Raw genomic sequence first — 124438 nt, forward strand, 5'->3', positions numbered from 1 at the left:
AAAATGTGGCGGTGGTAAGGTAAGGCAAGTAATATTTTTCTAAGAGACATTATTAAATGATCACATCTATCTTATAGTAATTCAAGTCTCAGATTTTAGTCACCATCTTCCGAGAAATCAGCTAAAGTTTTTTGCTGATTTTTCACTTTTTCTTCAAAAGGTTTTTCACTTTTTCTTCCGAGAAATCAGCAAAGGTTTTTTAACATTTATTACCTTGTATTTGCAGATGCAGTAAATACCCTAGTTCCGCAACTCTTTTACCCTTCGCTTTTTAATTCGCTTTTTAATTCGCTTTTTAATTGGTTGATTGATTACCATTTTTAATAATGTCTTTGTTAGATACGTGTTGGCTGTTGGACCCTGCCAGACACTCTTATCAGGGGATGGGCAAGATTATGTAGGTTTAAGGGGGATTTTCCCAAGATTCTTGGAAACACTTTCTAGCTCGGTCGCACTGGAAAGCAAAAATAGAAAAGCGGAAAGTGAAGATGACGCTTGGATTACGGATACTAGAGGAACAGGTTTCAGGACCGCTCTAGCTTACTTGACTTTGGAACAGGAAGTGGCCCACTTTGTTTCTGACATAAAAAATTCATTTCCTAAATGTAGTCATGTTGTTCGTCCTTTTTGAAAATTACGCCAGAAATGTGGCTTCCACGACCTGTCTGGATTCATTTATCGAAAGAGAAGCGTTTCCAAGTCGTGAAAACCCGAATAGAAAGTTATTCTCGTCCATTTTTATCCACGGAAGTGCATGAAAAGTCACCCCAAATCTGCTTTCTAAGTCTTGAAAACCGCCCTTTAAGTGAGTAGATTATACCTGGAGATGAAACCCTCTTAAACTCCGATATGGTGTATGGTATTCTCCCTGCTGAGGAATATCAAAACTAGGGATTCAACCTCCCTACATATACACCAATTGTAATCCTGCAGTATCTATTTATCTGACCAAAAGTTGGGTAAAAGATACAAAGTACACAATTAAAAGGAGCCACATTTATTCAGTACAAATTGAAAAACAAAGTATTTAAAAATGGCAATCTTCTCCGTATTCGTACAGAACTCTCTATGCTGATAAAGTGGGGAAAAGGTGAACGGGAGGTAGCGAGTGGCTACTACGCAGTTAAAAAATGGCTAATCTAATGGCCAGTTAACACAAGTCGATTACGTAAGAGATGTAAAGGTATTGATAAGAAACTTAAAACTTCAAAAGGTGTGCTATTAGTGGAAACTTAAATGGGTGACAGCCAATTGCGATTTGTCAGGATTGTAAAAATTTTGACAACTCATATCGTCTGGGCTTAAGCTCATGGGGAATCTTGTTCTGTAATTGACGCTCTTTTAGCTTTACAATGATGAAGTTTTAGCCATTTCTATGTTGGTTTCTTTTTCTCTAGTTTAGAACTTTTGACATAGGTTAGGGATGAACTGTGAGGGAAAGTTTGCAAAACAAAATTAACACCTTTCATAGAACAGGAGTATCAATCAAGTGTGGAGATGAAGAAATAACAAAATTTTAACGGTAAAAATGTTTTCTGCATATTCTATACTTCTTGTATTTTAATATGTTTTTCAATTTTGATAATGCCCTATTTCATGTTACATTATAACAAAATAAATGTTTATTTTAGCTTAAAAAACAAGAAAACTCCATAATTTTCTTCTGTGGAGCAGCAGAAATTTTGGACTTCCAAATATAAACAAAATCTGAAGATCTAAAGCTTCAAATAAATTATGCATTTACTAATGCTAAGAGCTTATTAGCGACCAATTAGCATCTCTTTAGAGACAAGTTCCCCTCCTCTTGCCAACTTTCAGTTTTTGCTTCAAATAATACAGCAGCTTCATTTACAGCTTCAAATAAATAATACATTTACCTAGCGTGATGACGTAGGAAAGACGAATCGACGTCTTTTTTTGCGACGTTTTCCTTCCTCTGGTAATATTCATTCCCCGCTTTAAGTAATCCAGCCACTTGATTTATAAATTCGAATAAATGATACGTCTACCAAGCGGGATAGTAATGACGAATAACTCGTTTTTTGTGACGTGTTCATTCCTCTGGCTAACGTTCATTTACAATTTCAACCTTATTTTAGATTCGTGACAGTCGACTTCGCTTTCGGTATAATCTCAACTCCCTTCGAACCGAAGAAAGAAGCTTATGGCTGTCTGCAGTCAATGTGAATGACGGACAGTGGCATAGTGTTAAAGTCAATCGTCATGGTTCTTCCGCAATGATTGAATTAGATGGCGGTGAAGGTCGGAGATATAACGAAACATTTGCTTTTGGTGGTCATCAATGGATGCAGGTGGATAAACAAGAAGGGGTTTATGCTGGTGGTAAAGCTGAATATACGGGCGTTCGGTCATATGAGGTCTACGCAGATTTCCATAAAGGTAAAATTCTTTAAGTAACAATGATTTATTCCTTCATTGTCCAATCCATAGCATTACCAATTAATTGCTTACTTTCTGTATATTCATTAGTAGAAAAGCATCCAAATAAAATTATTCAAGAACCCCAATTGTTGATTATCTATATCAACAGAATCCGGTGTCGTAGGGTGGGGAGCCCAATGCACAAAAATGAAGGGGAGGAGATAATTTTAAAAATCTAGGTAGCGCAATTTTATTGTTTTTTCGATTTTTTTATGGTGCCCCTGAATGGATGTACCGTGCCCATATTTTATAGCAACTAAATTTTCACACCCACTTTTTAGTGGCAACCAGTTTAAACTCGGAGGCGAGGTAAACTCCAAAACACGTTAAGGTGCACATATGACGATGACCTGCGTTGTCTGAATACTTCACTTTTTTCAGAATTAGAAAATACGCACGCAGCTGCCCATCTCTGACTAGGTTGGTATGGGGCTTTGGGCAACAAAGTTGGATCTAAGCTCTACTATAACGTTCTCATGTACTACATAGTGCAGCGTATTCTTTTTTGGATACGCACGCAGCTGCCCATCTCTGACTAGGTTGGTATGGGGCTTTGGGCAACAAAGTTGGATCTAAGCTCTACTTTAACGTTCTGATGTACTACATAGTGCAGCGTATTCTTTTTTGGATACGCACGCAGCTGCCCATCTCTGACTATGTTGGTATGGGGCTTTGGGCAACAAAGTTGGATCTAAGCTCTACTTTAACGTTCTCATGTACTACATAGTGCAGCGTATTCCTTTTTGGATACGCACGCAGCTGCCCATCTATGACTAGGTTGGTATGGGGCTTTGGGCAACAAAGTTGGATCTAAGCTCTACTATAACGTTCTGATGTACTACTTAGTGCAGCTTATTCTTTTTTGGATACACACGCAGCTGCCCATCTCTGACTAGGTTGGTATGGGGCTTTGGGCAACAAAGTTGGATCTAAGCTCCACTTTAACGTTCTTATGTACTACATAGTGCAGCGTATTCTTTTTTGGATACGCACGCAGCTGCCCATCTCTGACTATGTTGGTATGGGGCTTTGGGCAACAAAGTTGGATCTAAGCTCTACTTTAACGCTCTCATGTACTACATAGTGCAGTGTATTCTTTTTTGGATACGCACGTAGCTGCCCATCTCTGACTAGGTTGGTATGGGGCTTTGGGCAACAAAGTTGGATCTAAGCTCTACTTTAACGTTCTCATGTACTACATAGTGCAGCGTATTCCTTTTTGGATACGCACGCAGCTGCCCATCTATGACTAGGTTGGTATGGGGCTTTGGGCAACAAAGTTGGATCTAAACTCCACTTTAACGTTCTTATGTACTACATAGTGCAGCATATTCTTTTTTGGATACGCACGCAGCTGCCCATCTCTTACTAGGTTGGTATGGGGCTTTGGGCAACAAAGTTGGATCTAAGCTCTACTTTAACGTTCTCATGCACTACATAGTGCAGCGTATTCTTTTTTGGATACGCACGCAGCTGCCCATCTCTGACTAGGTTGGTATGGGGCTTTGGGCAACAAAGTTGGATCTAAGCTCTACTTTAACGTTCTCATGTACTACATAGTGCAGCGTATTCTTTTTTGGATACGCACGCAGCTGCCCATCTCTGACTAGGTTGGTATGGGGCTTTGGGCAACAAAGTTGGATCTGAGCTCTACTTTAACGTTCTCATGTACTACATAGTGCAGCGTATTCTTTTTTGGATACGCACGCAGCTGCCCATCTCTGACTAGGTTGGTATGGTGCTTTGGGCAACAAAGTTGGATCTAAGCTCTACTTTAACGTTCTCATGTACTACATAGTGCAGCGTATTCTTTTTTGGATACGCACGCAGCTGCCCATCTCTGACTAGGTTGGTATGGGGCTTTGGGCAACAGAGTTTATCTAAGCTCTACTTTAACGTTCTCATGTACTACATAGTGCAGCGTATTCTTTTTTGGATACGCACGCAGCTGCTCATCTCTGACTAGGCTGGTATGGGGCTTTGGGCAACAAAGTTGGATCTAAGCTCTACTTTAATGTTCTCATGTACTACATAGTGCAGCGTATTCTTTTTTGGATACGCACGCAGCTGCCCATCTCTGACTAGGTTGGTATGGTGCTTTGGGCAACAAAGTTGGATCTAAGCTCTACTTTAACGTTCTCATGTACTACATAGTGCAGCGTATTCTTTTTTGGATACGCACGCAGCTGCCCATCTCTGACTAGGTTGGTATGGGGCTTTGGGCAACAGAGTTTATCTAAGCTCTACTTTAACGTTCTCATGTACTACATAGTGCAGCGTATTCTTTTTTGGATACGCACGCAGCTGCCCATCTCTGACTAGGTTGGTATGGGGCTTTGGGCAACAAAGTTGGATCTAAGCTCTACTTTAACGTTCTCATGCACTACATAGTGCAGCGTATTCTTTTTTGGATACGCACGCAGCTGCCCATCTCTGACTAGGTTGGTATGGTGCTTTGGGCAACAAAGTTGGATCTAAGCTCTACTTTAACGTTCTCATGTACTACATAGTGCAGCGTATTCTTTTTTGGATACGCACGCAGCTGCCCATCTCTGACTAGGTTGGTATGGGGCTTTGGGCAACAGAGTTTATCTAAGCTCTACTTTAACGTTCTCATGTACTACATAGTGCAGCGTATTCTTTTTTGGATACGCACGCAGCTGCTCATCTCTGACTAGGTTGGTATGGGGCTTTGGGCAACAAAGTTGGATCTAAGCTCTACTTAACGTTCTGATGTACTACTTAGTGCAGCTTATTCTTTTTTGAAGATGTTATCTAAAATCAAGCAACTGTGTGTAAATTATAACTTTTGGATTTTATGCACTATACAGGGATATCGGCCCTATCGTAACAATCGATGTTGTCTTAAAAACTCTTTAGATGTCTTTGTTTTGATTCGTGCTACTCTGGTTTATCACACTGAATGTCTTACTTTTCTCCAGTTTGATTCTATATACTGTTTGTCTCCATTAGATTCAACAAACTATGCGTGCCATTATTCTCCATTTTACTTATTAGGTTCAGTCAGCCTTATTGTTCAAAACCTAAATATTGCACTTATTACACTTTGATTCTTGGCAGTCAGATACCTGAAAAAGGAGACTAAAAATATATCATATTGACTCGAATTTTCTGTGCTTTTAGTAATAAGTCATAGTTGACTTGTGCTTAGTCAGTGTGACATTGTTGATAGTTATTATACCTATTTAGGTACAATTTACTACTACTACTACTACTACTAATAACTCACTGCAGCACCAAGCCGCCTGAGGCCAACACAGCTACGCACGCTCCTCCTCCAACCTAATCTATTTAAAGCCTCCCTCTTTACACCCTCCCAGGAAGTTCCCATTTCCTTTAAATCTTTATTTATGACATCCTCCCAACCCAGACAAGGACGACCTGCTTTCCGTGTAGCCCCAGACGGTTGGCCAAAAAGGACAATCTTCGGTAATCTGTCATCCTTCATCCGTAGAACGTGGCCTGGCCATCTCAACCTTTCTTTCATTATAGCCCCAGAAAGCGCCATTGAACCACACTTTTCGTACAACCTACTGTTTGAAATACGGTCAGTCAGCCGGGTACCCAGAACAATCCGTAGGCAATTTCTCTGGAAAACATCTAGTAAATTTTCATCTGCTTTTCGGAGTGCCCATGCTTCAGAGCCATATTTGACCACTGTCATCACTGTAGCTTCCAATATTCTAATCTTGGTTTGTAGGCTTATCTTTCTATTCTTCCAAACTTTTTTTAACTGTGAAAAAACACCCTGAGCCTTAGCTATTCTACTTTTAACATCTTCACTGCTCCCACCATCTTTACTAATAATACTACTAAGGTAACTGAAGCTCCCAACCTGATCAATCTTTTCGTTACCTAATGTCACCTGTTCATCATCACTTATTCCTAGCCTTAGTGACTTTGTCTTCTTAACATTAATTTTCAAGCCTATTTTAGTACCCTGAACTCGTAAAACCCCTAAAAATTCATTCATTTTGTTCACACTTTCATCTAATATGCTTAAATCATCAGCATACTCTAAGTCCAGGAGCGTTCTTCCTCCCCATTTGATTCCATGGTCTCCAATTGCCTTTCCTGTGCTCCTTAAGACGAAGTCCATCAAAATGATACATACAAAGGGGGATAGAACACAACCCTGCTTATGTCCTGATTTAATACAAAACCAGTTGCTAACCTCATTTCCTACCTTAACCGCAGCAGTATTATTCTCGTACATAGCGCAAATCACTTTAATGTATTTTTCAGGTATACCACATAACGATAAGACCTTTGTTAACGCTGTTCTATCAACAGAATCGAAAACTTGCTCATAATCGATAAAACTGAGGACCAAAGGTGTTTGACAACGAAGGGACTTCTCAATTATTAACCTAAGAGTGAAAACATGGTCGACACATCCTCTACCTTTTCTAAAACCGCATTGTTCTTCCCTTAAAACTTTGTCTACAGCATGTCTCAGTCTAAAAAGTATCATATTACTCAGTAATTTGCTACGTACAGAGACCAGACTAATGCCTCGATAATTACGACACTCACTCCTGTCACCTTTCTTATACAGTGGTTTAATTAAGGTTTTCCTAAAATCATTGGGTACTTCCCCTTTTTTTAAAATTTTTAGGTATTAAGTTATTATAGGTACTCGCTCCTTTTTCCATTGTTGTTGTTTTTGTTCACGTTGATTTGGAATCTGATTCATCATATAAGGTTGTCGACCTCGTCGTAACGATAAATGATGCATTAGAAGCCTCTAAATGACTATCTTTATTTGTGTCACTCCGGTTCATTATTATATATTTCACTTAAATACTGTGTTTAACTAGTTACAAAAGGCACTAGATATAGCAATTTCGTTTCAAATGAGCCCTTAAATAGTTAACTATGAAGATTCGAGGGGGAAAAAGGAATACATATCCGTGCTACCCATGCAAAAAGTGATTTTCCTTGTTGTTAAACCCACGGAGCTGTAAGTTTCCTATCTATGATTTTTGGCCATAGTGATTCTAATGGTATATTTTTTGTTTCGACCCGGCGCCATTTTTTAGGGGTTTCAGAATATTTTTTAAAATTCCCATAAATAGGTTTCCGAAATAACATTTTACTATTAATACTAATCAGGATAATAGTTACTATTCCTGAATTAGCTTCATAGGGCCATTTTTTTCGCCAATCAGTTTTTATAAAAATGTGGTTTGTAAATAACGGTTACCATGGGCCGTGGTTCGTTCTTTACCAGGTTGTAGTGGTAGTTGCAACCATGATCGGTGTGATTTATCTCCAGTTTGCTTTTATGTGCTATTTTTCTGCATTTGACCTAATATGCCATGTGTGTCATTATTCTCCAGTTGGCTTCGAAAGTGCCATTGGACCGAGCTTCACTCAGTGAAAACGAAAAACAGTTTTTTTTTTATTTCTTTTACAAAACAACTAAAATTTCATTTATTCGCTGTAAAGAATCAAACCATTGAGGTATTGGGTATTTGTAATTTGATTCGTATGAAAAATGTTATTCCTTCAATTTGTTTAAGATCTGCAATTCCAGTGGACTTTCCCAGTAGACAAAGCTCATGAAATATGAACAATCTCAATTACCCAATTGCCTGGAAGTCCTGTGAACATGCTCATTAATTAGAAAAAAAATTATTTGGGGTCTCCAATTGCCTTCAAATTGCTCATAGAACGGATAGAATGTTTGAATTACCCTTACTACATGTCCATCAGCCATGGTTCTGCCCTAGGATGGATGGATGATAGACTATCTATCAAAAAGTGAAGTCATTTTTGTAGAATTCTGAAAAAGCCTTATGCCAGCTTTGCCTCTCACTTAAACTATCTGTCTTGGCTTGTTTTTTCAATTAGCCATGGCTCTCAACTTTTTCATCACAGTCCACCAAGTTGATTTTAATTCAAAAAATGGACTGGAATTGAAGGTCTTAAATGAATCTTACCGAAGTCATAACCTCTATAGAACATTTTTTCATACCAGAAACCGAGCTACTATCTTATTACGAAAAATTGTGCATTGCGTAGCATTTAATGGAAAGTAACTAAAAAGTAATTAAGAAGTAATTAGCTATCAAGTAATTAAGTAATCAAGTAATTAAAGCTCACTTTAAAGCTATTGAAAACGATTGTCTTTCTCTGAAAGCTCGGAATCGACTAAGTTTTTAACAAACAAATTGTTTTTTCAATACCTACTTATGCTCAAGGGTTTCAACGTTCAGGGGCTTCTAACTTCAATTAGCAGACGATTAAAGAAAAACATTAAGGGTACTGGGAGGGGGAAACAAATTTTCCTTAAGTTGTGACCAGTCAAGATCATTTTTTTTACACCGGAAAAATGGTAGCATGTCAATTTTCAAACAGTTCGTGGTAACGAACTGTAGTAAGGAGTGACCCGGCTCAATAGTAAACAAAACTCTAAAAAACGGAATTTTGATGCTAATAGATACATCAAAAGAATAAGTAAAATTCTCTAAACGTATTAAGAATTAAACGTATAAGCTTCATAGAATTTAGTCTTTACCATCAAAAGTTGCAAGCCTCAGAATATTTGCCTTATTTTGGAAAATGGGGGAAAACACCCCCTAAAAGTCAAAGAATCTTAACGAAAATCACACCGTCGCATTCAGCGTATCAGAGAACCCTAGTGTAGAAGTTTAAAGCTCCTATCTACAAAAATATGGAATTTTGTATTTTTTGCCAGAAGACAAATCACGGATGCGTGTTTATTTGTTTTTTTTCTTTCTTTTTTTTTCTCGGGGGTGATCATGTGCGGAGAGCCAAAATCAAAATATGTATTAATTCAAAAACTTTCAGAAATTAAATAAAAAAACAAGTTTTTTGTAATTGAAAGTAAGGAGTGACATTAAAACTTAAAAGGAACTGAAATTATTCCGTGTATGAAAGGGGCTGTTCCCACCTCAACGCCCCGCTCTTTACGCTAAAGTTTTTTACTGTTTTAAAAAGTAGAGGTGAGAGAAAGAGTTGAAGTTTGATAAGCGTAAAGAGTGGGACGTTGAGGAGGGAACAGCTCCTTTCATATACAGTGTAAGTTCTGTTCGTTTTAAGTTTTAATGTCGCTCCTTACTTTCAGTTAAAAAAAAAGCTTGTCTTTTTTTTATTTAATTCAGAAAAGAATATAGTGCCATTTTCAAGATACCATTCACAGATATATATTTGATCGAAAAATTAATAAGATCATATTCTTTGCTCGCTATTTAGCATATAGAATTTCTCCTGATATTGATAAACACTACCCCCTTTCTGTTTTGACAGGATCGAATAGATGTCGAAACTAAGTTTTCTAGGCTTCCATACAGGAAACAGGATTTCTGATTTGGATTATTGGGTCAATTTTACTATTCAATGTAGCTATGGCAAATCGACCTTTTCTCTGGTTTCAAACTGAACGCGTTCGTTTTTTTTTGTGATATTAAAGTGCGTTTTTTCTTCTTTTTGTCTTTTCAATTAGCAGCCTTTTCAAGGCTGTGATAATAGAAGATGGGTAGCTTTTGATATTATTGAAAATATTTGCTAAGAGTTTTTTTTTAATTTTAAATTTTAAGAGTTTTTTAAGAGTTTTAAATTTTAAGAGTTTTTTTTAATGTTCATGTGTATTGCTTATAGGAACGTAAAACAATTTTTTTAACATCTATATTTCTTACAGGGTGTTTGGATGATATTCGATTAGAGGGTAAAGTTCTACCCTTACCTCCTGCGCTAAATGGAACCCAATGGGGCCAAGCCACATTATCACATAATATACGTAAAGGTTGTCCTTCTAACAACCCATGTGCCAGTGTTACGTGCGACCCACCTTTCGAGTGTATAGATTTATGGATGGGGTATGAATGCAGGTAAGCCGTGATTTTAAAATTTAATTTCCTTGTAACCTCAGACCAGGGCTGTATCCAGGACTTTTTTTGGGGGGAATGGAGTACAGAAAACTTTAAAAAGCACATAAAAATTTCTTCATATGCATTTTTGCTACGTTTTTGCGAGTGTGACAATTGGGGGAGGGGGTCAGACCTGTCCCCTGGATATGCTCTTGCGTAAGACGCAAAAAAAGAAAAGTACACATGTTTGATATTCACTTTTCTTACTTTTATGAAATTTTAAAAAGACGAGAAAAAGATATGAGCAAAAAAAAGGCGAAGATAGTTCCAGCTTGTGAGAACGAAAAAATGTTGCAAATATTTCGGCCGAGATCTCTGCTCAACAGTTGTCAGTGCAGAATCAGAAAAATAAAAACAAACCTTAAGAAACAACCACTAAAATAAATGAAAACAAAGCGAAAAAAACAAAGAAGAACCTTTCCATGCAACGGTGAAAGGGTAACTGAATAAAATCTGATATTAAGTGACAATTTAAGATGTTTGAACATTTTTCGTTCAGAATTATGCAATGCTATTAATTGACCAGTGTCATGCCAGTTTGACCAAGTCTAAACAGCGAATAAAACATCAAAGAAATTTATTCCTGACGTTTAATCTAATTTGTCAGCCGTCTTTGTCACTAATTTAAACACACTTTAAGCATTATTATATTGATAAAATTATTCGATAATTAAAACACAGATTTAAATAAATAGGTTAAACTAACCTAACCTTAATTTAAACAAGATCGTATTAAAAGAAATGAAAATTATACATAAACAAATACAAACCGTAAAGAAAAAAACCACTAAAATACAAGAGACGGTTACACCGTTACACAATGTAACGGTGATAGGGTAACTGAAAAAAAAAAAATATCCGATCTTGAGCAACAGCTAAATATGTTCGAATATGTTTCATTCGAAATTGTACTATGCTATCGATCGAACCAGTGAGATGCCGGTTTGACCAAGTCCTTTGTCACTAATTTGATCACACTTTAAGCATTATTCTATAGATATTCTATAGATTTTCGTATCACGGTAGGGGAGGTCTGCCCTTAATTCAAAGTCAAATTTTTGCGTAAATATTAGGCAGCCGATATAAATTTTCCTTAGTAAAATCTCTAAAAGAAAAATTCTTAGGTTCACTCTCGTAAGATTTTAACTCTCATATTATTTTTAACCTCAGACGCACAAAAGTAAAACTACATTGGCGGTGGAAAATGAAGCAGTTAATATTTGGGTTTTTATTATTTGTATTACAACCATCTGCGTATGTGTTATGAATTTTCATTTCATTTAGATTTCAAAAGTTTAATATGTGTCGGTTTCTAAACATAATTTTGCGCCATGTATATTTCCTTATGAAATAGACAGAGTCCATCAAGACGATTCTGATTAATTAGTCTCTTTTGGTAACAGAGGAAAAACACAAATTAAGTACAGATTTAAGTGAATAATTGCCTTTTAATTGTTTCTGTTTGTAAGTAGTAACAATAAAAATAATAACGGTAATCATAAATAACTAATAAAAAGTAACAATGCAATCTTAAGATTGTTATAACTATTATTAAAAATTCAGTGCTCTCTCTTATCTGTGGGCCTCTGCCCTAATATATGTATGTATGTACTAGATTAACTGAAGTCCTTGCGTTCGCCCTACTATGATCCTTGCGTTGACCCTGCAGTGAGTTGCTACAGATGAGTTCAAAATATGAGTCCCGTATGAAAAAAAATAGAAAAAGATCAATAAATAAAATCACCATAAAGTTAAAATAAAAAAAATAAAAAAGTTGACGTCAGGGTAAGCTAGACTGTTGAGGCAAAAGATGGGAACAGCCTATAAGTTTAGTTCGTCTTTTACTAGGTTGGGGCTACTGCTGCAACCACGATACAGATTTTACTTATCTATTAGAAACCGTACTGAGGTTAAATATGACTCAGACGTGAGAACGAATTAACTGCTTTATTTAATCACTGTGTTTACTCAATGATTAAAGTGACTACTGTCACTTTAATTACTATTAAAGTAATTAAAGTAATTAGTGACTACTGTTGGTAAATGGAGCTTAATTAGGCCAAGACATAATATTACGTAATAGACGTGACGAAGAAAATGATTAAATAAAATAATAATCTTATTTATTTATTCACTTCATGGGAATTAAAAAAATTGTTTATTTCTTAAGACTATCTTTTTATGCATACATTACCTTTAAAGCAAAACGCAATAATTTTATTGTATTTTTATTTATTTTTGTACAAAAAAAGCCAATGAAAACTAAGGGTAGCAAATATTTAATTTCACAATATGTATATATTATACACCCAGGATCGCCAATTAACGAATAGGGGAGACAAGGATCTTTCTTAATTTTTTAATGAAAACTTCAACAAACACTATTTTTTAAATTGGGGAGGAGGGTTACTTTTTCCATGAAAATACCATAAAGGGTATTTTTTTAATATCTAGGAGGGGAGCAATTGGCATCCCTGCACAAAAACTCTAGCAATCTACTTTTCATTAAAATATTTTCCATAAATTTGTATACTGCTCTCCCTTCCTATTGCTAGGTGTCTAGATTCTCTATTAAAAAAGGGGGGAATTTGAGCACCACCCCCTTCGTAATTGGGTGAAGATAAGCGAATTCATTCGCATTCAAATTTCAAAAGGGAAAGTATCAATTACTAGAAAAAAATCTAAATTTTGAAGTAAGCTTCTCAGGGGGTTTCCGAGTTTTTTTTTTTTTTTTTGATTGTCAAAATAAAAAAAAATTCATTGTTTTTGTATAGTTTATTTTTTCGATTTTCTTTGGTCTTTCTTAATTTCTGTGTAATTTTCTATTCTCTAATACTATAGTTTATTCTTGTCCTGTTTAAAGCTGGTAAAGATAAAAATCTATAATAGCATATTAACCTTTATTGCTCTAAAAGGCCTAGAATTAGCTTTATATTTAAATCTGTTTATATCTTTTAAATCCTGTCTTCTTCTCTCTTCTTTTATATTTAGTGTCATATCTTCGTATATTGTATAGTCTTTATTTTATCTATTATATAAACATTTCCCCTTTACTTTTTCAAGCTGCGGGGAATCACGGATACGAACGCCAGACGGACGGGGTTGTATTGACCGAGATGAATGTATAAATTCTCCATGTTTAAATGGAGGTGTTTGCCTCAATCGGGAGCCATTTTATGTATGTGCCTGCCCGGAGGGCTATCTAGGGGACCATTGTGAACTTCTTCAACAAGGGAGAATTGTCAGACTCAGTATGGGAGCTCTGGCAGCTATCCTTGTGTGCCTACTTGTCATTCTTGGTATGTACAATGGCATAAATGGCGTAATGTTGTCAATGCTTTTTTATGGCATGCAGCTGTTGCTGGCGTCGTTTTATTAAGTTTGCCTGACATTTGTCGTCATTACTATTAAGAATCTAAAATAACGTACTTTTTTGTTGAGATGATAGGGTGAACAATAACTTTCCTTGCTAAGGTGAACAATACCTTTTTGATATGTACGATGGCATAAATGGCGTAATGTTGTCAATGTTTTTTTATGGCATGCAGCTGTTGCTGACGTCGTTTTATTAAATTTGCCTGAAGTTTGTCGTCATTACTATTAAAAATCTAAAATAATGAACTTTCCTTGTTAGGGTGAACAATACCTTTTTGGTATGTACAGTGGCATAAATGGCGTAATGTTGCCGACATTCTCTTTAATAGCATATAGGTGTTGATGATATTGTTTTATTAAGTTTGCCTGAATTTTCTTGTCATCATTTTTAAGAATCTCAAATAATGCACGTTTTTGAATGGGATGACAAGGTGAACAATAACTTTTTACGTTTTTGACTAAGATAAGTGGGCGAAAAGTAACTTTTCAGACAAGTCTTCGTTAATATTTTAAAGACTTTTTGAGATTCCTTGGATTAGTGTTCAAGATAATTTCTGGCGTATTTTAAAGGCTCAGAGATCCGTTACCACCGCTTTTAAATTATTATGCAGCTGCTGATCCTGTTCTGGTATTTTATTTACCAAACGTTTGTCACCATTGCTATTAGGGATCTTAGAAAAATGGATGTTTTTGGTTAAGATGAATTGGCGATTAATAGTTTTTCGGAAAAGTTTTTACTTGTATTTAAGACTTTTTGAGATTCCCTGGGTTTAATCTTTGAGCGTGTTTTGACGTCTTTGACGTCATTCCTGACGGTTTTGACGTCTCGGTGGTCAGTTACCATGTTTTTTCAATTACCATGCAGGTACTATTGGCGTCGCGTCATTTCTTTCGCCTAAAGTTTTCATCATCACTAGTAGGAATCATATTTTTGGTTAAGATGATGGGGTTAAAGATTAAGACGATTGGATAAATTCCCTGGCACTGATGATATTGATACTGATACTGAACAAAACACAGGACAGAAAGCTTAGTGAAAACTGGCACTTCCTAAACTGATCCTTTTAAGTAGATGTAAGCTCGTTCAGTCATTCTTTTATATTGTTTGTCTTTACTCTAAATGCAACTAAAACAAAAGAGTGTAGGTAATCGGAAGACTAGAAAGTAGCGTCGGTGTCGACAAAAAAATCACAAACGCCATCTAAATCGAGTGTTGCTTTATTTCTTCTTGTAGTAGAACTAGGCGTTTTTCCCGCCTCACCTGGCGTCTAAAACTCAAATGTTACTTGAGAATTTGTTTAACCGTAAGCTTCCCTAGCGCACGGTCTCGTGCTGGGCGTTTCTTGGTCTGTTTTCTAGTGTTATAATAAGGTAAAACTTAATAGATTAATAAGTGTCTTATATAAATTTCAGGGAAAAAAACAATTATGAAGCTTTAAAAATTATCGGGAAACGCTAGATAGCGTTGATGGTTGTTTTTTAAGACCAATTTGCATTCTTATATGTGGCCAATAAACCCCTTTGACTAAAACCATAAAATTCATTGAAGGTTTTATGCAACAAAAGCTATCGGTTTATTAATTTTTGAACGATCACTTCTTTGCTATGTAATTATCTAAAATTGAAATAAAAATGGTTACCTAATAATCTTAACTACAAATCTTTTAATAGATAATTGAAATTCCTCACAATTTATCACATTAATATCACGTTCGTATAATTCCGAAGTTTAATAGTAGAAAGAGTAGTGTAAGGAATTTCTTATCAACTGAATCGAATTCACTGAAATCCTATACGGATTATAGGACTCCTATACGGAATGAAATCCGCTCATTTTGGGGTTAAACGTTACTCTTCACTTTCATAATAACAGCGTAGACCAGAAATATTCCAGGAAATCACGATGGATTAAATATGAATTCCATGTTTTGATATGTATTTTTTTAGTTTTTTGTACCCCCCCCCCCCCCCCCCCCAATCTTAAAAACTAATGAATTTTACAGAATTTCGATGCTACTTTCTATTTTCATGCTGCATTGAATAAAAAAGGCTATAGCTATTAATTTTTTTTTCTTGCTCGAATGGTGAATATGTTCCACTGGTGAATGGTAAATTCATGTATAATTTATCTTACTGAGATTTTGTCTGAAAGTTCGTCAATTCGTTCATTCAGGTATTCTCGAACGTTTCAAAGATATAAATTTAGTAGTTTATACCTTTGTATTATTTATCATAGGCTTTAACGTTTTTATCATTATATTATTGTTATTATATTATTATAAAGTTTTTATTGTATATTTTTATTATTTATCAGTTGTGGAAATTTAGTCTCTGCGCAGGATAGACGTGCTGATTCTTACTAGTGATGACGATAAATAATTTGCTTTAGGGCTAAGATAATTGCTGCGTCATTCTCGATAAAATTATCGGTATGAAAAAGCTTGGGTTTTTCCATCCCCACTTCTCAAGCAAACGTTTCTTGGCAAGCTTTTTTTGTTGTCTTTTGTTGCTGTTTTGTTGTATCACCATTATTACTTGTGGCTTTTAATGTTCTAAACTCTAAACCACACACATGGCAACCCTGTTATTGTTATCTGGTTTTTGTACCTTTTTGTGGATGCTTTGTTTTTGTTTTTTTTTTCTCAGGTGCCCCACATGGATAGCTTGTTGTTTACTTCGCATATATAGATTTTAATGAACGAACAATATTACGTTTTTATTCCTGGGTCTTGTGAGCAGAGAAATTTCAGCTTTAATTTTCCCTTTATAAGTTCTCGTGTCCAGGAAAACTGACACAGTAGGATTTTGATATTTTGGTGACTTATTAGCTTTTGACATTTTATTGACACAGTATGGCATTAGATAGGGATGGATCTTGCCGATTCACACTGAAAACATGTACGAAATTTATAAAATTAGAGGGGGTAAAAGTTAAAAACTTGAAAGAAAAGCCATGTTTTCTTGTTGTCTACTGTTGCAGGTTTGGTTATATTACTGTTATTGTTTGCAGCTTTTGTGTTTTGAGTTCCAGAAGCATACACATGTCACCCTGTTGCTGTTGTTATCTAGCTTTTTTTATAATTTTTTATGCATGTTTTGTTTTTACTTCTCAGCTGCCCCCATGGACAAAAACAATTTGGCCCCACTTGCGTCGACATAGACGAATGTCAGTCCTTTCCCTGTAGCAATGGGGGTACGTGCGTGAATTACGAAGATGAAAGAGAATACGAATGTTTATGTCCTGCCGGACTTACTGGGCCTCATTGTGAATTTCAGTTGCTTGGTGCCACCCTTACCACGTCACCTGATTTTATTTTGGCCCTTATTGCATGTATTTTGGCATTGCTTGGTATGTTCTGTGTCTCATTGTTAATGTTACTTATCAGAGGCAACGCTCGAGCGGTATCTGTAGTAAAGAGCCATAAGCCTTCAATGTATTATTCATGCTTTTTTAGAGCCACTTTATTCGGGAGGGGTGGTCGCAGAAACTTTGGAGGGGCTTGGAAACTGAAAATTTTAGCATCCTTAAGAACACCATTATGAAAAATTTTATCTTGAATCTTGAATTGCTGAGATGCTCATGAATTATATCAGGAATTATAATTATATATTATCATTATATAGCCTAATAAACATCGGGTTGATCTTCATTAGTTCTTTCCGCTTACCTTGGTTGTTATAGTGATTCATTTTTCGTCGATGTTATGAAAAATTAAAACACAAATGATACAATAGACGTTAGAAGGCCTATGGCTATGGTGGGGGGGGGACAGTAGTCGAACTGCTGTTTGTAGTAACTTCCGTTAGCGTTAAGTTTGACTTTCACTGATATCTTAATGTTTGATGTTATTATTCACTATAATTTCTGTTCGTTTTCAGTTTTATTTATTCTTTGATAGTAATGTCTGGTCGTTTTGAGTTTGAATTATTATAGGACTCCCTTTCTGCTCGTCTTATATGGCTCGTCTTATCGTATTATAATTTCTAATACGGCTCTTTACTTAAAAAAAAAACTTTTTTCATAGTTTTTTAATTTATATAAAAGAACTCTTGCGAAATTAAAAACTGTGCTGAATTTACAAAGGTTTTATTTTGTTCCTACGTTTCTGCGTGCTGATTTTCCGAAGTTTAGATTTAAGCGAAATTCGAAAACAGCTGAATTTTAAACCTCATAAAAATCTAATTAGGTTTAATTTTAATAGAAATAAAAAATTTGAAATTTAACAAAATTAAATAAAGTGAAGTGTAATATTGATGGAGATGTTGTGATTAGTAGACAGTAAAAAGAAAAAGCTGGTTTGAGCTTCAATTAAATTTGATTTGAATAATTAAAATCTAATCCCACTAGAATCCCAAACTTTACTCCTTGATTTAAAGTTGTAACTATAGAAAACCAGTTTGATTTGATATTTGTTAGATAAGTTATATAAATATTTGAATTAAAATATTTAAAGGTTAAAATAATAATATCTCCTATAAAAAAATTGCGATTAATATTTATTGATTGAAAATAATAAAATTATTGAAAAATATATTGAATGTAATTGAACTTAATAGAAATGCAAAATTTAAAAATTGAGCAAAAATAAATAAATCAAAACGCAGTAGGAAAAGAGATGTTCTTATTAATAGCCGCTAAAAAAGGGAAATAAAAACTTCAGATTTTGAAAAATAACTAAATAATGTGTACATAAAATTAGATTCTGAGTACTAAATATTGACCAAAATTCTTTACATATACTTCGCAAGCGTAGTCTCTTTTAAGATATTATAAAATATGGCTAATCATATCCTGTAAGAGCTATTAAAACTGGATTTAACCTATGATTAGAACTATGATTAAAACTATGATTAGGAAACAAGAAATTTTTTTCAGTGTCATTTGAGCTAAAACTATTAAGTTATTAACCAAAAACAATATAATCAGTGAAAAAAAATTGCATATGTTGCCCTTCTTTTGAAGTTTACAACTAAACGGGTGAATTTGTGTCAGCCTATTTTTTTTTTTTTTTTCTTACCGGAACTATGCTTTCGCCTGAGTTAAAGTTTGATCTCTTTTAGTATTCAATAATCTTTAATTATATTTAAATCTTTAACTATATTTAAGAATATAATTATCCATAAAGTGAAATTCAACTAAAACTTGAGCTTGTCCTAATGTTAAGTACTGTTTTTCTGGAGCATCGAACAAGTCCAATGACCCTTAGGCTAATACAATTTGGCCTATTTTTAAGTTCAATATAACATGTTCGTTCCATGGTGAGGAAATTTAAAATTATGTAAAAAAAACATAATCGTACAAAACATTTGCATACATTGCAGCTTTGTTCAACTCATCCACCAGCATAAATTTTAACTCTGAAATGATGAGCTTCAATCAAAATCTTTGTCAAAATATTAGGAAAAAAACAACTAAAATTGTAAACGCCCCTAAAGGTTTGTATGCGACATTTCGGATATGTCGTTCCATGATCAAAAACCTTTTACTAAGCTGTTCTCAAAGAGAAGTCAGCAAGGCAATGGTTTTTCAGTCACATTTTGATCCTCTTGGTCCTCTATCCTACTGATCTTTTGAGGGCAGCTTTTGTAAAAAAGCAACAGTTTTTGTCAATTGTCTCAGAAGTGCGAAAAGGTCAGGTACGACCTTTAGACGGTGACGAATATTTATTTATTAGTAAATAATCAATAATAATAAAATGTTTAAGTCAAAATAATTAAATAAAAATAACATTTTTTTAAATGTAGTTGATATTTTTAAATTAAATGTAATTAAATTTGAATTAGATTTTATACAAATCTGAAATTTACAAATAAACTTAAAATGACTTTAAAAAATGCAAAGAGGTTTCAATATTATTTAAGCTAAGAGTATTTGAATTTCATACGAAAAAAAAATGTAATCGTATATGACATATATGTATATGACGTAAATGACGATTATGTTCACATATGACGTATATAACCATACATGACACCAGCTTGAATTAAAGCATTCTCCAATTCATCCACTAGCTTAAATTTTATCTTTGTTTTGGCTGTTTTGGCATCAAAATGGCTGTCGAAAGTGCTGTAGGAAAAAAACTAGAATTGTTGCTATTGACCCAAAAGTTTGTACCTGACATTTTTGAATTTCTTTGACAAGTGTTAGAAACTGATGTTTTATGAAAGCCAATTTCTTTGACAATTGTCAAAAGCTGATGTTTTATGAAAGGCATTCCCTTTTATAATAGCTTTGAAAACAGTTTTTGGTAGTTATCTCAGAAATTTGAAATTGACATTTAGGTGTCATAGTGACGAAAGATTATTCATAGGCTAGCCATATGCCAAAGAGTGTCTTAGCCAAAATTGTGTCTTAGCCAAAATTAGCCAAAGAGTGTCTTAGACAAAACTATCGTGTCTTAGCTAAAATTAGCCAAAGAGTGTCCTAGCCAAAATTAGCCAAAAGACGGCTAGCCAAAGAGTGTCTTTCTTTGACTAACAGATACTAGACTTTTATATATATATATATATATAAAATTTTAATTTTTCCCTTGATATTACTTGCTGTTTCTTACTTTAGTAATATTATTAGCAGGGGCGCGAATAGGGGTGGGGCTGACCCCCCTCAGGATTTTGAAAAATGTCTTGCTATTTTCATTGAAAAATAAAAAAATTGTTGAAATTCCCCCTCTTCCCCATGCAAATAAATTATATGCTCAAGTTTCCAAAAAGGCAACTACTAGCAACACATAGATAAAAACTATTTTAACTATTTTAAAATTGAAAGATTAAACCCTAATTCATTTTGGATTATACGTCTTGGCTTGAGAAATAGAAATAAGAATATGGCTTATCTTAAGATTTACAGACCAACATCAACCATTAATCAATAAATAACACTTGCGCTCAAAGCAATCTGGTCAATCCAAAGATTCCGGGTAAAAATAAACTTACAAAAGTACAGGGTTTGTCTAAAATTTGGGGCTTATATGCTTTATTCCCCAATCATAATTTTGGGCTCTTGACTCAGTATCTCACCCCAATACCCTGAATTTCCTATATTTTCCTTATCTGACAAACTACGGGTTTTCATAATTATTTAATTTCAAACCGTACAGTTTTGTATTTTACGTATTTAATTTTTATTTAATCATTTAATATAGTCGATCTTATTATAGTACTCCCTCCATTAAGAAGAGACGTCCCCGTCTCTCGAAATCTGATTTTCGAAAGAAATTATAACGCTTGAATAACTGCTTCACTTCAATCTTGATGTGCAAAGTATCATTTTCTTGTAGACAACTTAAAGTGGGATACTTTGAGAGGTCGCTTCTATAGACAATATAAACATGCCTAGAGTGCTTCACAGTTAATTCAACTGTGGTTATTATATGCTTGCATTCCTCTTGTTGGTGTGTGTTTCCTTTCTGTTCAAATGCTTCCTTGAGCATAATAATAATAATAATAATAATAATTTATTTATCACCCGCTTCACAAAACAGAGGTTAACGTGGAGTAAAATGCAAAAGAAAAATTAATGTTAAACAATGATAAATGTTTTTAATTATCGCTTTGTTTTACTATTATCAAAGTGATAATTTCATTATCAATGATAATTATCATTACTGATAATGATTCATGATTTATTTTTTCAGTATTGGTGCTAATATATGTTGTATATTCGCGTCGACGCGAAGCAGCTGTCAAATATCCTGGCCCTGACGATGACGTCAGAGAGAACATCATCAACTACGAAGACGAGGGTGGTGGTACGTTTTCTTCTTCACTTTCATTTCATATTTATTACAATTTCATTTGATTTCATTTAATTGAATTCATTTAATCTTTGAATTCATTTTGAATTCAATTCATTTTTGAATTCATTTTGCATTTTCTGGCGACGAGTATTTATTTTTTCTTCTTTTCGTATCTTTCTTCTTTTTATATAGTAGTGTTGGTGTTAGTTAATTCAAAAATTAATTTTCTTTAATTTTAGGAGAGGATGACATGACTGCTTATGATATAACTCCTCTTCAGATACCAATCGGCGGTCCACCAGTTTATGGCTTGGGGCCACGGGATTTAAAACCCCTCAAGTCTGCCATGCCTTATTTACCCCCACCAATAATGCCAGGAGAATCTACTGTGGGTATGTTTATAGAAGAGCATAAGCGTCGGGCAGATAATGATACAACAGCGCCGCCCTTTGACGATCTTAGAAATTATGCGTATGAAGGAGGGGGGAGTACAGCTGGGTCTTTATCTTCTCTGGCCTCTGGTAAGTCAATTTAATTTGTTGTTTTTTTATTACAAATGGCACTAGATGTGGCAATTTCTTTTAAAATGAGCCATTAAACAGCTCTCTGCGATGTTCCAGTGACAAGCTATCTGTGGGAAAAGAAAAGAAGGAAGAAATATGCCCTCGATGCAGAATATCATGGTTGCAGACAATTTTCTTGATTTCCAAACCAATCCATTTTCCTTGTTACTCAAGCTAAGGGAAAGTTAGTACTCTAGATAAGGTATTTGACAAGGCGATTCTAATAGTGTACTTCTTTTTTTTTTGATCTGACTCTAATCTTGGGAGTTATGGGATATTTTGTTTTTTACTATGGGACGTGACTGTCTCTTACTAGGTTGCAAGGTACCGCTGCAACCCGGACTATCTCAACAAATATGATATAGGTGAAACTTACATAATCTACATTTATAATGAACTATATCAATTTATATGTAATCCAGTTCCCCGAACCAGTTCCAGTTCCAGTTATCGAACGTAATGGTCCTAGAAGATCGGGAAAAGTCTTATTTGAACAGAAATCAAAAGTTCTACATGCCTTTTTTAAGCGACCAAAAAGATTAGAGGGCAACTAGCTCCCCTCCCATGCCTCTGGCATGATTTGAGAGATAGTCAGAAATTAAATAAAAAACAAGTTTTTCATCTGAAAGTAAAGAGGAACATTAAAAGTTAGAAAGAACAGAAATTATTTCGTGTATGAGGGTGGCTACCCCTTCCTCAACCCTTGCTCTTTACACTAAAGTTTGGTTCTTTGTCACAATTGTTTAAAGCAAAATAGCTCAAACACAAAAGCCCTTGAATTTGAATTAAACTAAAAAAAAACAAGTGTTTTCAACTAAAAGTAAGGAGTAAGTCCCCCTCTTCAACACCTCGCTCTTTACGCTAAAGATGTTCGGCACTTTAAACAAATTTACTTTTTGTTCAAATTTGACGACCCTTGTATTTCAGGAGTTGTTTTTAAATGATTGGTACAAACTTAAACTCTTGTGTAAAGAGCGAGGTGTTGAGGAGGGGGAAACCCCCTCGCATACGTAATAATTACTGTTCGTTTTAAGTTTAATGTTGGTCTGTATTTTCAGTTGAGAAATTGTTTTTTTTTTTTTTTTTGGTTTTTTTTTCTGTTCGTTTTTAAATAATGCCAGGATATCTGGCTCCACCTCTGTGGGAAAACTCCCCCTCCCACGAAAATATGCTCTGGGCAATTCAATCCTGATGAAAATTTACCCTGGACAATTACCCTTAACATCACCACGCGTAAAATTGAGTTGGTAAAGAGAAATAAGGCTTATAAAGAAATTTCGTATAGGAATTCAGGCAAATTCTCTCAGTATAAAATTTCCTCCGAAAAGTTCACCCCCTGGAAACTTCCGTCTTCGTAAAAAATTACCCTCGTGCAACATCCCCCAAGTCGAAAATTCGTCCTCCCCTCCCCATTATCCAAAAAAATGGATTAACACTTATTAACTACTGACACCTAATAATGGTGTAATATTGACATAATATGGTATATAATACAAAGAAACAAACTGCAGACACCTTCAATGTATTTCTTGTTTTACTTTCTTTGACATAAGTGACGATAATATGCTTATGTGGTTACCTCTTGACTTAACTTACTTGACTTAATGCTCCTGCCGAAATGCTTCCGGCGTCGAGAGTGATGCTACGTGGTGCCTCCATTTAGACCGGTCTCTTGCAAGGATGTGGACGTCCTCCTGAATATTTGCCATGGCTAAGAAGGCACCTGTCGTATCCTTCCATCTGGTTGGGGACGACTTCTTGGGCGTTTCCCGCCGTGCAGCACGGGATCAAAGTCAAACCTCTGCTGGTTACCTCTGCAAAAGAAAATTGACCGAATTTGCGGATCAAACTGAGCTCTCATGAAGAAATGGTTGTTGCAAGGTAGATGTGGGTAGATTGGATTACATTGTTCTCATTTCAAATATCCGGGCATAGTGAAAAATTTTAAATTGTTTAAAAGTTGTTTTTATTTATAGGGACAGATGACGACGAACAGGAGTTTGATTATTTGAGTCAATGGGGCCAGCGATTTGGTAAACTAGCCGATCTCTATGGACATAATGAAAGTGATGAAGATACAATTGATGATTTAAGCAGTGTGCCACCAATTGAACTAATGGGCTCTCTTAGACGCTAATTCCAGTTCTAGTCAATTTAATAATGAACAATTCTGCTTTGTTCTACTGAAACAGCTCATTGTGTGTCAATCTTTGTTTCGCATTTAAATGTGCTTCAAGTGATTTTAGGTGGTAACTTCATATCAAGCTTTAAAGTGGTTGCTAAGTCATTTAAGGTGAATGCCAAACTTTGCTGTGAATGAAGTAGATTCTAGAAGAATTTTCCCTTTTTCTATTAGGGATTGAGGAATTCCATAGCCCTCTAAACATAACCCTTTACTAAGCCTTCACAAGAAACTCATCGCTGAATTTTCACTTTTTCTATTGGGTTTCAGAATACATAGACTAATTTGCCTTGTTTAACCTAATAAGAGCCTATTCACCCTAAATTTAAGAACGATCCCTTTCCCTCCCGAAAAAAATCCGCGCACGTGCTTAAATGGCAAAATCGTGTATCTCTGCTATACCTCAGTTCTTCAGCTTGTTTCTTTTTATTTTTAGAGAAAATCATACTCGATTGTGTGACATCCTGCTAGCAAGGCCGTGTCCAGGGGGAGGGGGCTACAAGGTTCGACCCACCAACCCCCCCCCCCCAACTTTGTATCCAACTCGTAAAAAAGTAACAAATATGCATATAAACAAATTTTGACACGTTTTGTAAATTTTTTTGTAACCCTCCCCCCCCCCAACAAAAATCCCGGATACGTTCTTGCTTGCTAGCATGATTTTGCTACATCAGAGTAGATACATTTTTGACCCCCCAAAAATGAGCAAAAATACTTTGTATATTTCAAACACCCAAGAGTAAAGCCCAAACAAAAAGAAAGCTGCTCAATGGGTTTTCTCTTGGGTAGTAGATTTCAAATCAGCGTATCTTTTGATAACTACTTTGATACCTACTTGATTTTATATTAATTTTTGTTCGATTTGCTTTGGCTATAACAATCTTAAATAATATTTTAGAGTTCTTTTGGGTGTTCAGACAACTCTTGATAAGACTTATTTAATTTGAAAGTCAATGATTCTTTTGTTCTGTATTGTGTAAATGTGTGCCATTTTCGCTAAAGGTGTTGAACGATCTTGGTTGCTTATTCCAACCTCAGGTACTTTTTATAAGAAAGTTTTAAAATAAGAGCAAAAGAAGTTTGACCCGGAACATTGATGAAAATGATGCAGTAGCGACCCAGAATAACGAAATCAAAATTATATACGTTCCGAATTATTTGCGGCAATACTACTTAAGGCTAGTAAGTTGTTAGTAAGGGATTAAAGTTGTTGAAGTCCAACTATAAGATTCTAGATTGAATTCTAATTTAACTTGCTGTCAGGTGATTTTAAGTAATGGCATCTTGCGTAGCTCTTTTGATGAATAACTGGAACAATATAGTACGTTTTCTTTAAAATGAATAAAAAGTACGACAATGCTACTCTACAAAATGATTCAATATAACAGAGCTGTGTTGAAACGGGATAATACTATGTCCTGGGGTGTTGAATCATATCCCCTGGGGTGTTGATTCATTTCTGATCAGTTCGTGATTTGATCTCTCCTTGGCAGCATGGTCATAGTTTCGCAGGATTTTTTGGCAGGAATAATAAAAATTGAAATTGGTAATTTGAACGAGATAATTTAGGGCTCCGTGTGCCCGGGCTACGGTTAACCTTATTCTGGATACATTCCTGAATGTTGGGTACAGGGTTCGACCCCAAGTTTCGCAGGACTGAGTGGGAAAGGGACCTGTCGTTGAAATAAATTCCCAGAAACATCTCAAACGGCCCAGAACGAACTATTTTTTTCAGTGAATTTATAATTCCTTCAGCATTTATCGCAAATTCAGGAAATTAGTAATTTGAACGAGATAATTTAAGGCTCCGTGTGCATGGGCTACGGGTTGGCCTTACCCTGCATACATTCCTGAATGTTGGGTACAGAGTTTGACCCCAGATTTCGCAGAATCGAGTGGGAAAGGGACCTATCATTGAAATAAATTCCCAGAAACATCGCAAACGGCCTAGAACGAACTATTTTTTTTCAGTAAATTTATAATTCCTTCAGCATTTATTGCAAATTTTCATCGAATAACTGAGTTTCTTTTGCTCTTACATATGCAACTGATCTGTAATGTCCTAATGAGTGTGCTTTTTATTTATTTATTTTTTACTTATTTAATTATTTTGGACTTTCTTGATAAGAAATAAAATTAGATAATATAATTGTAGATACCTGACAAAGGTAATGTAGCTATAGTTTTCTGAGAATGATCTGTACTTAGATTACTCCAAAAATACTCATCCCCTTAGGCAGAATTTCATATTTTGTTTCATGTTTATAATGTAAATATTTTCTGTATGTTGATTAACTTGAAACATTGCGATCTCAGACCGTAGTCAGATAATGGCTGCATTGTTATTCTTACTCTGATTGTTAGACGTAGACTTAATTTAGGATGTTTATTGCACATTTTTGTTATATGTTTTTCTTGTATGACAGAGGTTGGATAGTCCGTACCAGGGACACGAATTGAGGGGCAGTCCTGCCCCCCGCCTCTCCCCATATATTTTGGAACATGACTATTATTTGGTATTTTCATTTGAAGAAAAAAATGCCGCATCCCGGATTTTGGAAAATATTTTCTAGTAATTTCGTTTTTTTTCGATAAATCCTTGCTCCCTTCTCTGTATTTTCAGCAATCGGGGCTGCTGCTCTGTATGTGCATTCTCTGATGGTCCTTCGACTTATTTGGCCAATATAGAGGATCTAATTTGAAGAAATGTCAGCGTTGTCACTTCTCTGATCGCTATCATTTTGACAAATTGACTTTTTTGTTTTTAATTGAAATTCTTCGTCTTCTAAGTGTTCTCTTTTGAAGATCGGCAACATCACCTTATTTTATGCAATAAAACGGTAGGTCTACTAAAACCGGTATTGTAATCAAAATCTTATTAATTCTGGTTGATGGACCCTTTGTATTTGGCATCATTCTTTTGGCTCTCTGATCTTTGAGGGTCAAAAATAAAATCTACCGGCCAAAATTGATCCCACAGCGTTTAATTGTGCCGCCCCCTCCCCAGGATAAATGCACTTAAATCGTACAAGCTAACATTCAAAATAAATTATAAGCAACTGCAACTACCATAGGAGGGACGTACGCAGGAGGGGGGGGGATTTTGGGACCTGCCGACTAAAATCATAAATTTCTTTGAAAGTCTGGACACGTAAAATTATCAAATAAATTTTACTTTAAATTATTGGACCCCCCACCGAAAAGTTCCCACGTATATACTTTCCTAGAACTTCGCGCCATAATATGATGAGCCATGTTTCGACATCGTAAATTAATAGGTAATATAAGTTAATTATTGCGAAAGTAATTGATAATGATTCATCAAGGGCATGGATTTTTTCGAACTGCTTTTATCAATTAGAAATTAGGTTATCTATGATCTGTTAAACATGTCTCAACATTGCACACCTTCTCTAGTAAGAAAAAACAGCTTTTAACTTGAATAAACGAAAATCAAAAATATGAAATATTATCCGAACAAGACTGAACCTGACCATTTTGAAAGCATTAATTGAAAATTTATGTGCATTCTGCAACATAAAATTTATGGGAAGTAGAAAAACAGAAAAATACATTTTGGGATCTTTAGGCATCCATGAAAAAGAATGTTTTTTTATCAAAAGCTTTAATCTTCGAATATTTCTATGAGCGGAAAAAGAGGATATAAAAGGTAATTACTTTACTAAAAAAAATAAATAACTAAAGATAATTTTAAGTATCTTAGGAACCAAATAGGTTCAAGGAAAACTAATTAAGTCAATCGATGGAACCTCATTTGATTGACGGGGTTGGAATGTAAATACAACTTTTACAAAAAAAATTACATAACCTCCTATGATTTATCAAAGCTAAGTTGGGAAGCCTGATATTATGCTCATAGGGGTTCCAATTCACGAATATTTAAAAGGAGGAGGGTTCTCAATTTTCTTTAATGTTGTCAAAAACGGTTTTTTCTCAAAATCTGAAGGAAGGCATTTTTGGTTTTCAGTTTTAAATGAAAATACCACAAAAAAGAAAGGATTTTCTAAAATCTAGGGGGCCCTTTATTTGCATCCATCCCCCGTGTGTACATTAGTCATGTTCGAGCTACCAACCCTTATGCTGAGGTATCACTATATAAGAGAAATGTTAGTAGTTAAAAGTAAAAAAAATCCGTTTACATTTTAAATGAACATTTCGGTTCTATATCCAAGAGCCGTTCTCGGCAAATAACATCTATCAATAAGCTAAGACTTAATCAAAACTCATGAGCGTCTAAAACAGCTTGTTTTTATAAAAAAAAAATTTTAGTGGATGTTTTATATATTTATTTTTTTATTAAATTTTATGTGGTCTTTGTCCTCCGGTAAGCTGAAGAGGCGACTTACACTCTCTTCTTATTTTTATTTTGTCATTTGACGCTAAGGAAAAAAGAGTGAGAAATATGTAATTCTTCCCTCGATTTCTAAACTATATTTTAATTTTTAAATTTCGGATATATGAAAAACATTTTGTCTTTACGCGACATAGTGATATCTCTAATTCTTTGAACAATGCCTGAAACTTATACACTCGAGATTTTCTATTAAACCTTGAGCCGCGAAGCTAATTGGGGTTGACAGAGGAGGTTTAATCGCAGTTGAATTTTATCCCCCTCCCCTTCCTCCGAGATTTTTAAAGATATCTATTTCCGGGGATTTGTGTTAAAAAAAATAATTGAAAATCTCCCTCTTAAATTTTTGTGAATTGTCACCGCTGTCTTGAACACTAATTTCGATTTCCTGTCTAATTTTTCTTTGGAATAATTTTTTTAGCAGAAACAATAAGCTAAATATACAACAATGTAATATATGTCCTCTTGTTGATGGGTTTCAGACGTTTGTTCACGCATTTTCAATCACTGCCCCGAATATACACCACTTGTGTGATCAATAATCTTAGCGTAGCACCACAATGAATGTCTTTTACTGTTATGTTCACAAAAATATCTCAACTAGAGCCACTAATAAGCGTGTCTCTTTCAGATATTGTAAAATTGAGAAGTGATTCGTGGCGGGTCATAAATTAGATTAAGGGTGTGATCCAGAATTATTTTTTCCGGTAACGATAATTAGTTTTTAATTATTATATTCGTTCCAAAACACAAGTAATCATAAATATTTATGTCTATTACGTAAGTTTTATTTCACTCTCTTGAAATGTTTTGTAAAGATCAAATGTTCTGAATAAGCTTGCTTTTGACAGTCAGCACTGATGAAAACATTCTAGGAAGAAACTGAGGATAGACGAGCATAATCACCAAATTTTTTGGTTTCCGAAGCATTGTTCAGTTGGACATCCGCATTATATGCAGATGTCTTTGTTATTTCCTTTTCCTATTTCCTTTTCCTATTTTTTGTTATTTCCTTTTCCTATTTTTGTTATTTCCTTTGCTATTTCCTTTGTTATTTCCTTTCCTAAACGCCGGATAATATTCATTGTTTTTTTCTTTTTTTCTCATTATGAGTATAAAAGAGGCTAGTTTTATTATAATCCTGCTTTGTGGGACGAAGTAATTATTTATTGTTAATGATAATTGACTTCTCAGAATACTCTTAATTGATTTAATTGACACCTAATCCCCGTTTTCATAAAGTCACAAGTGGCTCCCTGAGTGAGCTGCCAATAGATCTGCTATGTTTACAGTAAGCAGTGCTGATGGAAAAGTGCCAATTCACGAAAATGTTGGGGGTGCATGCATTTTCTTCAATTTTTTTTAATGAAGTTGCAAAAAAATATATATATTTTAAGAATCTAAAGGCGTGGTCAATTATTTTTGCGATTATCTTTTTCAATGAAAATACCAAAGAAGCGGTTTTTAAAAATCTAGGGGAAAGTCCCCTCCACCTCAATAAGCACCCCTGTGTTGGTGTGTTATAATTGGCAGTTCATTCTAAGATATTTGGAGCCAGCTATATAGAAGTTTATCGCTCTGGTTGATTATATTTGTGTGATTCGCTACACCCTGTGCACCTCTAAGCCATCACTTATTTGTACTATTATCTCCAAAATTTCTGTTCTGCTCTTTTCATTTTTATATTTTTGTTGAGTAATTCATAATTGTTCTGTATATTTGTTTAAGACTAGGAAAATGTAAAAAAATGATTTTGTATAATATATTTCCGATCCATATTTAATGTTTTACTGAGCTGTTTTTATTCATTTATAAATAGGGCAATTGAGTTAAAAACGAAATTTCGATATTTACCAGTGTGTTTGTGAAAAAAAGCTAACGAATTATTAGCAATTAAGTTATTGAAAGTATCTATATTTCAATTGCTTCCGGGTTATCAATCCTTCGAATTGATCCATGTCTAATTGACGTTGGACTTTATTTCGATAACATAGTATAAGAAAGAAAAAAGGCAATTTGGAAGACATCTAATGGTGTGGTGCCAATTTTGACTGCAAATTCAATTCAAAACGAAATTTCCTACAAGATAGATTACTTTTCCTTTCGCTCGACCCATCTTGGGTCAATTCATTCCTAAAAAGACTTTGTTGTGAAAAAAGGGCAAAAAAAACCTGAAGGAAAGGGGAAAATCTGTCGGAGCCTTTTTATACCGTTGTTGACGAATCTCTACTATAGTGATTCAGTTCCTCAATTACAATACGTTTCTCCTTAGCTCATTGTCTTAAAATATCTTCATTTCAGGACATTTTCCTTCTTCTCTGTTCAGATTATATATCCTTTTAGAATTGATTCTTTTATATTTAATAAAAAAGTAAAGATTAATCAAATCTCAAAGACTCAAAGTTGCTTTGTAAGTATTTACAAAGTTTTGTAAACGTCTGTAAAACGTCGGAGTGGTACTCTGACTAGGATTTAAGGGTTCAGAATTACGATTAAAATTTTTATTTAGTTGTGCCACCCCCAAAACCCAAAAAAACTATCTTTAGTGCATGCACGGGTTTTGGTAAACCATAAGTTTAAAAAATAACTTCAAAATTTTCAATACCGATTCCTGGGTTACCAAAGTCCTACCAGCCCTGCTTGATAAATAAATTTAAACTTTTCGTCTTGTGATTCATATCGAGGAAAAAAAATATAGCTTGCTTAATATGTATATGTTACCCTGAATGTCTGAAATTGGTGAATGTTGGCACTCAAAGCCGAATGTCCAAAATACCTTTTTTCTCCTTGGTTCTATTCAGCGTTGCCAGCCAACTTTTTCAGCTAAATACAAGGTTTGATATAGACAGGTTAGTTAAGGCTAGGTTTTTAACCCGTTTCTGATATTTACAACCAAATTTAACCAAAAATAGCATAATAATAATCTAACCTAACTTTTACCATCATAGCTTGCATAAGACTGAAAAAGCTGACTCGCAAAGCTAATTGAATCCAAGCAGAGAAAAAGGAATTTCGGACATTCACCAGTGAAATATCAACATTAACCAGAATTTGGGCATTCAGAGCAACATATGTAAACAGTATGAGAGACTAGTAAGAATTATTAAAAACCATCAAGTCACTGACTGACTTAAGAGACTAGTAAGAATTATTAAAAACCATCAAGTCACTGATAATTCAGTGGTACCAAGTAAAAAAAAAAATCAAAACAAGCTGATATTTGGACCATTCGGATTTCAATTAAAAGACCCTTTGGTTTTGAAACCTTTTTAGATTGACTATAGAACCGTCAGGGTTAGTTTGAAATGCAGAAATTGGGATAATTTGTCAACATGTATACACATATACTTATTTTGGCTGAAGAGTTCGCCATTTTACTCAAGAATATATATAAAAAAATAAGAATAGAATCAGGAATAGGTTTTTCATGGAAAAGATATCTATGAACACGGAAATTTTGTACAGGAGGATCTTCATGGGAATTATTTGGTAGTAGTGGGTCTCAGGTTTTAAAAAAAAACCTGCGTGAACACACATGCTAAGACCACGATAACTATTATTAATCTGACCCTCTCCACTAACATACAAAGTTTTTATAATCCATAATAAGACCAAGACTGTTGACTAATTTTCCGATTTTTTTAACTTCTTTTTAATCTGACTTTCTATTATGGTGGATTTTTGAGTTCCTCTATTTCTCTGTGTTTCGATGTTGACGTGTTTGAGTGATTTACTCACTCAACGACAATGTTGAGTGATTTACTTGGGCACTATGGCACAAAGCACGTTTTAGCTTATCATTCTTTGATTGCGTATGTTTTGAGATCAATTTGCGGGTGTACAAAGCTCTATCTATCTATCTTATCTATATATCTTCTATCTTTGTGGCTATTACCTAAGCAAAAAAAATCCAAAGAAATACATATTCACAGATTTATTCGAATTTTGTCAGGTTTAAATAAAGACCATCGGTGAATACTTGATATATTTACATTGTAAACTATTTATAGACTACTTTATAGTCTATTTATTGACTACGTATAGTCTATTTATACTACGTATAGTCTATTTATGACTACGTATATGACTATGACTACGTATGTGACTTATACGTATATGACTACGTATGTGACGTATACGTATATGACTACGTATAGTCTATTTATTGACTACGTAATATTATATTTGTAGTTTATTGAGGCATGTCCCGGGTCAGGAGAGTCAATAGTCTTTTAATTTCAGGGGGAGGGTTTTATGTTTAGTCATTACGATACTTTAATAACACGTGACAAAAGTCATATATTAATAGGTAAAAAAAGTACAATTTAAAAGTATAAGTAGACAGGGTAAAATCAAGGCGAAAAAGTACAACTTGAACACCCTGTGGATTTTCAATTTCTCATTTTTTTTTATACGAAAATTGCGGTCACATTTTTTTGTAGCGTATCCTTTTCAAATCAGCATCAGGTCAAGTAAATTGTTTTACATTGTTGGTCTCGGTCCCTTCTTGACGAACTTCAGTTTAACTGAATTTGTGCTTTCCTTTGGACGATGATATTTGGGGAATTTTTTTTTCGAAAGTGAATGTTCTATACACTAATAGAAGCCTACATATTTTTTTTTCTTTAGAACAAAAAAACTTTTAAGACTCGATGGTATTTCGAGTACTCCTCGAGATCTTTGATAAAGTTTTATTTCAGATTGATACGCTTGAACAGAGGTAACTGTTTTAGGAAGCATAGCATGGAGGAAGATTTTCCTAAAATTTATAATGAAGATCAAACACATAAAGAAGTATTTTTCTAAATTTAAAGGCATCAATGTCATTTTTTTCCTCTTTTATGTAATAATAACCAAAAAAAAATGTAATTTTCTAAATTTAGGTAATGTTCGCTGATGGCCGAGGCTTTCTTTAATTCTATGAGTTAGAATGCAGCTTTCAACTTTGCTAGTCCTCTTCCTATCAGCAAATCTTCTAGAAGGTTGACACTGAGGATGTTATGGTCTATGCTTACTCTTTAACAATGAACAGAAACTAAAATTGACTAGTTATTTTCAGCAGTCTCATCCTATCCCAACAGCAATTGCTTTCCTATGAATAAAAACACTTTAATTTGACCAAAAACTCGCTGATATTACTTTGTTATTATTTTTGCTATTATTTCTATTACTGTATTTCGCTACTTTGTTTACAATCACTGGGTCGTTTACGCTTCCCTTCACAGAAATTGACACCTCTCTAGAATACTCAGCTCCATAGATTTTAGTTCACAAATCAGAGAAATTTTGCATGGAAGGAATGCCTTCAGAAATACCAATTGGAGATTAAAGTTGGAAAGGACATTTAGAAACCGTCGGTTTGATGTCGTCAGTTCGATTTGATGTCGGCATCAAGATCGCCTGAATTTTCCAATTCTTTTTCATTGTATTGACTTTTTTTTACTTCCGATTTCTTTCTTCAAAGGCAATTCTGGCAATTTTGCTTATAAAATTCAAACTCCGATAATGTGCATGGAGATCACAGGAGCCTAAGGTGAACCTTGGCTCCTTATTTCAAAAAGTATGCCTATTTTGAATGTCGATAAAACACACAGTCTACCAAAAAGTTATTAAGGCCTAGTTTTATCCTTTAACCGTAGGTTTGACAGTGAAACATCAGATGGTTAAAGAACAGAAATCAGATAGGAAGAATGAAATAGCCTAGGCTAGGTAAAATTTTAATTTAGTGACTTTTGGCTTTGCTGGGAAGGGGTTAGGTTAGGAAAATGAAACATTCAGGGATGGGTCTAAAGGCTAAAATATGTCCTAGGAAGGTATTTTAGAGTACCTACCTTGGTAAAATTCTAGTTTAATGACTTAGCTATCTTGGAAAGGGGTTAGTTTAGAAAAATGAAACTTTCAGGAATGGGTCTAAAGGCTAAAGCATGTCCTGGGAAGGTATTTTGAAATAGCCTACTTACCTTCACTTTCTCTCCCTCTAGTGGGTCCTGACCTTTAAAATATGTATGCTATAAAAGTGAAACCTTGATCTTCTGCTTGAATGAAGTACAAAAAAAAATATTTTCAGCTTCATAACTTTGCTCAATCCCAATTTATAAGATTTTAAAGATAGGCAAATAAATTTCCTAAATTTTGAAAAAAAAACATTGATATGGCTCAGAATTCTACTCAAATAACAGGAATTGCATTTTAAGAACTAAAGGCAAAGAAAAAGTAACTGTAACTGAAAATTAAGGTAAATTGTTGTTTTGTCTAAATTTCAATATGTAGGCTATAGACCTGTCATGTATACAAATTTCAGGACACTCTAGAGGGAGAAGGAATAGAGGTGGGTACTTTAAAATATCTTCCCAGGATATACTTTAGCCTTTAGACCCATCCCTAAAAGTTTCTTTTTCCTAACCTAACCCCTTTCTGAGATAGCCAAAAGTCACTAAACTAGAATTTACCCCTACCTCCACTCCCTCTCCTTCTATAGGGTCCTGACCTTTGATGACCTTTAAAAATATTTTTGTTGTAAAAGTGAAACCTTGCAAAATAGATCTTCTGCTTGAATAAAGTACAACAAAATTGTTTTCAGCTTCACAACTTTGCTCAATCTCAATTTATAAGGTTTCAAAGATATGCAAATACATTTCCTAAATTTTGAAAAATGTTTAAAAATTTGTATCTGAAAAAAAGAGCTTTCTAGTGAGCAAAATTGCAATTTGTTGCTTACTGAGGAATGGTAGGCCTAAATATTATCTTAGTGCCTATCTCTTAGCCAGTACTCATTCCAAAATCTAGATCTACAAAGTCAGACAATAAGCAATTAATTATACAGAGACATATTAGCCTCTACAGATACAGAGACAAGTATACAGAGACAATTAGCCTCAGCTCAGTGGATAACTACTATGTAGCTATATTTTAATAAATATTTAGTTAGTATTTTAGTAAGGTTAGATTAAATTATATTTTTATGTGGCCCCCTAATATTCAGATATTGAATATTCTAATATTCAAATTATATATATCCTATCATTTGACCAAGTATCTCAGTTGTTTCAATCCTGTACCTATAGATTCAAATTCTTGAGTGTGTAGCCTACTGGCTAACAGGTAAGTACCATTATTTTCCTTAGTCTTATCAATAAAATAGGTAAAATTCAAGATAAGCTACTTTTTGCTGTCTTGGAAAGGGGTTAGAAAAATTAATCTTTCAACTTCATAGCAGGTCTGCATGCCTAATGTGTTAGGTACAATTATTCTGCATATAATGTAGCAAGAATTGCTTTCTAACTTCACATATTTTCCATCTGTTCTGTCACTCCTCCTTGTCTTGTCTTCTGCTAAGCTGAAAGAAAATCTGGTTCTATAATGCATCAATGAATTAACAACTTGAACAGTAGGGATTTTATCAGTACTGAAGTAGGTTACAAGAAAACTGTTTTCAACTTCACAAATTTGCTCTATCTCAGTTTAAAAGGGTTCAAAAATCTGTAAATTTTTAAATCTTAAAAATCTTAAGCTTAGAAAACAAGAGCTAAGAGCTCATATGGCACTTGTGACAAGGCCAGACCATATGGTATGAGCTCTAGCAAAATTCTAAGAATCAATAGATTGATTAAAAAGGAAAATCAGAGGCTTACTGCTGGTCGGGATTTAAAATATGAGCTCTGAGTCATGAGGTCCTTCTAAATATCAAAATTCATTAAGATCCAATCACCCACTTGTAAGTTATAAATACCTCATTTTTTCTACTTTTCCTCTCCCTTCAGCCCCCAGATGGTCTAATCAGGGAAAACAACTTGATCAAGTCAATTTGTGCAGCTCCTGGACATGCCTACCAATTTCCATTGTCCTAGCATGTCCAGAAGCACCAAACTTGCCAAACCACTGAACCCCACCCCCTAACTCCCAAAGAGAGCAGATCCAGTATGATTATGTGAATCATGTATCTATGACATTTGCTTATTCTACCCACCAAGTTTCATCCCAATTTCTCTACTCTTAAGCATTTTCCAAGATTTCCAGTTCCCCCCCCCCCATGGCCTAGAGACTAAGTATCAATTATTTTATCATGGGAAGGAGTAGAGGTCCCAGAAATAAGCCAAAAAAATTGTATTCCTGGATCAGTTTGAAACTCACAGCTGTAAACCTGGGCCAAGAGGTACTTAATGTACGAAAAAGAATAAGTTTTATGTACTGTCCCACCCTCCATAATGTGGTAGGAAAAGGGCCCTGTTTTTTTTTTCAATTGGCTTGAAAATTATATACTTAAGTCCTCAGGCTAAGAGGACACCAATGGACTAGGAAACACTGAAAAAGGATCTGTTCCTCTCAAAAAAGCCCTGGGACAAGGGCCATAGATAATGGATATTGTCAATTGTTTGTAAATGATTTTCATAAGAAAGAAAGGGAGGGCTTATTTGATATTGAATGTGAAAGTGGCTTGTAGCTTTTGGAGATTGGTCTTTTTATATAAAAAAAGTAAATTATTTTGTTGCAGTAAAATATGTTGTGGTCTCAGTAATACGCCAACTAATTTTTTGTCCAAGATCCATTTGAAAATTACAACTCTAAGTTTGTGGGGTAAGAGGTACTTCATGTACACAACTATTTCTGGTTATGCTATCCCATAATGGAGCTAGAAAGGGCCTAAAGTTTATACCAATTGACTTGACATAGTTCAGCTATCAAGCAAAGGGGGCCACAATTCTGAAAGGAAAATAAAAAAGGAATGGTCCTTCCAGAACAGAGTCCAACAAAAGGCAAGAAAAATTCGCTAGCCACTTCATACCAAAAGTTTTTTTTATAGAAACTTGGGGGGGGGGGGGCTCATTTGATTTGAAAGTTCTAGTCATTCTTCTTTAAGGCTGAAAGGGAATCAGAGACAACCAGTCTCCCTCCTGTGGCCTCTGCTAATATTCATTCCCCCATAAGCTCACCTGATTTTGAATTACTAGCCACTGAATACCAAAAGTTTTTTTTTATAGAAACTTGGGGGGTGGGGCTCATTTGATTTGAAAGTTATAGTCATTTTTCTTTAAGGCTGAAAGGGAATTGGAGACAACCAGTCTCCCTCCTGTGGGCTCTATACTGGTATTCATTCCCCCATAAACTCACCTGATTGTGAATCAAAATTTTGGGATAGTCATTTTGTTAAAAAGTATTCAAAGTTCTAATAAGTATGCTTCTAGGATTGACATCACCCAGGGCAATGGCATGAAATTGTCTAAATTACCCGTTTTCACAGGGGAAGGGGGTAGAGGTAAAATAAAAGATACTGTGTGTATCCTGGTCATTGAAATTCCATTGGGCAAGTAGGTAGACAATTTTCAGCTCTAATCCATCAAATCATTTTTGCGCTGTATTCTACTGTGGAGCTTATAATCTCTGTCTGTTCAAACAGACAGTCACTTAAAACTTTTTTTGGTCACTTAAAAAGGGAACTAGAACTTTTAATTTCTGGTAGAATGAGCCCTCCTGGAATATTCTAGGACCACTGGGTCAAGCCTGAAAATTCTACAAGAGGGTTCTCTGATATGCTGAATGCAATGCCATGATTTTCGATAAGATTGTATTACTTTTAGGGGTAGTTTCCCCCTATTTTCCAAAATAAGGCAAATTTTCTCAGGGTTGTAACTTTTGATAAGTAAGACTAAATTTGATGAAACTTATATATTTTAAATTAGCATAAAAATCTAATTTTCTTGATGTATGTATTATTATCAAAATGCCATTTTTAAAGATTTTTTTACTAATGAGCCAGATCGCTCCTTACTGCAGTTTTTTACCACAAACTGTTTGATTGGCCATAATTCATTTCTCCAATGTTTCTAAAAGTCTCTTTTTATCACCATGATTGCTTGTTACACAACTTTATAACTAATCCGTATCATCACAGACAAACTTTACAATCAACAAATAAATAACTGACCTCGCTTTTAAGAAAGTGGTTTGCCCCTTGTTGCTTTTCATAAGTTTAAAAATTGTATCTGAAGTCAAACAGCTTGTGGTAGCCTAATGAACTGTTGTAAGGAGCGACCCAGCTCAATAATAACCAAAACTCTAAAAAACGGAATTTTGATACCAATAGTTAATCAAAGGAATCGTATTTTAATGCTGATTTTAAATATATAAGTTTCATCAAGTTTAGTTTTACCCATCAAAAGTTACAAGCCTGAGAAAATTTGCCTTATTTTAGAAAATAGGGGCAAACACCCTCGAAAAGTAATACAATCTTAACGAAAATCATACCATCAAATTCAGTGTATCAAAGAACCTTATTGTAGAAGTTTCAAGCTCCTATCTACAAAAATGTGGAATTTAGCATCTTATGCCAGAAGACAGATCACAGATGCGTGTTTATTTATTTATTTTTTTTTTCAGGGGTGATCGTATTGACTCATTGGTCCTAAAATGTCGCGAGAGGGCTCATTCTAAAGGAAAATAAAAGTTCTAGTTCTAGTGCCATTTTTAAGTGACCAAAAAACTGGAGGGCACCTAGGCCCCCTCCCATGCTCATTTTTTTCGAAAGTCACCAGATCAAAATTCTGAGATAGCCATTTTATTCACCATAGTCAAAAAACCTAATAAATATGTCTTTGTGGATGACTTACTCCCCCACAGTCCCCATGGGAGGGGCTGCAAGTTACAAACTTTGACTATTGTTTACGTATACTAATGGCTATTGGGAAGTGTACAGACGTTTTCAGGGGGATTTGGGAGGAGGGGGAGAAGTTGAGGGGGGTTACGTGTAAGGATCTTTCCATGGGGGAAGAGAATTTCAATGAAGGGGGTGCAGGACTTTATAGCATTATTTAAAAAAAAACAATGAAAAAATGAGTATGAAAAGTTTTTCAACTGAAAGTAAGGAGCAGCATCAAAACTTAAAACGAAAAGAAATTATTTCGCACATGAGGGGTTCACGTCCTCGTAATACCTCGCTCTTTATGCTAAAGTATTTTTAGTAATTTCAACTATTTATTCTATGGCCTTTGGGATTCAGGGGTCATTCTTAAGGAATTGGAACAAAATTCAAATTTTAGCGTAAAGAGCGAGGTATTGACGAGGGGGTAAACCCTCTCATATACGTAATAAAAACATACGAATATAGAAATTTTTGCTTAATTCGTAAATTAGGTATGTTTTTTACTAATGAAAACGTTCGTAAAAATTAAAAGTTCTAGTTGCCTTTTTAAGTAATAAAAAAATTGGAGGGTAACTAGGCCTCCTCCCCTGCTCCTTTTTTCTCTAAGTCTTCTGATTAAAACTATGAGAAAGCCATTTAGCCTCAAAAAATAATATGCAAATTTCGTTTTAATTATTTATGTGTGGAGAGCTAAAATCAAAACATGCATTAATTCAAAAACGTTCAGAAATTAGATAATTAGATTTTAGATTATTTAGATTCATTAGATTTTAGACTAGATTTTAGATTAATTAGATAAATTAGATTTTTTTACTGTTTTAAAAAGTAGAGTTAAGAGAAAGAGTCAAACTTTAGTGTAAAGAGCAGAATGTTGAGGAGGAAAAACCCGTTTCATATATGGAGTAATTTCTGTTTGTTTTCTATTGTCGCTCCTTACTTTCAGTTAAAAAAAAACTTGTTTTTTTATTTAATATCTCGTAATAGCTGACTCTTCTGAGTGAATTGGATAGGAGTTTTAACCCATATTGGATGTTCAAATTTCTTATTTTTTTAAAATTTGACAACTGTGCTATAAGACAAATGCCACACTTAACTATATTCTTACGATGATGAGAAACACGGTTTTGAGTTTTTGTGCTATAGTTCCTCTGTTTCCTAATTTGTAGCTTTGCAAATCTTTTTTTGTGTATGTCTTACTGTTGCTTTAAATGGTATATGGTCAATCCACGTCGTTGATAAAAACAAAATTATGCATGACTACAGCACCAATAATGTACCCTGTGTGCATTTGAATGAATTGAGCTAAATTCAACCTTCAAGCCAATTTTTTATGTTGAGCTGCCTGAGTGAGGATTTTTAGATAATTTTTTTTGAAAAAAAATGAAAGTTTCAATTTAGTTGTTTGCTTCTCTGTATGTCAAATCCGACTAAAGATTAAAAGACCTGACTAGAAGAAAAGATTTTATTTTCAATTGAAAATAAATTTCTAGCGGTTTTCCTATAGAAAATAAATTTTCACACAGACCCTTCACATTTTTATTTTTTTTATTTTTTATTTTCTTTTTCTTTTATCAATAGGTGTAGCTGTAGTGTGGCTTAAGGATTGTAATAGTGTAATTTGTGTTATTTCACATTTTAATTTTATCTGTTCTAGGTAATCCTTGATATTGTTAGCCTGAAGACACTATGTCCCATGAATCAATAGTGTAATATCTGTGTCTACAAGAATGGATAAGTTTGTAATTCGTCTTAGTAAGCCCGCGGACTTAAATGCCAAATCATCATCGTCTGGTAAAAAATTGAGACAATCAAAAATTGAAATGTTGCCAGGTGTAGTAAACGTTAAAGACTTTGAAAAATATGCCCAAATTTTGAAATCATCAACAAATTCCCATGAAATTCTCAAAATATTGGACAAGATTGAGAAAAAAGTTCCGAGTACTGAAGTATTGAAAAGTACTGGAATAGGGAAAGTTGTTCGAAAGCTTTCAACACATTCTGATCTGGAAATTGCCTCCAAAGCTGATGACGTTTTTGAAAAATGGAAAGGACATGTTGAAAAAATGGCATGTAGAAAGCCTGTAGAAGTCTCAAGTGACACTGCAACTCAAGAAAGAAGGGAAAAGGCTAGAAATATGATTTCCAAATATTTAGATGAAGAACTTGGTAAAAGGATTGAGCATGAAGTATTTAATTATAATAATCAACTCTTAAATTATAAATATAGAAAGTCTATTAGAAAGGTGGCATTGGCCTTACAAAGCCAGCCAGACTTGAGGGAGACGTTTTTGAAGGAAAGAGTGAAATATAAGGAGCATTTAAAGAGGCTCTTCAGTACCTCCAGTAGTGATAGTGAATAGTTTTGAAACAGGGTCATATTTTTTGCATTATTTTCAATAAAATTTGTTTAACAAATAACCTATCTGACGGATACTATCTATGAGGTCGTTTTAAAGCTGATTTGTTTTCGTAACATTTAGGTAGGTCAGTTTTGCGGTAAGTTTTTGAAAGTACTATTGGTTACTCTATTTGGAATCTGTGGCTTTTTAAGAGGCTTTAACAGAAATTAAATTAAGAAAAAAAATATTTTTTTTTAACTGAAAGTAAGGAGCGACAGTAAAACTTTAAACGAACAGAAATTACTCCGTGTATGAAAGGGTCTGTTCCCTTCTCAACGCCCAACTCTTTACGCTAAAGTTTGACTTTTTCTCTCAATTCTACTTTATTAAACAGTAAAAAACTTAGCGTAAAGAGCGGGGTGTTGAGAAGGGAACAGCCCCTTTCATACACGGAGTAATTTCTGTTCGTTTTAAGTTTTATTGTCGCTCCTTACTTTCAGTTAAAAAAATAAGTTGTTTTTTATGGCACTTGATATTAACCAAGTGACATATAGTGATCGCAAATTCTGTCTGTCTGTCTGTCTGTCCCGGTTTTGCTTGTTTAGGCACTTCCAGATAAGCTAGGAAGATGAAATTTTGCAGGCGTATCAGGAACCGGACCAGATTAAATGGTGAATTTGAGGTAGTAAGAGTAACTTTTGATAAGTAAGACTAAATTTGATAAGACTTATATATTTAAAATCAGCATAAAAATTCGATTCTTTTAATGTATCTCTTAGTATAAAAATTCCATTTTTTAGAGTCTCGTTTACTATTGAGCCGGGTCACTCCTTACTACAATTCGTTACCATGAACTGTTTGACAATGATCTAGTCATAATTGACTGATTTTGTTGAATATGTTCAAAAAAGCCAAACAAAAAAAAATTTATTTAACAAATGAGCTTCCTGACGGATAATATCTATGAGCTCATTTTAAAGCTGATTTTTTTTCGTAAAATTTAGGTAGGTCAAATTTGCAGTCGATTCTTGAAAGTACTATTGGTTACTCTATTTGGAAGCAGTGGCTTTTTAAGAGGTTTTGATGGAAATAATGATCGGGTCCTAGTTGACTGATTTTGTTGAACATGTTCAAAAAAGCCAAACAAAACAGAATGCTTTAAGCTGTTGTGTAAATGAGCAGCTAAAACGGGAGTATAGCGCAGGTCTAAGCACAATTTTGGAGGGAAGAGGTATTGTCATAGGGCAATATTAAGGCTTTTAATAAATATTGGTAGAAAGGTTTGCTATATCTGGACATGTTATCATGAATTAAACTTTAGCCCTCGTTATATTTTAACTCTTGGAAGCAACTTCGGACTCTGAGGATTAGGGAAAAGCACCTCTGTACTTAGGTCCATCATCATTCCTAGGCTAAAATCCAAGGACAGTTAAAGCTGTTTCTCTCTTAGCATAGCAATGCCAAAACTTGAGGTAATAAATGTAGAGCGACTGACTTTCCTTAAAAATAGTTTAACTTATGCTTTAATTAATGAATTACTAGTAGTTTTTAACTAACAAATCTGTTCCTCCACTATGTTTCTCAGCTAGGATCTAGAGCCAAGCAGGGCGAAATGAGCTGTATAGATAATGGGTAAATGTGCTGAATATGGAATTTTGATGTTAAATTGGGTAGTCAACCGTCAACCCCAACCGTCTGGGGCTACGCGGAAAGCAGGTCGTCCTTGTCTGGGTTGGGAGGATGTCATAAATAAAGATTTAAAGGAAATGGGAACTTCCTGGGAGGGTGTAAAGAGGGAGGCTTTAAATAGATTAGGTTGGAGGAGGAGCGTGCGTAGCTGTGTTGGCCTCAGGCGGCTTGGTGCTGCAGTGAGTTATTAGTAGTAGTAGTAGTAATTGGGTAGTAACATCAATTATTGTAAGATATTATTTTAGACAGATAAATTTTTTTTAACCATTTTAGAGTAGTGAGAAATGTCTTCGAGTAGGGAAATTAGAACTTCTTGGGAGGCTTTAAATAGATTGAGATGGAGAAGGAGCATACTTGGCTGTGTTGGCCTCAGACGGCTTGGTGCTGCAGTGAATCGTTAGTAGTAGTAGTATCATGATGCTCTTACCATCGCAGGCGCCTTTGTCTTTAGTAGCTACATTTGGAATGTGGCTAGCAACACAGTCAACTGTTACAAGGAAAAGAAGAGTGCCTTGGGGGACCCCTAAGAAAATAGACAAAGGATCCAAGTAAGTATTATATATTTTACAGACTAAACCCAATTGAATCGAAAGAAAGCAACGTTCTTTATGTAAATGGGTGAGCAAGAAATCGATCTAGAAGCCTATTATACTAAAATTTCGGGATTTAAATAGATACTTTAGGATGCTAAATATATATATATATATATATATATATATATATATATATATATATATATATATATATATATATATATATATATATATATATATATATATATATATATATATATATATATATATATATATATATATATATATATATATATATATATATATATACAAAATAGATAATAAAAATATACTGTATACTAAATTGATTTATAGGATGCTAAAATTGTCACGTTATTTGGGTTAAGAGGTTCAGCAAGAGTAAGGTCTCTCTGCATATTATGGTTGGCCAACTATTTGTTAATTGTGCATAGGAGACTGACGGAAGTAGTAGAAGGTGGAAGCTCTCTGAAGATTAGCAAAGATAACCAAATTGGTCAATCTTATACGTAATTATGAGGGCAAATTTAGGAATAAAATTAACCAAAATTGACTTGTCAAACTGAGAAGTGTCAGGGTTGAGAATGGACTGACTGGAACCATTAGTTTTTGGCAATTTCAGTACATGATTAATTAAGTAATTCTGGGCATGACTTGCAAATTAATGCATTCAACTTATGGATTTTCTCAAAATTGCAAATTTTGCATTACTTGATAAATATTGAGAAACTGATCTTGCTAACGTTTTGGTTTGTTAATGCAGCCCAATGTGAAGTCACAATAAGAAGCGTCTAGTCATGGTAACAAACGAACTGATACAGAGTATGGAGAGGGGGTTAAAGAGAGCGTAATTAGGAAAATCTGTACCAGTCTTTGAGCTTGTATCATCAGTTGAAGCAGTGACCAGGAGTTGTTAGAGATAAAGAACAGCTAAAAAAATAAAGAGGCATATGACAATAATAGGCAAAAAGATTTGTTGTGAAAGGTAGTTAAAAGGTTGAAGGAAAGGTAGTTGAAGGGATGATCAGCGTGTTGTTTAGACACTTATTATCTCGTATGGACATGCGTGGTAATACTGTATAAGTGAAAAGGAGGGAAGATGACTCTTCTTCTGATCTGTAATGCAAAATGAAGTGCTTTTAGGAATGATACAGGCAGAATTATTAAAGTTTTTTCAAAATTTGACAGTGTTGCCTGCTCAGGAGGCGAAATTGTAAACTAGAACCTAAGATTGTTGGGATACGTTATGTAAGCCGATTTTTTTTTTTTTTTTTTGCAAATTTGAACTTTGCTAAGCGCTGATGCTGATCTCAAAAAGAAAAATTCGAACTTGAATGTTTTTGTTTTTTGCTTGCAGAATAAAGCATATTTAGCCAAACCTCATTCCCAAAGATTAGTTTTTACGTACCTCCAAATTAAAAATATTATAGTCCATTCTAGTCCAACAACCATTCAGAAAGTAATTCTATAAATGGTGGAGTCTATAATTTTTTATGTTGTGTTTCCATTTAGGAACTGCTCACACAGTTTCAATAATTCATCCTTTCAACTTGACAATGACTAGACTTGTTTAGCTCTTACTGCTTTACTGTTTTACTGATTACTGATTTACTGTTTACTGATTACTGCTTTACTGTTTAGGCAAACATTGGGGACATGCTGAGTTTTATCTTAAAACCCTCCTGTTAGAGCTTTAATCTTATGTTTGTGATTTGTGGCTATAAAAACAACTTTAATACTAAGTTTGGTGAAGTCAATGGGCCATTTATGAAATATTTACTTGCCATGTTTTGATTTTGTCCTTCCATTTTTTAATATCAGCTAAACAATCAACAAGGTGAGAAAGTATTTAGTTTATGCTATGGTATAATTAAGGTTTCATTTTGGTAAAAATATGGGCTACGTACTGTTTTCTGTTTGGACGCTCGTGTTACAGTTTAAAATTTGTTGGTGGGTAGGTTTTATTTCGATTGTACTATACTTGCTTATTACCTATACTACTATGCTATACCGTGATGTACTACTATACTATATTGCTATACTTTACCCCTTTGAAAGATTATGGCTGATTTACATTTAGGACTTGAAGTCCAACTTTGGTAGCGTGCCGTTGAGGCAGCTCTTCGAAATTAATAGGTTTAAATTCTGGACCATAAAACCCTGACTAAAATATGGGACTTATATTAAGAGTAAAATCTTGTTGTCAACTTCAAGGAGTCTATTAACTTGCCAAATGACATCAAATTTGTAATATCAGGATTACAACAGTTACAGCATAGGTTCTTACAATCAATCAACCCTAATCTTTTATATATTTTTAAGCCAGTTAAAATCCTCCTAGGTCCTAGTTACTGACCAGTTAAAATATAAATTCTAAGATAGGATTTAATTTTGTATAGTTCTAAACCCCAATTTAGACTGTTTGTTCAAGCCTGTTTATCAATTAAACTGGTTGTGTTCACAGTTTCAATCAATCAATATTTTTATTACTCAAAAGGATATTCAAGGGCTCAACAGTGGAGTAGAGGAAAAAAGGACAAGCAAAAAAGAATAAACACTTAGTAAAGGCCACTATTGTTAATAACCTAACATACAATAAACGATACAATAGCACACAGATAACAATATGCGTAAAAATAACATTCAAATAATTAATTGACTCATAGTATGATGGAGAATAATCAGCTTATCCATTTTAGATAGAAAGTTACCCCACCATAAATTTATCCAACATAGGTATAAGTTGCCCCACCTTGGTGGATTTCTTTTCAAACTTGAATTGTAGATTTACAAATAACAATACCATCACATTGGCTTCAAGTTCAAATTATTTTATGACCTTAGATTCGTTTTAGGATTTAAAACATCTTTTTAGTTTTTTTGGAATTGTGGGAAAATTTTACATAAATTATTTTGTAAAAATACAGTTAATGCTGCTTCAGAGATTTCAACAAAAGAATTAATCTTATAAAAAGTAATATTACACTTAGTGTTTTCTAAGAACTTTGATTTATTTGAGTCTTCTTTTAGTGTCACTGCTTTATTCTCAAAATTACTGACTCAAACAATTTTTTGTAAAGGGCTATTAAGTTGTCGATAAAGTTAAGTTCTTAAGTTTTTTTTCGTTGTCTATTTTATGGCAATGAAATGGGAGGCTAGTTCAAATAAATTAGCAAGTGGTATTGATGCAATTTGGGGCTAATTAACTAGTCCTCCAAATACTTTATAATTTTTTGCCGGTGTCTTCGAGAAGAAGACAATATTGGTTGAACCCAAATAAGATAAGATAATATTTATTTTCAAAAGACTATCACAAGCTCTATAGAGCCGAATTCGCTTTATAAGTCAGTAAAAGTTAAGAAAAAAATTTCAAATCAGTACATTAATTCAAACACTTAAAATTAAAAAGAAATTAAAAAGGCAAAATCATCAAAGATAAAGGGCAAATCAGTAAACTTGACAATTAAATTACAAAAACATCACAGTAAATCAAAAATAAAAACGGCAATAGAGAAAAAGGGGAATTTGGCAAGTACATAATCACGAATTATTATTATTAAGGTGTTCCAGAATAAAGGGTATAAAACTTTTACGAAACCTTTCTGTAACAGCATGGATCGGAGAGTAAGTTGGGATTGCTAAGGAGGCTGACCGGGGGAGCCGGAGTCTACTGGGATTGTGAAAATCAGGGAGTAAGTCTTCAGTACGGGGATTGGAAATGACTGATTTAGTGAAAAGTAGGCAAATTTTTTCTCTCCTTTCTTTTAAGGTGGTAATGCGTGTAGCTTTAAGGAGGAAGGAGTGTGGAATTTTGCCTTCTTTGTAAATGATCCTGAGCGAACGCTTTTGGACCGACTCGATTTTGTCACTAAGTTCATTTGAAATTTGCGAATGCCAGACCGGACATGCATATTCCAGTACCAGCCTGGTTAAGGATAAATAAACACAGAGGGAATGTATCTTAGGACAATTAAATTTGATTAGCAGCTCAAACATGGATAGTGAAACATTTGCTTTTTTTTAACAATGTTGGAAACATGTTTGTCCCAGTTAAGATCAAAAATATTCCTAAATAAAATACTCCAGATAAACTGGATAAACTAAGTTGATTAATAATTTTATAAAAGAAAGTCTTTTTGAAAAAGTCGAGTCTTATACAAACATTCTATATACCGGCATTGCACTTCCTTCTATACAAGTTTGTGGGTAAATATATCACAGTTCATATTATTGACTTACCAATAAAGTGAACATACCACTAAATGCATTTTTTTTATGCTCTTTACGAATATAATAATCGCTTCTATCGCAAATTCAAATTTAAGCACTTTTTGAGCTCTTAAAAATGTCGAATTTTCGATTAAGTATGAGTTATCAATCGTTTTCGACAAAATAACACAACGTTTTCTCAGTGCCGTTTTCTCGATCGTTCTCGACAAGATAATACTACAATTTATCAGTGCCAAAATTATTTATAGTTAAGTTAGGTTATGTTAGGTCAAAAAGAGCTTAAATTTGAATTTGTGGTAGAAGCGATTATTATCTTCGTAAAGAGCATAAAAAAGGCACTGAGTGGTATATTCACTTTATTGGTAAGTCAATAATATGAACTGTGATATATTTACCAATTTCTGTAATCATTGTTTGACTTTGTGCTACTCTGAAGTGTTGTCGTCAATTTTAGCCAATGCTTGGATTATGTGGATACATCAATCTATTCGATTCACACTGTGTCCATCATCTCAGAATCACAAATAAAACTCACTGCCATCTATGTTCGATTGGAAATTTCGGCAACACATTTCGAATTTTAAGCATAGAATTTTTTGGATTGAATTCTGAAACTCGTCTTCTAATGAAATTTTAACGGAAAAAGATTAAAAGCTGATGACTTTTGGACTGTTATTGGTTTGAAATCCAAAATAATAGCTGTGTAGGGTAAATAGTGAGTCAATTAGAGGTTATATGTTGTAGGATAGATTACATTCGGTTAAAAATCTTTGAAAATTAGACCTACATACAATTCTAGGAGGTGGACTTCTGCCATCCTAGAGGTTGGCTGATTTGGTGAATCAAGCTCTTAAAAATTGATGTAAAGCCTAAATAATGACATGGGTAGGTCTTTTGCATTGACGTTAAGTTACTTACCCCAATAGGAACAGGCCTAGGCCTATAGGCTATCATCTCATTCTCCATTCAAATAGAGCCACCTTAAAACAATCATTTCTGTTGAAATTGGTTCCCAGTTTCTCTAAAGAAGTCGTAGGCTATATAGGCTAGTGCTTGACTAGGCTGTATAGGCTAGGCTAGATAGATTTGCTACTAGCAGGTGGTGCTATGGGAGACAATCAGTGGCATAATTTTGTCAAAATATTTTTTTTGGGGGGAGGGTGCAAAGTTAGAGCCAATTTTCCCAAATCAAATGAAAATGACTATAAAACTAAAAAATAAGCTATTTAGTACCAAAAAGATACTATATAGTACTATAAAAGTAAATATAGCCTAGCATAAAGTAAAGAAAACTGAGCTGTTTCTGTTGATGCTTGAATTATGCAGGCTTATCTTATTTTTACAAGGTTTTTGAAGAAACTATATTTTAGCAGGGAGGGGGGGGGGGCAAACTGAGATCTAGGAAGAGCAGTTGCACCTACCCAACAGTAAATTATGCCCTTGGAGACAATAGTGGTGAAGGCTTAGACATATGCCTATTTAAGTACCTATAGAGAAGGAAACATGTCAAGAAAACAGTTCTTACTTCATAATATGCTGAATAAGTGTAGCTGAAACATTCTGTATCCCACTATAACTTACTCTCTCACTCACTAATCTTCAAATATATAGCCCAAATTATATATCAGTGTGGCTCTGTTGCTTCTACCCATGTGTCTATAAATTGAATCATCTGTGATGAAACAAGAGCCAGAAGAACAAGTGACAGGTGGCAGAATACACTGGAATTATATAATTTGGGCTATATATTTGAATATTAGTGGGAGTTGGGGGTAAAGTGTATTAAGGCTGCATGCAAGATATGTTAGCTATAATTATTTTGCATGTTATGAAGTAAGAATTCTTTGCTTAACATGTTTCCTTCTCTATAGGTAATTAACTAGGCATACACCAGGAGCTATTATAGTCTAGGAATCTGATAGAAAAATAAGAAATATACAGCAAAATTCTAGTTTAGGGGCTTCTAAATGTATCTTGAAAAGTAGTTAAGTTAGATAAGTTAAGCTTTCAGAAATGAATCTTCCTGGGGCTAAAAATCTAACCAAGGGAGGTATTGCCTAGCCCTCATGTTCATCCTTTCAAAAAATTTTACCTTAATGTTTAGTTTTCAATCTTTTTTTCATTGGCTTTAGTTCTTGAAAATGCAGTTCCTGGTATTTCATTTGAATTTCAAGCTATATCAAATGATTTTTTTTCCTAAATATAAGAAATAGATTTAAAGATATGTAAACTTTTTAAATTTGGATCTAGAAAAAGTATGAAGGTATGAAAAGATTTTTCTTTGGCCTCATTTAAGCAGAAGGTCTATTTTGTAAGGTTTCATTTTTATAACACAGAGATTGTTAAAGGTCATCAGAGATCAGTGTCTCCTTGAGATAGAGAGAGAGAGAGAGAGGGGGATAGGTGCTTCAAAATATCTTCTCAGACAAAAATTAAGGTTCTGGATATGTTCCTGAGAGTTTAATTCACTTAACACAACAATTTTCCAAGATAGCAAAAGCCCCTAAACTGGGATTTTGCAAAACTGTCAGATTTTCTATTCAATTCACTTTCTAAATATTAATAGTAATTGATGTTATTATATTAACATCCCAATTCCCTGCTCATAGTAAGGCCAGATATTTTTCAGTTTGCCACAATATAATTTTGTGGGTTTGTCACTAGGCCCATCTTTTGTGGTTGTTTCTCATTGGAACCTGATTTGTAAAGCTAGTTTTAGTAGCATACATAGCCTTTGGCTGTATATGGCCCCATCAGAGTTGCTGGGATATAATTTGCAACAACAGTAATTTGTGGCCACTGAAGTTATTGGCTTTGCTCCTGCAAAGTGGGGAAAAAATTATATCTCAGAGAAAACTGTAAAGTTACTTAAGGCTTGATAACAGGCATCAACTACAATAAAAAAAAAAGTCATCATGGGAAAAGGTTAAAATGGGTTGAATTAAATAAAGCAGTAGAACAGAGCAAAAGAAAAAAACCACAACATATCTCTAAATAATAAAAAAATCCAAATATTTTGACTCCACATCTGGTAGCTTTTTTCAGTAAAAAGAATACTTGAAGGAAAAGAAACAATTCTGTAATTAACTCATCTAAAGAAAAAAATAAAACAAAAAAGAACAAAAAAAAAAAAAATACAACTCATAATTTAAACACTTTCAGAACTGCAAAAACATAGTTGTCTGACTAATCACTGACAAACATATGTCACTAGTACAACAGTTAAGGTGGAGGCCATGACTTTCGATTCTAGTGGATCAATTCTTGTGGAGGCCATGACTCCACATGAAGGTCATGACTCCACATGAAGATCGATTCTTGTGGAGGCCATGACTTTTGACTCTTGTGGATCAGTTCTTGTGGAGGCCATGACTCCACATGAAGGCCATGACTCCACATGAAGATCGATTCTTGTGGAGGCCATGACTTTGACATGCTGAACAGAATCAAATAAGCCCAAGCCATCTTCTTTCAATTCTGCCACCGTTTGTGGAACCAACAGGAGATCAAGTTTGAAGACAAAAATCTGTGTCTATAGAGTGGCTATTAGATCTGTTCTCTTCTATGCAGTTGAGACTTGATCATTGAAGGTGCTTTGTTTCCATATTATGGAAGCCTTTCATTTTCTAAATCTAGCTCAGTTGCTGTTTTACCTTAAATTACCTTAAATCGCACTGGCCGGCGAATAAGGTTGGGTGAACATCCTGTAGATTCGCCGGTTGAGTGATGGAGGTGGAAGTGCGTTGTCTAGTTCCGTTGAGTAGATCCACTGGCCTCCCAGTGTAGTTTCCACTCCATCGCTGCCCAGTCTCGGTCAATTGCTTTTTTGAAGTTGTCAACAGTTTTGGACTGAACTGTTTCTTCACTAAGGGAATTCCACAGTGGAACAGCACGAGTTGAGAAGAAGTTGGAACGTTCTCTCCGTGAGCTTCTTTGTTGCTGGAGCTTCTTGGTGTGGCCCCGGGTGTGGCTAGAGAGCGACTTATTAAAAAGCCCTGGTGTGACACCATTCTCCAGCAGCTTGTGGGTCAGGGTTGCATCTCCGCGTTTCCTCCTGTACGTCAGGGTTGGGAGCTTGAGTTTCTTGAGGCGTTCAGGGTACGAGAGGTTCTTACATTTGGTTGGTAGTTTTGTAGCCCTCCGCTGAACGCTCTCAAGGATCATCTTGTCCACGACATAGTGGGGAACGGCAAGAGAGACTCCGTACTCAAGTTGCGGTCTGACCAGTCCTGTATATAGCTTCCTGATTGTCCTGGGAGATCTACTGGTGATATTACGTCTGATGAGACCAAGGGACCTGTTGCCTTTTGCAGCTAGGTATTTGCTGTGACTATGGAATTTCATTTTGTCATCAACAATGACCCCAAGGTCTCTTTCTTCGGTGACAGTTTCCAAAGTTATGAGCTTCCCAGTACGATCTGTCATTGTATATGTCATTCCTGGGTTCTTAGGGCCAAGATGTAGGACTTTGCACTTTTCAGCATTAAACTCGAGGGACCAGGGAGAGGACCAGTTGTTGAGGGTGTGCAGATCTGCCTGCAGAGCTGCGCACTGTTGGTTGTTTGCGACTGGGCCAAACAATTTCGAGTCGTCTGCAAACAGTTTAAGGTCATTTTGCACTGACTGGGCTGAGTCATTGATGAACATGTTGAAGAGGGTAGGTCCCAGTTTAGTTCCTTGCGGAACTCCGCTGAGCACTGGAGTTGGGTTTGACATGATTTGATTCCCCTCCTCATCATACATCATCACCCTCTGTATTCTATCCTTGAGAAACTGGATAATCCATTCCCTTACATCTTGGTGGAGTTGATAGAACTCTAGTTTCCTTTCCAGGTACGAGTGTACTACCTTCTCGAAAGCTTTGGCTTGGTCCAGCAAGAGTACGTCAACTGGAAGGCCTTCCTCAATCATCTTGGTGATTATGTCATATGATTGAATTAGGTTTGTCTCCACAGAGCGACCCTTCCTGAAACCATGTTGTCCATCGTATAACAGGCTGTTAGTTTCCAGATGTGCAACGATTGCATCATTTAAGACGCCTTCCATGACTTTTGATGGGACAGAAGTCAGGCTGATGGGTCTGTAATTCTGTGGTTTATCTTTCTGTCCTTTTTTGAAAACTGGCATGACATTTGCTGTTTTCCAGTCAGAGGGAATAGTTTTGGAAGCTATTGACATCTGGAATATTCTTGTCAGGGGTTCCGCTATTTCAGCTGCGGTCTCCTTCAGCAACCTAGGATGGATGCCATCGGGTCCCTTTGCCTTGGATGGGTCCAAAGTTTTTAGGCGCTTGTAAGTATCACAAGCTGTGAACTGGATCGGTGGCATAGGGTGTTTGATGTGGGTGGTTGGCATATCCGGTGGGGGGCATCCAGGGTCTTTAGAGAAATTTGACGAGAAGCATTGATTGAGGGTATCTGCCATTACCAATGGGTCGGTTATTTTGGTTCCATCGCTGGAGGTAAAATGATGGATCGACCTGCGGCTTGGGTTGTTTGAAGTGACATATCTCCAAAACTTTTTTGGATTGGTTTTTGCCTCTAGTGCTATCGACTCCTCATATCTTATGGTTGCTTTTCTGGTCGCATTTCTCAGTTTATTCCTGGCCTTTTTGTACTGCTCTAGATGGGCTGCACTCTCACAATTTTTATACTTTTTCCAAGCTTTCTTTTTCTTATTAATGACTTTTTTTAGCTGTGGTGACATATACGGAAGGGTTCTGGGACGTTCTGAGAAGTAAGTTTTCGTATGCTTCAACTCAAGACTCAGTAGTATGTCCTTGAAAAGCTCCCAGGATGCTTCAGTGTCTTGTTGCAAGGAGTTTTCCCATTCAATCTCTTGTAGGTCCTGGCGTATTTTCTTGTAATCAACAAACATTCGTTTGATTTTGTTGGTTGGTATCTGATTCAAGGTTATTGCACTCAGGATACAAAGATGGTCGCTTGCTCCAAGGGGGGGTAAGTTTGCTGTTGACATAATTTTTTCGGGGTTGTTTGACAGAACGAGATCAAGGAGAGATGGAGTTTGATGATCTCTATGTCTGGTAGGGAACTCAACTGTCTGGACCAGCAGGTTATCAGCAAAGGCTTCAAGAGTTGGATTGGTATAGTTGTTTTGAAGAGTAAAGCCTAAACCATCGACCCACCTGGTGTCCGGCATGTTAAAGTCTCCTGTGATGATGACATTTTTGGGGTTACATATTGTCATTTCATTTATAATATTTGCCACATACTGAAATGATTCTTCGGAGCTGGGGGAGGAAGGGCTACGGTAAATCACGCCAATTCTAAACTTTTCAGACCCTACTGTCAATTCAACCAGGATAGACTCTACCCAAAAATAATTGGCACTTGTAAAAAGGTCAATGTTATTTACCTTCAAGGCTGACTTGATGTATATGGCAACTCCTCTCCTCACATTGGGTCTGTCCAGATTCGAAATGACTGTGTATCCTGGTATCTGAATATGGCTATCCTCCAGTCTATTTTGAGAGTTTTTTGGGCAAATTTCACTTAAGCACACAACGTCTATATCTTCGTGAGCCAGCAACACTTTTAGCTCATTCAGCTTGTTTGGCAAGGAGTCAATGTTTGTTGACAACACTTTCATCACTTGTTTCTGTCTGCTTCTTCTTCTTCCTGAGCCCGCTGGAACTAGCACGTCATCGTTGGATGACGGACTTTCGTCTGCTTCGCTAGATGCTGCGTCAGTTGAATAAGAATCTGGCGAGTTGTATTCCGATTCAACAGAAAGAACGCAGCTAGTGTCAGATTTGGCAGTTTCAAAACTGCATTCCGATGAATATTCTTGAGCTGATATGGAACTACTATATAATACACTGTTAAATGACACTAAACTACTATTTACATGTCTTTCGTCTGGCTGTGCATCTAGTGCTCCATCGCTCCCAATGCTGGGGGTGGAGCTCGCTGACCGTTTTTTGAAACGACTTTGCCGTTCCGTACTCCGAGGTCAGTCTCACCGTTTGCAATCCGTCTTTTAAGTTCCTCTGTAGCGCTCTTACGTTTAGCTCTGTCCTCTCGGGACTCATCGCTGTGGAACTGTATGTCTGCTTTCAGCTCGACGGATTTTTTCAAGATCTTTACCTTGGTGGCAATGTCTGTAACACTAAAAAGAATCGGGGGAGGGCGGTCTGGGACTTGCTGGGTGGGTGGTTTGTTTGCACCGAGTCTTTTCAGGTTCAGAATTTTGACGCCGGGGAGACTATAATCTGAGGCTAGGTGCTGGATCACAAAGTTTGTATCATCGTCTGTAGGTGAGACACCGTAAGCGATGAGGTTCAGTTTCCTGCGTTGTCTGTCCCTATCCTGCCTCATCACTTTTAGGACTTGGTCCTCTAGGTCAGTACCAACTTTTCCCTCCGCGACTAGTTTAGAAATTCTGCTATCGACATCAGCAACAGAACACTTAGATGCCATGTCTCTTTCAATGTTGGAGATCCGATCACTGAGTGGGTTTACTGCCTCGCTTATTTCTTTTGTGATACTGTCCTTAAATAAGTCGAACGAATCATCAAACTTTTTTGTGATTCGATCTTCAAACTCGGAAAGGAGGGTTTTTACTTGGTTACCAATGTTACTTTGATTGGACGACTGCGGTGCCCTGAGTTTGCACACTGGGCATACCCACTGGCAACCAATTCGCCTTGTCATCTTTGTGAAAAGATTGTACTCAGCTAGGGGCATCTCCAAACACTTTATACATAGCCAATTTTCACAAGAATCACATTCAAGGGCAGATGAGTTAGGGTCTAATGCTACCGCGCACGCTGAGCATTTGTCTTGGCCTTTAATCGGACTGTCTTTCTTCCGCTTAGATGACTGCGATGCCATCTGTGGTTCTTTCTCGAAAAGTCTGTAATTAGTTCGTACTCGTAGGTGGCAGCACTTTTATTCACAACCGCGGTTCTGGAAGTCTAACACTGGTCCATATTACACAGGAAAAGTTCTTTTTTCTGGTTCTACAGTTTTGGTTTAGTATATTTGCCAATTTTGTTCTTTGGTTAGTGTTCTATGTCCGCCACAATTCACTATTATTCACAGAGCAAAAAACAGCTGGTGTTGCCATATTGCATCACCATCATCACTTTTGGTTGCCTTATCATTTTTTTAGCTCACTTATAGGATGTTCCTCAACATGCCTTGCTGCAGACACAAGGTCCAAGCTGTACTTCTTGAAATTAAATAAAAAACAACAAGTTTTTTAACTTCAAGTAAGGAGCAACATTAAAACTTAAAACAAACAGAAATTATTCTATTTATGGAAGGTTCTTGCTCTTAACACTAAAGTTTGACTCTTTGTCACAGTTCTACTTTTTAAAACAATAAAAAACTTTAACTTAAAGTGCAAGGCATTGAGGAGGGGACAATGCCTTTTGTATATGGAATAATTTCTGTTTGTTTTAAGTGTTTGTTCAAGTTAATATTGGTTTTTATTTTGGCTAAATGGCTTTCTCATAGTTTAGATTGGACAGTTTTGAAAAAAAGATGGGGGAGGAGGCCTTGTTGGCCTCCCATTTTTGATTACTTAAAAATGCAACTAAAACTTTATTTTTCTCACAAACCTTTTTATTACTAGTAAATATATATAGCTTACAAATTAACTTGCATAATGAACTTCTATATTTGTATATTTTTATCATGTATATGAGGGGATTCTCCCCCTTGTCAACCCTTGTCAATACCTTGCTCTTTACATTAAAGCTTGAATTTCGTCCCAATTCTTTAAGAATGACCCCTGAATCACAAAGGCCATAGAATAAATAGTTGAAATTACTAAAAATACTTTAAAATAAAGAGCAAAGTATTGTGGAGGAGATGAACCCTCTTGTATACATAATATTTTCTGTTCATTTTAAGTTTTAATGTTGCTCCTTACTTCCAGTTGAAAAACCTTTTTTTTACTTATTTTTCCATTATTTTTTTCTTAGTAGTGCTAGGAAATCCTGCTCCCCCTTCATGGAAATTCTTTTCCCTCATGATAAATTCCTCCATGGAAAGATCCTCCCACGTAACCCCCTCCTCAACCAACCCCAACGCAAAGAAGTCCCCCTGAAAACGTTTAGTAATGATAGCATAAGGATTCAAGCAAACTTTTAAATAGCTGAGATACATTTGAACTCCTTGCTTGCTTCAAATGACCAGAAAATTAGACTTGTAGGAATAAGTAAATATAATAGCTTTTACTTTGGAGAAAGTGGATGGGTTTATTCCAGGGCCAGATCTAGGGGGTAGGGCAAATGCCCAAGGTAACAAGCCCAGGAGCAGGAAAACAAGCTTAAATTTTAATATTTCTGGGCACAATGTGTAATAATTACAGTTTTGATGATGTGGCAGGGGTGCCAAAGTCTATGTTTGCCCACCTGAGAAAAAAATAACTCTTGCTCTGGTTTATTCAGAAGATTCTTTACTTTTACTTTTTCTTCTTAACTGACTGGTAGCTGACCAGATAAATTTTTAAACTGTGCTGGATTATGCTTAAATCCATCCAATGCTAATTAGTTCCTCAATATTCTTTCAGGTAGATATGAACTTAGCTCCTCTTCTAACAGAAGTTGTGATAACTTTTCTGGCTGTTGCATCCTTGTTGTACAGATATGGGAACTGGTATAGACACCACATCATTGTTACTATTGCTGTACTTCTAGCATGGTATTTTTCCTTCTTGATTGCCTTCATACTCCCCTTGGATGTTACTTCTGTAAGTGAAGTAGTTTCTTATAGTTGGTTTGATTATTAGTTTTGTTTCCATGTTACCGTTGTATGTTACCTGAGTTACCATGGTAATAGTAAATATAAAAAGAAATGAATGAAGAAGAATCTAAAAAATATGATGAGAGTTTTATGAAAAGTTTTTGTGATAGTTAAATGTATAGAAGCTAATTTATAGAAATTCAGCTGAGATTAGTTGGTTTAAAAGTTAAAGTGTTGGCTTCTCTATTGTTGCATCTATGAGAGCAATGATCTTATCTCCTTAGTTTTTGCAAAAATAATAGCAGTGTTAATTGATGAAGGTGCCCACAGTGGAAAACATAATGCAGTATCTCTTCCTTACCTCATGAAGATGTGTTCAATCACTCTTCCTGATCTACATTTCCCTGGTTATCCTCCAGTTATCCTACATTTCCCAGGTTATCCTGGTTATCCACCTAACTCTGGTATATAAAATAGTTTATGAAACAGCTTTCAGTAATTATCAGAATGATGAAAATGTCACATATCAAACAGTTCATGGTAACAAACTGTAGTAAGGAGTGACCCGGCTCAATAGTAAACGAAACTCTAAATAACGTAATTTTGATGCTAAAATATACATCAAAAGAATTGGATTTTCATGCTGATTTTAAATATATAAGTTTCATCAAATTTGGTCTTTGTCATCAAAAGTTACAAGCCTGAGACAATTTGTCTTATTTTAGAAAATAGGGGAAAACACCCCCTAAAAGTCACAGAATCTTAACGAAAATCACACCATCGCATTCAGCGTATCAGAGAACCCTATAGAAAAATTTTCAAGCTCCTATCTACAAAAATGTGGAATTTCATATTTTTTGCCAGAAGACAAATCACGTGTGCATGTTTATTTGTTTGTTTGTTGTTTTTTTTTGTTTTTTTTTTCCCAGGGGTCATCTTATCGACCAAGTGGTTCTAGAATGTTGCAAGAGGGCTCATTCTAACGGAAATGAAAAGTTCTAGTGCCCTTTTTAAGTGACCAAAAAAATTGATCAACAGATCAAAATTTTGAGATAGCCATTTTGTTCTGCATAGTCAAAAACCATAATAACTATGTCTTTGGGAATGACTTACTCCCCCACAGTCCCTGGGGGAGGGGCTGCAAGTTACAAACTTCAACCAGTGTTTACATATAATAATGGTTATTGGGAAGTGTACAGTCGTTTTCAGGGGATTTTTTTTTGGTTTTGGGGGTGGGGTTGAGGGAAGGGGGCTATGTGGGAGGATCTTTCCTTGGAGAAATATATCATGGGGGAACAGAAATTCAATGAAAAGGGCGCCGGATTTTCTAAAATTACTATAAAAAAAAACAATGAAAAAATAAACATGGAAAAATTCTTTCAATTGAAAGTAAGGAGTGCCATTGAAACTTAAAACGAACAGAGATTATTACGCATATGAGGGGTTCTAAAAATACTTTAGCATAAAGAGCGAGGTATTTAGGAGGAGCAAGGTCTTTATGCTATAGTATTTTTAATAATTTCAACTATTTATTCTACGGCCTTTCTGATTCAGGGGTCATTCTTAAAGAATCGGCACAAAACTTACGATTTAGTGTAAAGAGCGAGGTATTAACAAGGGTACAAACCCCCTCATATACATAATAAAAATTTAAGAATATAAAAGTTTGTTACGTAAGTTAATTCTTAAGTTACGTATATTTTTTACTAATAAAAAAATTCGCTAAAAATTAAAATTTATAGTTGCCTTTTTGTGTAACCGAAAAATCGCATGGCAACTAGGCCTCCTTCCCCATCCCATATTTCTCAAAATCGTCTGATCAGAACTAAGAGAAAGCCATTTAGCCAAAAAAGGAAAATCAAACATGCATTAATTCAAAAACGTTCAGAAATGACATAAAAAAACTAGTTTTTCTAACTGAAAGTAAGAAGGGACATGAAAACTTAAAACGAACAGAAATTACTCCGTATATGAAATGGGTTGTCCCCTCTGCAATCCTTCGCTCTTTACACTAAAGTTTGACTCTTTACCACAATTCTGCTTTTTAAAACAATTAAAAGCTTTAGCATAAAGAGCGAGGGATTGCAGAGGGGACAACCAATTTCATATACGGAATAATTTCTGTTCGTTTTAAGTTTTAATGTCGCTCCTTACTTTCAGTTAGAAAAACTAGTTTTTTTTATGTAATATCCTTTAGACTTAACAGTGACAGTACAGCCAAAATGTCTTCTTCTTTTTTTCAGCAGGCGGGGGCTTTTCAGTCGAGACTATTCAGCCCTTTTCCTTTTGACTCACTCTGTTAGATGGACAGAGCTATGGAATTGGTTTGTCTTATTTATCTTGTATCTGCTCAGATTTCTTGCAGGAAATCTTTTGATAATAGCAGTTGAATTATAAGAGAATATATATTGAGTTCTGTGCTCTATGTGCAAGTATGGTCAGCAAGACTCTTGGCTGTTAGAGGAATTTTGTGGTGTTTAAAGCATTCTAACATTTTACATTGCAGGTTATACTGTGCAGACGTCAGTATATTACATTCAAATAGGCAATGATCGATTGTTTCATTTTTAAGATTACATGACCTGCAAAGAGGGGAAGAGAGAACTTCGCCACTTGAATTAGGCAGCTGATATTAAAACGCCTGAAAATGTTGAATGTGAAATGCTGGCCAACGTTTTTTATTTTATTCACCCTCTTCAGAAAAAAAGTCCCCCTTTCACATAACTTCTTGCTTTTTGTGTTGTGGAAATGCAGTGGTATCTTTGTTGTTGCTTCCCCAATCTAACGAATTGGATGTTAGGAACCTGCTTGAAAGTACCCCCCCCCCCCTCTCAAAGAAGAACTGACAGGGGAAAAAAAGAAAAAGAAAAAAATACAAATAAGGGCAATTATATATAAAACCAGGCACATTATCAACGAAGGACAATTTCAGAGGTGCTTTCACCAATAATCTGCCTCCGATATTTCATGTTTTTTTTTCTGCACTGCAGACACTGGACTAGCACCTTCATACCGCAAGGATAGGGAGCTGTTGTTAGTCCAGAGAGGCAGCCGTAGCAAATCTTTTGCATACTTGTAGAAACACTTCTGTATACCCCTAATATCTGAAGCAGTAAGAAGAGACCAAAATGATGCAAAGGTGAGTAAATGCGGAACAGCAAATGTATTATAAACGCTAGCTAATATATGGCAGTTAAATTTAAACTTTAACGCAACTAGTAAACTGTATGCATTCCTAGATTTTCTGGCAAAAAAATCTTTCAAAAGTTGACGCGAGGCGGAAGATTTGACCCAATCGGTACACCAAGATACGTCAGTGTATCTTTTGCTTTGATAACATGCTCACCTAACTGAACATTTGTTGGACAATCTGAACAGTGATTGAACACCTGGTCTGTGTTCAATCACTCAGTCTTACTCTCATTAAATTGAAGGCCAATACATTTACACTCCCTATTGAGAATTTGAAAATTTTCTTCAATTCCAAAGGCTGTTCTACTAATACCAAGGATGTCATCAGCATAGTTAGGTAGTGGAACATCAATACCTTTAAATATACATGTGGTCAGAACGTTCTGTTGTGGCACAATGACAGCATTATTAAACAGGGGCGGAGAAGTAACACCGCCCTGTCTAATACCCTTTTTTACTGGAATTGAAGGAGTGAGTTCCACTGTACCAGGTGAGATATGTATTTTTATACATATCGTGTATCGATTTGATGACATAAGTATTAACTCCACGCTTATAAGTAGTCAATGAGATATGCAGATGTATTCCCATGTCAAAGGCTCAAATATGTCAAAGCCATATAGGTCAAAGCCATATAGGTCAAAGCCATAAAGCCAGATAGGTCAAAGCCAGCAAAATATAATACCTCATTATTTTCATGAGCATGTAGAAGTAAATTAACAATCAAATGATGAGCATGGTTGCAACCTACTCCTTTCTTGAAGCCCAATTGGTTATCCGGCGTATAATACTTATCAGATATCTCGTCAATAATTAGTAACTCAAAACTTTGCACAAAACCGGTAACACCGTTATTGGCCTAAAGAAGAACATTGGTCTGAGGGCTTTCCCCTTTTTAATACTGGGGTTATTACTCCAGTACTGAACAAATCAGGAATCAAACCACAGCAGAGTATCATCTGAAAGAGTAAGGTCAGATGTTTAATCAGGAGAGGGGACCCACATCTTAGATGCTTTGCACAGAAGCCATCAACACTACGAGAAGTTTTCTTTTGTAGCTTAGAAATGCACTCAGTAAACGGAGATCGAGTAACAATAAAACTGATCTCATCAATTGATTGGCCTAAGCAACCATCAACCTCCCTTCCGTATCGATTTGACAATGATGGATCAGGCTCGGAAAATTCACTTTTAAAGTAACCATACCACTGGTAAGTGGTAATTTTGACAGCATTATAGGCTTTTGAATTATCTCTTTGAGCACTTTCCATACGAAATTAGGTTCACTCGTGGCTTTACTTGATAGTTCAACTACTGATTCACCCTAATGTTGCCTAAGCACTTTCTCGAAATGTCGCTTTTTTTCAGACGAATTTCATTTACCAAACCTTGCTGTGGCATACCACACTCCTTCCAGACACGAAACCAGAATTTTGATTTTAGCACAAGAATCAATGAGATTAAGGTTACCTGACTAACCATGCTTCTCAGTTCCAAGATGTACTCTTCGTATGTGTATACTAGCACGCTTGGGAGCTCGTAGAGTATGAACGATCTCTCCATAGTAAATATTCAGCAATGTTTGGTTGTCTGCAGAGGTTAGTAGGTTTTTTTTGGGGAAAGTGGATAAAATGGCACTTTGATCTTTTTCAAAACAGCCCGGAATGTAAACGTATCTACACGAGCCCAGTCAGTAGTTTCATGCCATTTTCTGTCATTGTTTGGACTTGGATCACTTGGTGCAATAAGTTGAACAGGGAATATATTACTGATAGACATATGATCTGAGGTTTGGAAAGTGGAGATAATTGAGGATCTGGAAACTGGTTTACTTTCAAGGAACACATGAAAAAGTCCAGAGAAGAGGTACTGCCAGAGTCATGGACTCTGAAACCTTGAGCATTCTCGACCGCCAAGAGCTGAGGGCACATACTATTCAGAATATTTGTGCGACTGCTACTGTTGTCATTTAGGTTACAGTTCATATCACCAGCGAGGATTACAGCTAGGTTTTGTACTTAACAATCAGCCACGAGAGAACTGACTAGGCGGCAAGCTTGATCAAATTGTCTTTCTGATGTAGCTTTACGGTAATTGGTGGGTAAATTCACTGAGACCACCAAATAATTCTGAATTTTGACTGCCGTAAAATAGTCACCATCACCAAAGTGTTCAGGCATGAGGACACTTCTAGCAAGAATAGCAGTACCTCCGCTCGGCCGACCAGCCCCGGAGTGTCTAGCAGTACGACTTATTATGGCAGTAGAAGCAATCGTGTTCAACAAACATAGACTGTCGGCTGTAAGAAGGTGCTCTTGTAGGCAGAGAACGTCATTTGTGTCACATAGAGTTTGGATTATTGGTAATTTCACTGAGAAGCCTCCATTAATATTCCATGATGTAACGCGTAGATCATTGCCCATTTTGGAGGGCTCAGAAGTTTCTGTGTGACAGGACATTTGTAGCTGTAACAAGGATGGTCAGCCTGGTTGCACAGCGCACACTGCATTTTATTTTGACAGGGGTTGCCAGATTTTTCGGATGTCCTGTCTGCGCAAAGTATGAACAGCGAGTAAGAGTTTTACAGTTCTGGGCAATATGTCTGTAAACTTGGCAGTTGTAGCAACCGGGAGGAAGAGGGAGAAAGTTCTCAATCGGGATTCGCTCATTTTCGATTATCACTGACGAGGAAACGGCTGCATACAAGTCTTCTCGACGAGAAAATCGGAGCTTGTAGGACCTAGTTTTGCTGATACGGGAGTCTTCAGTACAGCTAGTTATCAAGTTCTGCAACTGACCGTCAGTAATACTATCAGGAACGAAACGAGCAATTCCGTAATACAACTTTTAGCTGTAGTCTTAGTGATTGGTCCTTTGATTTGATAGCATCAGCTACAGCAGTAGTTTCATTTTTATCACTTACGACGAGGCGCCAAGTATCCTTTCCTAGTCTAAGCTCAGTTATCGCCGACTTGGAGTCACCACGCAAGTTATCAATAAAAGCTTTGCGGTCCTTGGGGTCGTTCAGCTCTTTAGGTGGATTCTTTAATATAACGGCAAAAGAGGACTTGGATGACTATGTGGGGACTTGAGACAAAGAAGGCAACAGGCTTCGCTTTGACCGGACGTAATTATCGAATTTGACACATAGTCTATTAACTTTATGAGTGAGCGTAGCACTTGATGCCCGTGCGATAACTGGTACATCGTCAGGCTTGTACAGCACGAAACGTGGTAGTGGTTTGTGCTTTTCATCATACTTTTCAAGAATTTTTAGCATGTCCAAACAGTTATCTGAAAGTCCGCACCAGTTTTTGAAATATCAGCGTGACCATTCCCCACAGCTCGGGCATGGTATAAAAAGTTCAAGACTGGAGACCATACAAGCTGCTGGCTCTGCATTGTACGCAGCAAACAAACATACAGCAGGTATCTCACTTAATCAGAAAGAAGGTTGAATAGCTGTACAGAGATCACCGGGAGCAAGGGAAGCGTGGAGACCTACTCACCTGTCCCCTGCAATTTAAGTAATTGCCTTTAACGATTTATCATAGCTGCTACTAATGCAACTTAAGGTGTAATGTAGGATAAGGCAAAGAGAATGGGAGTCTGTAGGAGTTGTCTCTGCGGTAATTAACCATGGGAAGATAGGGAATAAAAACTACCAGCGCCACTCACAGTGTAGCATCTGACAATTTCACTAAAAAGCAGAGAATTGGTCGTACGACATGATTGATCTGTATTGCATTAGGATTTAAGCTGATATCTCTCAGTAAATTACAAATAATAACTAAATTTTTGTTTTAAAGGATTATTTTAAGTTAAAGTTTAGTCCACAACGTAGACCTAGGCTAGTTTGGTAAAATCTTTGAAAGTTGTATCGGCCAGTTGACTTTAAGCTGGTACGCCTACCACGGCCAGAGTTTTGTTTGATGTACTCTGCCATACATATTAAATTACCTACAAAGATGTGTATGCAGTACTTCTGGTTTAAGCAAAGTCACTAAACGCTAAATGGCTGTGGTGATTAAAACCACCACAGCTGCTAAAATTTCCACCCTTATAAGTCTCTATACTCTTTGCAATAAGGTATAATGCAAAATTGCAAGTTTTGTATACACCCAGCTCATGGTTTCTGTTAGGATGTCTCCTTGTTGCTGATTATGCCATAATTTCAAATTGAAATCCACTTTTCTTTACTTGTAGACAGTGTATAGACAATGTCTGCTTGAGTCGAACTATACAAGCGGAACTTTAAATCGTACCGAAGATGGCTCTCTTATTGTTGCTAATAACACAAGCGGTGTGGGGAAAGAATGTCACGAGCCATGGAGCTATGTTCCCGATACTGTGTTTCCTACATTTTGGAGAGTAGTTTATTGGACATCTCAGTTTCTGACCTGGTATGTAACTTGTAGTTTGTTTTTCATTCAATGTTTCTTAGGTCTCAGTTGTGTGTGTAGGAAAGCCTTTTTTCTTCTTTTTTAGCATTCAGATTTTGGTTCCAAAGATTATGCCTTACATTTTTTGCTGATTCCTACTTTTGATTAATGCACTCTAGCTGCTTAATAAGTGTGTTAATGAAAGAAATTTATGTGGATGTTAAGTAAAATTCTGGCCAATTGAACTTACCTGAGGGGCAATGCACCAACATTACAATTGAAAAGCATGCAAAAGTTCATTTTATATTTACAAACAGAAAGAATGTCAGTGCTTTAATAATGAAAAACTTCAAGTTTTGCATCCTGATTATATTTGACTAAAAGCTAATATATAAAAAATACAAATGATATGAAAATATATATATAGAAAATATAACAAGTAATATAAAAAGACAAAAGATATAATAAAAACATAAACGAAAAAAAAAGAACGTACTTGCCAGAATTTTATACCACAGTGGTATAGAGATTTTACTTGCAAAGACTTCAGAAACTTTTTCCTCTTTGTAGTAGCTTCACATTTCATACTAATCTTTTCATTATTATTTCATACATTAATCTAGACTAATTGTTTCTTTTTTAAAGATGGAGCTATTGGCTTCTCTTTCTGGCTTACACTAAAGGGATAAGGTGATTGGCTAAGAAAAACCAATGGATTTAAAGCACACTTTGTACCACTAAGCTATTGGAAGGAATTGTCTCTTTTTCTCCTTGTTTATACTTTTGCAATGAAATTTATGTCCGATCAACAACAAAAAGAAAAGAAAATTGTAGAATGAAAGAAGCTATCGTAGGCAAGCAGATTAGAAGAAAATTTAAAGTTGTGTTTGTGCAAGTACCTTTGCTGCGTAGTGAAAGCTTTCTCAATATTTTCCGAAAAAAAAGTTTAAGGCCTCTGTGTGGCACCTTCAATCTTGCTATCGGTCTGTTAAGGCATCTGTAATTATTACAGATGCGTTTTCTGTAGCTTTTCATAATTTCTGGCTATAATTCCCTCCAAAAGACTTTGTCTTTTTGAATCCCCATGCTTGGCCCCTCTTATCCAATAAATTTTTTTTGTCAACTTCACCGATTACCACATATCGTCACGTCTTTGACATTAGGGATGGAGTCAAAAAGAGAATTCCTATGAATTAGGTGGCACTTTAATCACAAAAGTGTATTTATTTCTAAATTTTGCTTGGGGGGGAGGGAGGTTGTTAGGTTCAATGTAAGGGATTTCTATCCGGTCATGATTTGTTTTTACCAACCTTGAATTTAACTTAGTGAGTTTATGCCTCAAATTGTTGATTCCTTTAATTATTCATTAGGCTTTTATTTATTCAGTTTTTCATTACTCCTTTTTTCCATTTCATTACTCCATTTTTATTTTTATGATGTTACTTTTATGATGTCAGGTTAGTGCTACCTCTTATGCAGTCCTACACAAGAGCTGGAGACTTCACAGTCAAAGGGAAGTTGAGATCAGCTTTGATTGACAACGTCATTTACTATGGCTCATATCTAACTATTGCTCTAATCCTCTTGGTTTACCTCCTCTTCAAGAATGAAATTGAATTAGATTTGTGAGTATTTTTTTACTTTGAGGTCTTCTTTCATTATTTAACCACGTCAATTCTTAACCAAACCAAGTACTACATCATGCCTATCTTTGAACAATCTGCCACCTATCTTCTCTAACGTATATACATACATTTCTAACCCTGGGGGTGTCAGATTGTATACCAGACAGGAGGGAGACTGAGTGAATATCTACTATCCCCATCCCCTCTCCAGCGTACTGGGATGCCTTCAAAGCTATATTTCTGATTGAACTAAATATTTGATGAAGACAAAGTTGTATTCCAAAAAATGTTCACATGATATAACAAAATATCGTGAAACAGAGAGTTTATTAAAAAACATGCTATGATAAAAAAAAACCTTTCTGCTCACTGGCTTGAAATTTCTCACAACCTGTCAAGTTTTTTTCGGAAATTGTGTTTTCTTATTAATCTAGATTTGTTGCTCAGCTAAGTCAAAGTTGTATCTTTGACTAAGTCAAAGTTAATCTGGTTTTAAAAAGGTGGGCTATTTTTCTCTCCTGGAATAAGGAATAACGTCACTGGCTTGGGAAAATGCGTCACAAAAATCATGAAACATGAAACAGAGAGTTTATTTACAAAGTATGCTATGATACAAAAAAATTCTTTCTTCTCACTGGCTTGAAGTTTCTCACAACCTGTCAAGTTATTGGAAAGATCGAGTTATTTATCTCTTCAGAAATTGTGTTTTCTAATTAATCTAGATTTGTTGCTCAGCGTTGACTAAGTCAAAGTTAATCCAGTTTTAAAAAGGCGCTGCTGTTTTTCTCTCCTGGAATAAGGAATAACGTCACTGGCTTGGAAAAATGCGTTACAAAATACACCAGTGGGAATATAGCTTTTTTTTTACACAGAAATGCCGACGTTTTGTGGTTTCCCTCAAGTCTAAAAATTGTTTATTTTTTTAAGAATTTTTTATGCATTATTTGGTTCTGTCAGACAGTTTACATCCTTAAAATTAAATCTTAAGAGTTTTTTAGGAAAAATAATAATGATAGGCGTCCTTCGCTGGATTTTTTTTTAAGGGGGGAGGGCATTTAAATTGATTGGAAATACTGCAAAAATTGAGTAGGAGAATTGGCTTTTATTCTTGTCCCCCACCCCTTGTTCATTCTTCTGGGATATGTAGCAAGACATTTTGAAATTATATTAAGAAATCATTTGCATTCGCTTGAATAGTTTAATCATTTATCCTTTTATACAGATTCCTTTGCCTCAGCTTATTTCGGACTGTTTTTAAATCGTCCATGGTATTGAACGGTTGTAGGGAAGGACCCTTGTTCGTAGTAACCAAAACTAAAAAATGGAAATTTGAAAACAAGAAAAAAAATAACGGAGCTGGGTTTTGTACTAGTTCCAAAATGTAAAAACTCAGAAAGCTTAGGATTACCCGTCAAAAGCTTTTAACATAAACGAAGTTCACATAACTCAAACAGAGAGGAGACATTTGCAAGAAGGTACATGATCTTAATGAAATTACACTATCAAACTTAAGATCTCAGAGAGCCCTTAAATGGATATTTCAGTCCCCTATTAAAAGAAAAAAGATACGAAAATTCGCATGAGGAAAGTGGTCATGGGCGTGTTTTTTTTTTTTTTTTTTTTTTTTTTTTTTTTTTTTTTTTTTTTTTTTTTTTTTTTTTTTTTTTTTGACTTGGGAGTTTTCATATCAAACTATCGAGCCATAAAATATCTGAAAGGGGCTCACTTGAAGGAAAATTTGAAGATTCAGGTGTCTTTTTTATTTCTAAGTTTCATAAGCTGTTAGGTCCCAAAAAAAGTGTCCTCTTCGTCCATGTTGGCCCAAAAAAGGTCGGAATGCTATCATGTGAAAATTTCGACGGAATCAATTAGTTTAAAACAGTCCAAAAAATATTGAGATTGCCTTCCAACTTCAGAGAATATACTAACAAGCGGCGGTACATTCGTTCCTAAATATGTATTAATTAAAAAAAAAAGTTTTTTCATAGGGAAGTAGGCTTAAAGAGCGAAGTTGAAACTTAAAACGAAAAAAAAAAATATTGCTTTACAGTCTATCTAACATATATCAATAAAACTAGTACAAATAAACCAATAATTTGTTTAGTTGTTAATATATTTGTAAGATTATAGAAAACTCTCGCTTTACTGAAAACACAAAACAATATAGGAGTTTTGGTACAGCAAAAGCAAACCGATTGAGGACACTTTTTGAAAAAATAATAAAGCGTTTTGTGATTGTTGTTTATTTTTTGTTTGTGTAATTTGATACTATTTCTGCACAGTGAGCCCAGTCCAATGACTGGATCTCGTTTTGGTTCTGAAAATGACATGTCATAATTAGTTTGTAGACAAGTTTGAAGTGAAGCCGTCTTGATAGTATTATCACTATAGACTAGCTTTAGAAATTGTATCATAACTTTAAATTCTTCTTTAAGAGGTCCTCCAGATTAATTTAGGGGTATCGGGGGTACCCTCTAATCCCTCTTCATTTTGAAGCATATATTTTGGTGGTGAACATTACGAGTGCTGAGGGACCCAGAGTGCCCTTTTATGTGACCAAAAAGATTGGAGGGCAGCTAACCCCCTTTCTTGCGTAATTATTGCAAGTCTCAAGAAAATATGACACTCATATGTTTACCTGCATATGGATGGGAATGGTTTTGGACATCCCCTAAGAACAAGATAGTTCCAAAAAATACCCACCCGGGTATGACATCAAAGCAAAACAGTCGTCATTTTGAGGGGTCTCAGGCTCTGAAAAATTTTTGGAAATTTGTTTTCATAATAACATTTTACTATTAGGACTAATGAAAATTATAGTTACCATTCCTGGATTAGCTACAAACGGCAATTTTTTCTCGCAAGCCAGTTTTTTTAGTAACGTTTTTGAACTTTTTGTTAGTATTGGCCGTGTTGAGCCCTTTTAGCCCCTGTAAGGCTCAAAATGCAATTTTATCCAAAAGCGACTACTGAATTATGAAAGAACATAAAAAAGGCATCAAGTGATGCACAAAGAACAAAAAAGGGTTGAAATAACCCGTGAGTTTACATCCTATTTAACTTTTCGAGGTAGCCCCCTATAATTGGTGATTTTACTTTTCTTGAGTATTTATCATTTTATTTATGCCTAATCTTTAATCGAGGTTTTTTTTTTCCGAGTGAGTTTTCGAGCAGTCGGAATATTTCGGTCTCAGGTTGCAAAATACTTGAACTTGCATTTCTATACTGAAGAAATGTAAAGGTAACGGAAGAAAATATAAAGGTTACTTAGAGTTATCTTTACAGTTAATAGGCTCAGCGAATTAGAGTGGATTATCTAATTCTAGTTTGAGACTAGGTGAATGGTCAACAGGTTTACAATGAATAGTCGAATGGTAATAATCACTTAAAGAAGGTGTGTAATATTTATATGTCTATTAAGAGAAGCTAAGATACTAAGGACTTTACTACTTAAGGACTTAAGTAGTATACTACTTAAGTAATACTACTTGAGATACTAAGGACTTAACTTATACTAAGATACTAAGGACAAAGCTAAGGACTTTGCCATCTCCTTGGCAAACTTTTTGGAATTAAATTGTATTACTTATAGAATGGTGCAAAAACATATAACAAAACCTAATCACTCTGACTTGATGGTAGATATGGTGGTATGTACGAACCATATTGTAGTCACATTCTTCATTTTTTCTCACCTCAATGTTATAGTACAGTGAAGCTTAAGACAAATGAGTGAGATGTGTCAAGGTCAGGAAAAAACATGAAAATCTTCAGATTTTGTAGGAAGAGAACGAACATGAAACCCCCCCCCCCCCAAGTGCGTGTCTACTCCTTGGAAATATAATTATCATATTTGCCGCCCCCTCCCACCCACACACATAAAAGATAATTTCTTTGTGATGCAGTGTCTCCCAGGAGAGTTTCTGTCAGATGAATATTTGGAGATGGGGCATGCCGCTGGTACCGTCGGTGCGGCAGTGCTTTGCCAGTCTGCCAGTCTATTTAGCCTTATGGTTTTGCATTGATTTGTGGATTTCGGTGTGCTCAGTAAGCTAGCTTGCTTTGCAACTTCGTAACAGAACAAGAAAATTTCTTGTTCTTTAACAAGAAAATGAGAGCTTATAGACAGAATTGGCGGTGGTGTATTTTTTTTTTTTGGGGGGGGGAGGTCTAGGCTCCCCAGAAATGTTGACGATGTAGAAGATAGTCTGCGAAATAGCACCTTAGGTAAATCTTACCTTAGGCAGGAAAGTTAGAAACTTTTCAGTTGTTGCAGTTATTATTCCATTTGTTAGTAGTAGTTAGAAGTTTACTGAAAAAAAAATGTTTACTGAAAAACATTTTCCTTGTTCCGTATTTTCCATGGGGGTACTTTGTGGTACCCCCAATTAGGTAACCCCGCTTAAGTGCGTGTCTACTCCTTGGAAATATAGAAAATTATCATATTTGCCGTCCTCCCCCCCCCCCCCGCACACATAAAATAGAATTTCTTAGTGATGAGTTGTCTCCCAGGAGAATTTCCATCGGATGAATGTTTGGAAAAAATAGAAAGAAAGCTTGTTCAAAAGAATTTTTTAAGGTCTAGTGCCAATTGTAAGTATTAAAAGATATTTACTGTAATAAACGTTTTGTGTTACAGAATAAAATTTTGACCCAAATTCAACCAAAATGTACTCCCCCTCTCTCTTTCCCTCTTTCTCTCTCCTCCCCATTTCGCTTTCTCTCTCCTCCCCATTTCTCTTTCTCTCTCTCTCACCACTAATGCGCCAATAGTTTACCATTTTTCTCTTTCCTTCAGTGTCACAGTTCTACCCGTGACGAACACTGCATGTGTTTTTGTTTTTGACGTGTTTGTTTTCCCTTATCTTTTCTATCTCTTCGTTTAAAGTATCAAATTTGAAACAGAAGATTCTTACTAATCCTTTTTTGCTCAGCTGGAAACTGAAAGTGATCGCATCTTCAGCTAGTAATACATGGGGTCTTTTTTGGCTTGTGCTTCTTCTTGGATATGGGCTCGTTGATACGCCTCGCTGTCTGTTTAGGGCATCCAATTACGTCTATCAGTTGAGATATTCGTATTTTAAAGCCGCCAAGCTGTATGCTGAAAAAACAGAAGCGGAAGAAAATCTTGAGGATGTCATTCAAGTAACTTTTTTCTTTAGTTTTGACTCTATTCGTTATGGTAACGCGAATTTGACGTCTAGGAGTTTCTGTTTAAATGATACAGATATGTTTTGTATGCCTAACTATTTTTCATAAACCAATCTATTTTAAATTATACATAGAATTAATTAAATACTATAGAATTGTATATAGTCTAGATTATAAATTATTGTTTAGACTAGATTAGGTTGTATAGACGTCTAGATGTTTTGCCTGAACGATACAAATTTGCTTGGTATTCTTGACTGTTTTTCAGAAACTGATCTACTGTATTAGTATATATAATTATATATTGTATATAGAATTAGTAGCGAGAGGCAGTGGCTTCGCCGCCGGGTCCCGCACTCGTATAAAATCTAGTAGACGTATATAATCTAGTCTTTTATTATATATCACTAGATTAGATTATATAGATGCCTAGATGTTTCTGTTTGTGCGATACAAATATGCTTTGTATTCCAGACTGTTTTTCAGAAACTGATCCCTAGTAATTATACATAGAAATATACATCGTGGAATTATATTGATGCCTAGATTATATTATTGTGTAGACGTCTAGGTGTTTCTGTTCTAACAATAAAAACCCTATGCCCTCCCAAGGCCACATAATTTGCACTTTACTGAAATACAAATGGATGTGCATTACGAGTTTAATATACATATACTGATATTTATTAATCAAAATGTTAATAATATTTGATTTATTAAATTTATGAAAGTAAAAACATTTTTTTTTCAGTAAAGTGCAAATTGTGTTCTGGTCTCGGGAAGGCGTAGGGATTTTGAGCCCTACTCATGTTAATTTCTGCTCGTTTTGAGTTTGACTCGGTTATTTATTTTAATTTAGATTTGTTTTTGGTTTCATTTGTTTATCGATGCTGACTTATGGTAGTTTTACGCTTGGTAGATTATTTGATTTTATTTTTGCTCATTTTTGGTTGAATGAAGTTCTTTACTTTTCTTTGAAAATCTTATTTTGTGAAAAAGTTTTTTAATTAATTTCTGTTCGTTTTATATTGACGTTGTCTTTCCAGGAAATAGTTTAAATCTTTTTGGTTTCTTTAAGACTTTATAGTTTGGCCTGCTATTTGTATGCTGGAGAAAATTTTTCAGCAATTTTTAACAATAAAAACCTTTTTAAAAATATGGACATAAATAGTAGTGCTTTATTTAGTTTCATACCTCCTCTAGTTGACTTGAAATAGAAAACTTGATTCCATTCGCAAAAAATCTGCCTACGCTCTTTGACAGCTTGGATACACTTACACTATTTTGATTTGGTTAAATTTTGAGAGCAGAACTAGTTGTAGAAGTAGCCCCGGAAGTTTGAACATAATGCCCTTAGTCGTTCATGGAGTACAACTGAGATGGCTTATTGGAAACTAGCATTAACATGGTGCATATTGGTTTAATCTTAAGGCAACATTTAGTTGTTAAACATAATAGGCAAATTGTATAACTGTGGGGGGTTGACCTACGCAATAGCCGAAGAGATACAGTACCAAAATCGTTCAGCTATGCTGAACAAAATAGATATCATAAATTTTTATTGGAACTGTTTGGAAAATTATGAGCTAAAGAGGAGGGCTGATTGCCCTCCAATCACTTTTGACTCTTAAAAAGGGTACTAGAGCTTTGAATTTCCACCAATAAAATATCAATAAAATATCAGCTCCTTTAAAATATCAATGATATTACTTGCTATGATAGAGCAGCGCTGCTTATGATATTGCTTATACGCCCTTTAAATGTTTGCATACGTGTAGTTTTTTCGTTTAATTGAAACTTCCCCTAAGCGTTTTCAGCTAATGCCTTTAAGTGTCAGTAGTTGTAACTGTAGAAGCAGTATCAAAAGTATACACGTGGTGTCTGCTGGCTAGTTCAAAATCTGTCACAACTTACCCTGAAAGGTCTAGATTAATAATGTAATCCGTTATTGTGATATTGCTTTGTCACCCTATTGACAATCTACATGATCATAGTTCGTTTTGATATGTTTCAGCATCCGCCTAAATATTCCTTGGAAGCTTCATCTTAATACCCTTCGCTTGTGCAGTAGCAATAGTTGTAGTTGCATTAGTAGCAGTATGCACATAGCACTTTTTTTTCAACATCCCCTTCAATACACGTTGAAATTTTTAAAACTTAAACCATCAACCGGTCCTGAATCGTTGCTTATATGTCCTCTTGACAGCCTTTGTGAGCATAGTGTGTTTCGATTTATTTTGATACAGCTACAATATTGCTCGTAATTTTTGCCTTAATTCCCTTTATTTATTAGTAGTACCAGTAGTTATAGTAGTAGCAGTAGGACGAGAGTTAATAGTAGTAGTCTTGGCTTTAGTAGCATTAGTAGTAGTAGCAATAATAATAATAGTGCAGTAGTAGTAGTTGTAGGAGTAGAAGCAACAGTATTGTGATGTAAATATTGTCTTTTCGTTAGTTCAACATCCCCCCCAACAAGCGTTGTAAGTTTTAATTTCACATACGTTCCTATGATATTGCTGATATGTCCTTTTCACAACCTGCATACGGATGACAGGTTGTCACCCGTACAACAGAAATTTTCAGAAATATTCTCTGAAAATTTCATATTCATACCCATAGACATAGTTGTAATAGCAGTCACATCAGTAGTATAACTAATCCACTTAATACAATTACCCATTGCTATGATATTGTCGCTTTGCTCTTTTTTAACCTGAATAGTTGTATACTTGAAATTTCCATCTTAATGACCTTAACCTTAATGCCCTTAACCTTAACCAAGTAGTTGCGACAGAAGTAGTAATTGTAGCAGTAGCAATAGTAGTAGTAGAACTTGTAAATATTGCAGGAGCAGTAGTATTAGTAGTAGTTTGCACTTACTGCCTTTTGGTCCATCCCTTTAAGTGTACTCTGGGGGTTCCAACGTAATACATAAACCAATTCTTAAGATACGCTATTTTGACATTCTAAATGCACATAGTCTCTTTTGTTAGTTCAAATTTGCCATAGATATTCTCTCAAAATTTACCTTGATAGACTTAGCTTTAATAGTACTATTACCACAGTAGTTTTGGTCGTAGTAAAAGTAGTAACAGTGTTAATGATGTATTAGCAGTAATAGTGGCAGTAGTAGCAGCAGTATTATTAGCGGTAGTAGCTTGTGCGTATTGCCTTTTGGTCAGTTGAACATCGCTTTCATGATGCCCCGGAATTTTTACCCTGACACGTTAAGCCGTTCAAAAAATATTGTTTGATGTGCCCTCTTGACACCCTTTTGAGGCTCTTTTAACCTTAAGAATCTAAGCTTTTCAAGCTGTTGCAATTGACGTAGTAGTTGAGTAGCAGTATAAGTAAAAGTAGCAGCGGTACTAGTGTATATTACCTTTTTGTCACAAATTACCCTTTAAGTATTCACCGAAATATTCAACTTAATACCCAAATCAATTCTTTAGATACGCCCTTTTCACAATCTGCATGCGCAAAAGTGTGTTTTGATTTAGTTCAAATTCCCTCTCGACATTCTGTCAAAATTTCACCTTCATACGTGTAGCCTTTAATTATACTAGTATCATAGTGGTAGTGGTAGTTGTAGGACCAGTAGTAGCAGTAATAGTGTATAAGCAATAGTGTATAATAGCAGTAATAGTGTATAATAGTGTATAATTATTAATGGTAACACTAGTAGCGTCAGTATTAATAACAGTAGTAACAGTCACATTTTGCTTTTTGGTCAACTGAACATCCCACTCATGATGCCCCTGAAGTTTCTTCTTGGTATGATAAGCCGTTCCAAAAATATTGCTGATACGCCCGTATCAGCAATCTGTATACATAGTATATTTTGGTTTAGTTTAAATTTCCTCTCAACGTTTCCTCAGATTTTGTTTTCAATATCCTCAGTCTCAGTAGAACTCGGTAAAGAAGTATTGGTTTTAGTAATAGTAGTGGTAGTAGTAATAGTACTTTTGGTAGCAGTTGAAGCAGCAGTAGTTGTAGTAGTAGCGTGCAAATATTGCCTTTTTGGTCAATTGATCATCTCCCTTATCATTTCCCGAAAATCCCAAATTAATATACTTGGTCATTCCTGAGGGACGCCCTTTTGACAATGTACACATCACATGCTATGATGTAGTTCAAAACTCCCCTCAACACTCCCTAAAAGACTTATTCGTATTTTGGGAAGTAGAAGTCAAACATGCATACCTTTTCTCAATAACTTATACTATATGTAAACAATGAACAAATTGCGTAGCTTGCAGCCCTCGCCCTGAGGCCTCAGAGGGGGAGGGAATCGCTATCTCATAACTTTATTCATATTTGTTTGGTGAAGGAAGCTAGTGGGGGAGGGACTTGCTGCCCTCCTTAGCTTAGCTTTTGACTCTTGAACGAGAACTAGAACTTCTAATTTTCAACCAAATGCACCTCCTCTAAAGTTTATACAACTATACCTTCTATAATAACCTTGAATGCCCCAGGGCCTAATTTACAACCCTTGCCCACAGGCTCTGGGAGTTAGTTTCAACCCTAAAAGCCTTGTTGTATAATATTTACACTATTTTCACTGAAATGGTTATCTCAAAATTTCTATTAGATGCATTCCGGGACAATATTACGTGTGTGTGGCAGGGGTAGTAGCTGCCCCTCAATCACTTTCACTCTTAAAAATGGCTCTAGAGCTTTCGATTACCAATTCGATGAGCCCCATCTGAAGTTTATATGACCACGCTTTCTGTAAAAACCTTATATGCCCTCAGGGCATATTAATTTAAAAAAAAATACATTGTGCCAACATCATTCTTTACTTAGGCAGCGCTTTTGCTCTGCCTATGAAAATAAACAAGAAAAATTGTTTTTGTGACTTATAGATGCATACAGCTCTGATCCTAAGGGTATATCCTAGTACTTTTACCATGGAGGGGACGGCGAAGGGTCAAAATCGGAGAAGGCATATTTTTATACCACTTATACTAGGGGGGGGGGGGAGTGTCTGACAGTTCGATCTCAGCGGGGTATATTTCTATTTGTATAGGTGTAGATGAGAAGCGTTTGGTTTACTTAGCAAATTTCATCTTTTTGACGTAGTTAATATATTTTTAGCTACAAAAAAAAACGTTCCTAACGTCTGTATGTGATGCATGGTTTTGAGCAAGCACATAATCTGTTTTGTTTTTTCTAATACTTATATTTAGGTGACCTGTAATTTATGTGAATAGTGACCTGGCTTAGGAATGAGAGTTAAATGAGGATTTAAAAAGTAAAATAAAACTGAAAAAGAAACTAAATGAAAAACCTAACGCTTGTGATCAGGAAATAGAAATATGGAAAAAAATAGAAATAGGAAATACGGAAATATCCAACTTCCTTTGACAAAATCGTACCCGAATATTCATGCTCAAGGTCTGTCAATTGGAAAAATAGGAAATAAAAATGAAATAGTCAGCTTGGCAAAATTGAAAAATGTAAGTGAACTGGCCGTAAATATATATTAACACAAAAATCACTTTAGATTACAATGAACAAAACAAAAACGAGACAAACAGGATGAACAAGAGTGAAAAAGATTTTTTTTTATCAATCATACTGTTTGAATAAAAATAGATAATTTATATCCAATGAATATGCGAGATGTCTATAATACCTTTTAACCTCATATGTTTGCAATGATTTCTGTTTCAAGAATTTGTATGCCTAATAAAAAGCCAGTCAAATGAATGAAGCAAAAAATAAAAAAAGACCAATCGAGCTATTATTTTTGTACTTTTACTATGGAGGGGACGGGGAAGGATCAAAATCAGAGAAGGCACATTTCTAGGCCACTTGTACCAGGGGGAGGGGGTGTCTGACAGGTCGATTTAAGGGGATTTTTTGCCTATTTATATAGGTGTAGATGAGGAGCGTCTGTTTTACTTAGCTAATTTCATCTTTTTGACGTAGTTTATATCTTTTTAGCTAAAAATAAAACGTTCATAACGTCTGTATGTGTCTCTGTATGATTAAAATAATAGAGCTATTGTTTTTGAGGAATCAAACTCGGAAGTAAAAAAAAATAATAATTAAGTTAATTTAAACTGAGGCATCACTCCGCAGCAATTTTATCCAGGTTTAATCCAAATGACAGGAGATGAACGATTAAATCATTTCCCCTCCTTCATACCTTTCTCAATATTTATCTGAAGGATCATGGAGATTTAGACAATTTGGGCATTGAAACGCGGCCTTTTAGGCATCTCAGTTCAAAGTAAAAAAGGAAAATGTTTACTTATGGATGTAACAGGTAGAGAAGTAGCTACCTTTGATTCTGTGATGATGGTTACCTTTGGCCCTTTGTTGCTGTTTTGCTGATTTGTTTTTTTCTGAACTGTTTTATTCAAATTCCTTTTCGCGGATTAAAACGGATAAGAGGGTTTCAGAAAGTAAAATTCCAGTAAGACGTGGGGTCCGGCAAGGAGCTGTCCTCTCCCCCTCTATTTTCAAACTTTTTATATCATCTGTCCTTTCCTCTATCCCACTTACATGCATCCCTAATTCTGTAAATATTTCTTATCTTGCCTATGCGGATGATATTCTTTTGATCAGTAGGATTAAAAAAGAGCTTTCTTTGTCTGTTTCAACAATAGCATCTAAACTTCATGCGATTGGACTTTCTCTTAATCTTTCAAAGTGTGAATATCTTTCATTTAATAGTAAATCACTACTCCTCTAATCTGTGGATCTTTTTCTATCCCGTCGGTTTCTTCATTTTGGTGGCTGCGAATTAATGTTAGTAAAACACTAAAATCCTTACGGACTCTCGCCGTTGCTGATTGCAAGAAGAAAATCCAATTAAGTTATTTTAAAATTGTTGCTAACCGAAGTAGATACAATAGAAAGTCTCTTGCTAAATTACATTCGGTTCTCACAGATAATTCAGTTTTGTTTCTTTCTGGTGTTTACCCTATTTTTCATAAAAAAAGAATCAGTTCAGTTCGTTCTTATTATTTCCGGTTTTCCCGTTTTCTATTGTATCTGCCTCCATGGTACAGAAATAGGAACCTCATATCTGTTTACAGTTTCCCGGATAATGCCTTGGACTTTTTAATCTCTCTGGTAAAAATTGAGAACAGCGCCTTCAGCTTGCTGAAAGCCAAAACTAGGGTCCGGAAAGAAGTTTTCAAATTCATGTTCCCACCACACCTAAGGCTTGGAAGACTATGTAAATACAGGTCTATACATCTGTCTTAACTTTGAGAGAAGAAAAAAGTTTGGCTTTTGCGTCTTTAGACCTCTCTTGCATCGTAGACCATGGGCTGATGGCTTCCTGGACTTGAGCCAAATTCACTGCTGAAGTTTTTTTTTTCTTCGTTGATTTTCAACCTATTGCTACCCTAGAATCCTCCAAGTCTTGAATGGAGAAGAGGTGAAAACATGAGTTTGGACACACCTTCCTGGGTACTAATTTTGGTGGCAGATTTATTCCAAAAATTCTTGTTAACGTATTTGACACATTGTGCGATTTTGTAAAAAGCAAATGTTTTTGAGGATGAAAGGGGTGGAGGTAAAATGCTTTCGCAGCCTTAATTCGGGATTTAGATCTAATTCCTGAAAGTTTCATCAATGAGGCGCCAATCAAACAGTTAAGATAAGATAAGATAATATTTATTTGCAAAAGACTATCACAAGCTCTATAGAGCCGAATTCGCTTTATATGTCAAGTAAAAGCTAAAAAAAAATTCAAAACAGCACATTAAGTCAAACACTTAAAATTAAAAGGAATTAAAAAAGCAAAATCATCAAAGATAAAGGGTAAATCAGTAAATTTAACAATTAAATTACAAAAACATTGCAGTAAATAAAAAAAGAATAAAAACGGCAATAGAGGGAAAGGGGAATTTGGCAATTACATAATCACGAATTATTATTAATGTGTTCCAGAATAAAGGGTATAAAACTTTCGCGAAACCTTTCTGTAACAGCATGGATCGGAGAGTAAGTTGGGATTGCTAAGGAGGCTGACCGGGGGAGTCGGAGTCTAATGGGACTGTGAAAATCAGGGAGTAAGTCCTCAGTACGGGGATTGGAAATGACCGATTTAGCGAAAAGCAGGCAAATTTTTTCCCTCCTTTCTTTTAAGGTGGTAATGCGCGCAGCTTTAAGGAGGAAGGAGTATGGAATTTTGCCTTCTTTGTAAATGATCCTGAGCGAACGCTTTTGGACCGACTCGATTTTGTGACTAAGTTCATTTGAAAGTTGCGAATGCCAGACCGGACATGCATATTCCAATAACGGCCTGATAAAGGATAAGTAAACACGGAGGGAATGTATCTTAGGACAATTAAATTTGTTTAGTAGCTTAAAAATGGATAGTGAAACATTTGCTTGTTTAACAATGTTGGAAACATGTGTGTCCCACTTAAGATCATTAGAAATTGTGACACCAAGAAGCTTAACATGTTTCACTAGCATTTCGCTTGGGATCGGATCGCAAAAAGCAGGAGGAGATTTCAAGAAGTTGATTGTCATTATCTGTGATTTAGATTACTGTCATATTTAGATTCTTGGATTCATCCGAACATTGGGTTAGGATTTCAACGGGGTCACTTTTAATATTCCTATGACATACTTCAAGGATCGACAAGTCATCAACATATTTCCATCTTTGGGGGAATTCCTTGCCAATTTCGTTAATCATAACAAGAAATAATAGTGGTCCCAAAAAGGTTCCTTGAGGTATTCCACAGTACCTAGGGAGGGGGTTAGAGAAGGTATTTTTGTATTTTACAACTTGTGATCTGTCTGAAAGGAACGATATAACAATATTTACTAAGAGTGGGTCAATTTCAAAGTTATCTTGTTGTAAACGAATTAGGATAGTGTGGTCAACTAAGTCAAACGCTTTTTGGAAATCGACTAAAACCAGGTTTAGCCAAACATTTGGTTTCTCTAGTTCACTTAGTATCGTGTGAATCAAGTGTACAAGGTAATGGGTGGTGGAGGTTTGTGGTAACGAACTGTAGTAAGGAGCGACCCGGCTCAATAGTAGCCGAAACTCTAAAAAACGGAATTTTTATAACAATGGTTACATCAAAAGGATTGCATTTTAATACTGATTGTAAATATATAAGTTTCATTAAGTTTAGAATTACCCATCAAAAGTTACGAGCATGAGAAAATTTGCCTTATTTTAGAAAATAGGGGGAAACACCCCTTAAAAGTCATAGAATCTTAACGACGCCATCAGATTCAATCACACCATCAGATTCAGCGTATCAGAGAACCCTATAGTAGAAGTTTCAAGCTCCTATCTACAAAATTGTGGAATTTTGCATTTTTTGCCACAAAACAGATCATGGTTGTGTGTTTATTTGTTTTTTTTTTTTTTTTTTTGTTTTTTTTTCCCAGGGGTGATTGTATCGGCCCAGTGGTTCTAGAATATCGTGAGAGGGCTCATTTCAACGGAAACTAAAAGTTCTAGTGCCCTTTTTAAGTGACCAAAAAATTGGAGGGCACCTAGGCCCCCTCCCACGCTCATTTTTTCCCAAAGTCACCGGATAAAAATTCTGAGATATTCATTTTATTCAGCATAGTCGAAAAGCTAATAACTATGTCTTTGGGGACGACTTACTCCCCCACAGTACCCGTGGGAGGGGCTTCAAGTTACAAACTTTGACCAGTGTTTACACATAGTAATGGTTATTGGGAAGTGTACAGACGCTTTCAGGGGGATTTTTTTGGTTGTGGAGGAGGGTTTGAGGGGAGGGGGCTGTACGGGGAGAACTTCATGGAGAAATTTGTAATGGGGGAAGAAAATTTCCTGAAGGGGGTGCAGGATTTTTTAGCATTCTTCTTAAAGAACAATGAAAAAGTAAATATGAAAAAATGTTTCAACTGAAAGTAAAGAGCAGCATTAAAACTTAAAACGAACAAAAATTATAATTGCATTAACATATGAGGGGTTCTCCTCCTCCTAATACCTCGCTCCTTACGCTAAAGTAATTTTATTAATTTCAACTATTTATTCTACGGTCTTTGTGATTCAGGGGTCATTCTTAAGGAATTAGGACAAAATTTAAGCTTTTGTAAAGAGCGAGGTATTAACGAGAGGGTGAACCTCCTCATATACGTAATAAAAAACATACGAATTTAGAAGTTCTTTACGTTAGTTAATTCATAAGTTACGTATATTTTTACTAATAAAAACGTTCATAAAAAATTAAAAGTTCTAGTTGCCTTTTAAAATAACCAAAAAATTGGAGGGTAATTAGGCCTACTCCCCCGCTCCTTTTTTCTCAAAATAGTCCGACCAAAACTATGAAAAAGCCATTTAGCCATAAAAATAAATTAATATGCAAATTTCGTTTTGATTATTCATGTGCGGAGAGCCAAAATCAAAACATGCATTAATTCAAAACATTCAGAAATTAAATTTAAAAAAACAAGTTTTTTTTTACTGAAAGTAAGGAGCAATATTAAACTTAAAACGAACAGAAATTACTCCGTAAATGAAAGGGGATGTTCCCCCTTCAACGCCCAGCTCTTTACGCTAAAGTTTTTTATTCTTTTAAACAGTAGAGTTGAGAGAAAGAGTCAAACTTTAGCGTAAAGAGCGGGGCGTTGAGGGGGTAACAGCCCCTTTCGTATACGGAGTAATTTCTGTTCGTTTTAAGTTTTAATATCGCTCCTTACTTTCAGTTAAAAAAAAACTTGTTTTTTTTTATTTAATTTTATATGAGTCAGACAGAAGTCTCTGGTATTTTCAAAACATCTTTTTAATCGGTGACAAGAAATACACTCTTTATTATACAAAACAAGGGGAAATACTATTCGTAAAAACCAGTATAACATCGAAAAATGTTTAAAATCTCAAATCCTGCTTTAAGAACCCATTTGAGTGGGAGCTTTGGTCTCAACATATAAATAGTTTTTTCTTTCCCCTTGTCTCTTTAGAATATTTATCGATTGAAAATTACATTTAAGTTCAAATTATGTCACTGTGTTGATACTGGTTGAAAATAAATTTCATGCTTTTTTACGCTTGAAACTACCTTTTATTTTTACTGTCAGAATTACTCTTTGATTATGCTTTGTATACTTTATTTTAATTTTTCTCTAATTTTTGAATTTAAATGTTTTGGTGAGAGGGAGGGAAGGAGTTGAAGGTAGTACATGAAGGGAGGCTCATTTTTAGCTTTAGTTGTTCTAAAGCTAAAGCTCTACGTCCTAATTTTTTCTCCCGCTTAACTTATTTTTCTTTTGTTCCGCTTATTCTTTTATTGAGTATAACACATTTAGGCTAAAATATTTTATATTTATAGTCCCTTCGTGGTGTATCTTCTGCTGTCAGCAACACGAGTCCACTTCGTCCGTGTGTCGAAACAATTGAGATGAAAATACCGTTGGAATTCCACGAGAAATTCAAAAGACGGATTCGGACAACTGACATTAATGAAATACCTAACGAAAAGTCATTAGCTAAGCTTCATAAACAGGTGAGGCATGTTTTCTCACATTTTTTTCTGGTCTTGATATTTTATTCATATTTTTAATATTGCACTAAAATATATTTTTTGTTTTCGATTCCCCCCCCCCCTCATTGACGAGTTACATTGATGAAACACCAAGTTAAATACGTTAACTAAGCTTAATAAACAAGACAATGCCGTTTTTGGTTTCGGCTTGTTTTTTTAATTAATTAATTTTTAATATTTTTAATCAATTTAAAAAACTTTCCGAAAAAGAAGTTTTCTAAAGAAAAGTAAAGGCCATATGAAACTTAAGATCAAAAGAAATAGAAACCTACAATGACTCTAACTCAAAACAAACAGAACTACTATTAAAGAATAAATGAAAACAAAGACGAAGAGAAATTAGATAAACAATCATAGAAAAAAAAACATACAATAGGTACTAATGTAAATGAATAAATAGATCTCAAAACGAGTAAAGCTTAAGCTGAACATGCAAACCAAACTTAAAACGAACAAAAATATTTTGCTATTGAGGCATAAATGAAACCCAAAACGAACAGAAATTAAACAAACAATCATAGCAAAATAACAAATAATAGTTGCTAATATAAATGAGTAAATAATTCTTAAAACGAGTGAAACTTATATTGAATGTGCAAATCGAGCTTGAAACGGACAAAAATCTCTACAAAGAAGAGTTTTTACTGAAAACGCTTTACTGAAAACCATATGTGTCTTGAAGTCTTGAAAAGTACAAATAAAACCAAACTGAATGTTTGATATATAATGTTATGAAGTGTTGAAAGATCATCAGTTTAAGATTTTATTTCACTGTAGTTTTATTTTCATTTTCAATGCTGCAATAACTGGAAAAGAAAACATTTGTAAGATAATTCGTTTCCAGTGAAGTACCACTGACGTAGTAGGCTTTAGACTTTTACAGTTAGGGAAGGGGGCAGTTTCCAAACTCTTGTTTGTAGTGAAGCTATATTTGTCTTGAACAGTCTTGGAAAAAACTAATAGAATTAAACTAAATATTGGATATATAGCGATATTTAATTGCTGAAAGCTCATCAGTCCATAATTTAATTTTACCGTAATTTTTATGTTTATTTTCAATGTTGTAATAAGAACAAAATAAAATATTTATAATATAATTCGTTTTCAGTCTTGAGTTTGACTCTTGAGAAGGGCACTAGAAATTCTGATTTACAATCGAATAAGCCTCCTCCGTTGTTTATGCGACCATCCCTTCCGTTAAAACTTTACATAACCCTAGGGCTCATTTTACAACATTTGTCCCCTGATTCTGGGGGAGGGCTATTTTATCCCTGGAGTTTTTGTTATATTATCTTTGGTATATTTTGAACAAAATGGCTATATGAAAAAATCTGTTGCACGCATTTGGGGAAAAGAAGATTGAGAGGAAGGGGAGGGGGCTAGTCACCATCGGATCACTTTTGACCCTTCAAAGATGAATTAGAACTTTCAATTTATAATCATTTGAGTCTGCTCCAAAGTTTATACGACTACCTCTTCTGTAAAAACACTTTTATGCCCCCGCAGCATAAGTTACAACCCTTCCCCTGGCTATGGAAGGGCATGTTGACAACGAAGTTTTGTCATCCTATCGTTCGACTATTTCAAACAAACTGGCTATATCAAAATTTTCATTTGATTCATTTGGGAAAAGAGTTTGTTTGTGTCTGGGGGGGGGGTAGATCCCCTCTGTTAACTTTTGAGTCATAAAAAGGTAACTAGAACTTTAACTTCAAATCACATGAGCCACCTTCGAAGTTTATACGAACAACCCCTACATAAAAACCTTATACGGCTTCAGGGCATAAATGAAAACACTTGCCCACGGGCTCTGGTGGGTTGTGTCGACACTGGAGTTTTTGTTATCTGAGGTTTGAACTATTTCTTAAAAATGGCTATATCAAAATTTGTATCAGATGGATTTGGGGAAAAAAGAGCTAAGGGGGTCTAAAAGGAGGGGGAGGATACGGCATTAGCCTTTACAGTCCGTACCGGCGGTGCTGATCTCCGTTTCTTGGCCCTTCAGCCAGGAAGTGCAATGGGGGGTTGGGGGCCAGCCATCCTGTGCTTTCGCACACACTTCCTGTTTACCTTCCCCAGATTTCTCCAGGTACCCATTTAGAGCTGGGTGGACTGTGGCTAAGCTTACAGAGTCACGCCACTGACCCGCGTCCCAAACTGAAGAATTGGGTACACTGGGATTCGAACCCGCGTCCTCTCAGACAAGGGATCCCGAATCCAGCGCTATCCAGGCAAGGGGATCTAGTTGCCCTTCGATCCATTTTGACTTTTAAGAAGTGAACTAGAACTTTCAATTTCTATTCAAATGAGTCCTCTCTGGAGTTTATACGAGCATCACTCCCATAAGAACCATATATGCCCCCAGGGCACAACTTACAACCTCTGTCTCCCGGCCCTTAAGGGTTGTGTCGAGACCTGAGTTTTTGTTATCTGACCTTTGAACTATTTTTAACAAAATAGCTATCTCAAAATTTTTATCGTATGCATTTGGAGAAAAAAGGGCGTTGGGAGGGGGGATAGTTGTCCTCCAATCTCTTTTGATTCTCAAAAACTGAAAAACCCAAAAAATGGGTCGTCACATAAGCTTCGGAAGATACTCATTCGTTTAAAAATCGAAAGTTCTAGTGCCCTTTTTAAGAGCCAAAAGTGGTCAGAGGGCAACTAGCCCCCCCACACGCTTTTTTCCCAAATGCATCCGATAAAAATTTTGAGATAGCCAATATGTTAAAAATAGTTCAAAGATAATATAACAAAAGCTTCAGTGTCTGCACAGCCCCCCAGGGCCCGGAGGCAGGCGTTGTAAGTTATGCCCTAGGGGCATATATGGTTCTTATGGAAGAGATGCTTGTAGAAACTTCAGAGAGGGCTAATTTGATTTGGAATTGAAATTTATAGTTCACTTCTTAAGAGTCAAAAGAGATCGCATGACAACTAGCCCCCCCCCCCCTCTGCGCCCTTTTTCCTCGAACCCAGCTGATAAGAACTTTGAGATAGCCCTTTTACGAATATAATTCAAAGATCATGTAACGAAAACTCGGAGATCGACACAACCCCCCCCCCCAGGACAGGAGTTGTAAGTTATGCCCTGGGGGCATACATAGTTCTTATGGAAGGGATGCTCGATCTCCTTTTGATTTCCAATCCACTAGAACTTTCGATTTCCAAGTCCACACTAGAACTTTTGATTTCCAAGTCCACTAGAACTTTTTATTTCCAATCGAACGAGCCCCTTCCGAAGCTTATGTGACGACCCATTCCATATGAAGTGCCTCTGGGAAAAAAAAAAAAACATTGGAGCCGTATGGCCTTTACCATAGGCAACGATTGCGTCGTCTCTGACAAGAGCACTGCGAACGGAGATGCATTTAATCGATCTTAAAAAGGAAATTCGAACGTATAAGTTACGTATAACGTAATACTTGATAATGTATAAGTTTAATTTTTCATGAGGTTTAGTTTCTGGCAACTCAGAAAAAAAATTGATCGTCAATTTTTATGATATTTCCCTTGTTGGAGTTTTCATAAAAAGGGGAAAGTGTATATTTTGGCCTGAAATAGGTGAGATGCTTCTTCAGATTTGCCTTGTAAATTCTATTTATGAAGAACCGATGGTAAAAGTCATTATTTTCTTCTTTTTCTTGCGTGGAATCTGAAGATGACTTTTCCTTAATTTTTTAAAAATCCAATTTTACTTCATTTCCGCGTACCCATCGATTCATTTAAATAGGTTTATATTTAACTTATTTAGGGAAAGGGGATATACCAGAAACTTGAAATCATTCCTTACGATGTCTAATTGCTACCCGGTTTGGTTTTAGGGACGACATTCTGTTTTTGTTTATTAGCTTTGTTTAAACTCTGTTTTCTGTTCATATCCCCACCCCATTAAAAAAAAACCTGATTATGTAAAAACCTAATAAAAACCTATGTGGGGACTTCGGGAAACTATAGCTAATTTAGGAATACAGTATGTCACCGGAACTTAAACAACCGATCGTTTGTTTGGGTTATGATTGTGATGGAGAGTTTTTTGCCTTGTATACTTCCCCTCTCTGTTTTATTTTACAGTATGCTACTTCCCCTATCGTGGCTCAATTCAATTGTCTAGGTCAACAATGAACGAAGAGTTAAGGTAATTAGGTCACATTATTTGGATCAAGTATGATAGGCCCTCAAATGTGTACTTTTTGACAACCCAGATGGGGTGAAATGAAAAGCAGGTCGTTCCCTAATAGAATGGCAAGAGGCTAGACTAAAATATTTAAAGCCAAGTGGCAGTTTCTTGTGTGGGAGCAAAGAGTAAAGCTCTAAATGGAGTTGCTAGAGGGCTAATATACAGCTGTGTGGGCCTCAGAGACATTTTGAGCTGTTATTAGTAGCATTAGAAGCATATAGACTTGACGGACTAAGTATGATAGGCCACAAATATGTATTTTACGGCAAGCCAGTTCTGGTGAATTGAAAAGCAGAACGTTCTCGAATGGAATGGCAGCTTCATGCGCGGGAGCAAATAGTGAAGCTCTGAGTAGAGAGGCTGGAGAGGTAGTGTGTACAGCTCTGTGGGCCTCGGAGGTATTTTGAGCTGTTGTTAGTAGTATTAGTAGCATACAGACTTTACGGACTAAGTATGGTAGGCTACAAAACATATATTTTACGGCAAGCCAGTTCTGGTGAATTGAAAATCAATGTTATCAAAGAGAATGGCACGATTTTATACGAAAAAATTTAAAGCCAAGTGGCAGCTTCATGCATGGGAGTAAAGAGTGAAGCTCTGAACAGATTGGCTGGAGGGGTAGTGTGTACAGTTATGTGGTTGTGTGGCCTCAGAGGTATTTTAGCTATTATTTGTAGTATTAGAAGCATTCAGATTTGACGGGCGAGTCATGATTGTCCACGAAATGTGTACTTTGTGATGAGGCAATTCTGGTGAATTGAAAAGCAAAATGTCCTAGAATGCAATGGCAAGAGGCTAGAAGAAAAACTTAAAGCAAGTAACAACTTCATGCGAGGGAGCAAAGAGAATAGAAAGGGTTGGAGAAGTAGTATGCGGAGAAGGGTTGAGAAGTAGTTTTGAAGTGACATTAGCAGTAATAGAAGCATACACATTTTACGAACGAACTATGGTATGCTGCAACATATATACTCTTTGGCAAGCCTGATGGGATGCAATGAAAAGCAAATATAGCGGATGGAGCAGTAGTATGCTTAGTTATGCAGGCCTCTGGCCTCTTTTGAAGCGTCGTTAGCAGTAATAGAAGCATACACATTTAAAGAATGAATTATGATATGCTGCAACATATGTATTCTTTGGCAAGCCAGATGGGATCCAGTGAAAAACAGATATAGTTGACGGAGCAGTAATTTTTACGGGTATGTTGGTCACAGAGATTGTCAGTAGTCGAAGCATACCATTCTTTATTCCTTATTTTGTGTCATAATATCAAATTTTTCCAAAGTATCAAAAACGTCTAACTGGTTTCTTGTATCAGTCACAGCAAAATTATGGTTAAGAACCTGATTTTTAGGATTAGGGGAGTGTCCGCTCCAATCTAGCACATTTTGTCGGTCTTTTTTTGTGATATTTGTTCAAGTGCTTTATGATGTCAGTAATAATCAGCTATGATCCCTTGCCTAGTTAAAAAGAGATGTTTCATTATTTTCGTTTTTCAAGTCTTTGTTTAGTTTGACTTTGTTTAGTTTGCAAAAAGAGCTTTGAACAACCTTACCCAGTACCTCTCCATGATCGGTACTGATCTCCAAGAAGCAGTCACGCTTGGGCAGGACCGTTTGGAATGGAGGCGAAGAGTATCATCTCTTTCTACGCTGGACCACCAGAAGGAGATCTAAGTCAAGGGTCCCTACCCCTCTTAAATTACCAAATCCACTCGATGATAAACTGTGAGCTCGGCAACACCCCAAACGTTGTCTAAAAGCACCACTGCGTTGAGCCTATTGGGCTTTTGTCATCCTAATGCCCTTGTCATCTAATGCCCTTGTCATCTCCTTGTCATCCCTTTTGTCATCCTAATGTGCTTTCGCTCTGGATCCTTTTCTGGGATATGAAAAACCACTCGTTTTATCCCAGTCCTCAAAAAAGAGGGTAATCCAGTCAGCATAGACTTGTTTCGCCCTGTACTCGCAATCAACATGTCTGCTTTAAACTAGATGATAAATGTTTTATAAATATTTATAAATTGATTTTATAAATTGTTAAACAAAGTCTTGGTGCATCGAAAATTGATTGCTTTGTAAATTTCTATTTTTATTTTTTTAGATGTTTTCAATCTTCTTTTTTACCATTTTTTACTACTTTTGGGTACAGACTTTTTATTTTAAGTCAAACTTTGTTTGACTAACAAAACTGTGAGTTTTTATAACTCACACTCTAATAATTAGTATTATTAATTATCACTAATAATTATTATTAGTAGTAGTAGCATTCTTCTGGGGTCAATTACTTTGTATTGTCTTCATTAGCGATTTACCAGAATTGAAATCCAGAAGGACAGATACAAAGATTACCTATAAAAAAATGTTTTCTTCTTAATTACAGTCGAAAATCTAGTATTTGTTTTTAGCTTGAGAATTTAGGGGGTCTATGATAATGTTTTATAAAAGTGATAAATTGTTAAACAAAGTCTTGGTGCATCGAAAATTGATTGCTTTGTAAATTTCTATTTTTATTTTTTTAGATGGTTTCAATCTTCTTTTTTACCATTTTTTACTAATTTTGGGTACGAACTTTTTATTTTAAGTCAAACTTTGTTTTTATCTGTATCTTTGCTACTTTTTGCCTTGACATACAGTTGTTAATGTACAGGTTATTGGAAATTATGTTATTTCCAAGTAAATGATATTAAAAGAAGCAAATAAAATATGTATTCTTCTTTTCCTTTTTTATCTTATTTTTATTATTTACGACGTGCTGATGCTTTTTTTAAGTTTAATTTGGACCTCGTCCAATGTTGAAATCTGATGAACCAACGTGGAAAAGGCATATTACTTTTCTATAATTTCATGTTAAAATTATGATTTAATGTTACTAGTTAACCTCTGTGACGTATTTTCGTGAGCCAATCACATAGTTTTATATGATTTAATCCTATGCCAGCAATGGAAGCCAAGAACCCTACTTTTTTAAAACTTTATTGGTTCTCCCGTGTCAAATTTAAGCCAATAGAAAGAATGGAATTTTTTTTAGTCAAAAGAGTTTTTACAAGTGAATCTACTGACTCTCTGTGGATAGCTTCAACTGTATTCAACTGTATTAGTTTCATTGGACTTTTTTTCTTTTTTTTTTGATGTCACAATTTTGCAGGTTATTAAAGCAGTTCATGTTTACAAGCGTACTGAAACACAATGGGATACAATAGTGTCGAAGATAAAGGACTTTGAGGACGTAGCCAAGAATAGAGATAGCAATGATAGAAGATTTCATTCAAGTAGTCAAGAGCAAAGAGGAGAGGTTTGGAATCGGCTAAATTCTCCAAAACTGGGTAAGTTAGTGGCTTTTGTAAATTTGATTAATTTACAACAATGTTTTGCTTTGTTTGGTATTTTTTCTTCAGTCTTTATTTTTGCTTCTATTATTATTATTTTTAGTATTCTAATAATTGTAATTTACGAGTAACTCAGTTGCTGGTAACACATTTGATTGGAAAATGACAAATTACGAATTGAGTTTGTATTTATATTTGTTTAGACTATTTGTAGTCCTTCTTTATCACTCTCTAACACTTTTCTAAGTTTTGAACTAAGGTAATCAAACCTGGGATGAAATAGATCCCAGAACGCTAACTAGAAATAAAATTTTCATTTTTTAAATTCACCCTGTTTATTCTTTTTTAAATTATCGTTAAATTTGGATTTTGGGCTTCTGGGTTAAAATTTACGTGTATTATTTCCTTGTCTTCTTTTTTTTTCAAAATCCAAAAAAATCCTTTTTTTCTGAAGCACAAGCATCCATAACCCGCACACTGGCTTACATCTTAGAGGGAGGGGGGAGGCAAACTCGTCAAAACAGACAAACCATAGGAAACTAATGAAAAAACCTGGGATTTAAAGGTGGAGGAAGTCCACAAATAAATCTTGTGGACCCCATCGTCCCAAGAACCCTTGGCTGATCTTAACTGTTGAATCTTTTGTCACAAAACTTCATCGTTCCTTGCAGTGGTGTCAGTTGGAAGAAGGGAGCATATGCCCCCTTCCGCTGGATTTCCTCCACCCCTATGTTAAAAAATTATTCATTGAAAAAACCTCTTTGGTTTTCTCATTGAAAAGACTAAAAAAAATATCGTTCTCCCGAGATTTAATTACCCCCCCCCCCCAACCGTTAATACCATTAGATCCTTGCCAAATTAAGCAAAAAAGTTGATTTGAATGTGCTACTTAACAAATATAAACTGGATATTCCTTAAAAGTTTAGTACGAAAAAGACAATAATATAGTAATATATAGGGACAAAGTTCATGGTTACTGCATTGCCATGGGAGGACTCACTAAACTGGGTTCAACCTCAGACAGGCTGTAATCCACGGATGACAAAGCAGAAAAAATATGAATAATAAGTTTAATTAGCCGAGAAAAACGAGGGTAATTTCAACCAGTGGAACCGCTGAGTAGGTTTTGGGAACTTTGGTAAGTTATCCCAAACATAATTCTGTTCCTTGTTTTTGCCAGTCTTGGCAGGCTACTAAAAGATTTTAAGAGATAGTTAATTGCTCATTTAAAAGGTATTTCTCATAAATGCTTGCTCTTTATAAGTTTGTCTTGATAGCACTAGAGTTAGCTAGGAGAAGATTAGGGAACATAAAATAAATACATAAAAATAAAATAAAATACAGAAAATAAATACATAAAAATAAAATAAATACATAAAAATAAAATAAAATACATAAAATAAATACATAAAAATAAAATAGAACACATAAAATAAATACATAAAAATAAAATAAAATGTATAAAATAAATACATAAAAATAAAATAAAATACATAAAATAAATACATAAAAATAAAATAAAATTATAAAAATAAATACATAAAATAAATACATAAAAATAAAATAGATAAAATAAATATATGAAAATAAAATACATAAAATAAATACATAAAAATAAAATAAAATAGATAAAATAAATACATAAAATAAAATACATAAAAATAAAATACATAAAATAAATACATAAAAATAAAATACATAAAATAAATGCATAAAAATAAAATAAAATACATAAAATAAATACATAAAAATAAAATAATTACATAATCATAAAATAAAATACTTAAAATAAACACATAAAAATAAAATAAAATACATAAAATAAATACATAAAAATAAAATAATTACATAATCATAAAGTAAAATACTTAAAATAAATACATAAAAATAAAATAAAATACATAAAGTCTATACATAAAAATAATATAAACACATAAAAATAAAAACATAAAATCTAGCAGAAAAAGGCTGGGACAAATAAAAAATACGCTATTGAAATCACAATCGTTTAGAACCCTATACTGGAGATTTAAAGTCTCTAATCATGGTTGCAGCACGGGTGAAGTGTGGACCGAAGGGCAAAGCTCCTTATGATCCTACATTAGTAAAGCATGGGTCATAAAAAAACACCAGAAGCAGGGTTTTTGCAAGAACTTGTGCAAATAAAACGACTAATGATATTTCTCTGTGTTTATTGGAGTATGCAAAACTATCAATTTGTCGAAAGCACAAAAGAAGGTAAGAAAGGTTCATAGATTGGAATAAGAATATTTTTTACTTTATGAAAATCAAGCATTAATGTTTCTTGTGCGTGGGTTTCATGTTATCACTGAACGCAGGTTTTTCGTAGTCCTACAAACAGGCTGTGAAGCAACAATTTTGCTCGGTATAAGTTTCAACCTCGCTCTTTACTTTCATTGAGAAAACTTTGATTCTTTTTTAGAATAATAAAACAAGCTTGACTTGCTTGACTTAAGACTCCTGTCGCATGATATGTGACGTGGAGAGCATAGCAGCCTTGCTCCTCCGGGTGGATCAACGTGGTGCTATGAGGGGGGCATCGACAGCAGCAATGTTGGTTATGGTGAGGAACTTCTGAAGGCTGTCGTTCCACTTCGGTCCGAGGTCTACCACTCGGGCGTAACCAACCATGGGATGTGAAGTCGTATATAATCCTAGCAGGTGTTGTCGGTAGCATCCGAAGGAGATACCCAAGCCATCTGGGAGTTCACTGGGTAATTTGTGTTGAGAATAGAACTTGGTGAGTAAGGGCAAGCAGCCTTTCATTGTTCACAAAATCGTCCCATCGGAACCCTTTATTTCAACGGAGTTGTCTCGTCTGACAGGCGTCTATCGTGCTCAAGATGATGGATTTGAGGGGCCATGTCTCAGCCACGTGTAGCAGGACTGAGTTCACGAATAAGTTTCATATGCGCATCCTCGTGCGCCAAGAAACATGGGGCGATCTCCAAATGGAATTTACTCTTCCGACGACAGAAGAAGCTTTCGCGATTTGGCTGCCCAGTTCTGCGTCCACGGAGCCAAGGATCATGGAGCCAAGATCAGTGAAGTTAGAGATAACATAAGCATTCATGCATAAATAATGTGCAGTAGAAGTAATATGTACTTGGTCGAAAATAAGTGAGGAATGCCTTGCTCGTGCAGATGACAAAAAGCTATTCTATGCAGTAACTTGTGTTTTCGTTAATTTAGCTGTAATTCATTGGGGTACTAAACTATACAACAAAAATTTTGCTTTGAAAAGAAAGAGCGAAGAAGAAAAAAAGAAGAAAACAGAGGAGAGGTGTGAAGTTAGGGAAGTTGGAGTGATAAAAGTTGATTTAGTAGCTATTCAAAAGTTTGTCTCACATATATTTGCTTGTATTTAGTTACCCATCTAAAAAAATAACCTACTTAGTGTTTAATTAAATTTCTATGATGTCCCATCTTCACAATGTCTGAAACAAAAAATGTTTCCGGTTTTTTAAGTTGCTAGTGTGTTTTATGAATCCGGTAGATAGTTAAAAATAGAATTGAGAATAGAAAAAATATCCTTTTTTAAATTATTTCTGGAAGTGAGCAAAAGGGATGTAATTCATTTCAGAAAAAAACTGAAATTCCGATTATCTTGACAGCAGACAGGGAAATTGACATCAATCAATCTGACGTAGCGGGTTTACAGATTTGAGCTTAAGATTTCAATTTAATAACGCGTATCTCTTAAGATGAACGTCCCTAACTAGACTTTAGCTACCACTGCAATCGTATTAGTAAACATCAGTAAATATTATTGTAATAGTAAACATGGCATTGTACTGCTGTTTAAAGACGTTTCAGGCAACTGACTTGAAAAAAAGAAAGAGCGAAGAAGAAAAAAAGAAGAAAACAGAGGAGAGGTGTGAAGTTAGGGAAGTTGGAGTGATAAAAGTTGATTTAGTAGCTATTCAAAAGTTTGTCTCACATATATTTGCTTGTATTTAGTTACCCATCTAAAAAAATAACCTACTTAGTGCTTAATTAAATTTCTATGATGTCCCATCTTCACAATGTCTGGAGGAAACTCTTTTTGGAGGAGACTTTGGGTGTCATATTTTATCTTTAGTATGTCATGTTTGCCTCCATAGAGGAAGCATAGTAAAAAATGAGCCATGGCCCATTGTTACAGAAAGTTTAAAAATCTGTTAAAAAATATGACAGTCTAATGGGAAAAATTATCGTCTGATGCTGATTGAGGAATGATAACCACTTTTTCAGTCTGTTTTAATAGCAACAGTTTTTAGGTAATGCAAATTTATGGAAAATTAGGAAAAGACTTGAAACCCTTCGAATATGGCATCGGATCGACACGAAAAGCGTATCGCTGGGATCACCGTGGTCGAAAACACTTGCCAGGAGATTTTCAGTCCCGCATTTTAAGTCACATTTTTAAGCTGAGGTAGCACAAATATTTTCTTTTTGTCCGACGCTAGTGGGTAGTGCAGTATCGTAGAGCTGTTTAAGGGTTCATGGAAGCTAATATTCATGTTTTTTTTTAGATTCGTATTTATAGAACTAAAATAAGATGCAATTTTTGGGATTTTTTTTTGGAAAAACTGCATCTTCGGATACAAGAAGATATAAAACAAACTGATTTTGGAAGGTTATTTGGTACTAATCATGGTACTAATGGTTGTTAGGTACTAATTATTATATAACGGAACTTATCATGTTCATGTATGTTCAGTGTCTTCAAATACTTAACATACCAACACCACGTTTTCACTGGATTTTCTATATCCCTTCAAATGCTTATTGTCTCAACTCCAATCACTTACAATTAGTTTAAATTGAAAAAGAATCAAACGAATTGATTCTAATTAAGTATTGTCTCTATTGTGTTGGGCGATTATCTCTATTTTTAAAGATACACTTGGAATGCCTATTGGTTTTTCAAGAAAAATGAATCAAAGATTAAACAAATTGAGTAAATCTGACTTTTCCAAAGGTGTTATTCCCTTGTTAATTGTTCAAATTTTATTTTTAAAATCACCATACGCCTACTTGGCATTACCACACTGTTGCTCTCGATCGTTTTAAAACCGGTTTCTCTGTGCGCACTAGGAGATAATTAAATTACCCTGAGTGAGATAAATGATTATGCAGGTATATTTCAATTAAATATATAATATACAGAGCTGGTTGGGTTAGGTATTTAATATAATGCTTTCTGGGAGGCCTGCTTTTTATATTTTTCTTTTGTAGTTTCCATAGTTTTGTTACTAAAGTATTATATATTTATCATATTTTGGTATATTTCATTATAATTAACCTAACAAATCATTATGATTAACCTATCTTCGCTTCTTGAGTGTGGTTGGTATAATAAACAAGTCAATTACTCATTTTTACAAAAGAGTACTTCTAGGTATATGTGAAGTCTGATGATGCACAGGTAGAACTTGTTTAGTCTGAGTTTATACTAAATGAACACTTATATTTCGAGCATTTCTCTTAAAAATACAAGTTAAATTTTGAATTTTTGTGACAAACAAACAATTGAATAACTCGCCCTTTTTTGTTAGGGCAGAAAGGATTTAAAGTACCAAGGACATCAAAACAAAAACATTTCTTCTTCCTGGACCCCATCTTGGGTATATTCATACCTAATAACCATAATTTCGTAAGATTTTTATTTGGCTGCTTAAAATTATGAAGTTTTTAGAGCAGTACCAAATTTTGTCAGTACTCTAAACTTTTCAACGTTTTTGTCCATAGTAATTCACACATTGAAATTTTTTTAATTCCAACGCAAACCAAGCTTTCAATGGAAAGCTGTACCTTTTTAAGCAGTCCTGTCTGTTCTTAACTTAATTTCAGTGATTTTTCAATCACGTTTTTTACTAATTTGGTGTCTGCTACTACCAAAAACTATATAAAAACATACATACATATGTATATACATACATACATACACACACATACATATACATACATACACACACATACATATACATACATATGCATATGTGCATATCTACATATAGATATATACATATATACATACATAAAAGCATACATATGAAGGTATTTTTCATTAAAAATTGAGCTCTCAATTTTCCCTAATTTTCTATGACATGTGGGGTTGTGTAACTTTTTTCTTAATGATTTCAAACAATCAGATTCTCACTTTTCGCCGAACTTTAGCTGTTGCTTTCAAAAGCTGTAAACCAGTCTATTGAGCATGCTGGCATGAACTTTAAATCTTTGTTTTTTGTATCACTACTGTTACCAAAAATATGGTTTTTTTTTCAGAGTGGTATTGGAAATGTATGATGCGTCGACATTTCTACAGGGCCCTCGGAGTTATTCTTACTGTCTTCTCAGTTACCGTTGTCTGGTCAGAACTGACTTTTTTTGTCAAGGAGCCAACACTCTCCATATTTGCTGCTTTTGTTGATGCTGCCAAAGAAAACTACAATTTTCTAACCATAGAGGTAATCTTTAACTATTCTTTATCGCTAGGCTATTCAAGATAAAAAAAATCCACAATTTCTTCTAATTTGAAACGGAACATGTTAACAACATGGTCTACAAAGCTATTGCTTCCAATTCCTTCCTTAAGCTTCCAAATAAATTGAGCGTCCCCATTCTCATTCTTGAAGGATTTATACCTCCTTTGTACGCCCTCTACTGGGAAATGCTTGTCCTTTTGGCATCCTGGCATTTCTCGAGAAGAGCCAGATAAAATTGAAGTCATCCAAAAAAGAGTTTGAGGAATAATTTATGAAAAGAGTAAAGTCTCATACTCTCTGTTTCTAAAAAAATGCTTGGCTACAGAAGAATTGCGTTTTGCCTCCGATTTAGAAAAAAATGCAGTTTTAACCCGACCGGAAGTTATTTTCCCCGAAGGACACTCTCTATATCCAGACTCTGTCTCACCCTTCTCTGTCTTGAGCTCCTTTTGCTGCTCTTCTTCAAGGTAGGAAAAAATTTTTGCCTCTTAAATTATTGAAAAAAAATGTAAAATTTTCAGAATAGGGGTCGGTATTGTTTTTGTTTTCGTTCAAAATAGAAATAGTAAAACAATGGCAATTAAAATATTACACAGACACAGGAGTGATAGAAAAAACGGAAATTCGTTTCTGTTTTCTCGTTTTTTCCCGAAAAATAGAACTGACTTGTTTTTACTTAAATTAATTTTAAAAACTTTTTCCACAAAACAAGTTTTTCAAAGAAAAGTTAAGAGCTCCATTAAACCAAAAATGAGAAGAAATAAAGTCGAATAATCTTCCAAGCGTATAACTACTACAAATCACCATCAATAAATAAGTGAAACCCAAAACGAACAGAAATGATAATAAGTAACCGAGTCAAACTCAAAACGAGCAAAAACTAGAATGAGCAGGGCTGACAACCCCCATAATTTGCACTTTACTGAAAATAAAATATATTTTAAATGTTTTCACTTTTGACTTTAATAGACGAAAGACTATTGAAAATTTAAGTAATAAACATTAGTATATGTATATTAAACTGACAATCTACAGTCATTGGTTCTTTTTTTCAGTAAAGGGCAAATTATGTTCTGATCTTGAGAAGGCATGAGGGTTGTCAGCCCTACTCATGCTAATTCTTTCTCGTTTTGAGTTTGACTCGGTTATTTATTGTCATTTCTGTCCGTTTTGGCAGGGGGTCTAAAGCAAGAAAAAAAAAAAATAATACATTGTGCCCACATTGCGCTGCCTATGAAAACAGCCGTTTTAACAGATATTTCTGGTTTTTTTTTTGTTTTTTTTTTTCAGTTTCTTTGGATTTATAAAATTAACATTTACGTGTATAAATTAATATAGAAAAAGAGTAAATAACAAAAAGACCTCATTAACCAGTTTTTATTAACTAAAAACAGACAAACTTCAAGGGACTTTGTACTGTTTTCGCGTAAAGTACCCAGGTATGCATTTTCAATGGGTACTGAGTTTGATCCGGTTAAGTGTGGAAGTAGTTAGCCCAAAATTCTTGCGGATCAAAATTGTTTTTTTCTGATCTCTTTTTGAAGAAGACAGGAACTCTCTCCTCATATACCCTGATAATGTTTGCAGCAACGCGAGCAATGCTTATATTGTCCACATTTTGCCTGGGAGAGTTCATCCGTAGCTCAGGCATGTCAAGAAACGTAAGACAATGCGTTTGTATTTTTGTTCTCACTATCGCTGTCAAGGTCTAGATCGTATAATTCCAAGTTATCATCAACATAATTTCTGCAGTCAGTGTATCCAGTTTCTTCTAAAAGCTATCTGCATATCAAGACTAACCAAAAGGTAAAAATCTGATTCGACTACTTTTGTTGCTTTAATGATAAGAATGACAAAATGACAATGGCAAATCTTTTTTTCAGAATATAAAGACAGCGCTATTTCCTGAATGGCAAGTAATGCAACCCAATTAAAAGTCGTTAAGCGATGCTATTTGCAATCAAAACGCGGAAAATGAAGAACAAGGGACTTAAGAAAAACAGAAACGGTACTGAAAAACAAGGCTGTCTGTTTTCTATGTTTTCAATTTTCTCAAAAAGGAAAAAAAAACAGAACATAACAGAAAACTGTAAAAAAAAACGAAGTAGAAACAAATCCCAATATCAACTAATAATTTATTTGATCCCTCAATTCAGATAGAGTAGAAAATAGAAAAACACAAACAGAATGGGAAAAGAAAAAAGTAGAATACAAAACGATGAAAGAAAAGAAAACGACATACAACAAGGCAACGACGCATTTTAATAGCAGGTGACCAAGCTTCGTTTGGTCAAAAGAAAGACAGTTTTTTCTTGTTAATTTCTTTCACAAAACCATTTTAATTTCTTTTTATTCTATTCGTCAAACCTTTTCACATATTTATACCAACAAACTATTCTACAGAATAATTCTACAAATTAATCAACCTATTAATCTATTAATTATTCTACAAATTAATTATTCTACAAATAAATCAACCTAATTGCAATGTGCTTTTTAAAATATTTTGCACAGACACTCTTCAGCAAATTTTATTGCAAATATTCCAATTGCATCATTCATACGATTTTTTTTTCTCCAAAATTATGGCTAAATACGAGTTTTCCCAAAGTTGTTACCTATCTAGGTCGTTTTTTTACACTGGAAAATGATAGCGTGCCAATTTTTTGAAAAAAATTATAATACAGTTTTCGAAAAAGAATTACAGATACATAAATGGATTTACATATTGCTTAATAAGATAATAAAATAATGCCACAAACGCGACATTAATTGTTTTCTAATTATCTTGTTTTCAGCTTCTGTCGATATCTACTATTCTGTATTTATGCATATGCGCCTACCGCACTCTCTTTAAAGTCAGGGTGTTGAATTTCTACTATTTAGCTGACAACCATCACACAGATGAGTATAGTCTCATTTTCTCTGGAATGATGCTGTGCCGATTGACTCCGCCCATGTGCTTGAACTTTCTCGGGCTCATTCACATGGATAGTCATGTCATTAAAACTCCAATTCTTGAGACTCATTACACACAGGTAAGACTCTTTTCCTTTTGACTGTTTAAGACAAGTAAGACACAAGGTTAGATGTAATTTACTAAATAAAGAAAAATGCCTTAAAAAATTGCTGCTGGCATAGGAGTTGAACCCAAGACTTCTTGGTGACTAACTAGTGCTTTCAACCCTCGGTGCTTCTGATTCTGGACCAACAGACAAGCCTGGCAATCTTTTCATTTCTTCTCATTGTCGAATTTATTTTTCATACATGAATTGCAATAATGAAATAAATGACTGAAATAAATTTCTTGAAGCAATGATTAGACATATATAATGTTTTAAACGGTAAACAATCGAAAATTGACTTCGTGAATTATTTTCCTGACATAGGTAGCATTGTTAGCACGGAAGGTTGGACGCAGTGAAGATACAAAAAGAATAATAGCCAAGAAATCAAGGTAGAAAGAAAAAGCTTTTCGCAAGAAAAAAATAGGGACAATAGAGAGATAAATCTTGCAACAAAGAATGGAAGATATAAGACATGAAAGAAGCAAAGATTGAAATATTACGGGTAATGACAGTTACCAAGTATGCTTCTGAAAAGTCAAGGCTTCAGAGAATTGAGGAATTTAATCCAATTGAGGTTATTGAGGTTAATCCAAATTGAGGTATTTTCTGTCTATAAACAGTTTTAAGTATCTATTCAACTATTTAAGTATGTTTTGTATATATGATATACAAACTGGTAACCAGTGCTGCATATTCGGTAATATATATATATATATATATATATATATATATATATATATATATATATATATATATATATATATATATAAATATATATATATAAATATATATGTATTTATATATATATATATATATATATATATAAATATATATATATATATATATATATATATATATATATATATATATATATATATATATATATATATTAAATAAAAAAACAAGTTTTTTTGAAATGAAAGTAAGGAGCGACATTAAAACGTAAAACGAACAGAAATTACTCCGTATATGAAAGGGGCTTTTCCTCCTCGACACCCCGCTCTTTACGCTAAAGTTTTTTATTGTTTTAAAAAGTAGATTTGCCAGAAAGAATCGAACTTTAGCGCAAGGAGCGGGGTGTCGAGGAGGAAAAGCTCCTTTCATATACGGAGTAATTTCTGTTCGTTTTAAGTTTTATTGTCGCTCCTTACTTTCATTTCAAAAAACTTGTTTTTTTTATTTAGTTTCTGTAAGTTTTTGAATTAATGCATGTCTGATTTTGGCTCTCCGTACATAAATTATTAAAATGAAATTTGCATATTAATTCTTTTCTTGGCTAAATGGCTTTCTCTTAGTTTTGATCAGACGATTTTGAGAAATAAGGGGTGGGGAAGGAGGCCTAGTTGCCCTCCAATTTTTCGGTTACTTAAAAAGGCAACTAGATCTTTTAATTTTTAACGAACGTTTTTATTAGTAAAAAATATACGTAACTTAAGAATTAACTTACGTAACAAACTTTTATGAGGGGGTTGGTCCCCTCGTTAATACCTCGCTCTTCACACTAAATCTTGTTTTGTCCCAATTCTTTAAGAATGACCCCTGAATCAGAAAGGCCGTTGAATAAATAGTTGAAATGACTTAAAAAAATTTTAGCATAAAGAGCGAAGTATTTATCTCCTCCTAAATACCTCGCTCTTTATGCTAAAGTATTTTTAGAACCACTCATATGCGTAATGATCTCTGTTCGTTTTAAGTTTTAATGCTTCTCCTTACTTTCAATTGAAAAAACTTTTTCATGTTTATATTTTCATTGCTGTTTTTTTTAATAGTAATGCTAGAAAATTCTACGCCCTTTTCATTGAATTTCTCTTCCCCCATGAAATATTCCTCCAAGGAAAGATTCTCCCATATAGCCCCCTCCCCTGAACCACAAACCAAAAAAATCCCACTGATAACGTTGGTACACTTCCCAGTAACCATTACTGTATGTAAACATTGGTCAAAGTTTGTAACTTGCAGCCCCTCCCCCAGGGACTGTGGGGGGTAATTCATCCCCAAGACATAGTTATTATAGTTTTCGACTATGCGGAACAAAATGGCTATCTCAAAATTTTGATCCGTTGACTTTGGGAAAAAATGAGCGTGGGAGGGGGCCTAGATGCCCTCCAAGTTTTGGTCACTTAAAAAGGGCACTAGAACTTTTCATTTTCGTTATAATGAGCCCTCTTGCAACAATCTAGGACCACTTGGTCGATACGATGACCCCTGGAAAAAAAAAAACAAAAAAAAAAAAACAAACAAATGATCACTCACCCGTGATTTGTCTTCTGGCAAAAAATACTAAATTCCACATTTTTGTAGATTGGACCTCGAAATTTTTTCTAATGGGTTCTCTGATACGCTGAATGCGATGGTGTGATTTTCGTTAAGATCCTATGACTTTTAGGGGGTGTTACCCCTTATTTTCCAAAATAGGGCAAATTTTCTCAGGCTCGTAACTTTTGATGACAAAGACTAAATTTGATGAAACTTATATATTTAAAATCAGCATAAAAATCTGATTCTTTTGATATATCTTTTAGCATCGAAATTCCGTTTTTTAGAGTTTCGTTTTGCTATTGAGCCGGGTCGCTCCTTTTTACAGTTCGTTACCACGAACTGTTTGATATATTAGCTTGTCCGTCGTGCGTTGCTGCGTGCGTTGCCCGAAAGATCTCCTTCATTGGAGAATTGAGTCAATAAACCGAAAAGTACGATCAATAAACACGAATATTTTTCAAGCTTTATGCTTTCCACAATAGAGATAATCTCACACTGAATTAATTTGTTCTTTACCCTACGTTTACATAAAAAGCCTTATTTATTTATTTTCTTTACATATAGAAAGAGTCATAAGACATATGCAAATTAATATTCATTTTAACATGAAAAATTCCTCCCCCAGTGGAAAATCCCGTTGCAACATTTCCTGACAAAAAAAAAATATTAAAACAAACAAAAAACATAAAACAAACAAAACCAAAAAAAAAATATAAAAAAAAAATATACGTAAAACTCTTGCTTGAAGGTTTTAGGTGCTCAACAGCTTCTTAAAGGAGAAAAAAAAAGTTTTTTTAACTGAAAGTAAGGAGCGACATTAAAACTTAAAACGAACAGAAATTACCCCGTATATGATAGGGGCGGGTTCCTCCTTAACGCCCCGCTTTTTACGCTAAAGTTTGACACTTTCTCTCAAGACTAATTTTTAAAACAGTATTTGGTAAGTTTAATTCCCTAAACTAGCCGTTCTGAAGCCTTTTTTGTTATTATTATTATCATTGTTATTATATGGATCTTAGCGTCAAGAACTGGATTCTCTACCTTTGTGACTTCATAAGAAAATCCAAAAATAAGAATCAAAAGAAAAAATGACAAAGAAAAGGTCATTGAATACTAAATAATATTTAGCGTAAACACAGTATTACCCCACCCCCCTTCCTGTACGCCCTAAAAAAATTGTAGAATATTCAAAATTGTAATTGGAAAAGTTGTAAATAAAATGAAAATGATAAAATAAATAATAGTCTTCAAATTATCTTCAAATTATAATGAATAAAGGGGCTAATTTCCGTCTTTCTCATCATCTGAAACCATCGAGTGTTCTTGATGGCTTGGAAAATGATTTTGATTTATTTATTGATAAGTGGTGTAAGAAAGAGAATAAAAATAAAGAGAGTTTTCAAAGTTGGAAGAATTTAATTATTAGTAGAGTAAGAAATAAAATATATTCTAACTTAAAAAATAGTAACACTAAATCATTATTTTATAATGCGAAGATATAAACAAGCAATTGCTAATCTAAAGAATGAATTTGTAATTGTGCCAGTGGATAAAGCTAATAATAATTTTGCCATAATTTGTCAGAAGCTGTATTGTGATATCTTAAAAAGGGAGTTATGCACAACTAATGTTTATGAAAAGGTAAATATAGAGGATGAGAATTTAATTGAAAAGACTGAAGAAATACTTTTTAAAAATTTTAATATTAAAATAAATGACAATGATAAAAAGTTCCCTTTCCTATATTGGACTGTAAAATTTCATAAGAATCCCCCTAAACCACGGTTTATTGCTGGAGCAGCTAAATGTCCAACCCGCATTGCTGCTACTGACCTCTCTTTAATTTTAAAGGAAATTGTAAATAAACTTAAAACCTATTGTTCTGGTATTAAAAAATTTTCGAATTTTAATCCATATTGGAGTGTTAATAATTCACTGCAGGTGATAGATTCTTTAACAATGGTTTCAGCTAAAAGAATTGAGTCTTTCGATTTTGCGACAATGTATACTAATTTATCACTTAATTTAGTGTTTGATAATTTAAAAACTGTTATAAAGAAATCTTTCCTCTTATCTAGTAAAAGGTTCTTGAAAATAGACAGTTATAATAAAAAAGCCATATGGACAAACTGCTTTAGTACTACAGTTAACTTGAGATGTTACAGCTTGGATATGATTTTTGAGTTATTGGAATTTGTTTTATACAATACTTATATAAGATTTGGGGGTGATTTGTACAAGCAAATTATGGGAATTCCCATGGGGGGGAATGCCAGCCCATTTATAGCTGACTTGTTTTTAAGTCAACTAGAATATAAATATATGATGGATAAGAATAATCCAATTAATTTGAAACATGCTTTGTCAAATAATAAAAGATATTTAGATGATATTTTGGTCTTAAATTGTAAGGATTTCATTGATATTTCTAAAAATATATATCCATCAGAGCTTATTCTTGAGCCTAGTCATGGCGCTGGTCATGAAGATCATTTCTTAGATTTAAATATTAATATTTGTGATAATAATAAATTAAGTTTTAAAATGTATAATAAAACGGATGATTTTGATTTTGAAGTGATTAGTTTCCCATTCCCTGAAAGTAATATACACTCAAATATCACATATTCAGCGTTTTTCTCACAGTTACTTCGTTATGCAAGGATTTGTAGTAATTATATTGATTTTAAAAATAGATGTAAAATCTTAAGCCAAAAATTGATATCAAGAGGTTTTTCTGCAAATAATTTAACTTGGCAATTTAAAAAATTTAGTTTTCATTATAACGAACTTTTAAATAAATATCAAAAGAATTATCTAGAAATACTTAAAGAAATTTTTAACTAATTTCGGAGGTTCGAGAAATGTTGTCACAGCGCCATTTATTTTGAATTGTGTTTCTAATTGAGCAGATTTTTTAAAAAATTAGCCACATGGTAAAGATGAATTCTATAATTGTTTAGTTCATTCAGGTTTTTTGCAATGTGTTAATATTTGTGATTTGGTAAAATTTATAATATTTAGTTTACCTATTGTTGCTAAAGAGAGGGATATATTAACAAGATAAGCTTGTTTTGGTTTTACTTGGTTGTTTTACATTTGCTGTTTTTTTTTCATAGGCATGTATTTTGGGGGTGATACCTGACGCGGGGATGCCATGGATATTCTGTGGTAGCCACAACACTGTGCTGGGTAGAGAATTTAGAGTGGCGAAACCCTATATAGGCCAGTGTATTCTCCTGATGAGCCCTTATGTTGGGTGTTGCCTCTGAATTATTTGTCTATATTATTTTTTCTATTGTTCGGTAAATGACGACTTATACTTATTGACGACATGACTGCCTGTCCATGGATTATTCTTTATGGTTGATTGTGTGTGGCTATGCTGTTTGACCTATGTGATTGTATGGATGAGTAGGGTTAAGGCCTCATTCAAGTGCTGGTCTATATTAATCACTAATTTAGGAAAACAGTCTTCCTTTTCTCCTTCTGTCTCTCTTTTTTTTTTTTTTTTTTTTTTTTTTTTGTGTGTTTGTGCTGTAGCATTGGTGATTTCTCTTTTCATGATATTATTCCAGGTTGGATCCAGTGCTGGTGGAGAAAATTTTTTTAGTTTTCTCCCCGACAGACCTTTACCCTGATCCAGGTTTTTAACCTGATATTGTTAATTATTGGTGAGATGGCACTTATGCAAATTTCATGTTCTTTCATCTTTTTGTTTATGTATTTATTGACCTATTGACCTTGGCATGTTTTTTGGACTATGATTGTTGGATTTTGATTTGGATGTTGGTTTGTTTTGGATTTATTTTCAATAACTTTTTATGCAACAAAACACAAATATTAGCCTCGGAACTCGGAACGATTTTTTGAAAGTTAGTAAGTGTAAAAGTCGTTGTTTTCTTTGCCAAGATCATTTTGTCCCACGGACTTCTGTTAAAAGTACATTGTATAATAAAAATTTTGCATGCAAGTTACGTGGTAATGTTAATTGTAGAACAACCAATGTAATTTACCTATTAGAATGTAATAAATTCTGCCTACAATATGTGGGAGAAACAACTAATAATATATATAAAAGATTTTCTGGACACAAGACAACAGTTAATAATGAAAAAACTAATAACTATCTAGTTCAACATTGTAGTAATGGTAAATGTTCCATATCAGATATAACTGTCACAATTTTAGAAAATTTAGAATTAGAAAATTTAAATAAAGAAGAGAAGAATAATAGACTACGTAAACAGGAGGATTTCTGGATCCATACTCTTGGTACAGCTTATCCTTTTGGGCTAAATGATCGTGTAGCAAAATATGGTGACATGTCTCATGTTGTTGTTAAATGTATTGATGGTTTTATGGACCATCCTTCTTTTACTTGTCCTACTAAACGTAAAAAACGATCGAGAGGACATAGGAAAAATAATAGAAAAAATGAATTAGATGTACATATGCTTTCTATAGATCTATGCCAGCTACTTGAATATAGGGGTATGATTTCTGTAATAAAGTGTCTAAATAATTTATCCAAGAGGAATTTAATCAAACTTTTCTGGATTGTTAAGAATAATACAGCGCTTGATTATAATTTTAAAGTAATATGTGATACAATTTGCATTCTAACTAAAACAAAATTTATTTCAAAAAAGAAAAAGTTCGATAAGATTAGTAATAAGGATAACAGATTATATTTACCTATTAATTTTACTTGTAAGCAGATTGAAGATATTAATTTACCAGAAATTTTAAATCAGCGGCATGTGAAACAGGCCCTTCCTAGTAATTTAAATTATAATGATAGTCCAGTTTTAACTTATAAATTTTCAAAAACTATAGGGCAAATTATTTTTAATTATAATTTAATACTAAAAAAACTAGATAGCGATATAAATTGGAAACCGGTTTGTAATTGTAAGCAACTTGGCCCATTTGTAAATCCTACTTACAAACATGTTATAACAGGGGACTTGTCAATAATAAAGCAAGATGATCTTCAAATTATAATGAATAAAGGGGCTAATTTCCGTCTTTCTCATCATCTGAAACCATCGAGTGTTCTTGATGGCTTGGAAAATGATTTTGATTTATTTATTGATAAGTGGTGTAAGAAAGAGAATAAAAATAAAGAGAGTTTTCAAAGTTGGAAGAATTTAATTATTAGTAGAGTAAGAAATAAAATATATTCTAACTTAAAAAATAGTAACACTAAATCATTATTTTATAATGCGAAGATTAAACAAGCAATTGCTAATCTAAAGAATGAATTTGTAATTGTGCCAGTGGATAAAGCTAATAATAATTTTGCCATAATTTGTCAGAAGCTGTATTGTGATATCTTAAAAAGGGAGTTATGCACAACTAATGTTTATGAAAAGGTAAATATAGAGGATGAGAATTTAATTGAAAAGACTGAAGAAATACTTTTTAAAAATTTTAATATTAAAATAAATGACAATGATAAAAAGTTCCCTTTCCTATATTGGACTGTAAAATTTCATAAGAATCCCCCTAAACCACGGTTTATTGCTGGAGCAGCTAAATGTCCAACCCGCATTGCTGCTACTGACCTCTCTTTAATTTTAAAGGAAATTGTAAATAAACTTAAAACCTATTGTTCTGGTATTAAAAAATTTTCGAATTTTAATCCATATTGGAGTGTTAATAATTCACTGCAGGTGATAGATTCTTTAACAATGGTTTCAGCTAAAAGAATTGAGTCTTTCGATTTTGCGACAATGTATACTAATTTATCACTTAATTTAGTGTTTGATAATTTAAAAACTGTTATAAAGAAATCTTTCCTCTTATCTAGTAAAAGGTTCTTGAAAATAGACAGTTATAATAAAAAAGCCATATGGACAAACTGCTTTACTACTACAGTTAACTTGAGATGTTACAGCTTGGATATGATTTTTGAGTTATTGGAATTTGTTTTATACAATACTTATATAAGATTTGGGGGTGATTTGTACAAGCAAATTATGGGAATTCCCATGGGGGGGAATGCCAGCCCATTTATAGCTGACTTGTTTTTAAGTCAACTAGAATATAAATATATGATGGATAAGAATAATCCAATTAATTTAAAACATGCTTTGTCAAATAATAAAAGATATTTAGATGATATTTTGGTCTTAAATTGTAAGGATTTCATTGATATTTCTAAAAATATATATCCATCAGAGCTTATTCTTGAGCCTAGTCATGGCGCTGGTCATGAAGATCATTTCTTAGATTTAAATATTAATATTTGTGATAATAATAAATTAAGTTTTAAAATGTATAATAAAACGGATGATTTTGATTTTGAAGTGATTAGTTTCCCATTCCCTGAAAGTAATATACACTCAAATATCACATATTCAGCGTTTTTCTCACAGTTACTTCGTTATGCAAGGATTTGTAGTAATTATATTGATTTTAAAAATAGATGTAAAATCTTAAGCCAAAAATTGATATCAAGAGGTTTTTCTGCAAATAATTTAACTTGGCAATTTAAAAAATTTAGTTTTCATTATAACGAACTTTTAAATAAATATCAAAAGAATTATCTAGAAATACTTAAAGAAATTTTTAACTAATTTTGGAGGTTCGAGAAATGTTGTCACAGCGCCATTTATTTTGAATTGTGTTTCTAATTGAGCAGATTTTTTAAAAAATTAGCCACATGGTAAAGATGAATTCTATAATTGTTTAGTTCATTCAGGTTTTTTGCAATGTGTTAATATTTGTGATTTGGTAAAATTTATAATATTTAGTTTACCTATTGTTGCTAAAGAGAGGGATATATTAACAAGATAAGCTTGTTTTGGTTTTACTTGGTTGTTTTACATTTGCTGTTTTTTTTTCATAGGCATGTATTTTGGGGGTGATACCTGACGTAGGGATGCCATGGATATTCTGTGGTAGCCACAACACTGTGCTGGGTAGAGAATTTAGAGTGGCGAAACCCTATATAGGCCAGTGTATTCTCCTGATGAGCCCTTATGTTGGGTGTTGCCTCTGAATTATTTGTCTATATTATTTTTTCTATTGTTCGGTAAATGACGACTTATACTTATTGACGACATGACTGCCTGTCCATGGATTATTCTTTATGGTTGATTGTGTGTGGCTATGCTGTTTGACCTATGTGATTGTATGGATGAGTAGGGTTAAGGCCTCATTCAAGTGCTGGTCTATATTAATCACTAATTTAGGAAAACAGTCTTCCTTTTCTCCTTCTGTCTCTTTTTTTTTTTTTTTTTTTTTTTTTTTTTTTTTTTTTGTGTTTGTGCTGTAGCATTGGTGATTTCTCTTTTCATGATATATATATATATATATATATATATATATATATATATATATATATATATATATACTACTGCTACTACTAACAACTCACCGCAGCACCAAGCCGCCTGAGGCCAACACAGCTACGCACGCTCCTCCTCTATCCCAATCTATTCAAAGCCTCCCTCTTTGCACCCTCCCGGGAAGTTCCCATTTCCTTTAAATCTTTCTTTATGACATCCTCCCACCCCAGACGAAGGCGACCTGCTTTCCGTTTAGCCCTATACGGTTGGCAAGAAAGGACAATCTTTTGTAATCTGTCATCCTTCGTCCTCAGAACGTGCCCTAGCCATCTCAGCCTTTCTTTCATTATAACCCTAGAAACCGGGATTGAACTATATTTTTAGCCTATAATTTCAAATATGGTTAGTCAGCTGGGTACCCAGAACAGTCTGCAGGCAATTTCTCTGAAAAACATCTAGTAAATCTTCATCTGCTTTTTGGAAAGACAGTCCCAAGCCTATTACATCCGACTCATTATATATTTATGCGTACAAATATTATGCTACTACGGGGAGGCAACCCATAGTAGATAAATTAGCTAGGGAAAGACCTTTCAGCCCGAAAACGCCCGTCAAAACAGACCAAGCCCAGAAGAGTTATCCGTTAATTAGAATCCCGTGCGAATGCTGTGTTGTTTATTAGGATATAATTTTCTCGAGGGGCGCCACTCCTCAAGGGGGAATAGAGTTGACCGCAAGGTCCCCAGTTTTGCAGGTATCCCGAAAGGGTTGAACAGTCCTTTGCAGAGGCCGTCGCCCATAGATCTGATCTGACGCCCTGCCGCAGTTGTCCTCCTACAGAGGATCCTCCCACGATGGTGTTCTGCGTCACCATGCAATTTAACCCATTACTGAGAGAAGGTTTGTTACTCATTGGACGTTTGGGCACGGCAATGGGCTCTGTTGAGTGTGCATTTGAGGGCCTTCTTCCTCCTCCGCCTGTATTTATGGCCACGGGTGAGGGTGCCCCACTTTGTATTATGAACCCCCAGGGACAAGGTCCCCCCTTGGTCCGCGCCTCCTATGGAAGTACCCTACATATCTGTAAAGCGTTCCCCTATCGCCACCTGGGGATACGCTGAGTGGCGTAGGAGAGGCCCCTAAAGAGCAGTAAACTCATAAAGCTTTTTTTTTGGGGGGGGAATAAAATTTTGGAGGGTAAGTATCTTAAATTGTGTCTGGAAAAATCTTATGTGATGAATTCCTTTACGTTATGTGGTGGCAAAATTACATGTGAAAGAATGGGCTGTTAAAAATGACTAAAGTGAATTGACAAAATACCCATAGAATGGGAACCTGATGAAAAAACAAAATTAGAGAAAGAGGCAATTTCAACACTGGTATATCAATAAAATGACACAACACAGGCGACCAGCAACTTTATAATGCACACGTGCGCTTAAAATCCATTAAGTATCCATTTGAATAATTCACAATGGACCAAAACTGCGCTCAATCTAATTGTTAACCTTCGATAGAACAATTTGTCGAATGTATTGGCAAGGTTAAGGAGGATCCATAGGTATATATATAGTAGTAATAGTAGTAGAACAATTTTATTAGAAATAAACATTTCTTAATCAATAGCACAATAAAAGCGAAGCTTGTGAGGCTGTGCTAAACTCACGGAAAATAAAGAGAGAATATGTAGGATGAGACCATATACTGAAACCAACAACAATAAAAAATACATAAACAATACATTACCTTGCGTGACCCCAAGACAACAAAAAATAACAAACAAAAAAATACATTGATATTACAAATGAATAACCTATGGAAAATATATATTATTCAATCTGTTTCAAAAGTATACCTACCGAGCAACTCCACACGTAAATCAGACTTAAACTGGCCAAAGCTACCTATTTCCTTGATATCTATACTCAGTTTATTCCAAAGTTTTGAGGCTCTGTAAATAAGTGAAAAAGAAGACCTACATGAAACTAATCAAGGAACCTCAGGATTACCTCGTATCCGAGTAACGTGAATGACCGCCTTTATTTTCTCCCTTTTAGATTATGGGACATATGGATGTTTTGCCTCTACTAGCTGACGGCTTTTACATATATTTTCCTATGGCTATAACCGCGCTATGTGCTGCCACCTATTTTAGCCTTGGGGCAAAGATTCTGAATATTATTGGCTTTCAGCAGTTTGTTGGTGATGAAAATATCACTAGTGACTTGGTTGAAGAAGGGCAGGAATTGATAAAAAGAGGTGAGCTGTGAGATATTTTTTTTTCGCATTTTTTGCTTATAATGAACATTCTTCAATATAATCGAAATTTGTTTCGTTTTTTGGCAGTTTCAGTTATTAGTTGTTTTTTGTTTTTTTTGGTAGCTTTAAGATTGAAGTCAGTATTTAGGTATAACACCTTTTAAGTTTCAAAAATTGTTAAAATGTTTGTTAAATGTATATTCAGAATATACATTATCGTTATAAAAATCCGATTCTTTTAATATATGTATTGGTATCAATTTCTATCTTTTAGAGTTTTGGTTACTACTGAGCCGGGCCGCTCCTTATATATATATATATATATATATATATATATATATATATATATATATATATATATATATATATATAAATATATATATATATATATATATATATATATATATATATATATATATATATATATATATATAATCTTGAAAACAGCGCACATGCCTAGTGACATACTTAAGCGCTGCAAGTCAAACATAAAGGAAAACGAATGCCACCTTACCCAACTTCTCAAAGAAAAACAACAGAAATGAAATGTTCCTACGCAGGTTTAAATTACAAATAATTTTTTAGCAACTCCTGAGACAATCGACAATCGTTTATTAGAATGCTCCCTAATTTTAGTTGGAATTGAATTCCAGACTTTTGGTCCAGTATGACGAACGCTGAAACAAGCTCTCAATGTACGACGAATTACATTATAAATCACACCTATGAGTTGTTGGGTATTATGATAACGAGATTTAGTTGGAAACATCCCAGAAAAATTCAAAGGAAACATAACGTACAAACAGTCATGGCAGATATTAGAAATAGAAATAAAATGTAGTTGTCCAAAGGAAAAATTCCGCTAGTCCCGTAAAGATGTTTAACTGACAAACAGTAATCAATATTAAAAAGAAAAGACATACGATGCATGTTGTTTTTTACGTCATGCGGTTGCATGACATTCTAAACTGTTAAAAAATAACATAAATGTCAACAGAGAACGAATTGAATGTTGTACATTAAAATGAATAATTAAATTACATTATTTAATTATAATTTAATGTACATTAGATTGAATCGAATGTCGACATAAAATATATGTCGAGTACAGAAAATCTCTATTATGTCGACATATTTTATAAAACGGAGGAGGCACTTATATAACTGGATCTCGAAAGACTGAGGAGGCTTTATTAGATGTTTTCCTGTGGAACTGTCTATGGGTACCCGGCTGACTGAACATATTCTAAACAGGTGTAAAAAACCGTGATTTTATCCCGCTTTCTATGGCTACAATGAGAGAAAGGTTGAGGTGGCTCGGACACGTTCTGCGAATGAAGAATGACAGATTGCCAAAGATCCTCCTTATTGGCCAAGGCCAAACGTAAAGCAGGTTGTCTCCGAATGGTGTGGGAGGAGGTCGTAAGCAAGGACTTAAATGCAATGGGAACTTCTTTTGAGAGTGTAATCAGGGAGGCTTTGAAAATGTTGGTGTACGAGGAGTGTGCTTAGCTTTGTTGGTACCAGGCAGCTTGGTGTTCTAGTTAGTTATTAGTAGTAGTAGTAAATGTGGATAATGTTACATATAGATTAGAAGCTGAATTATATTTCCTGTGGGTAGAATGTACATGATTAACAATCTCAAGATTTGAATACATGCGTTTTTGGTTGATTCTACGGTTCAATTCCAGATCCACATCCTCTCTTTTCCATCCCCTTGCAATCTTTTAGTTACAAATATAAATTAAATAAAAACGCAAACTTGATTTTTACCACCTTTATTTAAATATAATGATTTTAATTGGCAGATATTTTTAGAGCGACGTAAGCTTGACACACCATCTGAGCGTCAGCCAAGTACTTCAATGCGTCGTATAGAAAGTTTGTCGAGCCGTTATCGTGATTCCCCTGTTCCTGTTACAGAAGAAGAATCCGATCCTTTGCGGCAAAGTCTTCTTAGGCCTGATCCCGAGGCGACGGTGGAAGATGAAGATAAATTACTTGAAAGAATGTTTTTAGGAGATAGATCAGTTTCGTACTCAAGTACAGATCTCAAAACTAGCAGTCGAACGACTAAGAATAGATTCAATTTATTTGACGATGTATAAGGTTCTGTTTGTATTTATTTTGCGGATTAGTTTTTCTGACAGCAACGTGCCATGAATAATGTCCTGAAAGATGACAGTATATTTGCACCGTCGACATCTATTTTTATTCGTGAATGGAAAGGACAAATGGCACCATTTTTTAGGCCACATTATACATGTTATTTATTCTTTATGTACGATACCATTCACACAACGCCCCTGGTTTATTTACATATCTGGGTTGATATATGCTATTTTCTATCTATATTTCTCATCATGCCATCTATATTTACCTATACTTCCGAATGGATGTGATAGGTGATATTGTTTTTACGCTTTCTTATTATCTTTAAATGCTGTTTACAGTCTTTGCTCAATAGCACGTCCCTGATTTTTGTTTGTACTAGAGTGAATGTATGTTATTTGTCCGACAATGTGTTATATCTTCTATTTAATTTTCTTGTTTTGTTTTGGCCCATTTATGTTTGCGATGTGACACAGGTCATATAAACTAAGAGGTTCCTTGAGTCTTTGAGATTTCTTACAAAACATTCCGCCACTTTTATTTGCGGTCTGGGTTCATTTTGCCCTTTAGAAGTGGGGTAAGTGACTAAAGGTAAGGGATAAGTGTTATTTGCTTGAAAGTGAAATCTAGGGCGAAATATGGACGGAATTACCGTATTAAAACGAGGTTCCAGTCACAAAGGCCCATTAGCTCCAAAGGTTGTCTAAACACTGGACTAAACACTATCACTAAACACTGGATAACACTGCTTAAAATAATTAGCGATTCTGAAATATTAATAATAATTTATTCCTCACGCCTCTCAGTACAAAATTTCCACATAATCGATTGCCATTTAAAGTCGTCCTACGCTGAAAGTCTCGAGTTAGTTAAGCTCGACTTACTTAGTTAAACTAAGTAAAGTTAATAAATCAAGAATTAAAGTATTTAAACTATCTAGTTTTGATAGGTAAATAAAATGTTTACCTATGGTATATTTTCGATACAAATTTTACAAAGCTATGACACTCTTGGTGGAGAGGAGAATAAAATCGAGAATAAATGGATAAAATCCTCGGGATGTAGAGACGCTTCAAATAATAATGAAGCGAATTAAATTGAATTAAATTAAAATTAAATTAATTAAATTAAATTGTGATGTATCAAAATCCAGGACCGAAAGTAGATTTTTGTGTAGCATGGTGAATGTTACATCCGCGATATAAAATATATTATCTGTTCTATACAAGGGGGAGATAAATAAAATTTGTATTTATTGTATTGTTCATTTGTTGTATAGTTATTAATATTATTATTATATATAAATCATTTATTTTTTTACAATTATAAATCTTTTCTCCCAATTTAGTTTAATAAATTTATAATATTTATTAAAATGTATTACGGAAGTATACCGTGAAATAGATAAATATATTTTGGATTTCTCAGTCGTTATTAAAGAATAGTCGTTTGAGTAAGAAATTTTTTGATTTCAGACATAATTCTCGTGTCAAAAGCCGAAAAAGCTGGCTATTTCTGCCTTTTAGAAAAGGAAGTAAAACACACTTTGAAAAAAAAATGAGACTATTATTTTGAGACCCAAGTAAAATAATAATAATAAAAATAGCAATAATACAACAATGATATAATAACAATAATACACAAGAGCCTACAAAGAAGGTGGCAAAATATGAAACAACAATCGACAAAACTTAATGTCAAACACATAAATACGATCCATCATCAGATGATCCATCATCAGCCTACATAAAAAGAGCTCTATAGCTCAGTCCGAGTCTTAGGAATTTCCCGACTGCAGCCTACATAAAAAGAGCTCTATGGTTCAATCCGAGTCTTAGGAATTTCCCGACTTCTCTTATAATTTTTTTTCTTTTGTGTACACCAAGCCTAAATTTTATTTTAATTATCGCACGTGATTGGTATGTTGCTTTATAAAGCGTCTTGCCTCATGAATTAATGTACTTTTTAGATTCCGAAATACGATCCATCATAAGCCTAATTTTTAGATTCCGAAGTACGATCCATCATAAGCCTAATTTTTAGATTCCGAAATACGATCCATCATCAACCTACATAAAAAGAGCTCTATGGTTCAGTCCCAGTCTTAGGAATTTCCCGACTTCCAGACCTCATGAATTAATGTAATTTTTATGTTCCGAAATACGATCCATCATCTTAGGAGTCTTAGGAATTTCTCCAAATTCACTCTTTTTCATTATTCTTCTCCAATTGTTTTATCAGTAAAGCTAAAAAGTCAGTTTAGAAATTTTCTCCGTTTTTTGTTTTATGGCCTTGGTTAGATTAGCCTTTAAACAGCATATGTGGAAGTCAATGCAAAGTGTGTAAGTCAATAAATTGGTTTATTCATCACTGTAATCATGACAGATTTACAGTGAAAAACTGAATCATTGAAAAAATGTACTAATTTTTACTTTTTTTTATTTTTCTGGTTGAATATGACAACACTGGATTCAAGTTACTTCCCGAAAAGCTTCATAGTTTTGAAACGACGTAAGAAAGATGCAAGGGGGAAGGGGGAAATGTTTTTGTAGATGTCCTTCGTATTTTAAGCAGGTATTTCTTCACTAAATTTCTAGATGATGCCATAGTTATGATCTATTATCCATATTTACTTATCTATGACCTATATTTTTCATCGATAGTGCTATATTTTATCTATTCATCTATTCGAATCCGATGATACGAGTAATTTAAATTATCTGTTGGCTTACGAATGAGCCAGGTCCAGTCTATCTTTTATCACTGTTTTTAGCGGTTTTAATATAATTTCTTTTTCTTTCTCCTTTTTTTTAAATCCATATATATGAGCTATTTCTGGATGAGCTATTTCTATACGAATGAGCCAGGTCCAGTCTATCTTTTATCACTGTTTTTAGCGGTTTTAATATAATTTCTTTTTCTTTCTCCTTTTTTTTTAATCCGTATATATGAGCTATTTGGGCTATTTCTATACGAATGAGCCAGGTCCAGTTCATCTTTTATCACTGCTTTTAGAGGTTTTAATGTAATTTCTTTTTCTTTCTCCTTTTTTTAATCCGTATATATGAGCTATTTGGGCTATTTCTATACGAATGAGCCAGGTCCAGTCCATCTTTTATCACTGTTTTTAGAGGTTTTAATATCATTTCTTTTTCTCCCTTTTTTTTCAGTCCATATATATGAGCTATTTCTGATTTTCAAAAAGATATGATGAGCAACCTTTTTCACTCTTCTTCATTTTCTTCTTCTCGCCAAATACTGTTTAAGTCTTGCCATCTGAATCTTGATTTTCCGTACATTTAGATTTATTTCACAGATAGATGATATTTTTAAATATCTTGGCTGTGATTTTTCCCTGTCATTGACTCTCCCTAAAAATTTTGATGGTCTACCTTCAAATATACGGAAGGGTTTTTTTTTATTGTTTACTGTATTCTCTAACTTAAATAAAATAAAAACAAAAAAGTACGAAAAACACGCCTCTCAATTTTTTTTTTTCATTGCTCCTGTGGATCCGTTTCTCTACTTGACGCGCATTTCATTTTGACTTTTTGTATGCTCATTTTATTTTATTCTTTAATAGAAATTTAATATAATTAAAACGAGTGTGCTCTAAAATCACATCTCTCAAACATTATTTTTGTTTCCTCGCTCCTGTGGATTTGTTTGACTTTATTTATGCTAGATTTTATTAGTGCCTGCTTTTGAAAATTCTTGTATTTAGTGTCTCAAGAATAAGCCTAATATGAATGTCACTTTTCGTGCAATGGTCTTGCTGGAAAGTAGAGCTTTATAAGAATTGAAAATTTCTCATTTTTTTTGGAATATTTCCAAATTGTGACAATTTTTCAAATTGCATTTGAGTTTAACCCCCACTGTGTACAGCCCTGCACGAAGGGGTTCATTCATTCATCTTCGACTTCTCTTATGATTTTTTTTTCTTTTGTGTACACTAAATTTTTTAGCCTAAAATCTTTGTGTAGCCTAAATTCTATTTTGATTATTGCACGTGATTGGTATGTTGCTTTATAAAACGTCTTCGCTCATAAATTAATGTAATTTTTAGATTCCGAAAAATTTGCCTTTTTTCTTTTTTTTTTTTTAGTTTGGTTACTAGTCCTAAAGTGCAAAACTGTTGTTTAAGTTTTTATTGATTAAATTTTCGAGGTAAAATATAAGTAATTTTCAATGAATTTGGGAAGTTGTTGTTGGCACGTAACGCTGCTTCGTTCAAATGAATTAAAGGACCAGTGAAAATTAAGTCTGATTATTTTAATTACTTATGTTGAAACATACACAACCCTAAATATCTTGAATAATTAGAGAAGTTAGGGATTGAATTTTTAATGAGAAACACCTCCTTATGAAGTTTTTGGCAGAGTGGGTGCCAAATTTGAAAAAAAAACGTGGGTGAAAAATAGCCAAAAACATAGGCATCAAACAGCTTAAGAAGACTGAACTTTCTTCAAAGCTGTAGTTATCTTTGGAAACAAAAAATTGTTAATATTTAAATTTTTACAGATGGAAATCATAATCTACTAATTATTTTTGCTTTTTTTCACGGTACAAAGTGGCGAAACTGACGGAGGTGTGTTGCCATTCTAGAAAAATTCCTAATTTCGAAGCAACAAAAAGAAAATTTCTGAACTTTATGCTCCCTGGGTAAATTTTTGGTAAGTTGCTTTTCTGCAGTCCTACCGTTTTAATGCTTCAACGTTCGACGACAATTTTCCTGTCATTCGATAGCTGAGGTTCAGCTTTATCCATCTACCGAAATACATACGGTAAATTCGCTTTGCATGGTTTTTAGACTGAAAATTTTTTGAAAATTGTTCAGAAACCTTTGAAAGGGGGAAATTTTCCAAATGTATATTTAAGTTTTGACAATTCTGTAAGGAAAAGTACAAATTGCTAGGTAGATATGAAGCTTATGAAGTCAGTGGTACGAGTCCATTGTTTCAAGGTGCGCCTATAGGGTTATAGGGATATTGTGTCTTTCACTAGGAACATTGGCTTTAACTTTCACCTCAACTCTCCCAGCTACAGTATTATGTTATTTGCCAAAGACCTGATTTCAGAGGTATTTTGAGGGCCATGGGTTTTTGCCTTTCGATCGCCATTTTGGTCGAATTATAGTGTTTAATATTTAAGTAGAGTCGATACTGCTATGGGTTTGAACCAGGAGCTACAGGCCATTAGTGACTTGGTGTATCCATCATATATGAAAGTATTTTTTTGAAGATGAAGGCCTTTTGCTATCTTGGAAACTAGCCTAGGTGAATCAAATTTTTGTGATGATCAAGAGCTCTCAATAATACCCTTGGAATGTCATGTGAAGTATCCACCTCCGTTGCTTCCCCTCCTAAAGGGTATTGACTTGGGGGAGGGGGCCAAGGGAGTCGATTTTCCCAAATCAAGTGAAAATGGAAAATGAGTGGTATAATGAACCATTTTAGTATTTGTATGATTTTTTTCAAGTAATTTTTTAATTACTAAATATAATTTTCCCGCCTTTTTTTCATGATGCAATAAATAGATTTCATGATTCAAATAATTTTTCCGCGATTCAAATGAATTTGAACTCGCTGGCTAGCAAGACAAAGGGTAAAGGTGTTAAGTATTGAAATTACGGAAATTCAGCTGACGGAAAAAAAGACCCAAACACAGCAACAAAAATCAAGTAAAACTATCAAGACTTCGTTTGCCTTCATTGTATAGCCCAAAGATTGCTAGTTCTAAATTGAGCAGGCGATGAACGATAGCGATAGTGTTGATGAATGACTCGTTTGAACGGGAATGAACGAAAGGAGCAGCGTTGCCAACGCGGTAAAATTTTCCGGTACATTTTAGTTTTGCTTGCTCCTTTCTGACTTGGAAACCTGTTCTAGTTTTAGTTTATAAAAATCTTCTTCTTGTTACGGCAAATTTTTAGCCAGCTATTCAGATGGTAAAAATTAATTTCTTGCGGTGCAATTTGAGTAGGAAAACTGGTAAAATTTATTTCAAAGTCTTGGCAACGCTGTAGAGGAATTGAACGTTTATCTCATTGTATCAAACAGTTCGTGGTAACGAACTGTAGTAAGGAGCGATCCGGCTCAATAGTAACCAAAACTCTAAAAAATGGAATTTTGATATCAATAGCTACATCAAAAGAATCGCATTTTAATGCTGATTTTAAATATATAAGTTTCATCAAGTTTAGTCTTAGCCATCAAAAGTTACGAGCCTGAGAAAATTTGCCTTATTTAGGAAAATAGGGGGAAACACCCCCTAAAAGTCGTAGGATCTTAACGAAAATGACACCATCAGATTCAGCGTATCAGAGAACCCTACTGTAAAAGTTTCAAGCTCCTATCTACAAAAATGTGGAATTTTGCATTTTTTACCCGAAGACAAATCACGGGTGCGTGTTTATTTTTTTTTTTTTTTTTTTTTTGTTTTTTTTTCCCCAGGGGTCATCGTATCGACCAAGTGGTCCTAGAATGTCGCAAGAGGGCTCATTCTAACGGAAATGAAAAGTTCTAGTGCCCTTTTTAAGTGACCAAAAAAATTTGAGGGCATCTAGGCCCCCTACCACGCTCATTTTTTCCCAAAGTCAACGGATCAAAATTTTGAGATAGCCATTTTGTTTAGCATAGTCGAAAATCATAATAAGTATGTTTTTGGGGATGACTTGCTCCCCCACAGCCCCTGGGGGAGGGGTTGCAAGTTACAAACTTCAACCAGTGTTTACATATAATAATGGTTATTGGAAAGTGTACAGACGTTTTCAGGGGGATTTTTTTGGTTTTGGGGGTAGGGTTGAGGGAGGGGGCTATGTGGGAGGATCTTTCCTTGGAGAAATATGCCATGGGGGAAAAAATTCAATGAAAAGGGCGCAGGACGAATCTGGTCACGTTAGAAAAAAACGTCAAATTAAGAGCTTAATATACAATGCTGGGTGTTCGGAGCCTCTCTATTATGGAGTATAATTTGAAAATAACACAACTATACGAGCGATAAAACATATATACCACAACCATAACTCAACTAACGAAAGAACTGCTAAGAGATAACACAACTATAAAGCGAAAACAGGTGAAAACTAACGGGAAAATAAACGAACTAAGAGGTGGAAGGGGCCCAGAGAAAAAATATAATCCTTTTTCAATTTTGAGCCTAACTTCCGCAAAGGAGTAATAATGTCAGAAGCCCCGAAATACCGAATTATTTTCTATTCAAACAGTTCGTGGTAAGGAACTGTAGTAAGGGGCGACCCGGCTCAATAGTAAACGAAACTCTAAAAAACGGAATTTTGATGCTAAAAGATACATCAAAAGATTCGAATTTTTACGCTGATTCTAAATATTAAGTTTCAATTAATTTAGTCTTTGTCATCAAAAGTTACGAGCCTGAGAAAATTTGCCCTATTTGGGAAAAAAGGGGGAAACATCCATTAAAAGTCACAGAATCTTAACGAAAATCACACTATCGCATTCGGTATATCAGAGAACTCTATAGCAAAAATTTCAAGCTCCTATCTAAAAAATGTGGAATTTTGTATTTTTTGCCAGAAGACAAATCACGGTTGCGTGTTTATTAATTTGTTTTTTTTTTTTTTTTTTTTTTTTCCCAGGGGTCATCTTATCGACCAAGTGGTCCTAGGATATCGCGAGAGGGCTCATTCTAACGGAAATGAAAAGTTCTAGTGCCCTTTTTAAGTGACCAAAAAATTGGAGGGCAAATAGGCCCCCTCCCATGCTCATTTTTTTCCAAAAGTCAACAGATTAAAATTTTAAGATAGCCATTTTGTTCAGCATAGTCGAAAACCATAATAACTATGTCTTTGGGAATGACTTACTCCCCCACAATCCCTGAGGGAGGGGCTGCAAGTTACAAACTTTGACCAGTGTTTACATATAGTAATGGTTATTGGGAAGTGTACAGACGTTTTCATGGGGATTTTTTGGTTTGGGGGGTGGGGTTGATGGGAGAGGGCTTTGTGGGAGGATCTTTCCTTTGAGGAATATGTCACGGGGTAAGAAAAATTCAATGAAAAGGGCGCAGGATTTTCTAGCATTACTATAAAAAAAACAATGAAAAAATAAACATGAAAATGTTTTTTCAAATGAAAGTAAGGAATAGCATTGAAATTTAAAACGAACAGAGATTATTACGCATATGAGGGGTTCTAAAAATACTTTAGCATAAAGAGCGAGGTATTTAGGAGGAGATAGATACCTCGCTCTTGATGCTAAAATATTTTTAGTGATTTCAACTATTTATTCTACGGCCTTTTTGATTCAGGGGTCATTCTTAAAGAATTGGGACAAAACTTACGATTTAGTGTAAAGAGCGAGGTATTAACGAGGGTACAAACCCCCTCGGACACATAATAAAAATATAAGAATATAAAAGTTTGTTACGTAAGTTAATTCTTAAGTTACGTATATTTTTTACTAATAAAAACGTTCGTTGAATATTAAAAGTTCTAGTAGCCTTTTTAAGTAACCGAAAAATTGGAGGGCAGCTAGGCCTCCTTCCCCAGCCCTTATTTCTCAAAATCGTCTGATCAAAACTAAGAGAAAGCCATTTAGCCAAAAAAAAAATTAATATACTAATTTCATTTCAATAATTTATGTGCGGAGAGCCAAAATCAAACATGCATTAATTCAAAAAATAATTTTGTTCAAGTTTCCTGACTTCTGCTTCTGTTTTAGTTTAAGATATGTCTGACCATTACCCCAATTTGGCATCGTATTCGATTCAAGAAAATGTAATTATAAGTCACCATATTAACCAAAATTTGAATTTTCTTAATTTATCGTATCATAGTATAAAACTTTTTTTTAGAGGAAGGGGGTAAAATAGACTGGTCATGATTGTATGAAGAAAAGAATTTGGATACAGCTTTCCAGTTGTTTCATTGTATTGTTATGGAAAAATTCAAAGAATGGTGTGAAGAGTGTGTAGTTCGCAACTCCAGAAAGTTTTTACCCCGGCTTCTGTGGCCGTTTCTAAAAGTCTTCTTGATTGTATAAACAAGATGATAATGTGGATGGATTATTTCAGTGAACCAACGAGATTTTCATTAGAAGGTTATAAGAAACACAATAACTTGCTTCCTAATATTCAAAAAAATGAAAAGGAAAAGTATTTTTTAAATAAATTCCAGATTTGCGAGAAGAATGGTAAGAAAATATGAAGTGCTTAAAATCAGTTTTAAAACCTGATTCTAAAGTTCTGATATGCTAAAAAAAACTGATCCAAAAGAGTAAAGATATGGAGAATGAAAGTGAAATTCCAGCGAAACAGAAATTACAGGGAAATTTCCAGGAAATTTCCTGGAGGCTGAGTGTTTTGATGAAGCTTCAGTGATGAGTGGGGCATTCAATTGAGTATAGGCCAAAGTCAGGCAGCAGCATGCGCCAAAATTGATTTATATCTATTGCCATTCTTATAGGCTAAATTTGTTCCTCACAAAAGCAATCAAAGGAAACCAACAAACTATCGATTTTTTTTCAAGTGTTGCAGTCACTTTGCGTGTTTTAACCCCAAGGCTCTATACACCATGATTTGTTTTTCAGGGCTCAAAAAGAGCTCGGATTGGAGGGTCTCGAGTTAGAGAGTCTGGTAGCCTTCTATAAGCTCCATCTATGCTAGGTGGGACCTCTGGTATAATTCTGTTTTCAAAATAAAACCATGAATGAAACCAACCACTCAAGTTCTTTATTTTCCTTCTGAGCAGCGAACCAATTCTGAAAATGTAGCAGAGGCCAAGAATAAATTCTTTACTATGCCGTTTCTGCGTTGAAAACTACTTTTCCAGATCCTTTCAGCTTCATGAGATTAACAGGATCTGAGGTTTGACTATA

General features: G+C 34.7%; 3 protein-coding genes across 5 annotated transcripts in view; all 3 read left to right on the forward strand.

The window, feature by feature from the left end:
• Positions 1-30364, forward strand: part of LOC136033280 (neural-cadherin-like) — a gene marked incomplete at its 5' end in the record, with an annotated part of 72366 nt that extends 42002 nt beyond the window's left edge. Inside the window, 6 exon segments of the mRNA XM_065714038.1 lie at positions 2100-2400; positions 10130-10319; positions 13422-13657; positions 21368-21481; positions 21709-21990; positions 24009-30364. Coding sequence (XP_065570110.1) covers positions 2100-2400; positions 10130-10319; positions 13422-13657; positions 21368-21481; positions 21709-21990; positions 24009-24169 — 1284 coding nt within the window.
• A 3686-nt stretch (positions 30365-34050) lies between these two features.
• On the forward strand, positions 34051-41640 carry LOC136033281 (transcription elongation factor A N-terminal and central domain-containing protein 2-like). 2 transcript variants are annotated; one of them, XM_065714039.1, is made up of 2 exons: positions 34051-34146; positions 40877-41640. In XM_065714039.1, exon 2 carries the CDS (start codon positions 40950-40952, stop codon positions 41580-41582), a length of 633 nt encoding a protein of 210 aa, XP_065570111.1. In that variant the 5' UTR covers positions 34051-34146; positions 40877-40949; the 3' UTR covers positions 41583-41640. The 2 variants fall into 2 exon arrangements, with proteins under 2 accessions (XP_065570111.1, XP_065570112.1); XM_065714040.1 differs by having other exon boundaries at positions 34072-34119.
• Positions 41641-48612: 6972 nt separating this feature from the next.
• On the forward strand, positions 48613-115688 carry LOC136033284 (LMBR1 domain-containing protein 2 homolog). 2 transcript variants are annotated; one of them, XM_065714041.1, is made up of 11 exons: positions 48613-48746; positions 57572-57751; positions 65143-65339; positions 66776-66943; positions 71878-72088; positions 83386-83559; positions 90917-91094; positions 97389-97570; positions 100387-100626; positions 112271-112472; positions 114291-114812. In XM_065714041.1, the coding sequence occupies exons 2-11, from the start codon at positions 57578-57580 to the stop codon at positions 114578-114580; spliced, it is 2016 nt and encodes a 671-aa protein (XP_065570113.1). In that variant the 5' UTR covers positions 48613-48746; positions 57572-57577; the 3' UTR covers positions 114581-114812. The 2 variants fall into 2 exon arrangements, with proteins under 2 accessions (XP_065570113.1, XP_065570114.1); XM_065714042.1 differs by having other exon boundaries at positions 48614-48739; positions 114291-115688.
• The last annotated feature ends 8750 nt before the right edge of the window (positions 115689-124438 follow it).

The sequence above is a fragment of the Artemia franciscana genome, chromosome 11, assembly GCF_032884065.1.
Source record: "Artemia franciscana chromosome 11, ASM3288406v1, whole genome shotgun sequence".
NCBI classification, from domain to species: domain Eukaryota; kingdom Metazoa; phylum Arthropoda; class Branchiopoda; order Anostraca; family Artemiidae; genus Artemia; species Artemia franciscana.

Excerpts from the sequence above, each read along its gene's own strand:
- LOC136033284 (XM_065714041.1), top strand. The coding sequence starts at position 57,578 with ATGAACTTAGCTCCTCTTCTAACAGAAGTTGTGATAACTTTTCTGGCT. Across the intron at positions 57,752-65,142 it reads TCCCCTTGGATGTTACTTCT|ACAGTGTATAGACAATGTCT; the intron begins GTAAGTGAAGTA and ends CTTTACTTGTAG. Across the intron at positions 83,560-90,916 it reads TAGCTAAGCTTCATAAACAG|GTTATTAAAGCAGTTCATGT; the intron begins GTGAGGCATGTT and ends ACAATTTTGCAG.
- LOC136033281 (XM_065714039.1), top strand. The coding sequence starts at position 40,950 with ATGGATAAGTTTGTAATTCGTCTTAGTAAGCCCGCGGACTTAAATGCC.